General features: G+C 41.1%; 10 protein-coding genes across 17 annotated transcripts in view; 6 read left to right on the forward strand and 4 right to left on the reverse strand.

Moving 5' to 3' along the window:
* The first annotated feature begins 7,136 nt into the window (after window positions 1-7,136).
* Window positions 7,137-16,609, forward strand: LOC112563170. Its single transcript, XM_025236942.1, has 10 exons — window positions 7,137-7,486; window positions 11,327-11,438; window positions 11,790-11,929; window positions 12,360-12,471; window positions 13,035-13,174; window positions 13,912-14,011; window positions 15,123-15,255; window positions 15,767-15,839; window positions 16,115-16,249; window positions 16,472-16,609. The coding sequence occupies exons 1-9, from the start codon at window positions 7,441-7,443 to the stop codon at window positions 16,165-16,167; spliced, it is 909 nt and encodes a 302-aa protein (XP_025092727.1). The 5' UTR covers window positions 7,137-7,440; the 3' UTR covers window positions 16,168-16,249; window positions 16,472-16,609.
* LOC112561693 (salivary glue protein Sgs-3-like) lies at window positions 16,444-19,229 on the forward strand. The gene is given in 3 exon segments (XM_025234310.1): window positions 16,444-16,881; window positions 16,883-17,711; window positions 18,364-19,229. Coding segments are annotated over 3 exon segments (1,356 nt in total). The 3' UTR covers window positions 18,453-19,229.
* Window positions 19,230-21,713: 2,484 nt separating this feature from the next.
* Window positions 21,714-36,176, forward strand: LOC112562057. The gene is made up of 3 exons (XM_025235041.1): window positions 21,714-22,075; window positions 24,433-24,626; window positions 35,687-36,176. Exons 1-3 carry the CDS (start codon window positions 21,981-21,983, stop codon window positions 35,812-35,814), a joined length of 417 nt encoding a protein of 138 aa, XP_025090826.1. The 5' UTR covers window positions 21,714-21,980; the 3' UTR covers window positions 35,815-36,176.
* Window positions 35,029-46,780, reverse strand: LOC112561694 (tudor domain-containing protein 7B-like). The gene is made up of 11 exons (XM_025234311.1): window positions 46,741-46,780; window positions 46,288-46,428; window positions 44,889-44,986; window positions 44,442-44,588; window positions 44,175-44,273; window positions 43,461-43,573; window positions 42,667-43,072; window positions 41,482-41,556; window positions 40,208-40,336; window positions 39,049-39,166; window positions 35,029-37,791 (listed from the first exon to the last, which is right to left on the reverse strand). Exons 1-11 carry the CDS (start codon window positions 46,778-46,780, stop codon window positions 37,544-37,546), a joined length of 1,614 nt encoding a protein of 537 aa, XP_025090096.1. The 3' UTR covers window positions 35,029-37,543.
* A 418-nt stretch (window positions 46,781-47,198) lies between these two features.
* Window positions 47,199-61,929, reverse strand: LOC112562056 (tudor domain-containing protein 7-like). Of its 3 annotated transcripts, none has more exons than XM_025235039.1 (15): window positions 61,737-61,929; window positions 60,629-60,738; window positions 59,909-60,014; window positions 58,660-58,765; window positions 57,895-58,233; window positions 55,295-55,376; window positions 53,625-53,684; window positions 52,069-52,092; window positions 51,737-51,792; window positions 51,201-51,328; window positions 50,093-50,183; window positions 49,625-49,659; window positions 48,214-48,328; window positions 47,465-47,577; window positions 47,199-47,337 (listed from the first exon to the last, which is right to left on the reverse strand). In XM_025235039.1, the coding sequence occupies exons 2-14, from the start codon at window positions 60,726-60,728 to the stop codon at window positions 47,476-47,478; spliced, it is 1,344 nt and encodes a 447-aa protein (XP_025090824.1). In that variant the 5' UTR covers window positions 60,729-60,738; window positions 61,737-61,929; the 3' UTR covers window positions 47,199-47,337; window positions 47,465-47,475. The 3 variants fall into 3 exon arrangements, with proteins under 3 accessions (XP_025090824.1, XP_025090821.1, XP_025090825.1); XM_025235036.1 differs by having other exon boundaries at window positions 53,625-53,726; XM_025235040.1 differs by lacking the exon at window positions 53,625-53,684.
* A 1,894-nt stretch (window positions 61,930-63,823) lies between these two features.
* On the reverse strand, window positions 63,824-70,721 carry LOC112563252 (uncharacterized sodium-dependent transporter HI_0736-like). The gene is made up of 12 exons (XM_025237083.1): window positions 70,516-70,721; window positions 70,170-70,290; window positions 69,379-69,562; window positions 68,874-68,988; window positions 68,584-68,785; window positions 68,135-68,297; window positions 67,766-67,900; window positions 67,063-67,202; window positions 66,774-66,865; window positions 66,245-66,396; window positions 64,865-64,997; window positions 63,824-64,345 (listed from the first exon to the last, which is right to left on the reverse strand). The coding sequence occupies exons 1-12, from the start codon at window positions 70,540-70,542 to the stop codon at window positions 64,181-64,183; spliced, it is 1,629 nt and encodes a 542-aa protein (XP_025092868.1). The 5' UTR covers window positions 70,543-70,721; the 3' UTR covers window positions 63,824-64,180.
* A 649-nt stretch (window positions 70,722-71,370) lies between these two features.
* Window positions 71,371-77,542, forward strand: LOC112563131 (bystin-like). The gene is given in 11 exon segments (XM_025236888.1): window positions 71,371-71,743; window positions 71,936-72,024; window positions 72,460-72,574; window positions 73,386-73,518; window positions 73,698-73,840; window positions 74,554-74,651; window positions 74,994-75,072; window positions 75,304-75,337; window positions 75,340-75,368; window positions 76,006-76,214; window positions 76,894-77,542. Coding segments are annotated over 11 exon segments (1,290 nt in total). The 5' UTR covers window positions 71,371-71,605; the 3' UTR covers window positions 77,117-77,542.
* A 1,600-nt stretch (window positions 77,543-79,142) lies between these two features.
* Window positions 79,143-82,869, reverse strand: LOC112562416. The gene is made up of 4 exons (XM_025235671.1): window positions 82,388-82,869; window positions 81,101-81,273; window positions 80,694-80,806; window positions 79,143-80,321 (listed from the first exon to the last, which is right to left on the reverse strand). The coding sequence occupies exons 1-4, from the start codon at window positions 82,668-82,670 to the stop codon at window positions 80,081-80,083; spliced, it is 810 nt and encodes a 269-aa protein (XP_025091456.1). The 5' UTR covers window positions 82,671-82,869; the 3' UTR covers window positions 79,143-80,080.
* A 9,402-nt stretch (window positions 82,870-92,271) lies between these two features.
* On the forward strand, window positions 92,272-137,070 carry LOC112562125 (doublecortin domain-containing protein 2-like). 5 transcript variants are annotated; one of them, XM_025235156.1, is made up of 13 exons: window positions 92,272-93,157; window positions 120,731-120,782; window positions 123,894-123,970; window positions 124,367-124,504; window positions 124,677-124,838; window positions 125,605-125,703; window positions 126,654-126,766; window positions 127,476-127,600; window positions 127,893-127,946; window positions 128,886-128,933; window positions 132,212-132,487; window positions 133,544-133,927; window positions 136,386-137,070. In XM_025235156.1, exons 1-13 carry the CDS (start codon window positions 92,856-92,858, stop codon window positions 136,389-136,391), a joined length of 1,836 nt encoding a protein of 611 aa, XP_025090941.1. In that variant the 5' UTR covers window positions 92,272-92,855; the 3' UTR covers window positions 136,392-137,070. The 5 variants fall into 5 exon arrangements, with proteins under 5 accessions (XP_025090941.1, XP_025090943.1, XP_025090944.1 ...); XM_025235155.1 differs by lacking the exon at window positions 92,272-93,157 and adding an exon at window positions 113,337-113,810; XM_025235157.1 differs by lacking the exon at window positions 92,272-93,157 and adding an exon at window positions 113,338-113,810 and having other exon boundaries at window positions 125,605-125,679.
* Window positions 137,071-143,010: 5,940 nt separating this feature from the next.
* The window catches only part of LOC112563316 (carbohydrate sulfotransferase 15-like), a 5,221-nt gene continuing 4,938 nt past the window's right edge, over window positions 143,011-143,293 (forward strand). Inside the window, exon 1 of one of the 2 annotated variants that reach the window (XM_025237196.1) lies at window positions 143,011-143,049. In XM_025237196.1, the coding sequence (XP_025092981.1) occupies window positions 143,023-143,049 (27 nt within the window). In that variant the 5' untranslated portion in view covers window positions 143,011-143,022. Of the gene's footprint in view, window positions 143,050-143,277 lie in introns of those variants that run through there. The other variant, XM_025237197.1, reaches the window with a different exon arrangement.

A 143,293-nucleotide genomic window follows, 5' to 3' on the forward strand; every position in this document is an offset into this window, starting at 1 on the left:
TTTATTCCTTTGTAATGACTGGTAAACCTTGTAGTGCCAAATAACTGAATATTCTGTCCTTCCTAACTGACTGATTGATTAATTAAAAAACAAAAATTATGTGAACCGCACAAATTTACTTTGCGTTATAAAGTGAACGGCGTCAAGTGCAAAGTCCGAGTCAAGCACGAGGAGCAGATATATGACATACGGGGTGGGCATGAAATACAGGACTGAGTGACACATGGGAATGAAATACAGTTCTAAGTACAAGCAGGTGTATATGGGAAAGGTACAGATGGACACACACCACACAATGTTCGTGACAAGCTATAAAGAATGACCAGTGCAATATTTTCTGCTTGTGACAATGTATCGACGAGAACTCTTGAGTGTCCCGCTGAGTGTCTCAGCCACATCAGGATCACAGAGGTAGATTGTCTTAACCTGCATGTGAGCAAAGAACTGTGATGGTCAGCAAGACTGTCAGACAAACTAAGGCGGTTGAAATTATTAGTTCTGGTATCGTTTTGTATTGAAGAACGATTTATTTTTTTTGTTTTTTAAATAATGCTTACAGTTTAGATTTTTCCTAGTTGACACAATGACCATTTCGTGGTGGTGGTGGTGGTGGTGGGAAATCAAGTAAGCTGATTATTTAGTTCCTTGTTACTCCTCGAGTATCATAGGGCCGCAACAACACCTCGCCAGCGGACCCGGTTTAGGGCAGCCCCCCTCAGTTGGAGCCATGCGGTTCCGATGACCTTTCTTTCTGTTTTTTTTTTTTTTTTTGGTGATAAAAGGGCTGTTGTTGCTAACTTCTTCTTGGTGGCAGATCTTAAACTCAATACGGAGATTAAAAAAAAAAAAAAAAATTTTTTTTAAAATCAGCGTTTGTGTTGCTTCAAGGGAGGTAATACGAAGTTTAGTTGTACAGTCGCAGTAAGACAAAATTGTCTCCCTTTATGTGAGACGCTCTCATTGTTTTTTAGTTTTACCGTCTTGAAGAAAACTTGTGTTGTCACATTTATAGATAACTTAGACGGAAAGATCTAGATGCAAGCTGAAGAAGTCTCTTAATGGACAGCATTTCTTTACAGAGCCAGTCGTAAATTAAAATTTAGCGAACCAATTAATTGTTGCATGTTTGTTGCGATATATTTGTAACATAAATAATTTAGTTATTAAATATTTCATGTATTTTGCCCTTTTTAATAGCAATTCTAGAGTCGCATCATATTATCAATCCATATATTAATTAATTATACACAATGTATATTTTAATAATATAATAAGTAAAAGAATATAATAAAGAGTTTATAATATTTCCAGGATCGACCCACAGCTGCAATGTTTCCAGTTTAGATATCTATCTTTTTATCTACCTATATCTTTAACCTTAACATGTATTTTCTGTAATTCGACAAGCTTTCTTTGAAAACATTTTTGTCCATTTATTCTGGAAAATCGAATATTTTTGCAACAAAAAGAAAATGTCTCAAGGGTCTGTCTGTACGAGGGGCGTGTAGAAATGGACTAACAACTAACCCTCACTAACGCTTACCGACCGCGATCAAAACCAGACTTCGGGAACAGCAATGTGAAATTTGACCGCAACGAGACTTTTGATGTTATCAGTATAATTACTGAATTTGCTGCCTTAATTACAGTTTCTTTAACTGTTTTTTAAAGGGCCAAGAGCTCGCCCATTGGGTGGGACATGGTGCTATACAAGTGAAATTAAAATAAACGCGTGAGCATAAATTTAGCAGAATACCCAGTTTAACATCGTTAACAGATTTAACAATTCGATTTGACCCTCCTACTGAAATACATGTAACAGTTCTGAGCCATGTTGTTGACAAATCCACAGCAAGGACAAAATACTTTGCTCAGTAAGTAAATGCTACATAGTTGATAGTTTATACATTCATTTGAGTCTTACAGTGTTTAGTCAGCTGATGTAGAATGCATAATACACAACACAACACAACACAACACAACACAACACAACACAACACAACACAAACAGCTGTGCACTGATAAACGACGGCTTCAACCACAATGGATGTTTTCTCTGATTCTGGTGAGAAATGAAACTCTTGCTGAAAATCGAAGGATGTACTAACAACAATTGTATTTGCTGGATATATTTCGAAATACTCTTGTCTTCACAGCAATAGTTCACAGCTGTCTCCATCAGTCTTCCTGCCCTCACAACGCTAGCTCACCTGGTGACAGGTAAGCATCCTACTGTCAGACCAGTTTTCCCTCCAAAGGCCAGCATCTCGTGTCCAGACAAGGCATTGTGAGACACACATGAACCAGACTAATGTGTATCCATTGTTACAGACTACTGTGAACACTGCTCTCGCCCTGTAACCCGACACAGACTGCTTCATCACCAACTGTCAGCCCTCGGTGAAAACATTGCCACAGACAGCAGGCAGGGCAAGGACCCTTCCTCTCACCCAACTCAGTAAAAACACATCCTGAAGACTAAGTTCTAGAGAATTCATCGCACAGAAACCTTTATTGAAATTTTTTTTTTGCACAATTGCAGCGACAGCAAAAGCTGTTGTTTATTATGTAATGACAGTTTTACACCAAAAGCCACTACAACCAGTCCCTTTCTTACTCTCATATTCTTTCTTTTCCTCCTTTCTTCTATCATTTGAGGGTAAAAATTAAGATGTAAAGAAGTACAGCCTGACTGTTGAAGCCAGAAGTACGAGTGCTGAGTTAAAGTTATCTTCTATTTGCTAAAGAACATTTTTCCCAAAAATTACACGCGTTGACAAATTCACAGCAAAGACAAAATGCTTTGTGCAACTAGATGCTAATATATATATAAACCTTTTTATAATGTAAAATACACAACGCAGACAGAAACAAGTTTAAAAGGCCATCCATGGTCCTCAGAAGTGTATTTAATTTATATATATGTATTTGTATATTTATTGATATACTACTTTTTGTTGATCCCTTTTAATGAGCAGATGTACTATCTTTGATACCGCCACGGCCTTAGTGAGTAAACTACTGACTGAAGTAAGTGACTAATAGATGGAGTCAAAGGTCATGTGCTTGTTTGTGGCGGAGACATACATAACAAAATGACACCGACTTCCAGCGGAGGGAACAGAAAGGTAGAGAGTGTTGTCGGTAAACACGTATTGAAAACGTTTGCTTCAACTGTTTCCCGGCAACAACGGAATCAACCACGTGCGGCAAGCGGATGAATTATTTCTGAGCCTTTCTTCGAGTACCGTTTGTCGGCTATAGCTTCCCTCGAACCCTCCCAACTCTCATCCATCCTCCCTTCGTCGCTTCCGTTTGTTTCCCTTGTTGCGAGTTATTCCTCTTGTCGCGACACCGGAAGTGGCAGTCATGGCTGCCGCCGGCTGTACGTCATGTCTCCAGACAGGTTAACGTTTTGCTGAATTGTCCAGCACCGCGCCTGAAAATAGAGGTCCGAGGTGTCTGAGGTGTAGATGCAAGTAGAAGTTGTAAGTCAGCCATGCTAGACAGACATCTTGATATGAGTAGTGGCTGACTTACTGCTGACTGCTGACTTACTGCTGACTGCTGACTGCTGGACCCTTCACAGATGGCCAGGCTGTCACAGAGCTTGATATACACCTTATTCCCTGTAATGTTACACGAACATTCGAGGTGATAGATGTCTTGATAGAGTGTACTGACCAGAGAAAAGTGTTGATTAAATGAACAGAAATGATAGTTATCGTACTTGGTTCAGCAGCTACACGTTCACTCATCTCACTTTAGGATGGACTGTACCTGCCGCAGTCTACAGAGACAGTCTCCCCCGCACCAAAAAAAAAAAAAAAAAAAAAAGAGGACGATTTGCATCGGTCTCCCACTTCGATGTGGCAAAGATGATTAGGAAATATACATTTTCTTCTAACTACATGCTGGCTGTTTGTAGCTCAAGACCACTTGTTTCGCTCGGCGACTGTTAAGAAGCAGCAGCTGAACAGCAACGAGTCATCAGTACAGTTGGCGCTGCGGTGTCCAGAGATGGTCACACGTGCATCTCACTTTCGCACACACACACACACACGCACCTCACGTTCGCACACACACACACCTCACGTTCTCCCTGTTGACAACACACACGTGCACAGACTCAAAGCTACCTCTAGTCTCCTATTCCTGTGCTGTCGCTGGCTGGTAAAGACTAACAAGTTCTCAAACATTAAGGCAGAAAGTCGTGGCACCTTTACATCGGTCTTCTCAGATTTCATCAAAAGAAGTCTCAGTACACTAAGGTCGGCCAGACTGCAGTCGTATGACAAGGTGTCCATGGCGCAGTAGGGAGTCAGGCACGAGTGGGTTTCCATTGTTTCCTCCGCCCCTCCCTCCGCTGGGTGTGAGTAGGGTGCGTGCAAACAGCGCCGCCTGCCTAAAGTATTACCGTGTTGACTAAGGGCTGACTGCTGCAATCACTAGCGCCATCTGCTGGACAAGGTAGGTGAAGAGTGTTCTGTGTCAAAAGCATCTCGCTAAATATTCCAAGCCGATCTGATTCCAGTGTCAGTGACATCCCGCTCAATAAACATTCCAAACCAGAGTCTGCAAACAGCGCTTGTTTTTTGTTTTTTTTTGTCCCGTTGCTATGTCACGTGCTTGTGACGTGAGCATTGGTAGATGAATGAGTAGATCACAGGGTGGCTGCATGGGTAGGAGACGAAGTGAGTATGTGACTCCACAGACAGGTGGCATGAATGTTGTGTCGCACCCCCAGCCCTCGTCAAAAGGCAGAGAAGCTGCAGTGAGTACCCTTTCTTGTCAAATCTCTTCTCACCTTCAGCACAGACCCACCTCCTCCTCCCACAATAATAATAATATAGGTGATAGGTGTTCTAATTCCTACAACAACAACAACAACAACAACAACAACAACAACAACAACAACAACAACAACGGTGATAGGTGTACTATGTATTCTATTAAATTTTCACGCCTGTACAAGACTTTTTCAATATCGTCCAACCATGTCGTTCGTGACGATCACATCAACAAACACACGCTATTGCGTTAAAAACTTTTTATGTCTTTATTTCAAAGGTAATACATTTTATTGGCTTCTTCTGCTTATTTAACAAACGACATATTTTCTGCCTTAAACATAAACTCATAAGAAAATTTTCTTTAATTTTTAGAACCAGGTCGGTGTCTACTTCTTGCAGCTCCGACACACCGTAACTCTGTTACAGCTGTAGTAAAGTGTAACTCTGTTACAACTCTCCGACTCTGTTATATTTCTGATGCCCATCAACTCTCTAAAGACTGTTAAAACTGTTCATCCTGCGGTGACAAATAAAGGTTTACATTTTGGTAGTAAAGACCCGCTTATGTCTGGTCCAGTGCTCTTCAGTAAGAGAGGCGAGGAAAGCACTGAGACCAGCAGACAGTGGTAAACATTCGTCGGTATCGGTTTGACTCTTTTAAATTATATTATCTTTATAACAATAATCCTTACTCTCCCCACAAAACACCGCCCATTGTTTGCTGACATTTCGCTTGGACTTGCCGTTGACACCATCGCGACCGGCGGTGACGGAAGTCTCCCAGCGACCATCAGCAGCCACAACACTCGGTAGTCAGCCTCGGGCTGAAGTATGGAGACTGAAGATCAGAAAAACAAAACTGACTGGTGGGTTTGTAGTCAAGTTCTTTAACTATTCACCTCTTTGTACAAATTGCTGCGAGAGAAAATAAACATTTGGAGATGTTATCATCGGATGATGGATGTCGGTTGTTTGCGGATGTGTACACTCTTTAGGTCATCCGTGTGTAGGTATTTGGTAGAATCTTTCTCTCTAGCTGTCTTCTCCGAAAAGTGTTCATTTCATACTTCAGTAGACTAGGAGAAACAAATGTTTTATCAGCAAATACGGACACATGAAATCCATCATGTCAATAATGTAACCTCATGCGGACAACCATAACTATTAGATAGACATCTTGTTTATATATAAAAATACATTACAAGTAAGTGATGATGAGCCATTCAGCCCTATACACCGTAGATAATCTCTTGTTTACTGAGAGACTTCTAGAGCGCAGCTCTGTCCTGTACACGAGGCACAGACTCGGGCGGTGCGCCTAGTGCAGCAGTCACGGACAGGAGCGAGTGGTGGTAACACGAGACACCAGATGTCGCGAGCTCTGCCTTGTCGGTGATTACACAGTCAAACCCAACAAGGGTCATGATCCGTTAAGAGCATAGACACATACAGACACTGTGGACATCATTACACGCTGTAGACAGCATCACACAGACACTGGAAACATTTCACACACAGTGGAAAGCATCACATTTGAATGCATCGCCTCGAAGCTGCATCCCGCTGTCTGACTTCTTCCAACACATTCCATTGTCATGAACATCATAGCAGGACCCCTCACCTCCTGTAAGCCAGACCTCAGCTGATCTCACACTAACCTGTGTCCCTGCAAAACCTTGGGGACACACCACAACTGTAGTAGACTAGTACAGCCAGTCGGCTCCACAGCTCCCCCTGGCGGTGTCAACAGGCCGTGACACAGGGACATGACCCCGGGTGACCATGGAGCTGTCGCCTCAGACTTTGCCTCACATTTGTTGTGCTTCTCGTTATTGTTGTTTTATTTGTTGAGACCAGTGACGTCTAGTGACGTGTAGCTGTAAGGACCGTTAGGTTCGTCGTATTATTTCTGTTGTCTTCCTCCATCTGACTGCCACGAGCACTGGCCACGCCATTCGGTGCAAAGATTACTACTAAGTATAAAATCTTTGCCCTCGGGTATCATCGGGAGGGATGACATGCAGCCGTGCGCATAGTTTCGTCTACAGAAATAAAAATCGTATATATATATCTTTTACAGACCCTTTCACACACACATATATATATATTAGATATTTTCAATGCATCTTTGCAATCTGTGACTTCTCGTATTTGTTTGTGCGTCTACACTTGATGCATTTATATCTCTTTGACTATTTTCATCTGTTATTTTTATTTTCCTTCCACATTATTTTATCATTATATCACATAACAATTTTTCTTTTATTAAAGATCACTTTATGAATGTTTATTATAAGAATTTTTCATAAAATGATGCACAGCCAGACCAAGCAGAAGACCCTGTCCACCATGACAGTGTAGGCCCCTGTGAGGACCATCCTCACTCTACCCGTGTGGGACTTTAATCCCATGAGACACTGATAGCATCGGGAGGATGGAGAACGTGAAGACATTATCAATTATTGCTCCCCTCCCCCGCTGATAGCTTCCCACGCCTCCCCAAGGTGTGTGTATCCCTCCCTTCACGTTCCACACCTCTGGCCCCAGGCTCTTCCTGGCTGTGATCTGCATTTGACTTGTCCTCCCATCATCCAGCCAGGCGTGAGACAGGGAGTCAGTGTGTAACCATCGTCTGAACTATATCAACATGGCGCCGGATTCCTTCTGGACTTTTCTGGGACTTGTCCTTTTGGGTGAGTTGTTGAAGTGTTTGCTAAACTGTTGTGTGCGACAACACTTGTACTTGTAACAAAAATATTCTTCGTGGCAAAAGAAAAGATTGCTTCTGGCTATTTAACAGATAAGCTAGCTTAAAAATCTGAATTTATTCCGCTGTTTAGACGAATGTGATATGGAGATTAGACAAGTGTAGACAGTGTGGAGTTTCTCTCTCGCTGACGTGTATTGGACCTACAACTATATTGTAGATATAGGGGTATATGGGGTATAGGGGTATATGGTCTCTTCCATCCCGCCATCTACCCACCATTGAATTCTTTAAACGTGGACTACAAATCACATCAGCTCCACGAACATTATTCCTGACACCAATTAACAAAGTTGTCAATAATTGTGATTTTGAGTCAATTGATTATCCATCTGCTCGTCTTCTTCAGATTTATGACACTCTTTATCCTTATTGTTTGTTCTTCGGTTCCTCTTTGTATCTTCTTTGTTTGTCTTTCATGACTTGTCTTCATAGTTGTTTCTCCGTCTCCGACTTGTCTTCAGCGCTGAGAGCATGCTCCATCGTGAGCGTGATTATGTTCTTTATAAATCACACCTTTTTATATTATTATTAAAATAAAATACATATTTATTGTCTGCTTTCATTTACAACCGAGACAGAAATTGTCCTTTGTTGGGAGCTCTCATAAATAATAAATAAACAACATGCGTTTACATCCCACACAATTACTGCACACACTCTCACATTTAAACCCTCCCCTCCTCGCAATTATTATTAGAGGCGCGCGCGCGCACGGACACACACACAGAGAGGGTACATTTGTTAGTTCTGTTCAAGAGTGATAATACAACTAGGATGAAGGACTTAGCAAAAGCACTCTTCTTGGCGGCCACCTGTTTCCGTCTACAGCCAGAGGGTAGCATTTGGAAATTGTGATGCAGTGGGTGAGAGAGGTGTGGGAAATAATAATAATAATAATAATAAAAAAAATAAAAATAATAAAAATAAAAATAATAATAAAAAAATAACAATAATAAAAAAAATAAAATGACGATGACGATCTGCCTTAACCTTTCGAGTCCGGTTTGAGAAAGTTTTCATCCTTAGCTGGACACTAGTGACCCTTAAAGTAGATACTAGTGTAGGGTGAACACTAAAACATAAGACAGACTGTCAGTGAGAAGACAGCAAGAGACCGACTGACCGACAAGGACAAGCAGACGTCTGCTTCTTCCTGGAGCTCGTCAGGTCCTCGCGCTGGTGGGTCACCTGACATCGTAGGAGGTCGCAAGCGCCTCAAATAGTAAGAACCTACAAACTAGAGGCAGCGAGATGCAAGACAGTTATTGTAAGGACAAAATACTTGTATATCTCTGTCAGGTTAGTATTTCTTAAATTTTTTATTTAAAATTTATTTATTATTTTTTTGCACAAACGGCGAGCGCGTTAGTTCAAACTCATCTAGTTAACTCCCATGTAAATGGCGAATAGACTGAAGAGTGTACCTCTTAACATACCTCTAATTGTACAACATGTACCTGTCAGTGCACACGATGTACCCCTCACCATATCTCTCAGGACAACATGTTAGTAGTGACACAGACTAATGAGGGAACTAAGGTGAAATATTTTGGGGGATGGAATTCAGTCACTTTCCCTGACCGGTCGGGCTGCAGTCCTCCGAGATGGTGTCAATCGCCGCCACTTCGACGCTCTGCGCCGCCTTCTACCTCGCCTGCTTAAATTCTGGAGCTTCGCGGCGTATTCGTCGACCACCTCATCACGTTGCTGTAGCACTGATGTCGACATTTTTGTTCGCCGTACGCCTCCACTAGGACACCCAAGATCTTTCTCGGCGTATCTCTTGCGTCATGCGGAAGCATCAACACTCGACGTCTGGCAGGTCCCTCCAGCGAGCTCAAGATGTAACCACGAGCCGCATTCTGACACATCGGGTTTATGGCGAGAGCTAACTCGACCTCTGTTTCAATCTCGTCGACACTCGTTGGTCCACCGGCAAACTACTGAAAGCGGACTAACTAGTATGCTCGTAGAGCCTCTGCCACCCAACGGATAGCATCATGGTTCTCTCTATGTACTAATCTTCTGTCGTGGGCTTCTGCCCGTGATGAACAAATGTTTCTTTTTGTTCAGCAGTGCTTTTAGGCCCTTGGTCACCCAAGATTTGTTGTTAGGATAAACATACACTGCCTTGATGGACTGGTGCAATCAACACTATTTTACTCCTCACTTTTACTCCTAACTGTTTGTTAAATGTCTGTATGGGTATGTGAGCAAAGACAAATTTCTGTCCTCCTGGGCAGACAATAAAGTCTGTTTTGATTTGATTTTGATTTGATTTTGAATGTGGCTTTTATTGAATAAAGCACATTGCTGAAAGGAATAACGCTCTATAAAACAACATTTGTTCTATTATTATTATTGTTATTTGCTCATGAATCTGCAATAAATACAGGTGACACAAGGGTCAGCTCACCCCAGTCCCTGTGTCCCAGTGTTTTACGGCTCATGCTCCACTTTTATTATTTTCCGTCTTCCTGACGCTCCCTGCCTCTTCGCTGTTTCTGCTCCGTGTCCACGAGCTCGCACCTGTACCTCCGAGGTATGTGCAGACAAATAGTTGGAGGTTTAGCTGCCCAACTGTCAAACATGGCGGCTTTAACGTTCGTATCGTGGAATATTCATTCTGTCCCAAGTTCATCGAAATACAGACACGCTTTCTGCTGACAAACTAATCCGCAAGTAAACGGTGTTAGCATCTTTGACATGCGCGCGCGTGGATGTGTATGCATGCATTATTTGTGCGTCTGTGCGTGCGTGCCCGCGTGTATGTATTTACAGGTGAGTGTGTTTGTATTTGTGTGTAATGGGGGATTGAGTTCCCCGCACAGAGATGGCCGTTGCTTGTGTTAGGAGTGGCTCACCTGCCTGCACGGTTGTCATTGGTGATGTTAAGGTGGTTGTAGTACCTTGCAACACGTCCACTGTTCTAACGGTCACATTCCACAAGGCTGTGCTCAGTGACGTGCCTGAACGTCACGCTGTTCCCGACATTGTGGTGACGTACAGAGACTGGCGTGTGACGTGCTTATCCTGGCCACTGCCATTGGCTGACTGTTTTCTTGCTTTTGTCGACAATAAACAATGGACACAGTCTGAGGAGTAACATAACAGAGAAGTTAAAACACGATTCATCATCTGCTGTCCTCTTTACAGTAATTTGATCGTTATGGAGACAGAGAAGACGACAGTTGATGAGGATGTTGAAAGTCCTGGACGAGGAACAAAAAGCAACGGGCAAGGAAACTCGAGTCCAGAGCGAGGACGAGAAGCAAAGGGGAAACAAATGGCAATAAAATGGAAACAGACCAACACAGAAACGAAAACGCAGAATTAGTCAGCTAATGGGTGTACTTTCCTGATAATTTGTTTCCAGGCAACAGTCGCTCTGAACATATATATACACAGTTCGGGGTCTTTAACCTTCGACCTTACCTATGAACATGACATTATTCACCGCCCTCGTTTGCTGTAGTCACTAAACCAGCCCCCTTCCTACTCGTACCCGTAACAGTTCATCTCAGTCCATCATACACCTCAAACTTGTTTTATTTAACTTTTTAACACCATTACCACGGGGTAGGGTTACCGCTCCTCCCTCCCCTACCCCCCGTCATCCGTTATAGCTCCACGTTCCCCACAAATGATCTGTGAAAATATTGTGTGGACAGTCAAACTATCTGTAACCCTGACCAAAACAGTTATGAGTGATGACAGTGATGACTGTCAGTGGAATGAAATGAAATATTTCTGTATTCCCCAGTGGCGAGTCACGTGACGGGACAGGACCCGTGCGGCGCCGCTGTGGACTCGTGCGTCGGCATCTTTGACGAGGATTTGAAAAGAGCCGGAGCTAATGACAGCTTGGTCTGCAGGTAGGACCTGTCCCTCCATCACATTTGTCATGTCCTTTACTGCACAGGCTGCTTTCTCCTGACATTTCTCGACTTTCTTTTATTTTCCTGCAGTTCCGGGTATCGGCATCTAGCCGCCATTACTGTGAAAAGCTGTTGACAAAACCTGCAAACTGTCCACTGGGGGTGGGGGACACACTTGTATCTTTAAGGTGTACTCTGTTGGTAACGGTCTCCTCAGAATTTCGCAGATTTACTAAGGAATATGCACCTAGTATCATTGATCCCGAATACGAGAATGATGATAATGATGACTGTCGTCGACGCTGCTGCTGCTGCTTTTGACGATGATAATGATGATGTTTTATCTAGTGCAAGTGACAGATTACTTGGCTGTGTCGGTTCTTACCTTGGCTCTCCAAGTTCAGCTTGTGATGTCATCCGGGCTGTCCAGATTGTCCAGGGTATAACGAACCTTGCTGCCAGTCAAGTCAAACCCAACTGCACCCTGGGTAGGTTATGTGTGCTGGGTGTCAGCCACAGCTCTTGTTCTTGTCTGTATCAAAGTCATGTTCTTGATAATGTCAATGTCAGTGTCGTGTAGTGACACTTTCTACTTGTCACGTGAGGCTGCTTAACTGTCTTCCTGTCACAGTCTCCACCCCCAACTTCACAACTGCTTACATCCTAACATACTACAGGTAGACAAGAGCGCATACAGACAGACACAAACATCATACGTGTGTGTGTTTATATATATATGTCTCTGTCTGTACTATAATGTAATGTTGTACCATGTAAATAACCACCACTAGTAGACATGCTAGTGTGTGCGTGCATGTGTTTAGCTGTGTGCATGCGTGCTTGTGTGTACATGTGTTTTGACGATGATAATGATGATGTTTTATCTATATTTTTAATGATGACTGTTGACGAGTGCAGGCAATGCCCGGCTACCTGTACTGAGGACAGACAACTGCTCACAAACAATCAACTTCTGTGCCGGCTTCCTGTACGCCGCACAGACACAGGAGACTGCAGCTGATGCTTGCACGTAAGCTGCCCTTGATGACGTCACTAGACCGTTATAACCACCCCATCACCCTCCCCCCCCACGTCACCTCCACCACTACCACGACAACATCTGCCCCAACACTAAGTGGTTATACAAATGTATCTGATGGATACGGTAAACAATGTAAATAATCAGTCAACTAGCATACGTTGTACAGGCTACACCATGGTTACATCATCATCACTGGTGTGCATCATCTACATACTACATCATTGTTATCACCATCATCACTACTTGATCAGCTAATGTACATGGTGTAGTACTGCTCCGTATAAATAATCAGCACTATACCACACAAATAATCACTACAATATCAGTCAATATTCCTGATACACCACGCAGCTAGCCACGGCTATGTCAGCTATGGTACACGAGCTTCGTGCAATAACTTACAACATCAACTAACTTCTTCAGCGAGTCTTGAGGCTTTTGTAATTACTGTTTTGCACCTTCAGTTGTGGTACCAAGAACTGAAACTCGTACCACCAACATCAGCAGCAACATGAGATCGTTACAGCTGTGACGTATCACTTTTGCTGCAGGTTCATCGGATACCTACAGCAGTGCTCGCAGCTGGAGCCTGGCTTTGCAAACTGCACGCAGGACAAACTGGACGCCATGCAGGACTACGTCAGCAGCGCCACCTTCAGGTTCAACGACTACCCGACCTTTTGTGCTGACCGTACGTATCCTAGTGATATAAAGTGTGTGTGTGTGAGAAAAGAGAGAAAGTTGACTTAATTAATGTCGATGTAATTTACGTAACAAACAAAACATTTAAACAATCGGGGTGAGCACCGCTCACACACGCCAGTAGCTTGGTTTGTTTGTTGTCCCAGGTTGTCGGTCAATTTTCCACTGCTGTCTCATTATCTGGTAATCAACGATAATGCAGTAATCAACGCTTCCCTTCCAAGTGGCATTTTGTTTAAGTTTTAAAAGCGTGAAATTATTGTGAACTAAACTGGTTAGAGTGGAAAATGGGTTGGGATCATGTGATCAAGGATACCCGCATTACATGTTGTCAATGATCTCGTTGAGACCAGAGTGTGAAAAACATGATTGAACACTGAGAGCGACAAAGGCCAGGCTGGACAGGGTCTGGGGCAGCCATGACATCAGCTTACTACGAAGTACAATCTGTACAAGTCCCTGGTACTACCGATCCTGCTGACTGACCAGAAATGTGTTCATTGTGGACACACAAATCTGATCAGTGGAGACCGCGAGAAATCCAGGAAAACATGAACAATGGCATCATCATCTACAAACTGAATACATTACCCTTAATTACCTCTGGTTTAACAGGCAACAGTGTGGTGTACTAAGCATGGTAATGAGTGACCTCTGACCTGTATTGTTGACAGTGTGGTTTACTAAGCATGGTAATGAGTGACCTCTGACCTGTATTGTTGACAGGTGATAGGTTCGATGTTGACAGCGCTAATTTCAAGTTCTCTCAGTGCCTGGAGCTGACCAAGAACCTGACCAACGGTCTGCCGCGAGATGAGATGTGCAGGTAAGTTCTGGACAGTGTCATGACATCTCAGTGACAAGGTAACCAACTTAATATGTCTGAATGACAGGACTGACACTTGTCCTCTCACGATGTTTGCCATAAGGACCTCTAGCAAGGGACCTTTGGTGACAGAACTCACGCGCGACCGCCGACTGTCCCCGTTAGTCCTCACGTCAGATCGTCAGAGACCGTTCATCAGGTCATAGTGTCAGACAGTTCCTATGTCATGGTAGGATGAAGAAAACAAAAAATAAGTAAAACAAAAACAATTAAAAAACAAAACAAAACAAAACAAAAACAAAAAACCCCAAAAACAAAACAAAATAAGAAACCACCACAACAACAAAACAAAACAAAACAAAACAAATAAACAAAACCAAAACAAACAAAACCACAACCAACAGTCGTAGGTCTCTGAGGCACGTGACGAAAATACTCTCTTCCTCCACATCGTTCTCAGTGGAAGGATGGAGGATTGTCTGTTGTCTGCAACTTGCGGTGATTCCGGGACAACAGGTAACAGAGTCCACAGAGCACTTGCAAGTGTTGCCAGCAAATGACAAGTGCAAATGTCACCAGACATAAAGAGCGACTAGCGGCGAAGGCCCGTCAGCTCCAGCCACCAACTGTTCACAAAGTCGCTTCCTACAAGTAATTGTCATAAAAATCCAAAAAGAATTAAGAATAATGAATCAAAGATTTTCTCAATTAAAAAAAAAAAATAATAGTGGTGGTAAAAATTCCCCTCTTTTAAAAAAATCCTCGAGTACTTCAAAGTAAACATTGCAATATGCAACGATTCCTGCAAATACACACCTGTGTCTTCTTTGAATGAGTGAGACAAACGTGTCTTGACTTGTGATTTAAGGTTTCATTATCTTCCTCCACACAGTATTTATACTGTGCAGGGTTATGTCCTCACGTCGGCCATGTTTCACACATTTCACCTCAATCACAACCTCTTGACACAAACATGTCATATGACCATGTCACACTGTTTTACTCCTACATCTGACTGTTCATCGTGAGCGCCGCATGCTTTAATATCACAGAGGGTCCTAACCTACTGTGACATAATCAAAGTACGTTTTGCTTGTGACGTCACTTGCAGGTTGTACACGTCACTGGTAGCCTGCCAGAATGACGCGAAAGCACCGCCAGCCCCACGCAGCAACAGTCATTTGACCGGCAGATGGAGAGGATCTTCCTGGACCTGCAGGGCAGACCCTTCTACTGCGAGGCCGGTAGGTGGCAGCAGCGTTAGCGAAAATTAAAAATAGCTAAATAGCATTTTAACAACATAGATACAGTAAACAAAACATTTCAAACACACCCGACATGTTTAGGTAAACACGAGAGGAGATCGGAGAGTTCTAGAATGTCAGTAAAAGAATGACGTCACTTCGTTTAGACTTTGCTCGCCGCACTGGGTGGGTAGGATGAACCACTTAGCTAAAACCTTAATAGCAGCAGTCTAGCTGAGTGTTACGTCAGCAGTCTAGCCGAGTGTTACGTCAGCAGTCTAACCGAGTATTACGTCAGCGGTCTAAACGAGTATTACGCCAGCAGTCTAGCTGAGTGTTACGTCAGCAGTCTAGCCGAGTGTTACGTCAGCGGTCTAGCTCGGCAGTTCGTAATGAAGCTCGAGCTAATTAGTACCTCAGCCTTTGGTAATGATGACTACGACCTGCCAGCGTGTGGTAGTCATGTCAGACACGTGACCAGCATGATTTTGTCTCTCACTCTGTTGGGCAGACAACCCCTGCACGGAGGCGTTCCGACAATGCAACGCTTCTCTCGTCCAGACGGATCTTCAAGAGCCTTGCGAGTGAGTGCCCCTGCCACCAGCATTTCTTGACTTACCAAGTTAAAGAGTTTTTGTCACGGGGGGAGGGGTGAAGGGTCTTTGCAGAAAATAATAATTGTCCAAAATGAGTCTCATGTGGCTTCATGATAGATGTTCCCGTCTTCACAGTGAACCGCTAACCCTCTCCTCCATCACAAAAGCGAATTAAGAAAATCTTGAGGAGATTGAAAGTGTGTGCAAGGTCGACTGTGAGGTTCAGGAGGTCAGAGGTCATGCCTGACACTGTTTTGTTTCAGTCTCCTGTCTATTTATGACGACTGCCTGTCTAAGCTGTCGCCCCAATCTGTGAAAATACTTATTCACTGGCGACCTATGACCTCACGCCACCACCGTGGTCAGCCTGGTGATTGAAGTCAACCAGAACTTTAACTGTGAGTCTCTGTCTCTCTTCTGTCTCAGTCTCGGTTTCTTTTTTACTTTATCCTTTCACATTTATACTAATATATGATATCTGTATAGACATGTAGACAGGTAGACATGCTGTGTGTAGTGTGCGCGTGCATCTGTTGGTGTGTGTATAAGGAGGGTGTCGTTGCCAGCCGAGAGCTGCTCAGGGTGAGTCTCCATGTACCCGTGTTGTGACGTGTTCGCAGGCTCTGCAGGCATAAACGTGACAGGAAGTAGTCCCACACCGGCAACTACAACTACGACAGCACCAACTACAACATTGTCGTCTACTACTACAAGTACTACAACGAGAACTACCACAACTGCTAGCACGTCAACGCCATCCACAACGTCAACGACCACAATCACATCCACAACTCCTAGGACCACACCAACCACGACTTCAACTACCACAACTACGTCTACAACTACGACTACACCAACTACAACTTCAACGACCAGAACTACACCTACTACCTCTACAACCACGCCAACCACGACTTCAAGGACCACAACTACGTCTACAACTACAACGACCACACCAACTACAACTTCAACGACTACAACTACACCTACAACTACAACGACCACACCAACTACAACTTCAACGACTACAACTACACCTACAACTACAACGACCAACTACAACTTCAACGACTACAACTACACCTACAACTACAACGATCACACCAACTACAACTTCAACGACCACAACTACACCTACAACTACGACAACCACAGCAACCACGACTTTAAGGACGACAACTATACCTACAACTACGACAACAACCACAACTACACCTAGTACCACTACACCAACCACGACTTCAACGACCACAACTACATCTACATCTACGACTACACCAACTACAACTTCAACGACCAGAACTACACCCACTACCTCTACAATCACGCAACCACTACAACGACCACACAACTACAACTTCAACGACCACAACAACACCTACTACCACTACAACAGCCACAACTCGTCAACCACTACACCTACAACCACTACAACCACACCAACCACGACCACATCTGCCACCACTACAACGACGACGCCAACCACAACTTCTACTACCACAACTACACCTACTACCACGCCAACCACAACGTCAACTACTACACCTACTACCACGCCAACCACAACGTCAACTACTACACCTACTACCACGCCAACCACAACGTCAACTACTACAACTCCACCAACTACAACAACGAACACACCAACCACAGTTGCAACGTCCAGTCTGACTGCGATGATAACAAGTACATCTACTACTGAAACAACTACAAGCACCACCACACCAGTCGAGTCATCTACAGCATCCTCATCCACTGCGGCCTCCGCCTCCTCGCCTGAAGCTAAGGCGACGACAGCGACGCGGACTGTCCGGCCTGCAGTTGACTACCGCAACAAACTTTTGTTTTCGAGGATCTACGGTATGTCTTTGGTGTGCTTATCGCTCTCCTACAACACGCTCAGCTCCTTCACTGTGGGTTTGACCGAGCTGTAGACGAGTAGTTCCAACCTACTAACGTATTTTTCTAACGGGGTCATAGGTCAGGTCAAACCCACAAGTCCTGGCGTGACACATTGATTAAGTCTGTGTTTATTTTCACCTTCATCGAATGCAGCTATAGGTACAAATATTTTAGTTTACTTTTGTTTTCTATAATATCTGTAGAGAAAATAATTAGGAATTTCAGTCCAACATTCGGAAATTCATTAGCTGTTGCACATGCGTACCTCCGTGCGCGTGGCGTCACATTTAAGCGCGTGACGTACTGAAGACTTCGGACATAGGAATGAGACATAGCGAGGGGTAGTCAACGCTCCACCCAACTGTCACGCGCTCTACCTTGCTGCCATAGTCCCCTTCAGGGTACCCGGCACCACTCAGACCAATGCCAGTCCCCATTCCCCTTCCAGTTGACCCACGTGCACGGAGGTGAAGGAGGGGCGGGGGAGTGGGCCTCCTCACAAACAATAAACAGCGGGGGATTGGGGGCGAGAGCGCGCGAGATAAAATGACGTAATGTAAATAACGATGACGCCAGCACTATTGTGACTAACGGGTGTTTGTTTGTCCAGGCTCCTCCATCAACTGGGCGGAAAGGACGAGTCACTGCCTGCTGTTGTTGTCTTCCTCACTGCTCGTGGCCCTGACACTTCGTGCGTAGCGCGCGGGGACCGTGTCATGCGTCACGTGTCACCAGTGAGGTGGTCACGTGGTCACGGAGAATCCCAAGACACGGACGTTCGTGCAAATTCTTCACTGAGCGGCAACTCTCTACTTCACGTCGTGTCTACGTCTTTTCGCCAACAGGACCAGCAAGCCAGCTGTGGACATGGCAGTGACAGTGACAGTGACAGTGACAGTGACAGTGATGGTCAGTGTAGGAAAGCCATTGTCACCTACAGCATCACAACCTCCTTAGAGGCCCCATGCAAGGACCGTGTGGAATAGACAAACCGAAACTGGATTTTTTGGTCACATGTAAAATTGTAGATTATCGATGATGTCTCGTTGTCGCCTCTGTTTTTTCTGTCAGGAATCTCTAAAATTCTTTCTCTCTGTAGCATTGTGTCAAGTTCATTGTTTCTGTCAGGATTGTGTCAAATCGTTATTTTTTGTAGGATTGTGTTAAATCCATTGTTTTTTGCCAAATCATTTATTTCTTTTTGCTTTCTGCTAAATAATTTGTTTCTCTGCCTGGTCCTTCCTGCTTTGTTTGTTTACGTACAAAGCTGCAACAAAGCAACCAGTCGAGTAAGAAGAGAAGACAAAACAATATTTTATGGAGGACTTAAACATAAACAACCTTTACATGAAAAGACTATCTTCGAAAGTTACACTTTGGGATTACAACTGAAAAATAAACAATTATGTTTCATATTCCTGCTTTTTAATGTTGTCTAATATTTATGCAGATTAAATAAAATTTTTTCAGTCACAACATTCTTTGTTTCAGTTCTTTTTAATTTCTATTTTCTTTCTTTCCGTGCCTTTAACTAAATCTTTGCATTGTTTATTTTTCAATTTACTTTCTTCTGTTTTGCATCTTTCTCATGTAACTTGCGCACTTCTTATTCTTCTTCTGCCACCCTCTCTCGTTTTTTCTTCCTCGATCCATGTCTCTCCTCAAGTTGTCCTTTCCTCACTTTGTCTTGTTTTTGTCCTCCTTGACCTGAGTCTTATTTCATAAACATGCCGACAGCGGTGCCTCGCTAATCGAGATATAAGGTCTGCTAAAAACAATTTTTTTGTAAAATCACAAAAATGCAGCCACATAATTTCGACTTTGATAAATAGACTAATTTAACTTGACAATTGTCGAGGGGTAAAGTTAGGGCTGAGCCAGCAAGGAAGATTCATCACAAAAATGGTAAATTTTTGCACAAGACTGCAAAATAAGGTTTGCATGCAAATCAATATTTTTTTCAGATTCACATCGGAGGAAAAACGCTTTTCTTTGACTGCAGCCATACATTCCCTCCTCATCTCTTCATTTTGCTTGTGCATGCTGAGGGAATGTAAAGTCTCAGATTGTGAAGCTGTAGTCAGGGTTGTCCACGTGTGTGTGCACGTGCCTCGGTGAGTTTGTGTGCGGGTGGCTGAAGTCTGACAGTCGGTCGTGCAATCTCGAACTAATATCCCTGGACTGCTGGCTGACGATTTTTTTTTTCAGTTAACTGCTAAAACGAGGCATCAGACGACATAGCTTCCGGTTTATTCACATTCTTTGTTACGGCTCGCCGAGACTAACAGCGTTGGTCTTCGGCAGACAGACAGCAGTCCACCTACACACGTCCATGGTGCACGTGCGAGTCCAGAGAAGCAGGGTGGAGGTGTGATGGAGTCTGTCTGTGCCGTGGGGTGTCGGTGGAAGCCGTGGTTACAATACCCCACTGACGTCAGCGCGCGCTCGTCAGCGATTGGCCAACACCATGAATGTATTTTTCGTCCATGTACACAGACCGGCCTAAGTTATGCGCCAATCAATGGCGGGCCGTTAAAAACTTTGACGTCTGCTTTTCTTGTTCAAACACAGGCCCTGCCAGAAGCCACAAGAAAATGCGATGGAGGAAAATAATTATTTTTTACAGCTCGTCATGTCAGATCCGCTTGTCTTTGTGGGTGAGGTCTGACTTCCAGCCTGTGACATTCTCTCCGCCATTGAAGCCTGACTGATACAAATACATGATGTTGCTGAAATATGAGTGTTACAAATGGTTGTGCAGGCTGCTGAAATATTCAACAAGAAGTGCGTGTCAAAATAGCTTCACACGATGAATTCACGAGAATTCTGTCAGGTGTGTGTGAATAATCTGCATCCGCCATGCTACCTGTGTAGAAAATGTTGATCACCTGCACTTATTACCAAACCTCCGGTTAATGGGTTTATGCAGATTACTGAAGGGAGTGGGAGGCTCTTGTCATTTTGATACAGATGCGTTGTAATAGGTCTTGAGAATTAGAATTAAAAAGAGTTGATGGGACACAATTCACATACATGGACACTAAACACGGTGATGACTATAACTGTCACTATCGTCACCAAGATGCCGACCCTCCCTGATTAACAAAATGCGACAAGGGTGAGGATCAGGGGTCTGATACAGTCCCGTCTTTCTCCCATGAATTGTTCTATCTTTTCCTGCTATTGTTTTCTTCTTCTCTGAATTAATTCGTTCTTACCCAGCTATACCCCCTTGGTACCCGCCGACAGTGGAGGATACAGTCAGTCATGTTGAGCCTAATGTCGTTTCTTACTACCACCACTTACTAGTCTACCTCTGTGATACCACACCAAGGCTCATCAAGCGGTCGTTTGTTTCTAGCTGATTGTAATGACGGTGGTCGCAGACTTGTTGATGTTGTTCTTAATCTCCTCCTTTCCCATTCTTCTTTCTAAGGCTCCTCCCTCTGTCTTTCTGAAACCTCCTTTCTCGTTCTCAAGCTCACCCTCTTGTCATAAACTCTCTTTCTAAAAACCGTTTCTCTTTCTTTTGTGAAACTCCCTCCCTCTCGTCTCTCTTTGTTTAAATCTCTGCCTTTTCTAACCTTCCCTTTCTTTGGTTTCTAAAGCTTTACCCTCCATCTATCTCTTTCCTTTCTCTGTTTCTAAAGCTTTTTTTCTCTCAAGCTCACTATAACTCTTCTTCCTAAAGCCTCACCCATCTTCTTTCTTAATCTCTCTTTTTACTTTTTAAAGCGCGCACACACGCACTCTCTATTTTATTCCTTCTCTGTTTATCGTTACTTGCTGTCGGCTTAATGTCTGCTCATCCCGCCTTCCACTGTCTCACAAGAAAGTTCAATGTGCAGCAATGAACTCTGATGACGTGGGGTCAGTCCTGTGAGGGGTTAGTGAGTGACCTTATGACCTTACCAATTAACATCTTCTTTCAAGAAATGCTTCTTTCCCCTGGAAGTCCAACTGTATGTATGCAGCATTGCTAATTGCTCTGTGAGGTTTTTTTGATGTTGAAATTGTGGGATTCCAGAAGTCCCCTTGGCTGACAGCACTAGGCGGTGGCCGTCCTCACAGACCTGCGCCCAGTGTCCACGTGGTACTCGGCCGTTGGCTGGCACTGGAAGCACGCGTCTCCTCGTCTTAAGTCTCGTCCTGTCGTGAAGACGTCTTGCCACAGCCTCACACACACACACACGCGCACACACGTGTCCACCCGGGCCTTCCGCTCTGATGGCCAACCTCTTCTCTCTTCTCCTGCTCCTCACCCTGGGTATCCAGCTGGCTCCCTGTGGTGGTGATGAGGTGGACAACTGCGCCATCTGTCGGTAAGTACAGCAAAATAAAATGTTCATTGTATTTTTCTCTGTATTTCTTTCTCTTTCTGGTTTCAATTTATAATTTACAGTTATTTTATTTTGTTTTATTTTATTTTTATATGTCGTAACATTTTATAACAGATTTTAATTTGAGAAATCGTTTTAGTAACGAAATACAACCAAAGAACAGAACTGCCACAATGGAGGCAAGACCTCATACCTTTTCCCTACCCTACAGGTAAGTTTAACTCGTTTATCATTAACATTTTTCAAAAAGATAATTTTCATTGCATGTGGTCCTCTGTAGTGACATGACTCACCACGTGTGTGTCATCCACCATCTTCACTGTCAGTAGGTTTGTTACTTGTATTACTACAGTAATAACTGGTTTGTAAGCCTATTTTCCCGTGTGGATACGAGCTCAATCCGCTAAACACGAACCGACAGTCAACCATTCAATAAAAAACAGATAACACCAATACAGAAGTGCATGGATGAAGAATTGAGGAGTGAGTGGAACTGTACTCTTGATGATGAAAGATAATTCTTACAGAGGTAGGTCTTGAGGCCGGACATACAGGCTTCAGATGTGGACAAAGTTCGAAGAGGAAGAAAATTTTGGTTTGGGGCAGAAGCTGAACGGAAGGGTCAATGTGGCTGATTGCACCAAGCTGAAGGAAGATGGACTTACACTTATAGACTTACAAACTTACATACTGCATTGATATGAGATTTAAGAGATAATGATGAGTCGATGATGTAACAAAAATTTGGACAGTCAGAAAGAGAGAGGGGGATGCAAACCTCAGAGAAAAAAAAAATTGTAGACGAAGGCACACATTTCAGTTTATGTGCGGAGCCTATTAAAAAGCCATTCCCTCAGTTTTGTCCTCATTCATCTTCAATTTGTTGGTGGCCATCCAGGTTTCACAGTCCACTGTTTGGTGGGACACACCTGCTGGAGCTGTGCAGTCAGGCCAGACGCTGGCAACTGTATCATCCTGTGTATCATCCTGTATATCATCATCCTGTATATTATCCTGTATATCATCATCCTGTGTATCATCTTCGTACATATGATACCCAGGCCAAAGCAACTGTTGGTAAAACCGAGTGGTCGGATGTAGTTAGTGAATAATAGAGGCCCTAGAACAGAGCCTTGAGGCACCCTGTACTTCACAGATGTGGTGCCTACAGCTACCACTGACTGGATGCGATCAGTCAGGTAGGACCGGAACTATTTCAAAACAGTTCCAGAGATGGAAGGAAACATGGAGGTGGTAGAGAAGGATGTCCTGGTGGAACCACAAACCCAGCATTGACAGTAAGGATGTGTGATACATGTCACAATCACACAGTGAGTCACAATCACACAGTGAGTTGCAGCAGCTCCGCCTCAGTTGAATGATTTTCAGGATAGGCGACCAAAATGGTTCAAGTATATTGTGGCTGGGGAAATGGCCCAGGAACTGGACCAGCACAACCCTTTCACATATTTTGGTCAGTAAAGGGAGACAAACAACATGGTAATACTTTCTGAGGTTTTATGGTAATACCTTCTGAAATTATTACTGTCGAGGCTTGTTTAGAAGTGGAGGTGACGACAGCAGGCTTCATCAACGTGGGTGCACCACCAGTCCACAAGGAGTGGTTAACAATGGATAATTGGAAACATCAAGTCAAGCATGAGTTGAGTGAAACTCGGGAAGAGGAAGCAGGATTTGTTTGGACAGTTGATGACAATCTCGCTCACCTGGGACCCGGTGACTAGCGCAAGTTTTATTAGAGGTGTTCCAGAGAAGAGATCACAAACATCAAAACTAGTGTCGTGTGACTGCTGGTCCTGCCCTGCCCTGCTCTGCCCTGCTCTGATTTCCATCGTGGTATCAGAATTTTTCCCCACAAAGTAGCTGCCCTACAGAAACTGTAGGAGGCAGAGTGGAGGCACCTGTGTGCTTGCCTCACACTAGACTCACAATCCGAAACACATTCCTGCTTGGTGAACGCTGTGTTCGCTTCTCATGTTGGGACGAATATTTGCGGAAATCACAAAATGATTCCTCACCTCCCTCCGTCCACAAAAAATTCTCTATCAATTGTGAGGCCCATCTTTCTCCACCAAATAACAGCACATATTTTTGCTCGTAAGATGACATGACAGTTTTCCAACGAACCCAAGGAAGGGGGAAATTTTACTAAATAATCAGTTTCAGTAACGGAAAATCCATTTTTGGGGGGCATGCCTGTTGTTCCCTAGTCCGGGTCTACGTCCCTAACATAAGCAAGTCTGTTACTGACTACCATGCTACCATGCTACCATGCTGTTTAGTGTTTATGGCTGATGTTGGAGTCTGCACACCTACAGGTACATCACCTTCAGTCGTCTGCTCGCCACCTGCATCGTTCACCCCTGTGGGTTGCCTCCCCAGCCCTACAGGAGGCGTCACCCATCAAGCGATCACCTCCTGCGACTGGAATGGCACCAAGTCATCGACACGGCATGTGCCCTCGGACTGGTGGCGCCCTCTTGGTCTTCTCTTCTGGTTCCACTCTCATCAGGTAGGTGTCCTGGCATACACTGTCTTGTAGCCACAACAACTAATGTGATTGATTTGTTCCTAACATGTGATAATCCTGGCAACTAGCAGTTGTTTATTTACTACAATTAATAAATACTCAATCTCGATTCTGTTATAAATATGTCATGCCTCGACAGTAAATATGTCCAAGATTATATCTCTCGTGCACAGAAAAGAAAAAAAGGAGGTCACGTGTCAGCAGCTCCTGCTGTGGCGACAGGAATCACGACTTCACTCGCCGCTTGTAACATGCTCACCAGATCATTTCCTCTTTATTATTATCTCGTGTTATGTTGTTTTTGAAACAAATTCATCATTTTACTGTCTGAGCTAACATTGATTATATCGCAATCGAAACATTTTTTTTTTACAATAAAAATACCTTTTCTACAATGCTCAAAACTCATCCTCTCACGATTGGTATTTTGTTTATTGGCGTTCAGTGCTTGCACGTGTGTCTCCATTTACATACAATCACAATAAGTGCTTTTATACTAATGTCCCTTGTAGAGATAACTAGAACAAAGAAACAGAATATAAGGAAAGAATGATGAAATGAAATAACATACAAAAACCAACAAAAGTTACCATTTCCGCCGATCCATTACATATATCACAGCAGTAGGTCTTGCGCCTGAACATGTTAGTTGTTGCTCTGTGGATCGCTGTTACTGCATCAAAAGAACATTGTGTAATATAGTGTAACATAGTGACTGCAGCAAAGAATATTGTGTAACTTGTGTAACGTAGTGTAATGACTGTGGCAAAGAATATTGTGTAATGTAGTGTAATGTGGAGCGCTGCCTCACCACCCAGTCTGGAGCTCTTGTGCTGCCCTCTCTAAGACAGTATCCGCCATTCTTCTCACCAACAGACGTCTGCCGGCGATTGTTGTCTCCACGACAGCTGCGCGCGCAGGAGGAAGTGCGTCTTCTTGTATCCGCTTGACCGGTCGGCGAATTTGTTTTTGCCAAAGCATTGTTATGTAGGAACCTTATCCGAGCCTTCTGATTGGTCGCTTGCTCACGTGACTTAATCTCCAACCCATGTGGCTTTACACACACACACTGTTCGCCTTGTCTTGGGTTTTCACATGGATGATGTCGGTGATGCTGAAGAGCGTCTGCTGAGCTTGAGTGAAGGTGAAATTGTACATTCGCTGGGGTGTATGTAGCTTTGTATGAAGCACACGGGCTCTATATTGGGAGGGCAAGTGTCTATACTGGGAGGTTGAATGTTCCTAAATGATTATGGTGGTAAAATGATCGGAAGGAGGAGGGAGACAGAGAAAGACAATAAAAAAAAAAAAGATTAAACGATAAACGACAGTTAAAACACACCCATACATACGAACCAAATTTGTGCATTCATTGTCCTTAGGAGCCTGTAATTCGTGTCCTCTCTCAGATCCTCGCTGATTAGTGGACGAGAGATGTTGTGAGAGCTCGTATGGTAATTCAGAGGACGCAAAGACCAACCATAGTCCTCCCTCACCCTTTACCTGCTGCAGGTGAGGTTTGATAGGAACTCTCCTTGTCTGTGCTTTAAGTATGTTTGATGATACAGCCCCTTATTCCTGCGGTTTGATGCAATCTTTCTTTGTGTCTGCTGTAGACATGGTTGGATTCATCTGCCCCTCAAAAAAAGAAAAAAAAGCCTCTTGCTTTTTCATTGCTATTGTGTTGATGCGACCTCCGTGACAGTCACGTGTCCGCCAAAATGGACAATGTTGTTGTTGTCACAATCGCCGCCACCACTGCTACTATCACTACTACAACTACCAATCGCAGCTGCAAGTCAAAAGTAATTTCAACAATAGGATAGAAATGGATATTTTGGTAGTGGTACTGAGCTTTTGTGTATGCTGGGCAGCACTCACCTTCGCGAGAACACAGTGAACTCTGTGTACTGAGATGATGATTATTATATATGTGTGCTTATATTTTCTCTTCCTAAAACTCTTTGAGACAATCTTTGTTGCGGTGTTAAGCGCTACATAAATCAACTTTATCATCATTAAAAAGATGAAAGATGACTGGGCCTCGCTGTAAAGCCGCGCGGTGAGGGCTCACACGCTGTACAAGGATGACATCACTGGTTGATCGCGCGTTGATGTCCAGCGAACCACGTGACACGCAAAGGGCTCGCTCTCAGTCACAGCGAGGCTGGGGGAAGCACCGCCAGTCCCAGAATGCTCTGAGGACAGCGTTCTTTCTCCTTCCCTGCATCATCTCATATTTCCCTCTTTCAGTTTTGAAATGCCTTGCCCTCTCTTCTCTCCTTTTACTTTTCCCTTCTCTCCTCTCTTTTACTTTTCACCCCTCCCTCCATTTCTCTCTTCGTTTTCTCCCCACCCCTTCTTTCATGTTTCTCCCCTTCCTCTCTCTCTGTCTTGTCCGCTCGTTTTCTTTCTTTGTCTGTGTATCTGACTCTGACGAATTGGCAGGAACTATAGTAGTCCAGTCGGTAAAGGTTGGGGGAGATAACAAAACTGTTTGTGAACGACGCTGACGCCACCTCACGGGAACACCAACAACGTTTATCGGCGTCAAGTGCTGGTGGTCAGGCCTCAGGGTGGTGTCACTGACTGGCCACCCGATGACAATCACCACGAGCCGCCTCTAGAATGTCACCTTCTCGCCCTCTGACCCTCGTCTCTCAGGGTTTCATTTGTCTCTCCAATCTTCTGTCATTATGACAATCTGTCCATCGGCTTGTCTGTCGAGAGATCATTCGTCACAGATGTCCCCGTGACCGTTTCCTAAGAACACATAACAACCACACACCCGGAGGCTTCTCCTAAAACATATCATTGTTTATTTTCCAGAGCTGACTGCAGTGCTGACGATGTATGTTGGTATACGAGGATGGGCAACTTTCAATCATATCCAACTGGTCACACTGTCAGTCCAGTCATCCACATCCAGTGGTCACACTGTCAGTCCATTTAAGGCCGGTTGAATTTGTTGAATTTGTTGAATTTGTTCAATTTCGATGTACTTTATCATAACAACTTTTATCTTGATAAAAACAACAAAATAGATGAAAAAAAAAGTAAATCGATTGAGGTTACCGGCATCAATTTCAGCTTTACAAAGAAAGAAACAGCTTCTCCCGGCAATGGCGTCAGTACAGCGCAGCGTCTCGCTAAATTATTTTCTTATTATCTACTCCTCATGCTCCTGGGCTCCAGTCACAAACCAACCGTAGCTGCCGTTAACGACTCGCCGACAAAGGGAGTCAACCCGTGCCGCTCTCTCTCTCTCTCTGGTCTTCTGCTCGCGGAGGACGACGGGAGCACACGTCAGCACTTCCGGACATAGCAGCGCCATCTGCCGGGCGCGCTGTGATACAACAGACTGTCCTGTGTGCTTGCACGTGCAGGCCACCGCAGGGCGTGTCCACGTGACCACGACGTCACCCGAAAGCGCTGGGGCGAAACGGATATCGACTAGCTGCCGTCAGGCCCACGCAATCAGTCTTCATCGACGAGCTGCCCACCTTATATAAGCTGACCGCCGGCCTCTCTCTCTCTCTCAAGCTGACCGCCGGGCAGACCACGTGGGCAGGGTTAGAAGTTAGAAGTCACCTGTAGTCAGTACACTCACCCTGCGGAATCCTGCGACCTGAAAAACGCTTTCTTTCATCTCCCATTTACCTTTGTAAGCTACGGTCTTCAGCAGACGTCAAAGGACAACAAACCAACTATTCTACCCAGCTTTTGAGCCTTCAAGTCGGGTAGCCTTTCAGCGGTTTTTTACGCCATTGTTTACTGAGAATCCCCGTTGAAACTCAGACTGACAGCGATTGTCTGGAAGGTCTGGGCATTCTTCTGACCGTAGTCTTGCTTGATGTTCGAGGAACAATCAACGTCCAGGCAATCATCAAGAAGTCACGGCTTTGCAAAAATCTGACTAAAGGTAAGCTGACCATCATTGTCGGCTCAAAGAGTCTGGCTTTCAAGCTCTGGCAGAATTTCGGTTTAACTACTAAAGCAGCAGGTACCAAACAGAAAAAAATTCGCACTGAAGGATATTCATCCTGCGTGTTGCCATTGATTGTAGTCCAGGCTCAAAGACACAGTGGCACTAGCTTCGTCAGGCCTCATCCCACGTAGGTATCTACCTTGACATTCAAAGCCAGCAACTGCTCCGCCTCCATCTGTTCCTCGAGACTTCACCGAGAGCGTCAGCTTTTTGTCATCCTCAACAGTAAGTTCTTGGGAAACTCAAGATCATGGCCATGTTAACCATCCGTCTTCCTGCTGATGATCGTCTGCTTGGGCAACGCTCACCCGGTATACGAGCCGGAGCAGTGTATCCAGATTTGCAAGGCCTACGCCAAGCGATCCTCCCAGACCCACTCTCAGTGTCTCAAGTACTTTTGCCGACAGGCCATCTGGGATACTTCAACCGATTCGGAAAACGCACGGACACCACATTCTTGCGGAATGACATTCCACGATTCGTGATCTCCTCTCAACTTTCCCATCACTCACAACCCAAGACAACCATCGATGACATGGCTCGCCAGAACTGGGGAACAGTAGTGAGCCTGTGAGGGTCAGGTGGAGTTGGACGCCAGGCTCTCAGAGAGGGAGAGTGATGCACTGAGTCATGATAAACAGTTGTTGTCGGTGTCAAAACAAGCTCTGGTCACCGCCAGTCCTTTCTTCCTCGTCGTCCGTGAGGGGGACGACCAGCGAAAGTCCAACCTGATCCCAGAGGTACGTCCATTTTGGTAATATGATATCAGTAAGTTTAGGTAGGTAGTAAAAGTTCAGGATAAGAATCAGCTTTCAGACTTTATCCAATGTGTGTGTGCACGCGCGTGCTTTCGTGGAACACCAGCAAAATTAAGTACTGAACAAGACCATTATTTTCGAGTTTAAGTTTTCGCTAAACATCCTGTACCGTTGCACAAGTGGTACATCAACAATTTACATAATATACTTGGGTCACAGCCTTACAATTATGTACAGGTAACAACCTGTACCTCTTATAACGGGTGTAATAAGCTGTAACTCTGTGGTTCACACACTGTATTGTATGTCTGACGCCACAGGCCCAACCTCCTGTAGTTCGCATCTCGTCGATGCACTACGTGCTAGTGTCACGATGTTTGTCACGATGTATTTTATACTGGGTCCCAATATGTACAGTACCTACTAGGGTCACTAAATGTACACTAAACACCGGGGTCACCATATAAACATTAATACAGGGTCTGTACATTACCTACTAGGGTCACTATAAGTACCTCGTGTGATGGAAGTGACTGTATGTTCCACGTTTGTTTTGTGTAGTTTTTTAGGGAGAAAAGCGGCATTAATCGCTGATTACGACAGACAGGTGTTAGAAATGTTCTCCCTACCTGATGGTTAGTGGAAGTAGTACTCTCTAACACAACTTCTAATGGCTTGCTGTATTTCACTCGTTCGCCAATCTTTGACTGGAGCACACACACACGCATACACACACGCACGCACACAGGACGATGGCGTATTTGCAAGAGGAGGAGGAGGAGGAGGAGGAGGGACAACTAACCGATGTGTAGGACGATAGCGTACAGAGAGGAGGAGGAGGAGGAGGAGGAGAGACAATTAACCGATGTATAGGACGACATGGTATTTGCAAGACGTTTTTGTGGCAGCACGCGCTAGAGGTCTAGCCGTTGTCATGATAGATCGTTACTTCCTGGGGTCACTTCTTAATCATCGCCGGCTTGTTTTTTTTTTTGTCTCTCACTCGAAAAGCATCGCACAAGCAGTGTCGGACTGCCTGTGGTATTCTATTGCATGCTGAGGGAAATAAAAACAGACGAATGATGTGCCCGGGCATTCATGTTTACGGACCGTGCACAAATCAGATCTCAGACCTTTAGGGTAAACAAGTATTCGTGGCATAAGGGTCTTTGTCAAGGCGTGGTCCAATTTCTATTTGTCCGCTTGTCCACAATATCGTTATGTACGAAGTGTACTTACATGTTCAGTTAAGGCCCATGAACGACGGTGGACCACACTGCGCCCCGCCAGAAATATTTGTTAATTGACAAGACAGAGATAAGTTGCTGAAAACATTTTGTGATGGTGTCAGCAGCACAGACACACTCTCCGTTAAATGACAACTGAAAGATAACTTTGTCATAAACTGCTGTTACTCCAGACATGCACAGTGCACGCGTTCTCGTGCGTAGGTGTAGTGTGTATGTGTGTGTGTTTGAGAGTGTGTGGAGAGTGTGTGTGTGTGTGTTTGAGAGAGAGTGTGTGTGTGTAGGAAGTGTGTGTTTGGAGAGTGTGTGGTTGGGTGGAACTGGCATGCGGCTTAAATACGTCACGACAACTGGGTTAGGGTTAGAATAAAAATAACAAAATAACAAAAATACATTTGGGGATTATTAACCTTAATTTTCTTCTGTTTGAAAATGAATGTCAACGTCGCAAAATTCTGTAGCGCTATTGAGGAGTTATGTACAGGGCTAGAATGTTGATAAGAAGCTCGTGTTACTCAATCGGCTTGATGAGAATTCAACCCAAAACTCCTAGCAGACTGCTGGAAGACAAGTCCGGGGGAGCCGTGAGCTCGGTTTACCGGGTTTCCACGTCAGATGACGAGATTTAGCAAGTCGCAATTATTGTCGGTCCACGCTCATTGCCCCCAAAGTGCTTTATGTTGGCTGTGGTATTCTTGGTGGCTACAAATCTGAGAAAGTTGACACGGTTTTCGCAATGATGGACAGGCATGACAGACGATTATTGATAAATTTTATAAACAATGCGGCACGATTTTTGTCAAAACAGTTCCTAGCAAAAGACAAACATGGAGTCTGCGAGAGGAAGAGTTATCAGAAAGTGGGAGTTGTTAAAGGTAAGAAAGAAAGGCATTTAGTTTTACATAATCGATGTACAAAAATGGAGCTAAATTACATTTTCCATGTAAAGAAATGGAGCTAAATAATAAAGTTTAACCAGAAGTACGGTTTATTTTTCAAGCTAGTGGAAATAACCCATCAGTACAGTAATCTTGTCCAGGACCGCCGAGAGGCAGCATGGCCCCCGGGCAGACATCTTGCCGTGCCCCTTGCATTAATCATTAATTGTAATCGTTGATTATTTTCCCAGTGTACTACAGTATACTTACAAGCTTACGACTGGCAATATCAACATTTCGTTTAGTAACACAATATACACAACAAACGTTAGGAAGGGTGTACAGCTTTGAACCGTTGTTGTCAGTCTAAGATTAGTTTGTTTCCCTCTCGTGCTACATTTCTTTTCGCTCTTGTGGTCAAGGACTGTGATGATGCTTGAGTAACAGAGGCGTTGTTAGAATTAAGAAGTAACTGGAATGAATAGAAATATATTTCGATCTCTCTATTTATTATAAGAAATAATTCAAATGAGATATACGTACTTATGTCCGACTGTAACTAAATAATTTAACAACAACAACAACAACAGTTGGCTTGTACAGCGCCTTATCCTCCCCTATGGACAAGCTCAATGCGCATGGCAGCTGACGGATGGTGTGACGTGAAAATAAGTTGACGTCAGAACAAAATGACAGTGCTCTACGTCACATATCACGTCCATTTTGGTAAATTCTGTCGACAATGATATCGGTAAAGTTTAAGCCAGCTAGCAGTCAGTTGCAGGCAGGAACATATTGCAAAAGTGTTAACACACTTTATCTAAACTTCGGCTTTATCAAATTATGTGGCTTATTTTTAAGTTGATAATTTTGTATGGCCCACGAATAATATTATAAATATTCTAATAGGCCTCGGCAGAAAAAAAAGGTTTCCCACCCCTGAAGTAAACCATTAATTGCTGCTCATGTACAGAAAAAAGAACATGGACAGCACGGGCAGGGTGACTGACCACCAGTGAAGTTTCCAAACGGGTGGGGACATCAGTCCTGTCGGAACTGCAATGAGCGGTGTACAGTACAGCACGTTGTGTGGCCAGGCGGGTGGTGTGCGTCCCGCCCAGCAGCAGACCAACAGTAGGCATGGGCGAGATTTGTTTTCACTCTCCGCCCGCTCCATTCTTTTTTTGACGCCACCATGATTATGAAAAATTTATGAGCCTTTCTGTTTGCGCCTCGGCAGTTCTAAAATGCTTTTGTAATAATTGGTTTTATTTTGTCGGCTGTGGTGTCAGTGTGTGACTGGTGCTAATACTGTATCACAATATATTGTTCACGTGAGGCTTTTTGTGTAGACTAGTGTAGCTGTATGTCTGGTGATGGAGAAGTAGGAGGAGAAGTATCTTTTAAATAATTGTTTTAAGTAACTACCAAAAATATATATATATTGAGCACTTTTAGCATGCAGACTGCAACACCACGGGCAGGCCCTCACTCCCTTTTGTTCACAGAGTGGTCCCCACACTAGTCACATACCTTCCTCTTCACTGTCAGTGAAAAACAACAACAAAACAAAAACAAACAAAAAAAACCCAAAAAAACAAAAAAAACAACAACAAAAAAACAAAAAAATCACCAACGAAAAAGATCTTCTGACCAAGGAGGGGCCCCGTCAACAACTGCGGGCTCGGGTATACACCAGTCCTCCCTGAACCACACTCCCCCTCTCGTCAGGACAGTCGATAGGTTGGTTCTGAGGCTGAACATAAGATCTTATAATTACAGTTTTTATTTTCCTTCGAAACAATTATTTGAAGCACTGTCTATAAACAGCGAATCAACCAATGTTGTTGGAAAAACTGCATCACGATAGAAATTCATGCTGTCAGGTGTTTTCGTCGAGTTCTCGGCAATCTTCGGAAAGTAACCAAATTCCTTAACGAACAACAAATCACTAGCACGATATGGATGGAATAACCGACATCTTTAGAATCTTCTCTCAACACTTACGAATCCCCCCTAAATTGTAGAGGTTGGTATACCTTTAGGTACAAAAACAAAATCATTCATCATTTCCGCTTTTGTCGTTTCGTCCCTGACTTCAAAGGGAAAAGCACATGTAATGTTTCGTGCTCAGTAATTAAGTAGAAAGCATTGACGTATTACTGTCTCATATTTAGTATCCTTTCCTTAATTTCTCGTCGATTTGATCTGCTTGTAACTTTGTTCTAGCTTCGACATGAATACCACCGGCTATCTTTCACGCTGTTCTCTATTGCAGACGATTAATAGACTCGACCAAAAAAGGAAAAAATGAAATAGAACTAAAACAGGTCAAGTAAAAACTATCCAGTTCTTGTACAATAGATATCAGGTAAACCGTCGTTATATTAAACTAAGCCGTGCTTTCATCACGGAACAATAATGGAGAATATGAAAAATTGGAAATTGATAAAGAATGTGAAATCTCCTCTGATTGTGCTTGAGGTCGAGGCATCATCTCACGGCCCACACTTGCTGTACGACGTAGAACGTTGTCACGTGTTTGTCAGCGGGGTCGTGCATGCAGACCGATGCCCATGGAACGATCCAGAATATGTTGGCTTTGTGCCGTCCACACGCGTGCACAAACTCACGGGTATTGCAGCTTTGTGGTCGTCTGACTTCTCCTCCATTCACAGATTACCTGGAATGTAATTACTGCAGAACGAAGAGCGCGATGTTTACACGAATGAAACGTTTCCACTGACATGTCAATCATGACCTCGAGTCACGTGCAGTATGCTAATTAGTATGAAACCTTGGTGTAGCTGGAGCTTGAGCAAACATCATGGTGTCCTTACGCTGACAAAGGTACAAATTAAATTGTAAAAATATACATGGAGACTGAATCTGTCGCGCAAACCGCAGATAGCAAAGTCCCAGGATTACAAACAGCAGGGTTAAAAAAGAAAAATGCTTCAGCTTCATTACACTTAGAAGACCTGCTGGAAGAAGACTAAAAGTTAACATGAACATCTTCCACCCACGGCAGCTGTCTCCAGCCCACGGAGGTGTACACAGTGTCGCAGTTCACTACAATTGTTTAATATACAGACCAACTTCAAAGTAACCAACAAGATACAGTTTTCATCTCCTCCAAATCCTCGCAGCTTAATGCTAACTACGAGACACGGTCACGTGACAATATTCTCACGTTTAGCTGTGATATGGATGAGGCTAAAGTGCTTCAGAAATAACTAAACGGCTCTTTTTATTTAGCTATTCTAAAAGGTTAATCTCTTTTCTCATATTTTTTCAAGCCTGGTCGTTTTTACCGCTTGAAAACGTAATAAAAAAATACGTGCACATGAACTTGTCGCCCAGACTTGTGGTTGTAATATTTATCAATAACTATTCACCAATCTCTAATGCTAAGCCTTACTCTCTGCTAAAGAATAACAGCGAGTGACTTGGTTGTAGGATTCTTGTTAGAAATCATCAGACAACCCAACAAATGAAAGAACACAGCACCAGTTTTTGAACATTTACATTCTTTGTTTCACAAAAGTAGACCTTGACATTCTAAACTTGACAGCCTCGGGCTCTTCTCTATTTTGCACAAACTCGTTCATTAAAAGTAAAAAATTATTACTGAATAAAAGGCCAAGGAAAAAAGCTATCTCTGAATGAATGCTTGTGTTACCGAGGAACTGCATATGTCGTGAATGGCCGGTGGGAGAAAGAAGTTGAATGAGCAAAATGTCAGTGATGAGGTCAGAAAACACGAAGCCTGACACTCCATGCGCGTACACACTTTTTAACTGAGTAGTGAGGACAGACATGTACCACAAAAAACAAAAAGTGTGGCCGATCCAGATTGGAGGCTTATGGTGCAGTGGTAATTAAAAATCAAAGAAACAAGAAAAAGCCCACGCTTTGTCGAAGACCTTTAGTTTATTCTTTGTGAACTGTTTTATCAGATCTACCAACAGCTTCCTCATCTCACGATATGGCGTCTAAATCACCTTCTCATTCACACAAACACTTCTAATAAACATCCGAGGAAAACAAAATCCGTTAACAGCGCTGAGCCAACGTAACAAAGAAATGGTAAGTGTGAGACAGACAAGCTGTCTCGGATTCTATCACCATATGTAGCACGTTTATGATGTAACAACTGTTCTCATTGCAGAAGCGGGATGGCCCGAGCCAATGGCAGTAGGCAGCCACGGGACGGACACCGGCATCCTAAGATGGTCACCGGCATCAGTGCCTACAGATTCTGTGCACGCAGCATTTCCATCTGGTTCTGTTGACTGAACTACATTTAGACAGTGAAGGTTCACATTCTTGTCCCCTCAAGTTTTTTTTGTTTTTTTTTTTTTTGAGGAGGCGGCTGTCCTATATATGGTTATCTTACTAAAAAGAAAAAAAAAAAGAAGAGATAAACTCGTATTAATCAACAATTGAATAGCTCCCGTCCAACAGCTTCTTAGTTGCTATCAACCTTTTTAAAACGCAAATGATTAAAAATAACTGTCCAGTAAAAAACCTTTTCGACTGAATACAAAAAGTATGTTATAGTATTCCAGGAATATAGTCTGTTTAGGCTAATGCCAGGGACAAGAATACACTATCTGTTCCTTTCGTGTCAAAACGTGACAATAAAGACTTGAACACTGCTTCCGCTTACAGCCTCAGTGTGTGTGGTGAGGAATGCTGTCGGTTTGTTACCTATGCTGTTGGTGGAATGACTTAGTTCAGTACTCGCTGGACGAGTTAAACAACAGGTGGCGATTTTTACGGAGACCAACCGATAACCAGTACTCTATGCTATATAGCATTTGACAAAACCAGCTCACTGGCACGTGATTTTGGTGTTCGCAAGACTCGCCCCTGTGCAAATTCATTTGAGAATTATTCTGAGGCTAATCAGGAGATGAGTGTAGCCAGTCTATGGCTGAAGAACAAAATCACGCAGAGAGCGTTTAGTCCACACGCCACGTCGTACAAGTCTGGGAAATAAGGCAAAGAGTCTTATTTTCATAGTTGCAATGCGATGTTCACACCTCGTTGACACTGTTTCTTTGCCACTGCTCTGTGTTTACAGTTCCGGAGGTAAAACAACATCTGTGGGGTCTCGACATCACTTTAAAAGTACAACTAAAGGGATAAAACAATATCTGAAACTAGACGCTTGTCCTTGAGTTCCTTATGTTACTCCAGGGTAGCGACTTGCTCTCGTTTCACAACAGCGGTCCCAGCTAAACATACTGTTCACTACACAATTGCCATTGAAAGTACGGTTCACACGTCTATGGTCTGGTGAAATGGCCTATCTGACAGTGCGTGCCTATGTCTCTCAGTGTTTTCACCTGTTAAACGTTTTGACCTATGCTATGGGGTAGTAGTGGTGGTGGTGGTGGGCGAATGCAAGCCATCGCTGTTATCATCATGACTGGGTACTGAAAGCAATAATTTAAAAAGCGATCCTCCAATTCAAGGCAATCTAGCCAACCCTACTGTTCGTAATTGTTCTAGGAAGCCTAAACAGAGGAAGTTCTAAAGAAAATGTGTTCAAAGCGCTTATTTTACATAAAGCTACATTGTTCAACAAGAGACGGGTGGAACCTCCTGACGGGTACTCATTTTGTATGTTAGATTCTGTGCAGCCCAACGATTTCGCGTTAGAATCAAAGTCTCACTAGTTACCCGTTTTTTATTTTCACTTGGTCTAATGCACTCCAGCAGCACACAGTATTCACACTCGCTGCCTCCTTCTCGCGATCGGCAGGAGTTTGTTTTCTTCACAGATCATTCCTGGACCGACTATTATGGCTGAGCTACAATCTTTTCAGATGATGCAGACAACATTCTGTAAACCCGAGACAGTTTCAAATATATAACCTACGACACAGCTTCTTCACATCCATGCATAATGATGTTTTCTGATGCTGATAAATGAAGCAGTAGATAGACCGGGCTTTGGTTGAGAGGACTGCGGGGCTGAATGTCTTCGCAACAACATGTGTGCCATTTTGGTCCTGTTTTAACTGTCAGCCACCGCCAGCTCACAGGAAATAAGTTGGTCAGAAACGACCACGTCCTCGTCGGGGTCACTCGTGTCCACAAGCGAGATGGAGACGACTCTTCTTCTGGTCTTGTGGACTGAGCTGCTGTCCGCCTCCATCACAGGTTCAACAGCCTTGAGCAAGGCCACCAGCACGTGACCCTCGACCAGCTGCGTGAACCTCAACAGGGCTTCCTCTGACCACGTCTCCTTCTTGGGCTTAACACCTGAGGACAAAAAGTTAACCCACAGACTGTCAGATGCTTACCGACATTACAACACTCATTTACATACACCTTGACAGCTCGTACACGGGCCAAGGAACGTCATACTATGCAAAACTAGACACTGTGTAACTCATTTCATTTATATCTATCATCCAAATACTGGGAAAGCAGTAATCTACGTTTTGGCTGCTGGTAAAATCTGGCTGGCGCTGATAACATTTTTTTATTTGCTGGATATATTTCAAAATACTGTTGTCTGATACTTCACAGCAAAAATTCATACCTGTCGCCATCATTCTTCCGGCCCTAAAAACACTAGCTCACCTAGTGACAGGTAAGCACCTACCGTCAGATCAGGTTTTTTTTTTTTTTTAAATTTCAAAGGCTACCACCTCGTCTCGACAGACAATGCATTGTGAGACATACATGAACGAGACTAATGTGTATCCATTGTTACAGTCTACTCTGAACACTGCTTTCGCCTGTAATCCGACACAGACTGCTTCATCACAAATTCTCAGCACTCAGTAAAAACACTCCTACAGACTAGCAGGCTGGGAAAAGGACCCCCTTCCCCGCAGCTCGTTTAGTAAAAACACATCCAGCAAACTAAATGCACCATCCACAAACCCTCATTGCAAAATTGTTTGCAATGTCGCAGCGACAGCAAAAGCTGCTATTTATTATGAAATGACAGTTTTAGACCAAAGACCACTACAGTGCCAGTCCCTTTCTTATTGTCATTAATTTGCTGTTTTCTTTTTTTTTTTCCTTCAAGGTTATAAAATATGATATGTAAATAAGTATATGTTCTGACTATCCAAAGCAGAAGTAAAAGTGCTAAATAAAAGTTTCTAAAGGAAATTTCACAAACTTACTCCTTTCTCTTCGTGTAGCTTTCTGAGCCTATATTATATATAAAAAGGGGGAAATTAGTGTTTTACCCCGAGCACACAACTAAGGCTATATCACCGCAAGGCAGCCAGCCCTGCAACCAAATGCCACATGCTGAGAAAGAACAGCTTGCCAGAGACGAGAGCTGAATCCAGGACAGCCAACCTTCACTGTAGTGGTGTTATACCAAAAGGAATCTCGTTAAGTTATCTAAAGTGATGTACTTGTGCTGTGAGGATATACTATTTTCCACAAGAAAGTTGAAAAAAAAAAATGTAGGTAACTTATGAGACGACCTCTCCTCAAGAATGCATGGGAAGAGAAAAAGCTTGTGTCAAGCAATCAGCGCTGTTTGGTACTCACCATGTAGGCGAGCCTTACAAGCAGCAAAGGGCAGGCTCCAGTACAGTGAGGGCAATGCGAACAATGCATCTGGGCTCACAACATCATACATACAGTAGTCTGGGAAATACAGGTAATACTGTCACAGACAGACATAAAACAGGTACTTAATCATACAATCAGAAGATAATAATAAATGCAAAATTTGTAAAGCGCATACTCACACTCCTAAGGAGTATGCTCTAAGCCAGACCTGGGCAAACGCCGGCCCGCGGGCCGGATCCGGCCCGCCTCCTGTCTCTGACCGGCTCGCCCGCTGGCCGCCCACCAGTAAATATACTATATATACAGTATTGGGTAAAACTGAGTTAACTATATTAGTCCGGCCCACTAGAACCATCCCAGTTTCTCATGCGGCCCCTTGGGAAAATTAATTGCCCACCCCTGCTCTAAGCGCTTAAGAACAAGAACGAAACATGAACAGCATACGAAGGACAGGAAAACAAACAAATAACATATGAACTATACGAGAATAAACAACCGTACTAAACGAATAATAAAATCAAATACAGAAAAAACAAAGAGGAACCAAATAACAAGAACAAGAGCTGGAAGTAACATGATATTGCAAAAGGAAGGGTGTGAAAAAGGACTAGCATTATGGAAAAGGTTGTTAATAATAATAAGTGGGAATTTCTAAAGCGCAATATCTAAGTCAAAGTTGCAAACTTATTGCGCTGAACAAGATCATCAAATAGTAACAAAGATGTAAAACAAGTTAACAAAAAGTAACAAAGATGCAGAACAAAATCACAAAATAGTAACAAAGATATAGATTGTAGAAGGAAGAACAATGCAAGGGCTCGCTGCTTTCTGACAGTACATAAAAGGCAATAATTGTAGATTCAACGATAATGACTAAAACAAAGATTACAAATTTCAATGATGATCTAATAAAAATTATGCCTTAGAATACTCAGATGGATCCACGGCACAAATTTTGTAGAAAAAACTGAGATGTTCTGTTTACGGCTAAGCAATGGTTTGCACTTTGTGTTCCCCTGCCAAATTTCTGTTTAAATAAGTTTTCAAAAATCAGTGTAACACAGTTAAAGTTGGTCAACAGGGTTAAATTTATACCAGTAAGAAAAAACACTAAGCTAGCTGTAAACTGACTTACCTGCCCCTCTATAGTGTCTACAAAGATAGCACGGTAGAGAACATTTCCCAGTCTTGCCATATACAGGTTATCAATGAGGGGATTCTTTACCACTGATGCCTTTTGTTGCTGTGATGCATCTCCTGAATCCTAACATACATGAACAATTATCACCATTTGTTTAATATCAATCAATATTTACTGTCTGTACCAGGCATAATCCAGGACAGAAATTGTTCTTTTGCTAACAAAATAATTTATACATGTGAACATAATGTGTGTATATATATAAAAACATACACACCCAAATAATGACATTTAACACTTGTGCACACCTAAACCCTCTCACACATGCACATGGACTTCATCCAATGCATCAATGTCTGTCACCTCTGGATAAGACCATACCCAAAATCAATGAGACACTGTCGATCTTTCAAACATGTGAATGGTGATGAAAGTGAACCACAAACATTTGTAGATTCACTGTGAGGAAAGTTTCCTGACCTAGATGATGAAATTTCTCCTAAAAAGGTAACATAATAGCCCTACGAGTCCTCGTGCCTTTCATTCAGGATGGTGATTGCTGTTGGCACAAAGGGATTCTGGTACGCAGCTTTCCGCGCACATGGCACTGTGTAGCGCCTGCCCAAGGGTAACAGCTGAAAGTTAGGACGGAGAGGATGTGTTTGGTCTGAAGTAATACTATATGCCATCTTTCTAACTGCATGAAGGCACAAGTCAGAAAATGGCAGCTGTGATGTACCAATAGTTTTATTTGCCTGGTGGATGAGTCTGGCCAGCCATAAGATAATCATAAGAATAATACTGACGGTATGTTTTAATATTTTATACATATAAACCCTTAGCATTTAAAAGTGTTATTCATTTAGAGCATAGTAATGTAGGTGGGGGTGTTGGTAAAGTGTGGTCAAATGTATTTTCCATCTCTGAGTGAATGCATATCTTATATGATACATAGGTAGGTAGGCGACAGGGAAAGATGGTGGTGAGATAAAATCTGGAATTTGGGAAGAGACTGTGGCCAAAAAGGTTCTTCCACATGAGCTTTTCTGTCTGCATATGATGTGATACTAAAATTAACCTTCAGCTTTACTTACTTGGCTTAAAACCAAACAGACATGTCAGCCATGACAGCCACTCTAAATCACCAAATGAATACATCTCATTACCACAATGCATTGGCAGCTTGAAATCTTTTGTGTTCCAGCTACTGCATCCTTCTGCACCCACTCCCTCTCTCCCATGCACACCCATGGGTACCTACCACTCACCCCCATATTTGTAGCCTTCATATTCATGGACGCCATCATTTCCTCAAGCTGGGGATATACATCGTGAGATATGACCTACATAAAAAATTCTTTTATTAATGTTAAAAAGATCCAAGAGAAGGAGGAAGACAGATAATAGTACTACTACAAAGTTATTAAGCTAATTGCTTGAAGAAAGGAGCTTGCTGCCAAAGCTCAAAGAAAAAAAGTGAAAATGTCCACAAGATAATCTGCCACACTCATGCTCAAACTGCAGAAGCAGAAATGTTTGTCTCAGAAGAAGTGGTCCAATTTCATGAAGGTTCTTCTCCCATTTCACAACCTTTATTTTTATATAATCAGTGATAAAATAGCATATGTACTTATCTTATGGACTAAAGACCAGGTGATCAAGCTTACTACAATGTCTGTATGTATACTAGTAAAGTTATGTTAACATTCCCTAATATTTTCCACATTAATCATAAAAATGTTTCTCCTTTTTTTTTCTTTTAGCATGTTTGCACATGATTTTCTATGCAATTACGCCAAACATTTCACAAAATTTTGTCTAAGCCTATTCCAATTACAAGAATGCAATGTACATCTGCGTGATAATAAATGTACTTAAAAAAACTAAAAAAAGTGGGAAATATTATTTATACAAAGTATTATTTAGTATAAAATTTTCAAGCTAAGAAAAAACAAAGTGCAAGAGGAAAAAAAATCTTCGATACCTATGATATGAGCGAGTGTCTCAATGATAACATTTATGAGACATTCTAACTTTTATTAATACAGATTATTGATAAAGATAGCGTGCTAAAAATTTTGCTACTTGCAAACACATTTATTACAACTATATTTTCCAACATCCTTTAAAAGTCAACAACATAAATGTCAGAATTGTGCATGAATATGCTTATGCTATGAAAGCTTCAACTTAAGGGAGAACCTGATCATGTCAATTACACTTATCTGTGTAAGGAACACCCCAAGTTTGAACTCTGGCCTCCTTAAATGTACAGGGTGATGTTTTCAGGCATGTCTTGAGAACAGAAATGGATATTGAACAAGATATGGATATATGGTATCTTGTACTGAGCTTTACCCAGTCATTAGGACAAAAATATTTGTACTCCACGATACCTTTGAAGTCTACATATGTATTTTGTAGATTAAAATTATTACAAATATTAAACTCACCACAAAGTTGTAGGGGTCATAGATCTTGTGAACATACACACAAAAGAACTTCTCACAGTCTGGCAATGGCATAAGTCCTGGCATTGGCAACTGCTGGTGCTCTTCATTTAATTTACTTGTGGTAAGAGTGCTCTTTGTAGTAGAATATGTAGGCACAGAGATGGTGGTCACACTGCTATTTGATGAAGTTTTATTTATCACAGAATCTTGTGTGACAGCACTAGTAGAACTATCACTCTTGGATGGATCAGCCTCAGGGACTTGAGGTAAACCCCATGTATACAGCAGTTTTGTCACAGGCAACTCTGCCTTGCCACCTGCATCACCAGCACCTCCTGAGCTCTCAACATTCAAAGATAAGTTTTCAATAGTAGATAAAACAGTTTCCACATTGCCTTCAAGGCCACTTTTAAGGGGGAAGGACTACAGGAATGACTGCTCTCCAATGCTGCTGGTTGGGAACTGGTATCAAAAATCTCCATGTTCACACGAGCTCCTTCTTGAATCAACTTTTCTGCAATCTGCTGATTAATGTTAATGTCCTCACTACTATACGTGTCATACAGCATTAAAGTGAGGGGATCTCTGCAACACAATTGTAAACAATGGTGTAAGCAAAAATAATAAAAAAAGATGTAATTAGCAGCTTAACAACTAATATCTGACTCAATTAAAAACTGAAAGAGATTTTCTGAATGCCAATAACAGTCTCTCATCATCTTGTATAGGAGAAATAAATGTTGTAAAGTATTTCTCACAAACGCAGCACACCATTAAGATCACACAAAAGTCACCTGCTGATAACCTCTGCTGCACATATTTTGTTGCGTGAGCGCTCTATCAGCTCTGTCATAGCTGTAGGGAGTTTCATGAAGTTCTCAAGGCCAGCCAAGATACATGGAATGGCCTAAAGCACAAATAATTTATATGAAGTCATACTTATTACACCAAGCAACGTATCACTAGACTTTATGGTACTTACACAAGATATACTACTGTAAGTTTTTGCATATGGAAACACATCAAGACATCAGCAAGATTCATTTTCACATTAAAAAAAAAAATAAATTGGTGACAGAAATACAAGAGCAACAAAAGTTTTGGCTTGCTGACAATTGTACGACCTGCTGGACCTGGCATAAAATAGAGTAAGTTTAAGACCCTAGCCTTTAAGGACCTTTACTGGACAAATATCTAATGAAAACTGATAAAATTTGTATACAATCATTGCTCAACTTAGACAAATGCTCATCCATATTTGTCTAGTTAAGAACGGATTTAACTCTTTCCTTCTTATCAGTCCATGATGGACAAATATGTCCAGACCCTTCAGCAACTACTAAGTCTGAGCTGCCTACCTGTGTTGGTCATATTTAATGATTTTTACTCCAAAACTTTGTAAAAAAACAGAGATGGAAGATTAGCAGAGATCTTAAAGAGAGTTAACTTAAGGACTTGTTTTAGGTGAGGTCCTTTACAAAGGGATGGTTTCATTCTTAGCAACACACCTGATAAGGTACTTGTTTGTTGATTTTAGGGTCAAGGAGCCTCAGCTGATCTAAATAAAACCATTCTGTGTAACCATGGTCCACAAAAAAGCAATTGGCCTGCACGCAGTTAAAAAAAAAAAATCACACATAAATTGCATGTACACTATTTGTGCAAATTATCAGAAATATCAGCACAATTATACTGTTTGTAAATGACTTCAGTTTTTATAGCCAGATATCACACGGAAAATTTGACTTATTTGACAGATTGAGGAAACAGAATACTTTTTGTCCTTCAAGCTCTGTTATCTTCACACGATGGTAAAGCAGGTCTGCACTGGCAATGCACACAGAACCAGCTTTAAGTGGAGGGTCTTTGGCTGCACTTTTGTACAGCGTGGCAAGGTTATCCTCAAATTCCTCCAGTCTATCCTAGAGATACAAAATGTGTACAGACCTAAATGCAAAAGTTAGGAAAAGATCATTTTCTACTTGTGGAAAATATAAGGAACTGGATAACGATAAACTTATTTTTAACAAATCAAGAACATGGTGAAAGAAGAATGAAAAATTTCACAAATAAAGAATCAAAGTCAATGACATTGTAATACTGATTATACATTTTTGTTTGTGCTAAAATTTAAAGAACTGTCAACATGTTTTACTCATGAAAAGTACTTTGTAGAAGGAATCTAAAATTTATTTACAAAAACTGATGTGATATGCTCTTACAGAGAATTTTTTCCCCACCAGCCGCACAGTGCATGAATTGAAGTCAACATAGGCAACTATCACTTCCACGAAGTCCTCAGCTGGCAGCTCAAGCTCCGCTGTTAACAAAAGTTTTTATTTAAAACTGCATTTCGTAAAATAAACAAAAACCATCATGTCCACAGATTATCAGATCTAGCCAGTAATGAGAACTGTGAATGCATATAAACTCTTATAATTACTTCTGAAATAACTATCATTTCACCAGTTTTAATCAGTTCCACTGCAATTACTAGAAGTCCAAAAAGCTCTCATAAATTTTAATTTCAATTTTGTATTTTACAAACAAATACTGTCATTTAAACCCCAGACATATGTAAAAAATTGTCATCAACCAAACACTACGTAAATAAATTTCATTTTAAGACCTAGACACGTTATCACAATCAGTGCCCATAAAAATCTTATTTTCTCTTTCTTAAGACAGATAACAAAATTGCAGCCTTGGTTCATATTGCTATGCTTATTGTATATAGATGATATCATTCAGTCTGAAACTCAAACTGAGCCCAGAGATCAGAAACCTGCTAATCTGCGGTAAGAGACATAAAAAATATGAGATTCCTGAAAGAATAAGGACAAAAAGCCGAACTATAGCTTCAGGGACTTAATAAACATAATCTTCTACATCTAATTTGCTATTCCAACTGCTTAGTCAGTTAAACCATTATCTGGTCTATCTTTCGTGTTATTCACTACCAAAAGGTTTATTTATGCAATAAAGTATTTGTAATCTTTTATAGCCTTATATAAGCAAAAAGAAAAAAAAAGCATGCTGCTTCAAAGGATTGGCAACAAAAGTTCAACACAAAATTATAGTTCTCATTACCAGTTATGAATCAATAGAGAGTTTGAGATCCACCATGTGGGGCAATACATGTGCAGACACATGTGATATCATCCTCTACACCAGGTGTGGAGAACCCTTTTTTCCTCCCAGGGCCATTCTGATATTCATAACATCATTCTCCTTAAAAATTAGCCTGCTATATTTAGTCAAGGTAGTTTCCCCCACAATGTGCTAACACTTTTGCAAAACGTACAGTCCCAGCCTGACTGGCACTGCTGCCCTCTCGCCACAATCAACTGTTTTGTAAATAGGTGCACAAAAAATATGCACTGCTACTATGAAAAGTATAGAGAAACAAGTGTCTGGAGTCTGGAAAATCTAATTAGAAAGTTCCTTAAGGAGATGGAGTATGATTAATGATTAATTAAAGGTTCTCTAAAATATATTAGAGTTAAGACATGTACCTAATATTTTCATGGGTTGAAAAAAATTAAGTTAATAAACTACATGAACAAGAATTTTTTAAAAGTCATATAGATGTAAAGCATGTACTGATGTAAGCAAACATACCTGGTTCTTCTTCTGCTTCAGAAACACCAGCATTTCTCATAGGCACTAAGTATGTGTCTGCAAGTTTTGCCTCGAGCAAGTACTGGTTGAGTGAGAAGTCACCAGTATCTTCCTTGAAGATTTCAACATCACACTGGCCGTCTGGAGGTAAAAACCATGGATACTGATGCAACGGCCACAGTTCTATAAAGCTGGCAAGAATGCCACCATTAAATACTTTGTTTTACTGTAACTTATGCTGGATCAGCTCAATGTTCTCAACCTCCTGTCACAATAACAGCACTTTTTTTTTAAAGGGGGTGGGGGGAAATTATAAATACTTCATAATGTCTGCAACAAATTTACATGAAAATTCAGGATGGATGCTGCAATTTCCAAAGTTAAAAATTTCTAGCAACAGAGGGGAAACTGGCAGAGAGCTTTCTTTTTTTTTTTTAACAGTCATGTAAATACCATAAAGGTCTCTAAAGTAGTTAGATGTTAGTAGTTGCATGTTCTACAATTGTATGACATACAAATCTTGTAATTTACTTTTTGAGTTTTGATTAAAAAATATTTACTTATATGCTTCTTAACACCAAAGCCATCATGACATGATGCCTGAATCTACAGGTGAATGAGAATTAATGTCCCCTGTACCATCACTGTATCTACAAATACCGTAATATCCATGGATATAAGCCTCCAACTGCTGGTCTTTTACAAAGTCAGAGAATGCAGCCAAAGCTTGCTGTGACCATCCAGTATCCTGAGCAGCAGATGATTGAAAAGAGCTTGAAAATCAGCTTAGACATATCTCTAAAGTTTCTTGTCTTAAAAGAAAATGAGTCAAAATGTTTATAGTCATAAACTGAAACTCAGGGCATTTATCCCCAATCAACAATCAATGACCTATTCACTTGATAACTCACCTTAATTGGTTTTAATCCATACAACCTACAGCTTATGGCCTGGGCAGGTATTTCTGCAGTTTCTTTTGTCAGACAAGCGGATATCAGACAGAGCGACTTGCTCAACATTGCCATAGTCAACAAAGAAAACAACCACCTCCTGGAACACCAAATTAGTCACAAATAAAACCAATACCAGGAATCTAATACATTAGTCTTTACAGAGAACATTATTTTAAAATCTCTCATAGTTTTACACATTAAAGAACAAAATGTTCAGAACTCACAGAACTGTTGACTATGTTCTGAACACGAGCTCTGTACCAGCATTTGTCTCATGGTACAAGGCTGCACAGAAGATGCCCGGAGACAAAACAGACATGTCTGGTACCATCTGACCCTAAACATATAAAAGTATTATATATTTCATTATGTTCATAACATGCTAAGGACCAGGAGAAAAAACCCAATCCTCTTCAAATAAGGTAATAAGCCTCAAGCTTTAGTAGGTATTTAAAATAAAATGTAAAGTATGGATACTGCTTGAAACAAAATATCTGATAGAATCAACATACTATTTTTGGATTTGAGCACTGCATTATCTCCCTTATAGTTTTTGTTTTGTTTGTTTTTTAGGAGAATGAATGTGGGTCTTCGAGAATTTTTTGAAGCAATTGTTTAGTGTGAAGCTATAACTTGTTTGATACGGCAAAGTGGCCTTAGGGTGAAACGGAAGGTTACATGCTCATGTGCTTTGTTTTGAAAGTAGTGTGTTAAGTTCAAGTTTATTGGACATATTTATCGCCAACATGAAAAAAAAAAATCTGATAGAATGCTCAACATTTACAACATTTACAGAACAAACACAAAAATGCTTGCATGTGGTTGGGATTTTGCATGACAAAAAGCAGTTAAATTTCTTCTACTATTTCTTCTTTCACAACCAGATATACACTCCTTGTACTTACGCTAGATGACTCACACTAAGTAAGCACTAACAGAATTATATGCAGAAGTGAAGGTTTTAAGTTTTTACCTTGCACACCTCTCCCAGTTTGGCAACGATATTGTCCACACAAGAGTTCTCTTCTTGCACATAGAAATCAAGTGGATCTCTCAAGAATGAGACGTAAACATGGCAACTCATGTCCCTGTGAAGAGGTAAAGAAAAAACTTTCTTCCCAGAAAAATGTCCATATCTTGATTAAAGTGATGCTATCTATGTAAAAAGTATCTTAACCCCCTCAGCACGACATAAAAATATAACATTACAATGACTGTCTTACAACAAGACTGTGAAGACGACAGTGAGTGAAGTTTGTTTTTTTTATTACTTGCTGCTCTGAGGTAAACATTAGACAAAAAAACCTATATATTTTTGGAAAGGAGAAACTTGAATTTTGCAATAAAAGTAATAAAAATTGCCTTCCCTATGCTTCCCGCAAAGCCACAATCATAGCCCACCATGCTAAAGTTAAATAATATCACTAACCTCATCCTCTAGGTTCTTTGTGACCTTCAAAACTTTATAATAAGCTTGGACGGGTACTTAGCGATGAGTTTAGTGTAAACTTAGTTATTTTTTTAATGTCTATTAAACTAACAGTAAGAATTAAAAATGAAATCGAACCAAGAACATTGCATGTCCTACTCTCAACAAACGAAATGTCATCTCTTACACACTAATACAGTATGCTGAAAAGCATTAGCTTACTTTCAACCAACACCCCTTCTGCCCGAAAATAAACTCTCCAAAAATCACTTAGGTAAGCACTTCATTTTAAATGCAGATTCGGTTAATATAAACCAGGTGTTACTCCTCAAGCATTCATTTAGACTGGGCCTGGGACAATCTGACTTTTGGTTTAGGACAATGTTGTCTTATGAAGGAGGCATGGTCATGGCGGGGTTGATTCCACTCAGGCAGGTCAGTATAGCTAGGGTATAAAGGTTTTGGTTGAAATGGCCAGCCCACATTTGCTGTTGTCTCTTCACCAGCACACATCAGTGAATTGTGGTTCATTAACAATCTTTTCACATGCTCATAAAAATAAATTGTCTGTTTTATTGCGACTTTCTGAAAAAATGCCTTTCAAAAATATAAACAGTGCACGGTACATATGTCTTGATTGATTGCTTGTACCTGGAGAGTAAGTTTCTTTATAAATCTTCAGTCAAGTGTCAGAATGGCATAATAAACATGACCAATAAAAGCAAAAACTGCTAAGGAAGGGATTAATGATATGGTTTTATGTTTACAAGTGTTTGAAGTCATGGTTCATAGAATGAAAGCAGACTGGTTGATCATCATACTACAGCCCCTCTCACGACCTGATTTTGGTAGATTTTAGCCATTTTTAACAGAAAGGTTTTGCTGTATTTAATTTCAAGTCATATAAAGTTCACACTGTCTGCTGAGAGCTTAAAAGATCTATAAGCACACTTACAGAGGCAACAGCTTGGCATCAGATATAAAAAAATCCTGTAAAATACATACAAATATCAGTGACCACTGATGCATTATAGATTATTGAAAACAATTATGCAAAACTTTTTTTATATTTATCATTATTTGATTGTCTAAATGGGTGTGTCTTGTTCATCACCACTCAAAACAACAAAATTTAGGAATCTAGTCAGTGTGCTGAAATAGATAACGTTTGTCAACTAATATAAAACAAAGTGTGCAAGATGATGGTTGAAAACGTTATTTTTGCAAATCTGTAGTAAATATAAGTTTCAATTTGACACCATACGTCTTACTTATACAACAAAGGTTTGCTTCAAATCTAAAATAGTGACATTTCGACAACAATGAGCTAACAAATACTGCAATTTTTATATCTGCTTAGCTGCATACTGTGCAATTTTCTTCTGACATAGTCCTTTAATTGAATCTTTAAACTTATTTGTACCTGCCAGACTGGTTTTGGTTTCTCTTGTGGTAGAAATTCTTGTGGTTTGGTTCGTGCTAAATGCAGCAAATAGCGATCTCCAATCATCTCCCTGGTAAACATCCATACATTGATTAGTTATAAGAGATTTATAATGTTTATATATGCCAGAGTGTTAATAAAAACAAGATATCAATCAATAAATCACTTAATCACTCAGTCTTTATTGTCTGTAAAAAGTACAAGTTCAGAACAAAAATTTGGTGGCTTTGAAAAAAAAAAAAGCAGAAAGAAAAGAAAAGCTTTTATATGTAAGTCAGAGCTACTAGTCAAATTGTTTCTTTTTCATGACCAATGTGCTAAGCCCAGTGAATATTGTGAGACACAAATGCAGGAGAATTTAAACAAGTCATCACAAAGCTCACAACATTCCACCTTGACCACACCAAGAGATGACTAATAACGGAGTAGGATGAGTGACTTGACCACTCTTTAGACAGAATTTGTTTTTATCAAAATGCCACCATAATGTAATGGAATCAATTTTTTTAAAAATGTCAACTGGAAAACTTCAACGGAGACAGCGATCAATGAACAATAATAGTGCTCTTAAATTATTTCAAAACATAAGAAGTGCTTTCGGTTAATTCTGATGACATCAACTTAAGTCTGAGCCAGTGAAATAATTTGTCTTTGTTTTATATCATCATAGGGTCTTGCTTGCTTGTAGATTCTCAATTTTACCTCTTAAGTTGATTCTGATAACTGTGGTCTCTATTTAAAAGTGTTTTACAAATTTTAGAAAGTTCATAGCTGTTTTCAATTTAGAAGAGAAGATCACACTTTACAATAGTGCTAAAAAATCCATGAAATGCATCTAAATGATATTGTGGGTAATTATTTAAATAACCGTTCAGTGACACAGTTCTGAGGTTGAAAAATGTGTAACCAGCACTAGAGTCAGAAAATTCAAGCATTTCAATTTAATCAACGTAACCATAAATGTCAAGTAAGGTGGAGGACCAAAAGTTTACTTTTACTATTAATGTAGTTTTGATCATTTTGAGCCACATATTTTTGTTCTGAAAGTGTAAAGACTGTCCTAATCAGGCATCATAAAGACACTCACTCAATGGTGATTATTGGCCATTTTTCTAACAGTTCTAGCAGGTTACTGGGAGCAGCTACACCATATTCCTCCAGGTACAGGACTTCAAACCGTGAAAACCACAAACCATTGGGATAATTCTTCAACACCTATCATTTGAAGATAGAAGAAAAAAAACCCACTTTAATACAAGTACATTATTTACTGTATTAGCTATGTAATTACATTAGCATATAATAGAAGTAGGCAGCAGATTGTTAAACATGTGAAAAAGCATACATCCACATAAAAGCATCTTGTCAAACTGAATAAGATGTTCTAATAAGTAGCTTTTTTCTTTTCCATGCTAAGTAACTAATGGAATTTATAGGCATTTGGGCAATTTCTATAATAATGTGGTATTAACTTATTTTGAATAGACTAAAGATGAGACTTAATAATGAAATTCATCACTATCACATAGTTGGATGACTATAAGCAGCCATATATTAGTATCTCTCTCTTGCGTTCACTCACTTGTCCACAAACTTACACTCATGCTCACACATGTTTCTTACTTTAACTGCCCATTCCTTGATGCTGGTTGGCAGATCACCTTGTGACACTTTTGGACCTGTTCATGAAAAGCTGCATTACTAAAGAAAAAGCATGATTCTCTTAAGTACAGATATGTATGCAAGTATTGGTAGTCACACCCACTGTTTTTTTAAAGCATCTCACTGATATGATCTTGGCAGTTTATAAAAAGCTCATACCATGTATGCTGGTAGTCCAGCTTGAAATTAAAAGCTCATCACTTTAAGTCACAGTGAAAAAAGAAAACGATTCGGAACATTGTCTGTGTAATCAATAGTGTAATCTCTATTTTGAATGTAACAATCATTCTCACCTGCTTTTAGACTTGGAGCAACAACTGAAACAGAAAAATCACTAGTAAAGTATTTTTAAAAAATCTTTTATTGAAAAAGCTTCTTTTTCAAACTCAAGTGTATAGTGTAAAGTATATTCATCATCTTGTCTAGATCAGCCAAAAAAAAAAAATAAAATAAAAAACCAAAAACAACAACTCATACTTATATTTCTGTACCATAAACAAGTGGAGCGATGGCTATGTGGCATTCAAACAGAGTGTAGTTGTAATTGGATGGTGTTAAAATGTGAGATCATGTGCAGTCCAGTAGTATTTTGCTAACCATTTTGCAGAAATATCAGATTTTCATCAATGACGATGGCAGAAGTTTTAAAAAAAATTGTTATTCAAGTGTCCAATGAAAAAAAAGTTAATACATATGTAGTTTGATATAAAGACCAGAAGATTCAAATGAGATGTACTTTAAATGCAGCACAAAATGAGAACTTTGTTTAAGCAAAAACCCAGGACACTGATAATGTTTGTTTGCAAAACAGCTTCACCAACAGTAAAAATAATACTGTATTACCAAATTATTTTCACTTTCTCTACAATTTTTGGCTTTAAAAACTTCTTGTATTCTCAGCAAATCACAATACATGTCATTTCCCTTAAAAAAAAAAAAGTTTCATTTCACCAACATGTATTTCTATGTAACAAGTAAATCCCATAAGTGAGTTGCTCGGTTTTTAACAAAGTTATGTGACATTAAAATATTATTTTTAGAAAATAGAAAAAGTCTTGATACAAAACAGAGCAAGCATGGGCTTCCTATTTATAGCATAAAAACTATCTGTAGAATTCATTTTTCTAAAAGAATGAACAGTTGCTCTAATACACAGGACCCAGGCTATTTACCAAGTAAATCTGACCAAAGTTGATTCTCTTTGATCTGACCACCACTGCATTAGCAGTAACCAAAGGTCATATGATATTTATTTATAATAAACAGCTGATGAAAGTTAATACTTTTGAAACAGTTGTCATACTCTAAGAAAAATAGTTCCACCATCAGCAAACTTTAATGCTGCTTGCTGGTAATACTTCTGGGGTACATAGGCCATGTTGAATAAGTACAGCATTTGCACACAATAAAATGTTAACATGTTTATAATGGGGTCAGAGAAAGAGAAAATGCCAAATTTCTCTTGAAAGATGTAAAATGAATAGATCTGAACATATTTAAATACTTACCATATGAATCCTACATTAAAGTCTAAAATTCAAAAAATAAGCAAAAGATATTGCATTAAATTTAATGTTACTGCAGATTCCTTTTGGGTAGACATGCATGCATAAGCATGTGTACCCAAAATTGCTTGTGTGCAGTCCCATACATAAGTGTATCCACATGCACATGCACACACACTCTCAAAATTACTTAACAAGAAGAAAAGAGAAAATCACACACAAAAATAATGTATCTAAACATAAAAAGCAGTTTGCAACATGCAGTTTAGTATTAAAGTAATGAACTCAGTCTTGCTGAATTTGTGGAAAAGGAAGCAAAATGATTAATAAACTATGTCACTCACCAGGGAAAATGGAACATGAACTTTTTGTGTCTTTTGTATAAGAACGGCTTGAAGAGTCAGCTGCAGACATTGCACTGGCATCAAAAGCCTGCACTGGACGTCCTGGCATATGCCACAGAGCTCTCTACAATCTAAATGCTACACTAACATTGCCATGTTGTCTAAAAACTACATGCTATCAACAAGTTCAAAACAAAAATCCTATGAATACTTATTTGGGCATAACTAGTTCACAAAATGCATCATTTTAATTTTGACAAAAGTGTATTTTTAAGGACTAATAATTACAGCTGTCAATAACAGGACAGATTAAGCTTATTTGACTACTTTGAAGTTGACAGGTGTTTATATAAAACCTTCTCACAGTAGATAGAGATTCACTGTTTACAGTAAATTATATAAAAATATATAAAGAAAAATCTGATAAATCCCCCAGAAACAAGGAATCAATAATAAATTTAAAGTGATTTTTGCGAGGATGACTGGACAAATGGATTGAAGACACATCAGGCACATCAGGTTGGTTGCACAGTGGCTAAAATGTGGTCACCATAACAGTGAGAACTGAATGGCAAGGGTTCAAATCTCAGCTCTGACCTACCTCTCTCTGAATCTGACACATGTTTACAAAACTGTCAGCACTTTTCTGCAGGTAATCTAGTTTTCTCCACCCTTTCTGTGTGCATATGCTGTATTTTGTATTGTATACAAGCATGCATGTTTGTGTGTGTTGTATGATTTTCGTGCATGTTTATGTGTGTGTTGTATGAATGTTTATATATATGAAAGTGCATTAGACACCTACCCTTAAGAAATTTGCCTTGTGCAGCTATATGTTGAAAAACATTTTGAGCCTGCCTTTGGTGTTGGTGAAAGGCACTAACAATTGTTGCAGTATAAAATTGTTTTTTTTTTAAAAAAAAAAAAAAATACTTGTAATCTGTGCTGATATGGATCTGTTATATTACATGATCGATTATATACCTATCACAATCAGAAGACAGGTTCATAAGTGTAGATAAAGCAATTTAGGATTTTGGACAAGGTTACATCTGGTAGAAAGCTTCAAATTAGGGGCCCATGAGACCTTAGTCTGACTTCTCTGCTCTGTGAACAGTGTTACTGAAGCTCAACACAAAATTCCTCTTCACATGCAAGAACTCCACAATGAAGCTATGCTTTGCTCCTGATTTATGTTTTGAAGTGCTCAGCAAAAACACTAAGGATATTCTTGCACAAACATAAAATGGATGCTTTGTGGGATGAAAAATTAGCATGCATACCAGAAAACACATCTGAACATACAAATGATTTTACCCATAAATTTCATATAAACAGCACACCATATATAATAACAGATACTTAAAATGTGCAGCACCACGACCAAGACAGATCGCACTCTCTGCACAGATCAGTAATGATAACTGAAAGATAACAGACAGCGGACTAGAGATTGTATAGGCACAATGAACAACATAAAGATGAAGTACAAGAGTAGAACGTAAAGCAATGGATCAAGGTTTGAAAGGATGTAGATACTGTAAAAGGTGCATCGTGATATCAAGGAACTTATTTGGTCTAATTTTGACCACTTCTATGACTTTCAAGATCCAGTGGTTTCTATGCTTCTATCTAGCATGCTAATCTACAAAACTATCTACTGTGTTTACCTGCTATTGGCTTCTCGTTCCCCTCAGATGATGTTGAATGATGGTGCTGAAACCTAGGTGGGACTTCATACCTACTCATATACTGTGAAAGCAATTTTCAAAATGGATTAATGTCAAGATATAGTCTTACAGGGATAAACCTTTGCAAGCACTTAAAGTAAGTTATTGAAGAACCAAGATTTCCAATACTTTTGTTACCATAAACAATGAGCACAAAAAAAGCCAAACTGTAAGCAAAATTATTTAAACTCTTCTATAACATTCAGACATCTGTACTGAAGTGATACAAGATGAACTTTCTTGAGCCTTTGATACTCTCAATACACACAGTCACATATATGATAATTCGTCCAGGTAAGAAGGACGTTGTGCCTTTCATGTTTATCAGCTTCAACCTATAACCCACTGATCTAGCCAACATGTCACAAGTAACCTCTACTAAACTATATTCCACTTGCCCACAATGAAAGTTATAAAACAAACATTTTATTAAATTAAAACTATTAAAATCATGCTGAATGTTATGAAATATCAGAAGAAACAAAAAATACTGAACAATGCTACAATCAACTGTTGATTGTGAAAGATCTGTGGAATGAATTAGCCACCTTCTAAGGACCTGGTGACCTATTATAAGGACCATTCAAGGACATTTTTAGATTGTGCATAACTATAGGTTATCTGCCACTCATATTTCATCACAGAATTATAAATTAAAGAAGGAAAATATAATCTGGGGCACAATTTTATTAACCATTTTCTTATCAGGGTTGAAGTAAGGTTTAGCGCTATGGTGCTTCTTGTTCTTCCTATATCTCTGTGTTTTCACGTGTTTTTTGAACTAGCTTCATGATGATGACTTCCTTCGCTGCCTTGCAACTTAACATAAAAAACTCAAGTTTGTTAGTTCGAAAATATCTACCTCACTGTTATCTACACATACAAATTAAACATTGCTTATGCATAGGTGGCAGCCAAAATGTTTCTTGGGATTGAAGTATGGTGAAATCTAGACACCACCCCACTTTTTTACTTTATTTTTAATATCATAATTTTATAAAATCTGAGGAACTCATAGTAATAAAAAAAGAAACTGAATATTCTGACAAAAAATGCAATGATTTAAAGTACACACACACATATATATACACTTATTTAGACAGTCAAACTCTGTTTATCTTCTATGTGAGCTCTGCATAACTGAACAATTACAGTTACTCATTAGGCAGCTATCTTTGCCTCTGGCAGTTTATTTAATTTTGGAGAAATTGTACAATTGTTATGATTCTATGGTGTTACAAGTCTTTTATCCCATATCAAAGAAGCTGTGATCATCATTATGACATTATCTAATTGTACTATAGCACATTTGTTAGCATGTTCACATTATTACTTCTTGAATTCATCCAGTTAAGACCCATCTTTATCTGAGATGACCTATGTGAAATACAATGACTCTTGCTTTTGATGGTTGTGTCTACTGCAAGAGGAATATTTTTGCCCTACCTGTCCTTGCCAAAACACATTACCAGCACCTTACTCAGCACAACTCTAAAGCCTTCATAGCTTTAACATTCAGAGAACCCCTTTCCCTACAGCTCTTGACTTCTTCAAACCATGGTACAGTGAAATCTCCCTACTATGCCACCTACCGGGACCGAGCAAAAGTGGCATAGTAGCGAGAGTGGCATAGTAGTGAGGGTTCGTAAAAATGGCTTTATTTGTTCAAGTTACCCGTCAGTCCAAAGCAGGGGTGGGCAATTAATTTTCCCAAGGGGCCGCATGAGAAATTGGGATGGTTTTAGAGGGCCGGACTAATATAGTTAACTCAGTTTTACCTAATACTGTATGTATAGTATATATACTGGTGGGCGGGCCGGTCAGAGACAGGAGGCCTTTGGCCAGGTCTGGTCCAAAGCTCTCAAGAATCGTCGGCTTCGCTCGCTGTCTCCTCTCATTCTCCCCCCCCACCTCTTCATCCTCCACCCCTCCCAACCACATCCGCGCACCTGCATCCTGTCGCTAGTCGACCCCCTCACACCTTCCCTCTGTCACGTAGCTGTCACCCGGCCAGCGACCCCCCCCCCCACATTGCCAGCCTCCACCCTCCCTGTGTGCGTGCTATGTTCCATCCCCACTAACAGCGAAGTCCCACACTACCATAGAGTATAATAGTCGAGCACTGCGCGGAATTTCACAACTTGTGTCTTTTAACAGTCACAAAAAAGTGGCATAGTAGCGAGAGTAGGGGGTGGCATAGTAAATTTTTTTTTTACATTGAATTTATAGTCGGGACCGAGCAAAAGTGGCATAATACCGAGAGTGGCATAGTAGTGGGGTGGCATAGTAGGGAGATTTGACTGTATTAAGTCACATTTCCCTAGCACTCATGGTTTTTACAACTACTATTTTCACTATGCAAACATTAGCAAAGTTGTTATGAAAAAATTCCATTTTTTCCTGACATTTTAAAGAATGTTTTTTTTCAACTTCCTAGCTTTTTCAGGAACATTAATATCCATATTTCCTTGACTTTTTCCATAAAGGTTCTGTAATAAAATATTTCTATTCTTTACACTAAATGCAAAATTTGGACATACATTTATCTTTTTATCCGGTGAATCACCAGACATGATGACAGTCCTCAGTGCTTTGGAAATAAGCTCTTTTCCTGTATTTCCCACAGCTGCCTTGCGTTTAATGAGCCGTTCCGTTTCTTCACTTCCATCTGTCTTGTTTCTGACAGTGACCAAAAGTGGTGAGGGGCAATATTTCTCTGATACATTTGGAGAAGGAAGTAATGGAATTCTGACTTTGAAGGTAGGTTTATAAAACCCAGATGCTGGATAAGATAACGAGCGGTATGACCAGCCTCTTACTAATCCATTGTAAGGCCTATGGCCATAGGCTGTTCGTGTTTTGGGAAAACGTACATGACCCTGCAATAAAACAGAACTTTGTAGAGCTAACAGTAAACTATAAATTAAAATTATAATGCATTTTTGTTAAGGTAAGAAGCTTTGACAGATAAGCTTTCTCCCACCCACCTAAAAAGTATGGCTGAGAGTGGAAGGCAGGAGTGGTTGGTCTAAATCTGCTTATCCATGGCAATTGAAAACTGAATCATCAAAAGGAATTTCTGTGAATATTAATACTGTAAAAGTACACATTCTTTTCCATGGCTGATAGGTGGCTTAAGCAAATTGTTGAGCTAAGATGAATACAAATTCATTACAATCTTCCTTGCATGTGTGTACTCATGAGCTGGCAGCAGTGTTGAGTTTTTGTCACATGGTTGCATGCTTATTTACATATATCAACATGCATTTGTACATATCAACTTGTAGCTGCAAACTTCTTTATACCCTATTTAATGGCTTTGGCTTTTTGCTTCTCTGCTTAGCAACCAAACTCTGGATATGGGCTGTAGCTTCATTTGCTACAGCATAATATGTAGGCTCTCCAAGACCACTGAAAGGAGAAAATATGTTCTTTCTACTGTTAAAAATACATGCATAAACATATTGAAGTGACAACACATAATAATAATAGGATTTGTATAGCACAATTCCCCACATGGAGCTCGATACACTTCACAAGAAACCAGGGGCAGGGGAAAGATGCCTTGTGATGTAGTTGTCACATACAAGCACAGTATACGAACATGAACCACTTAGCAATACAAGAACATGAAGGAGCATAGAGATCTCTTTTGCACACATACACATTTCACCATACCAAGAATTAACACATAAAAATATTTAAAAAGTCAAAATTATACTTGACAACTCTCGTGAAGTGGATATTACAAGCTCTTAAAATAAAATAATCATTTACAGTGGAACCTCGGTTAACAATCACAATCTGTTCCGGAAACTTGTTCGTTATCCGCAACAATTTTCCCCATCACAAATAAAGGAAATAGATTTAATTGGTTCCCAGCCCCTGTTGACTCGCTAATATTTGAAAGTTACGGGCTATATGGGTATTTTTTTAATGAGAACAGTTACAATACAATATAAATGGCGTTAAATAAACATTTAAACATTAACGAAGAGCATTTAAACATAAGAAAACTTGCCGTTTTGACGGCGTGGGTGGATGGAGGGGTGGGGAGGAAGGAGTTGAAGGTTGAAGAAAAAAACTTGCCCACTCTCTGTTGCTTCTGCCTTTATTGCAACACTTTTCAGTAATACGACATCACATTATCATTGAACATGTTTAGGCTCCTATTGCCTATCGCACTGATAGGGAAAGACTTTTCTACAAACAACTGCAATTTCCCCCACTTCGCACACATTTCTTAAATCACAAAAATCACTACATAAGAAAGATAACGAACGACCGATAGTAACTCTGTCTCAAGCACGAATGATGCTTGGTCTGACATGCTGGTCGGTCACGCGTGGGTGATGTGGCTGTTCGTTATCAGAAATTTTGTTCGCTATCCATTAATGAAATTTTTGTTCGTTATCCGAAATGTTTGCTATCGGAGGCGTTCGCTAGCTGAGGTTCCACTGTATATACCTTTAAAAAAACCCAAGAAAAGTACATGTATATGAAAAGAAAAAAAGTAATAATTCCTACATATACTAATCTCATATGATTACTCACTGTCCGATGCGAACAACATCTGGAATGGATCTGATAAAATCCTCAACTCTAGAAAATCCAAAAAGTTTAAAGGGTATTTTTTCTCCTGTTATTTCTCTGTAGTCCTCTGAAATAAAGACAGAAATGATATGCTTCACTGAAATTTGTGACCCTTTCTTGCAAAAAATCCTGTGAAAGATTTCCAAGCAGCCTCTGCTAGCAAATGACACAATTTTGACCATGCAATAAACAAGACCCTCTAGGGCTTTTACATAGCATTATTTTACATGGAGGTTTCTCTTGCCATAGCTGAAAAACTTTATTATACTTTATTTATTATCCTATTTATTATAGGATGGCTCATGATCCACTGATGTAGGGTTTTATGGACACCATAATATTCACCATGAAAATGGGGAAAAACCCTCAATCCTAACATGAACCCTCATCCTAACTGCAAACCCTAACTCATCCCTAGCTCTATTCCTAATTCTAGCCCCTTTTTCTGGTTTGTTAAAAAAGCTTCATGGCACCATATGCTCGCCTAAAGTAAAAATGTATAGCCTTTTTTTTGCAATAATATTGTACAAAGAAACTTATCCACCTTTTCATTTCGTTTTAAAAATTCATAAGCAAGTCAACATAAACAGTAAAAAAATAATTTTGCAGTAATGCATAGAATTAGAAACACGCTGACTCTGAAGAGAATATATTAGGAACAATAACCTTATAAGAACTCACCCAGAAAGCGACTCGCAGGAACTCCATTTTTCTCACTGATCAGAACAGAGCGGATCATGGCCTTTGTGGACTTCATCTTGCTATCGCTTTCTTCATCCATGGTGAAAACTCTGGAAAGTTCAGGATACACTATATGTAGATTTTGCTTTACGAAGTAACTATGAACCAAACTCACTTGAAACTTTTACTACTTAAAAAAGAAAGGCCGTTCCCAAACTTTTTTTTTTGTTGTTGTTTGGGGAGTGAGGTGATAGAGACGCCAGCTTTTGTGTAAGGGTGGTGCCTATCTCATCTGCCTCTTGTTGCTTTACCTTGTCCAACCCTTAAGGGAGTTGGGTACCCATTCCCAACTGCTGGTTTGATTGAGGAAATTTCATTGTGCCACATGCAAGTGATCTAACCAGTTAGCTATCTGCTTCCCCAAGGGAGAAGGGGAATCACAAATAGTGTTAAGTAATGATTAATTTAAATGACCGGAAACTTACATAGTACTTAATAATGCAAATTAATTTTTACGTACTTTTAAGTACAGAAGAAACCCTTACGAGGATGGATACTTTAAACAATGGATATTCTTCTAACACAACCGCTAACCTGGCCTGTTTAATTAATACATTACAGTTGAAGGAAATGAAGTTCAACTGAATTACTGCAGCTCAAACAAAATCTCTTTGATGTGCAATCTAGAATCTGTGAATTAATCACTGATTACAGTGAAACACTTTTCGTGAATATGTTATAAGTATATTTATTTTAGATATAACTTACAATAACTATAGTTGAAAAAAGAGAGAGAGAAATTCTCTTAAAGTCTGCTCCCTCCATCCTCAAGCAATTACTCAAATTCACATTGAATCACATTTTGACTCGGCTATCGTTAGTCCGCAAGTTTCTGAAAGTGAAACTAAGAACGTATTTTTATTTAGAACAGCTAACTGACCAGTACATGTTATTATGCGAAATGTGGCAAATGTTATACATTAGATCTATACATAGCTGGTTCTTCGAGCATGTTGTTTAGTTTTTAGAGCATTTCGCGCGACTTCTCGAAAAAGCCCCAACGCTTGAGCCAGTAACAGTGAAATCCAGAACTCGAAACCAAGCTTACCTTTAATAACAGGATTATAATAAAGCAGTCAAGTATATAATGTTAATTTCAAGTTTTCGACCAAATTTTACTACAATCAGCAATGTCTTGAACGTTCTTCAAAATATCTGGCGTTTAAACAAAAATATGCGAACACGCCTGCTTCGAAAATGACGGCCATTCTTGTTGTTTTCGCGGAGAAACTCTCGAGGGAGACTACTCTCGTACATTTTTCTGCGACTTTCGATTTTGCTCTCGCACTATCATGATCTTTAATGTTTGTGAAATACACTTTGGATAAAATCAGTTTAAATTTATCTTCGATAATTAATACTAAATGGTCAAATGCACTCTTTACAATAGATTTCTTTTGCTCTTGTTTCCACTTGTGACTAACATTTTAATTAATTGTAGGAAAGGATGGTAATATATATGATAATAATAACATGTTGATATGTGTAGCGTTTTTGCCCATCATTAAAGGCGGGCTCAAAACGCTTTACTAGAAAGAAAAACACAGAAACATAATAATAATGGATGCTGGTCTTAAAACTTTGTAGAATACCTGAAAAATAATTCTTGTAGCAATTAGAGCATCAGGTTAGTTTTACAATCACTGAGAAATAGCCAGATTCTGTTCAAGAATATCTGGATTGAAATACTGGAAGCAATCATTAGCGTGTTGGGGTAGTCCTAGACTGTTCGCAGCGCTGTACGTACTCCTACGACTGTACGTGGAGAAAGAGTTGTGAGACACGTCGATATTAATATAGCAATTGCTAATATTAAAACATGGCTACACTTCACACTCCTATGTACATGACTACGGATGTGTATTTATATGGACTGATGTCTGTATGCCGAGACTCACTCTTGGCCTGTTGCGAAGTGATCCGCTGTTCGTCTCGGCGAGCCGTAACAAAGTACATGTAGGTGAATAAACCGGAAGCTATGTCGTCTAATGACTCGATCGTTTTAGTAGTTAATCTGAATATTTGAATAAACCGGAAGCGATGTCGTCTAATGCCTCGTTTTAGCAGCTAACTGGAAAAAATCGTCTGCCAGTCGAATCAACTTTTGGCTGTTTCGAATTGGTGTGTGTTCGAGAATCGACTTGATCAAAATGGCTGCAATCATTGAACCATTTGATACGCATCACACTGCGGACATCAAGACAGTACTTGTAGGCTCTGCATAAACACCAACAGGAAAACGTGTATATAGCTGGTCCTCTCTTCTCATTGAATGAAGAGTCCACTCACCCCAACACATACACATTCCACACACGCACACATGAAATGTACAGCATGTTATTTGTAGAGGGCCGGTAGTCCGGCTTTGGTAGGTTTTGGCACGAAGTGCTGAGGCATGCGAAAAAAGTGCTGATGCATGCGAAAGTTTACCCCGTCCCCGAGTTAGTATATAAGGTAAGGTGACCAGACGTTTCGGGTGCGAAAGCGGGACACGTTCCGATGATGGTGTCGTCACCGTCAAAAAACGGCGATAAAAGTGATTTTTAAAGACAACCCATTTGATGGACTTGCCAGAAAGCCAGAAGCGGGACAATATCAGGCGGGACACGAGGTCAAAAGCGGGACTGTCCCGCCAAATGCGGGACGTCTGGTCACCTTATATAAGGGCAGAGCTGAGACGAAACGAGAAGAGACGTCGGCTGATCAGAGAGAGAGAGAGCACAGACATGTGACAGTAGGCGACACGCGGACTTTTAGCGCCTCTGGCGATGTGGAGCAGCCGTGGCCATTGTACAAGCACGTGTAATAAAGGTTCACACACCCGCTGACAAGTTCCCGCCTTTTGGTTGAGTGTTGGACTGTTGTGGTCACTGTTCGACCTCCCTTACCACTCGGTTACATATTATTCACTACACTTTTAGAAAGAGATATTTTGTTAGTGGCATGTCTGACCTGACTCAATGCTGATTTTCCTCCATTTTTTAGTAGCTACATCAACCTAGAAAACAATTAATGAACTCTTTGTTTTGTAGATCGTTTTTGTTATTATTTCTGTCATTTTTTTTAAAGCGCTTTGAGTTAGCTTTACACAGTGGGAAAAGGTGATATTTTACTATAACAAAATATCAGTTTAAAAGACAAGTCGTTCGAATGAGGTTAAAACTGTAAGTTTGCAGCAATACACAATATAATGTAAATAAAAATGAACATGTCTTCAAACAAATAAAACATGTATTTTTTAACACCAACAAATCTGCCAGTCTGAATAATTAAAAATTGGTAAGTAGAACTGTCTTCAGCTGTTTTTCAGCAAGCAGTGCAAGAAGGCCACTGCATGGGTATATTATTGTAGTTTTCTAGGTAAGAACGCGAGAGGCTGGGCTGTCGGTCTGGTAATGACTTGCCCAGTTGATGATCAGCTTGGTCTGTGCATTAGAGTTTTTCTCAGAGAAACGAGTCGAGAGACGTTCTGGAACTGTTGCCCAGGATCATTCAGAGAAGCACCTCGATGGACTTCCTGGAACTGCTGCTCAGATTCTCGGTGGGGGTCTCGTGAGCAGCCCACAGGAGCGGCATTTTCTCTGTCTGGTCGCGACGACGCCTCATGACGAGAATGATCGTGTTGACGGTTATTACTAATACCAGCAGACCTAGCCACTGAAACACACACCCACGCACAAATAAAAAGGTGAATCTTATTATATGGCAATGTTGAAAAGTACTCCCTTTTTGTGGTACTTTAAAGCTGACACATTATGGTTAATTTTAAACTGGTTTGGTTTTTGCTTATCACAATGTGCCAGACTTAAGACAACGACAATGATATAACAACAGTGATATTATTGTGGTAGACTATTGTCTTTTATGATAATCTATTCGGTCCACTTACTGATACAAAACTTATGACTTTAATGACAACATTTAGGTCCACAGTTCAAACCCGCATATGATTTAAATTCATTCACATTGCGTAGCGTTCATACGTCGCTTGGCTTATGGACAGTGAGAAGTCCGAGGGAAATTAAAGGTAATTTATTATTTACATGTGAACATGTATTTGATGAGCAGTGTGGTTTTATTGCTTCTGTTTGATGAGCAGAGCGGTTAGTGTGCTTTTCTTTAAGGAGGGGTGCGGCTAGAGTGCTTCAATTTACGACAGTGACCATGAAGGCTCACCTGTACGATGGTGACCATGAAGGTTTCGCGGCCAAACTCATACCACTTGTCTTCTCCTGGTGCCGTCTCGTCCGATATAAGGTCTACCGCCCACCACCCTATCAGTGCCACTGCTTCCACCGGCGCTAAGAACCTGTTAGGCGACAAGAAAACACTTTAACGAGGGCATTATGACATTTCTTTTTATCCGCCACATATCTGAGAGCCAGTTTAAGTACAGTGATACCTCGGTTCTCGAACGCCTTGACTTTCGACCAAATCGGTATTCGACCAGGAAATTCGAGAAAATTTTGTCTTGGAATTCGAACAAATATTTGGAACTCGAACATCCGAACGTCCGAGATGAGCCGAGTTGAGCCGAATGGCGTTCATTTCAGCCCAGCGCGCCTTGCTTGCGTCATCAGTGATTCCTCCTGCCATAAAGTTTGGTACAGGTACAGTAAATGAAACACAATTTACTGTACTGTACTGTACAGTACATTTTATTTTTGTTTTTGTTTTAATAAATACACTTTTATTTCTTATTTCTTGTTGAGACTCATGTTTTTCTACATATTATATACAAATTAGGCCAGTAGATAGGCATTTTCTGGGGCTTGGAACGAATTAATCCAGTTTCCATTATTTCCTTTGGGTTTCATTGCTTCGGTTCTCGAACAATTTGGTTCTCGACCGTCCTCCCGGAACGAATTATGTTCGAGAACCGAGGTATCACTGTAATCTGTCTCATTCTCCCCTTTGCATCCTTCATCTCCCGTCCATTCATTCCTTTCTACCAATCATTGTCTGTTGCGGCCCTATGCTCCTCGAGGAGTACCAAGGACTGGACTAAACTAAACTAAACTAAACTAAACTAAACTAAACTAAACTAAACTAAACTAAACTAAACGAAACGAAACATTGTCTAGCTTCTATGGATTTTGTCACCTACATTGAAAATAAAGTGGTCATCTGTTGTTTTTTTTTAAACTTTGTGTGCATACAGTTTTAAACGAGAAATTCTTAGTAATTTACGGATTCATTATTATAGCCACTGTTTGGTCATATTCGTCCATGCCATTATGCTGTTCTTTGTTGTTGTTTTCCTTTTACTTTTTTTTCAGCTTTAACTGGAAAATAGGGGAAGGAGGTGACGGAAAAATTGGAGGAAGAAGAAAAAGAAGGGAGGAAATAAAAGATAAGCAAAATGGTGTTGACGAATAGCGGAGTGGCGAAGGCGGTGGGATGGTAGCGGTAAGCTATGACACGTTATACAACACGCTATAGTATATATGACACAGCATGACACACTATGTGACACACAACATGATAAGAAAGAGTGAAAGAGGAATCCAAGAGTTAGAAAAGAAGTCAAGAAGTATTAATAGTTCAGGCACTTACTTGACTATATATTCCCATATTTTGGGAAGATGCCAGTCGCCTATGCCGAAGTCGTTGACCATAACTGTCCTGAAATTCCTGACACCGTAGTAGATCACCATCCCTTGCAGCATCAGGCCATTGACTACCAAGGCAAAGGCCCACACGAAGTCCTGTTGAGTCAATGTAATATATACAGGTAGGAAGCAGGCAGACTAAGATACAGGAGGCCTGCTGCCGTGTGGTTAGAACGGAGAGCAGAAGCAGATAGATAAGAAGTTCACTTATGTGATGGGTCAGTTAGTTGCAAGCGGACAGTTAGGATTCTCCTTTGTGCATACCATCATTAGACACGGTGAACCACTCACGTTTCACTGTACTTACGGTCAGACTTATGGGACCTTTGTGAGGGAAATATAAACACTTTGACAAGCTAAGTTGCCGTTAAGTAAAACAAGTGTCAGTGTTTCAGACTTCGTTATTTCAGTATTTATCACACTGCACTTTTACAAATCTAATCGGCTGACAGAAAGCGCAAATTATATTTCACCTGATTGGTTAAAATATTGATGTTCATTGCTGACATCAGTCCGCCCAGAAACACGGCTGCTGTGGTGATGGGGACGCTCCATTTCCTCGAGACTTGACAGGTAAAAGCAACATACTCTTACTTCTTAATTCTGAATCCTAGAAAAAGATTAACTTTCGATAATCATTTCTATGAATTGCTAATTTTTTCAATAGCTGATGCAGTTTTAATTATCATGTTGGGCATAGCTTTTAGAGGTTTATTATTCGGTCACATCAGCATTTACTTTCACGTAGGGGTCTCTACTTACTGCCAAAATCGTCTATTGTGAGACAGAGCAGCTCCAAGTTAGAAATCAGAGAGGTAAGCCCAGCGAAAGACAGGCACAAGAAGAAGAACACGGCCATGACACGACCAAACGTTCCAATAGTCTCAAACAGAACTGGAATCCTGTAGACATAAGATTATTCTGTTCATTTTGTGTTGCTTAAGATTTGGCACTTCTGGAAAAATAAATAGTAGACTTATGGCCCTCACTGCTATACTTTAACATTACTATATTCAGTTTCGCCTTTTTTTCTACTTCAGTCAAGCAAGAGAAATAATCAGTTAGCATGAACAGGATCTGCCAACCTCTTAAACTAGAAGGAAAATCAGGAACACATTTTAAGCGTCTCAATATTTCACTACACTGACGAATGCACTGAAAAGAAGCGGTAGACCCAGAGTTGACAAAAAATCCACAACCGAAAAAGCGACAAAAATAAATCCGGGCGAAACTAATTAGTAAATAATAAAGCTTTATTTTGTTACCTTGCATATTCTGGATCTTTTAATTAAATCCTTGATTTTTTAAAAAGAAAGAGCACTAGAGAAAAAAACAAAAACAAAAACAAAACAACAACAAAAATCAAACAAACAAACAAACAAACAAACAAAAAAAAAAAAAAAATAAAAAAAGCAAAAAAAAAAAAAAAAAAAAAAAAACAACGAGAAAAAAAGGTGGGACTGACCAAATGAAAGTCAGCCCGGTGCTGCCTGGTCCACTGTCACTCAGGATGTCCACGATCTGGTCCTGGGTCATCCACGACATGGTGCTCAGAAGGATGGAGAAGACGGCAGAGAATATTGTCATCGCAGAGATCAAACTGTGTGTGTTCATAAATATGTACATATGTGTATGTGTGAGCGCACTCACTAGCGTTCTCTCTCTCTCTCTCTCACTCACAGAGTGAAAAAAAAGCATGTTAAGTTTAAGTAACTAAACAGATAGGTTTTCTATTTTTGTCTTCAATCTCTTTCCCTTCCATCTTTATATGTTGGTTTGTACTTAGCATGCGTCCGCAGGGTTTGTTCAATCCCGGGAGGGGAGGATGTCTCACCTGACAAGGTTGTTAAGGATGGGCAGGAAGGTGGCATAACGTACTATGCCGTTGTGGCGAGTCATGAAGGTAGAGTAGGGTATCATGAGACCCATGCCGGCACCCGTATCAAAGGCGTTCTGGCTCAGTGCATCTACCCACACACGCGGGTCCCCGAATGACTCTGAGTACACAGTGCCAAAGGTTGGTAATATAAGTTTTTCTCGCTTACTTCAACAAAATCCCTTTAGACTTTAAAAAAGTAGTTAATATATCTTTTCAAGACAGCGTTTAGAACAGACACCTGGAAATACTACCTACGTACTCATCCTGATATCGCTGCCTTTCGGTGTTAATTAATGAAGTGCCAACAAATAACCAGAACTTGGGTCACTCTCTCTTCTCTCTCTCTCTCACAGGCACGCACGCATGCACGCACACAGTCACCGCCTGGCACGTGTACCTATTACCCCAGTGCGGCGTGAACATGAAGGTAAGACCGATGTCGGCGTTCGAGCGGGTGAGGGACCAGACGAAGTTAAAGATGATAATGACCAGCAGGGTGGGCACCAGCACCATGCTGACCTTCTCGATGGTCTTCACACCCTTGACCACAGACAGGCCGGCCAGCAGCACGGCCACACCATGGGTCAGCACGGGCCATGAGCTGTCCTACGGCAAAACATGGCTTGTGTTAGAGTGCTCGTGACACTGAGGGAAACAAACCTCTCGACATCAACAATGTAGTCTCCTGTATTACCTCAGCGAAGTCCTTGAAGGTCTGTCGGCTCTCATCTACACTTGTAGGCAGAGGGTTGGCGCAGTGATACACAAAGTAGTAGAAACACCAGCCCAGCACCACGGAGTAGTAGCACCTGCCAGTGCCAACAATGAAAGAGACGGAGTTTGAACATCAACTTTTTTAAGAAACTTGGACTTCAGTCCAATTTCATGTATTATCTTTCCCATGCCTATTCATTTATCACAATGTTTGCCATTTCTCACCAAGCTTTTTTTTTAAATGTTCCTTTCGTGAGACCTTAACCTGAATCTTAATCTGAAATGAGGCAAACGGAAGAAAAAAAGAAATAAATTGATCAAGAGTTTTGCTGTGCTCAGTTTACAAAAAAAAAAGACACCGATCTGAAATATTGTGGTAAGCCTGTAACCACCAGGCAGCTATTCATGCGTTCACATAACTTACGAGTGAAGAGACAGATGAAAGGCGAGGACTCGCGAGACAGAACGAGACCAGAGTGACTCACGAGATCATGAAGCCGACGAGACAGACCCAGGCGCCGCACCAGGTGAAGTGGGGTGAAGTCAGTTGACTGAAGGACTTGATCACCGACCGCTGAGTGTACCGTCCAGTACCGTACTCCACCATCAGCATGGGGATGGACCAGATGAAGAGGAACAGCAGCCATACCACCAGGAACACCAGGCCTCCTGCTCACATCATATCTGGCATTACTTTCAAGTTTAGCTACACAGGTATGGTGCTGGGGTGTCAAATATGACTAAAGGTATCGTGCACGAGGATAAAGCATATACGGGCATCGTACAGCAGTGTCCAGTCAATGAACAGAGAGAAAAGAGAGCCAGACAAATCAAGAGGTGAAACTACAAAGAAACTGTGGTACATTTCCACTGTTCTTCGCAACTGCTGAGTTCCTACGTATCAGACATATGAGTACTCGCTGACCTCTCATTGTTTTTTAATACATCACCTGCTAGACAGTGCACACAGTCTCACTTTAGTATATCGCTTGTTAGAACTTGCATAATAATCTCATTCCATGTGTACTGACATTTAAGTCGGGTAATACAAATAGCATTTACTTCCCTGATCATCACCACTACCACCACCAACAATAACAATAGTAAAACCACGAGCGATATGTGTGTATGTGCCAGAGACACTTGAAATCGTTAATATTGATTATGATATATGGATATTCAGTGTCCCGTATGTAAGATTGAGGTCGTTCGATGTGCGAATTGAATGACCCGGAAGTAGAGAAGGACAGTACGGCATAATTGTAGTGATATTGACCTTCGTTCTGGCTATTGTTGGCCACCACACGGGAGAAGCGCCAGATGTTGCCAGTGCCGATGACAGTGCCGAGGCACGACAAGATGATGGCCCAGCGCGAGCTGAAGTGCGCGCGCTCCCCCTGCACATGCAACGAGACCCTTAAGGACCCTAAGGACCGACACCATCCACGCTCAGCAGTACTTACTCTTGGTTCTTGGCGGCCAACCGCCAACTATATCTAATCTGAATTTAAGCGTCAATATTTAGTATATTTCGTCTCATTTAGGAAAATATATATTTAACATGGCTAAATATAGCCAGATAAACATTCTAAGAATACGAAGGTCAAGTTAACGCATCTTACCGTAGCATCATTCACCTCTCTATTCATCTTCTCTCGATTTTGCAGCAGAGCCACCTGTGACTAAGACATATATACGTCATGTTACTCAAACTTAACTGTCACGAGTCAAGTTAACACATCGGCTGGTCTACCCAGACACCCACTAGGTAATGTGCCTATCGCTATCAGCTCCTTCACATTGCTTTCTTGCGTGATAGGCAATTGAGAGGCTGATGTAAGTGTGTGATGCTCCTTATCGTATGTGAAAATACACGTGCATGATTACCTTTGACAGGAGTGCAGTGTCACGTGAGTAAGTCACAGGGGTGTCTAGATATAGATACAAAATACTGGGTCTATAGCTCGTTCTACACATAATGATGATGACGACAAAGACGACGATGGTGATGACAGACTCAACTAAACCATGTCCCTCGTGTTGCTCTGTATTCTAGTTTGACTCTTGCCCCCATTACGCATGCACAGGGTTCATCCCTTATATGTCTTCATCCATGCACTTAAAGTTCATGTTTTCAGGGTGCAATCGGTTCGATCTGAAGCTTATGATTCAAGATACTTTAAAATATTCTTTTATCCTTTCAAGGGCCGGTATTGACATACATGAAGTTTCTATCTAGTTTAATCTAAGGTGGACTAGCATTGGAGCTGTATATAATAGTTTAGACATCAGATGGGCCTGATAGAGGTGTAATCAACACGTCTGTCCCTGATGGCTAAGTAGGGGTGGGGTAGTCACATAACTATAGTTTTATTTCAGAGCTTCACTAGGCGGCTGGCCTGCCTTCTCTCCACTTGTGTGCACAGGCGGCTGGAACAAGGAATCAGAGACTAATTTTAGAAGTTCCGTAGTCGCTTAGCTTGAACTTGATTGATCACTCAGATAGCCTTTTCAATATAGTTGCTCATATTTACATGTACAACATATCTAAATTTATATATGTAACTTTGATAAGTAACTCTTTATTATGTTTTCTTCTTAATGAATCCTAATCCTCATAATAGCTTATCCTCAAATCGTCCAACGGGCATCACCGGAAGTGCGTCATCAAAGCTCGAGCACATGTGTCGTGAGTAAACGAGGATCAACAACATGCCGAAAATTAAGAAGAAAAGTTTTGGGGATCGTGTGGAACGTGGGGTTTCTCTAGCAGAACAAATCATCCACGACAAATCGGTTAAACAATCTGGAAGAACCAAACAAAGAAATCGACGCGTCGGAGACGACGAGGTAATAACTGCTAGCGACAGTAGCGAGCTGCGAAGCTAGTGCATAGTGTCTGTGTCTTCATCTCCTTGAGTGTATCGGTCTAATACATCGATGTACTTTGCTTTGTATTAGATTTATAACTCATACAGCGGCTTAAAATAGACTGAACCATTTCAATGGCATAACTTAGCAATTTTGTCTTTGCTATTGCAGTATGTAGACCAAAAGTTGTCCAAAAAAATTCTTGCCCAAGCCAGATTGCAACAGGAAGAGCTGGAAGAAGAACATGGAGTTTCACATAGGTAATGCAAAGTGTGGGTGGTGCACCATGACAATTATGATACTTTGTCATCATAATGTGGCGAAACTGATAGATACTATTGTCATTTTAGTGTTAAATGGGTGACTTCACCTGTTACCAACAAAGATGCAGATGTATTTTTAGATGGCATAACTTAAAAAAAAAATCTAATATCATAATTGGTCTCAGAGGACGGAAACTTCCTGCGAGGTTGAAATTATGTGTATATTTACTCAGAATCAGATGATGTTGTTGTGTTCAGTTACTGACTGCTTTAATCTACTCAGGTTGCATACTCTGAAGTGACATAAAGGTTGCTATACAACATTACACAGAACTTGGTTCTGCTTCAATTGTATATTCCAAGGCAACACTCTTAGCACTTCAGATCTGCAGAAGTCTCTTTTTTAATATTGATTTTTTATTTTATTTACAGCAAAAAGGATGCAGGTTCAAAAAAAGCCCACCAAAAAGTTTCTCTTGGTGCAAAATCAGATGATTCTGATTCTGAAGAGGAGCTCTGTGAAAGTGAACATTCTCTTGACCCACTGGTGAGTTTGTGCACCATTTAAAGTAGTATTTATTTATAGGCTGCATGTCAGTGGCTGTAAATCCAGTTAAAAAACCACAGAACTTAAAAAATGTTGTTTTCTCGCAACAAAAATATGTAAGATCTCCAATCTTTTCTGAGAATCTGTTTCTAAAGATAGTAATATGTTACAAGGTAAGTCTTCATAGGAGCAGGTTACTGGTTTAAACTTGCTCAGGCCTGGGACTAGAAAGCTGCTATGTGCAACAGTAGCTTTTCAGAAATAGGTGCTTACTTGATCAAGAAAGAAGGCAGCAGAAGGGGAGGGTTGGGCACCATCTCCCATATTCTGAGTCTTAGAGCACAGTGAACCACTTTAATAACATCTGTGACCAGTAGTCAGTGACACTATTTAGTTTAGTTTATTCCTTGTTACTCCTCGCATAGAAGTAATAAGCAAAAAACAAGAAAACATATAAACACAGTCAGCAAATTGTTTAAGTTATACAATGTCCACAGTAAGTTGAAAGAAGAAAAAGTCTATGTCTTTGAACCAGGTTTGCTATTAATCCTATAAATCTTACAAAGCTTCAGCTTGCAAGAGGGAGGATAGAAGGCTATTTGGGAGCTGACAACAGTAAAAGTAAAGGTAGTCCCATGACCTTTGTTAGGTCGTTGGTGGGTAATGTGTTAAAGACTCACTTTTCTCAGGGCCAGTTTTACAAACTCTCCCTTCAGACATTTCCTTAAAAGAAAGTAAAACAGTATTTTGACAAAATGAAATTTTTTAGCCATAAACCAGTTTTCCAGATTACAAGCTTTCTTTTTTCCAGGTGATAGATGAAGAGGATGAAAAGGCCCTGGAAGCTTTCATGTCAAAAACACCCAAAGTGCAACGCACACTTGCTGATATTATTGCAGAAAAACTGACAGAAAAGCAGACAGAAGTTCGGACTCATTTATCGGGTAGGTAGGTTTTGTTGATGGATACATGAAGAGGTCACAGAGGTAATCTCTTGTCTTCAAATCTACCATAGATTTAGTGGAAATGCAAAGAAAAAGAACTCTAACATTTATAAAGATACATTGCTATCTACAAAAGCAATCAACTCAATAGGAATCTGTTTTTTTTTAATGCTTTTCAGATGATGCCAGTGTTCGATTGCAAGACTTGGATGAAAAACTGGTACAGTGTTTCCAGACAGTTGGTGAAATTCTATCCAAGTACCGAAGTGGGAAATTACCCAAAATTTTTAAACGGCTTCCAAACCTGGATAAATGGGAGCAGGTACAAAATTTATTTTTTACACATGATGAGTTCTGTTTCCCGTTCTGGGTCCAAGCTGGTTTTCTTTTATCTGCCACAGAAAAAAGTGTTTTGTGACATGTTTATCTGAAAATAGTGCTAACTTCATCTTGTTGAACAAAATCAGTGAAGTTATAAATAAATACTGTTTACATTTTCTTTCTCCATCACTGATGGTGGGATCAGGTGCCTTACATACACAGACATCAACAAAAGACTGTGATCCCACCCTCTAGGTGATAGGAACGGTAGCAAGAAAAGTTGCTGCTGAAGTGGCTTATAGGGAACTTTTTATGTTTTAGTTAAAAGCTAAAACAACATTTAAGGTAACTTCTCCCAGCATTTGCTTGCAAAGGAAACTACTAAGGAGTAGTTCATTAAACAGTTTCCAAGCTAGTGTTGGCCAAAACCATTTATGTTAAACTGCTGGAAAAAATAAAGGTTTTTATAAGCCATAGGTTGTTAAATAATGCATTTTGGTGCATGTTAGAAGATGAGTTATTGAAATGAATGTTACACTTATATGTATTTTGCATAGTTTTTAAGAACGTCAACTGTTTTTCTTTACATCTGCTAAACACCACTTATTTGATATTTTAATGTCACCACAAATAAATTACTCATGGCAACGGTGTGTATTGTAAAATAAGACATTTCAGCCTTAGTGATGACATAGTGTCTTTGGTGTGTGTCAGTTTCTCTACATCACAAAACCTGAGAAATGGACAGCAGCTGCTGTGTATCAGGCCACTCGTATCTTTGTCTCCAACCTAAGCACTCACTTAGCTCAACAGTAAGCACACTGAGCATGGTATAGCTCTTTATTTTGTTTGTTTGTTTGTCTCTAAAGCAGTATACTTTTGCATTGCACTTACTCCTATGGATGTGTTATGAGATAAAATTGAATCACTTTTCTGACCTTTTTGTCACTTAAGAATTGTTGCTGTTTCCATCTGGTGCCTGAACTATTGGATGGGTCTATCACATATAACATTGCTACACTGAATGTCAAAATATGTGCTATTTATTTTCTCTATTAAATATCACCACCAGAATTTGTCAGTGTTTCTTTCCTGGAAAGTTTCCACATGTAATATTGGTATCATTATTTTCTGAATTCCTTTTATATTTTCAGATTTCTTAATGTGGTGCTTTTGCCACGTATCAGAGATGACATTGCAGAGTACAAGAAATTAAACTTCCACCTATATGCGGTTAGTCCCACTTAAAAATTTTGTTTGATATTTTTAATTTTCACCAGCTAGTTTCTTAAAGTGTACTTTAAAAATATCAGTCTTAACAAACAAATTAAATGCAATCTTGAATGACAGTTTAAGAAAGTTGGAGGTTGTCTTTGCATACCAATGTTTTAAATTTAAAGCATTCTGTCCTGTTAAGTGCTGTTATGTATAATGTTAAGCTCTTCTTGCTTACCTTCACTTTAGGCTGTGCAGAAAGCTCTGTTTAAGCCAGCTGCCTTTTTCAAGGAATTCTTCTACCATTGTGTGAGGTATGTCTGCAATATGTTTTTTTGTGTGTGTTTTACACCTTAGCTTGATAAAAATATTTATAGTTTGCATCTGTAACTTTTCCACCCTTTATTTTAATAGTACCTTGTACATAAGCGATGGAAGGAAGGGCAAGCAATATGAGGAAACCAGTGTTAGCTCTTATTGTGTAGATTTAATCTTTAAAATGCCTAATGTTTGTTGAAATGCATATTGTCACCCACAGAAATGTTTCCTTCTCTCCCTCCCCTATCTCCAGTTCTTCCTAGATGACATAACCAATGAAATATATGTAGAGAGCACTAAGATACTGATATTGGGAAATGTGGATGTTTGTGAAAATGTGTTACAAGACAGATGAATAGGCATTAGAGTTCATTAGATAGTATTGAGTGGTGGTGCATGATATATTGAGCACTAGTGCTCTGTAAACATTTTGAAGCAGCATAACTGTAATAAAGCATTATGTGTCCATAAAACAAATTTTAACTAGACTTGCCCTCAAAAACAATTTTGCACTATGTGGTTTATATCACATCTATTTTTAGCAATGGTAACCTTTGAAATAATCAAGTTAATGGATTCTGTGATTGGGTCATTGAAGATTATATTGCACATCATATATATAATTATCTACAGGCAGGTGATTGCACTCTGCGTGAAGCAATCATCTTGAGTAGCTTGCTGAGTCAAAACAGTGTGCCAATGCTACATTCTGCTGTGGCCATAAGTAAGATCGCCATGATGGAATATACTGGTGCCACCTCCATCTTCATCAGGACTTTGCTGGACAAGAAGTATGCTTTGCCATACAGTACTGTGGACACACTGATGGCACATTTTTTACGGTAAGAATAGAGGGAAGTGGATTGCAGATGCTTAGCGAAATTTGCTTTTGTCCCATGATAATTAACAACCCTACCCCGCCCCAAAAAAGCTACTCTTAGTGGCGACCGTTCTTTATTTGTTTCCTGACAAAGTATGGACTTTGCATGTTCATAATATCAGATTTTTTAATAAATCAGGGGTAAGGTGAAAAATACTATTCACATTTGAAATTCAGTCTGTAGAAAGAAAAAAATAACTGAAAATTTTAACAGATCAAAAACTTTTTTTAAAATGCATCTCGCATAATTCTCATGTTTGTGATGAAAATCATAAGGAAGATGGAGATCTGGAATTGTTCGTTTGAATATTGAGACCACTAAGCTCATCTTTCTCAATTTTTTTTTTACTGTAGTTGTGGTTTGTTTTCGAATACTTATTAAATTTGGTAAATTTTTGAGCATGTTTGTCATTAAGTTTAGTGTGTCATAAGGATTTTCAGATGCACCATTTGGGTAGCACCATTATGCACAGAACATAAATTTTAAACAGTTAATCGACAATTTTTTGTAACACAACACAAAATAAGGTAGCAGAGCACCCTATTAAAGTAAAGCAAGAGTTAAAGATGGTGCTCAGTAAATTTTAAGAATTATTTGTACATGTGTTCTGATTGTTCCTTCTTGTTGTGTGGGTCTTTAGATTTATGCAAGATGAGCGTAAATTGCCAGTTCTATGGCATCAGTGCCTGCTGACGTTTGTCCAGCGATACAAGTGTGACCTAACAGCTGAGCAGAAGGAGCAGCTGTATCAGCTTCTACATAAGCATGAGCATCATGAAATCTCCCCAGAGGTGCGGCGCGAGTTGCAGCACTCAGTGTGTCGTGGAGAGGAAACCCCAGAGCAGAACAGTATGCAGGAGTGACATCAACATTTGTCTTCCTGACTCTCCAGTTCCAAGCTTTTGATTGAAACATGGACAGTTCAGATAACGTTGACCGTGCAAGAGGCGTTGTGTGAGACTTTCAGCTTTCTCAGACTCCTGGCTTCCTAAAAGTTGCACTTAGAACCGTTTTTGTGTGTGTGTGTGTGTGACTCTCTTTTATGTATGGATACGATATTAGAGACATGAACTGTTGCTGTGACAGATCTTTGGAAGACTTTTTCATCAGGTGGGTGTTAAAAAAAATAGTATAAGTACAGTGCTACAAGTCTTTTGGAGGAGAGTTGGCAGAACAGGGTGTGAGAATGCATGAATAATTGTGTGTAAATGGATTTGAAAAGAATCAAACACATCTTGATTTGTGATAGCCTTGTATCTGGACAGCTCAGTAAAATTTGTTAAAGTCTTTACCTTTTCACTTTGACTTCAGTGTGTAGGTTGGTGTGGATCAATATAGCTGTGATGTTTGTCTGTTCAATTGATAAATTATAGGCAGAACATGATCTCACATTTTAGTGCTCTGCTCACAAGTTTTTTGGTGCTTTGTAAGAGAGAAATATTTCTGGCTATTGAAAAAACGTATATATATAGAAGAGCACCAGCGAAGTGATCCGAGTACTGCTGACATCGCTGTCATTGCAGCAATTGTGAGACCCTGCAACATGCTAATGAGGTGTCACCCAATCGGCCAGTCTTCTTTAGGGATTTGGTAAGATTGAGGCTTGCCATTTTCAAGGGTCTGTACCTCGCGAGTGAAGCAGAGGTTTTACCCTTAGAATTTAGGTTGTTTTCTTCACAGTGGTTAGTCTTTAAAATCGCGTGTTAAGATGTGCTCATGGAACGTGGGCAAGTTTGTGTACACCACCATGGTGGTGCCTCGCGTGCGCTCAGCAACTTAACCCTCTTGGTGGTCGGCCTGCACGCGGCTGACGGTCACCAGTGGAGTAGCGGCAGGGGTGTGACGCACTGAGTTGAGGGCGTATAGAATGTACAGTTTCAACAGCTCAAAATAGAGTGTTATAGATACCACCACCCGTACTGTAAAGCTCTCAAATCTTCCCCGGAAGCATCTAGAAAGAGCCAAGGAGGTCGCTTGAAAACCAAAAGTCGAGAGTGAAAGGGTTTGACAAAACATTCTTGTGATTTGTTTTAATCCCTAATTTTTTATCTCATTATTCAAAGGCATCCACATTTCACTTCTCCGTGTTTTTGGCAAAGATTAAAAATCAGAATGTTTTGACCCCCACCCAAAACAATTCACCAAAAACAAACATTATCCTCATAATAAGACAAAACATGAAGTTCATTTCAGCCCATGTATCACGTTTTGCTCCTCGCTTCACAGAATTATGTGCTTGTTTGTCTCATTTTATGTTTGCCAAACTTTGTGTTTGCCGCTGGCTGTTAGGTGTTTAATAACCAGCCCGAACAGCAGAGCACAAACTGGATAATGGGGGCGATAGTATTGCTAAGCTTGACCGGGCGTTGCGCATGAACCAATCATTTCCACATCGCAAGTTGCACGGAAATGACAGTCGGGTACTTGGATACGCGACAACACACGTGCAGGTTGCTTCTGTCAACAAGGCTGGCTGATTGTTGACTCCACCTCTGGGACCGACACCACCCTCCAATCTCCGGTCCTGTCCACAGGCTGCATGGCAGTGAGTTGCACCCTGTGGTAAATAATGGGTAGGTGTTCCAGTGCTGACCAACCCTTGACCCAAGTCCCAGAGGAACCGTGCAGGAAGTTCTGACAATCCTGGCAGGGAGGATGGGGCTCAATCCTCTATGAAAAATGAATATGGCGTGGGGGACTACAGTGTTACCAGTCCATGTAGTTTGTTCATTAAGTTTCCATCTTGAAAATTAGCAATTTATTCTAGATATGTTCAAAACTGACAACGAAGGATTGCATCGAACATAGCTGTATAGTGTATAGTATACTGTATACAATACTTTCATCCATAGTAACAAACACACACACATTGACATCAATTAACCGTTATCCAGTTTATTTTTGGTCGATACAAACACCGACTGAACAGTTGAATTCAATCCTCCTGTCATTCATACAGCTACCATCATGTCATGTCAGGAGATTATTTAGGCCAGACACCGCAGTCATACCATAATGGACAAAGTTGCCCGAGCATACTAAATATAATAAGTAAAAATAATTTTCTGGGGTTCGAACTCTAGTGTCATGCGTGAAGCCCGCACGGAAATACTGTTGCTGGCTTAGAACACGTCCCTGGACAGGCAGCCATTGTGTGCCGTTGTCGTATTCAGTCGCTGATGTGGGGTGGTTGTAGTTCTGTACTCCTCCTCCACTGTCTTACACCCCGCATTGTCTGCTGCGAGACGCACAAGAACACGTCGAGGCGTTCGAAATCTAATTACCGCACCCATTCATCTGCCACAGCAAGTACATAGAGACTTTTTGTTTACCTCCACTTGAGCGATTCCTGGTGTCGCCGCGACTCGCGCCCACCCGCCCTCAAATCAGGGTGTTTGGCTGACGAAGTCTGCCCATCCGTCTCGAAGGTTCTGCAGTGTAAGCTTACAGTCCCAGAAAATCACAACAGAAACGATTCTTCCTAATTTCTTCGTCTTGGTCATCTTGTCTACACTCCAGGATTAATTGTTCCCCACTTTACTGAACATTTCATTCTTCTCTTTTTTTTCTGTTTTTCAGACTACATGCTTTTCGCTATTTTATTTGCGGATCCGATCAGATTTGTCATGTCAGTGACCATTCTTTGTCTCCTCTTGCTTAACCGTCTCCATCCCCCAGCTCTCTATGGACTCATTTAACCGACAACTGGGTGGATGGGTGTGTGGAGGTGCTGCACCACACGGGTCTCGAACCGGCAAGCCTCCGGGTTGGGACGCCAGCGCTCTGCTCGGTGTCGCTCAGCTCTTCACTAGGCTCATACACAGCACTTAGCTCTCCGAGTCTGAGTCATCGACAGAGTTCGGTACTGGCTCTGGGGCAGGAGGAGGATGCTGGGCACGTGGCACCTCTGAGACAAAAGGAACTTGCGGGGCAAGTGAAACCTCTGGGGCAGGTCGTAGAAGCGCCGGAGGATGTGACAGCTGCCATGGATGGTGACGTGGCCTGTTAGTAGTCCGCGGAGCATGGTGTGGTTGCCATGCGACTGTCCGAAGCTGTCGCCGTTTGGTACTGAAAGCAAGATTGAAAAAAGATTGTACACCACGCTTGATTGGTCTGGCATGGCTTACTGACCTCAAGTTTGTCTCCTTTGTAGAAGTAGTCGCCATTACAAGCCCGTGGCTTCACAATTTCGTCATGGCTGTTTGTGCCAACTGTATCGTGACCGTTACAAGTGCGGCTCACTGAACAACACCTGCTACTAACAGGTCCACAGTTTTCTGAACTTACCTGTGACTGAACTAAATGTGAGAATAATAAGGCTGACTACATCGTGTCCTCGTAAACACCAGGTCATTGTTTACAAAAAAAAAAAAAAAAAAAAAAAAAAAAAGAGAAGAGAATTAACAGACGCTATCACATAGGTAATTAGAAATGCTATACCGAATAAAATTCTGTATCTCGGCCTTTGTGAGCGAGTCATCCCCCACCGCCAGGGCGATCTCACGGACACCATGACATCCTGCTATCCACGCCTCCTCCAGTTCCTGGCGTTTCTGGGTAAACAGAAAAATAATGTCAAGTGAAAGGTGGGTCCAGTGCGGGTTGCGACTCGTAGCCTCCAGTCTGTACCACAGCTATGTGATGCAGTCTTCTGTTACTGATAACAGCAAACCTCAAGTGTGTACACATTGTGAACGGACAAACTCTCCGTGTGAACAGTGTGATGTGTCCTGATGAGGTGTGTGGTGGGCTGAGCACTCGGGTGATGACCTGAGTCGTAACTCACACCTAAAGTAGGTGTGTAATAATTGCATACCTCCCCAAACAATTTCTTTAAAACACCTGACCTCATGATCTGTCAAAGCAGACTTTGTTGGTGGTCGCCACACACGTCCAGGGGGTACATGTCGGCCCGAGATGACAACTTTCCACGTGCCAAAGTGATCAGTGGACATCGTCAGCTTGACCTTTAACCTGCAGCGATGCCCCATGCTTCCTCTTTTCCGTCTCTCCTGGCAGTCTGCAACGGCAAGCAGTCGTTAGTCGTGGCAGGCCTTAGTGGCACCTTACTGACTGAACTCTCAGTCATTAAGATGAGAGTACAGGTGTGTCATATAAAGATGAGAGTACAGGTGTGTCATATAAAGATGACAGTACAGGTGTGTCATATACAGATGACGGTACACGTGTGTCAGTGTGAAATATCAACTTGAGAAGAAGCATGTCTTTCTCAAACAACAGTGTCAGGACACTCCCTTTTAGTCACGTGACTTCTTAAATAACGGCAACATCTGTAATTGCCTACATATTAGACGGATTGCCATATTTTTTAGTATGTCATTATGTATGGTATGTGAAACAAGACCTTTACGACCTGTAGACTGTGACTGTCTGACATCAACATCAACATCAACATCTTCTGTGAAGACTTCACTCAGCGGAGCGATGACAAGTCCTCCGTCAACTGCACTCAGCCCCGCGATTTGCCTTTCTTCTGTGTTTTGTCTTTGTTAAGCTGGTCAGCCAGGCTTTGGCCAGGGAGCCGTGCGATACAAGCTCACAGATTATTATTATTTAGCAGAATGATTTACTCAGAAAGGACCCGTGGTAGTGGAGAGATCAAGTAGAGCACTAGATAAAAGCTTGTTCCAGTTGTAAATCTTTCTCTGGATAACATTGTTTAGGTTACAGTGACGCAGAATGTGTTCCACAAATCATAAAACCGATTAAAAAAATGTCTTAGTTAATTGTTATTGTAGAATGATTTATGCATGTTGCAAAGTGTGCTCTCTTGAGCAAACTCGGCCATGCTGGGAGTCAGCTTTCTTCAGGTGATCCTTGTTTAAACAGCTTTTTTTTATTAAAAATACTGTTTGCTTTGTTTAAATGCAAACAACAATAACATCAATATTGTTAGTCAGACAGTTTTTTTCTCTTTTGTGATTTTAATATCTTTATTTTGTAATAATGTAGTGTTTTAGTTTCTTCTACTTAGATCGAGGACTAGATGTTAAAAAAAAAAAAATAAAAAAAGCATAAATTTGTTTATTCCACGTGAATAAAGATTGTCTGTCAGGAGATAGTTCCAAGCTCAGGTCTAACGAGAGTGGTCCTGAATGAGGATGCTTACTAACCCTTCATGCACTGGCCGAAGCCTCCACACAGTCGTTGGCAGTTTCCTCGCCCGCTACACACCAACGTCTCCCTGACCAGCACCTTGGCCCGCTGGACCACCTGGCCCACACAGAAGGTGTCTGACAGGTACCCGTTGTCTCCGAAGCTGGTAATTACCTCCCGGGCAGTGATTCTGCCCTTTCGTGTTAGGATTGCATGACTTAGTCGGGGATGAGCTTGGAAAAAACGAAACAGTTCATCGCCCATTGGTACGAGCGATGTTTCACCGGCTCTGTCCGCCATGATGGAGGTCTCTATCCTCCAGTGTAGTTTTGCTCTACCTACAAGTGTAAAATATGGTCACAGTCAGTGACGCCTGTTGCAAGGACACTTCTTGACATGTGATCTTGATGTAGTGTGAAGAAAATACGAACCGGCTGTCGTTATCAAGACTGATCACGTGACTTGCACACCGCGCTTGGTGACCAGAGAGGCAGTGCACCCCGAGTGCATTGTCTGCTGACAGTTGACTCGTCATGACAACACAAAGAGAGAATTTGTATTGAGCTCAGGTAAACATTATGCCAGGCCTATATGTAAAATAAGAGACACATGAAATTGTTGTGCCATCTGCAGTCCAGCTTCTCAACCTCAGATGAAGTGTCAGCAGGGCCGGCGCTAGGCTGTGTTGCGCCCTAGGCGAAAGAAAAATTCTGCGCCCCCCCCCCCCACCTCACAAAAAGTGAACCATGTTATATCATTTGTTTTGCAATTTATTTAGTCCTGGTCATGAAATTGATGCTTAAAACCTCACTTTTCTTGCTTTTTGCTGTGCAAAACGAGTTATCAGTTCCTTCAGATTGAGTGCATTTGCCAAGTCATGCTCAGTAGACATGGTGGCCAGCCCAGTCAGTCTCTCTTGCAACATTGTTGATCTCATGTAGTTTTTAATTAATTTTAATTTTGAGAAACTCCCTTCTGCACTGGCAACAGAAATTGGAAGGATCAATAAAATTATGAGAGACACTACAACATTCGGCACAATATCAAATAGCTTATCTTGGATTATGAATATTAAGACTTCTTTGGGGTTCATTTTAGGCTTGGGAAGTCTTCTAGCCACAACCTGTAATTCAGAACAGAGTTTCTCCACTTCAGTGTCTTTGCTGTCTCTGTGCATTAGTGCCTTTGCCAAGACCTCGCAAGATAGTAGAATGTCCTTCGTTGGTTTTTCAGAAATGCTTTGGATATCATAAAGAAATCCAAATAATGCACTGTGTTCCTGAATCTGTTTAAATCTGTCTTCAATGGACGCAGTTCAAACAAGAAAGCTAGGCTGAAATATCACCAGTAATGATTGCGGCGGTCTGTCTCAGAACTCAAGACGACTGTGATGTGCTAAAGACCACCAGACTGTCACGGACCAGTTTGTACAATGAAAAGTTTTGCAAAAAGTGACACCACCGCTATCGCAACCCGTTGCATCCACACAATCAAAATAAGCACTATAAGAAAAAAGGAAATGAAATTAATGTAAAGAAAGACATAAATCGTGTTAATAAAATATATACAGCTATGTCACAGTGTATAAAATTCATGCGAACTTATCTGTACAAACTCTCATGAAGTGGCTGTAGGACAGTAGCACTGTTCAGTCTTGCATGGCTAAATGCAGTTCACAACCTTTACTGACTCAGCTGTGGAAGGATGATCGCTCCAGGCACCCAAACAGACGATTACAAAGTAAATTCAAACAGCAGCACGAGATGTCTGCAGCCGCTCAGACAAGTGAGGTTTTCACATCGTCCTGTGGGTTTTAAGTTCAAAGTTCAAACTACCTCTTCCCCACTCTGGCTGTCCAGCCCTGTTAATGTGATCTGACTTTCTTTAAAGTGGTAGAGATTTATCTCTACCCTTCTCCACCACCCCACTGAGGTCCTTTCAATCTTTCTCTCATCTCTCTTTCTCATCTCACGAACAACTATCAAGTAACATCGCACCACCTTCTTTGTCCAGTCTTCTAGTCTGATCGGACTGGTCATTAACTGTGACAGATTTATCGCTACCCTGTGGGCCTGTCCACCTATAGCACCTCCATCGGCAAGTGCTTTCAATGGTTCTCTTCTTTCTCATCTTACAGACGAACTAACAAGTAAAACCGAACTGACTACATGTTTGCTGCTTAAAAATAGTAGAAAAGAGTTTTTCTACAAGAACTCATTACGACCAGAGGCATTAGAACCCAGAAGTGTCAAAGAATGGCTTATTAAAATTAAATCTTTTTCGAAAATTTGCTGCAGATTTGATTAATAACTTATAAGTAAGAACTACTTTTTGTCAAGAAAAAGTACGTCTGTTTTTCAATTGCAGGCGTGCATCAAACACACATGGATGCTTGCGTGCCTCCCCAATCAGACCTACACTTATGAGTAGAGGCATTTCAAACACTCCTGTAAAAGGTTTTATGGAGTGCACACTGATGGAGACAAGAAATGTGTAGCACCTTGCTCTGGTCTTATTTTGCTGTGTGGTCTAAAACTCAAGCTATCACAGCTTCCAGCATCTAGACCACCCTGATAGCAGCTACTTTGTTCCCATCCAAAGTCACACCTCACAGGTGGGCGGGCAATGAGAGAGTCTGTCAAGAGAGAGTCTTCTGGACACTAACAATGCAAAGTTGTAAATCATGGTGTCAGGGCAGCTCTCCACACAGTCCAATGATCAACACTGCGTGGTGTCCAGCATAGGGTTTGTTGAAAACAAGAGAAGTATATAGACTGTAGGTCTTAGTACGCATTATCTCTTAATAACCAATTTCAAATATTCTGTTAATGGAGCATAACAACAAGCTATCCGTTCAAACTGTAGACAAACAGATGCACTTTAGATAATAAAGATAAACATTACAATTTGGCAACTAAATTAAGCGTAATACACCAAACGAACAGAAATTTAATAATTAATAAGAAAGTTAAATATTCACGACCATGAGTCACAACAGTAAGTACAAGACTATAGGCCATCAGTGTCAGTAAATAGATATGCTATAAACTTCAAATGGCTCTACCTTGATGTTTGTCTGCTAAAGACTTTAATACTCTTATTAACTAAGAACGCGTTGGTGACATTAGGTAAGTTCCTTCGGGTTGAAAGTTCGTAAGTGTAAACAATATTGAGCAACTGTTTAGCTGTCATAACCACAGAGAAACTCGCGTAGCAAACTCAAGTCAGTGTTGTTGTCCCTGATCTCATCTGCAGTGTTTTCAATGCATAAGTGTGGAACCTCTTCAATAGTAAGATAGAGGAAAGAAAGGTGAGCTTGGTACTAGTGGAATGCGGTCCACTCCATCGTAGGGGTCCGCACTGATCAGGCCCCATCCACCAACCCGCCCCTCCGCTGTCTATTCTCCGCCCCCTTCTTCCCCGCTGGTTAGCTGGTCACTTCAAGTGCGCCCTGTACTAATGGGTTTTGCTGTACTACATCACTACATGAACTGAGAAACTCGGTGGTGAAGTCAACCTACAAGCTGAGGAAAAGGTGCCTTCCACCAACGCCGCCCCTCTCCCGCCCTCTACTTCCCCGCTGGTTAGCTGTGGTCACTGCAGGTGAGCCCTGGGATAATGCAATAGTGGGGTTTTCCTGTCATACATGTACTGAGAAACTAGCGTGGTGGTCAGTCGACAAGCAGAGGAAAGTGTCCTGCTAATATCATTTTGTGAAAATGACATTTTTCCCTAAAATTATTCATTAAAAAAAAAAAAAAAAAAAAAAAAAAAAAAAAGCAGGCCATTTTTTCCGCCCCCCTCGGTTGCTGCGCCCTAGGCGATTGCCTAGTTCGCCTAATAGGTAGAACCGGGCCTGAGTGTCAGTGGTGTGTGTGATGCTGTAGGTGCGCACATGATTATTCTTGATGTAAGTTTGTTTGTTGTTTTATATATATATATGTCACTTGCCTTCCTTTTTCATTTTCTAATTTTTTCATGTTGACATCTTTTAACGCTCCATCTTTCAACGAACTTTATTTCTTATTTTTATTTCTAACTTTTATTTTTGTAACTGGAGCACCTTTCCATGTTCAAATTGCCCACTGGGACAAATAAAGTTGATCATTGTCATTGTCATTGTTATTTTTATGGACAGTTGTCTACAGCAACCTCAAAAGTATCTGAAACCTTTTAGAAAGTAGCATGAGACCACGATTCGCTTAATTCTAAACTGTTGGCATCATGGCTGATGCTTGAGAAATCTTACCAAAGCCATTCTTTTGAAAGTTATCTTCCAGCGACCATCGTTACAGTTATTTCCACCATACTGTGAGCACTTCACTCACAAACAAACTACCGTGACCGATCAAGGTATATATATATGTCATTGTTTTTACAACGAAAATGTATGAAATCTTGTGGCAAAATCTGGTCTCACATCACCACACGACTATACTTGACAAGACAATCAAAGAAAGGTATTGAAAGGATGCCAGTGTCGGTGGTGACACCGGCGAGGGACATCGTGACCCAGGAGACATGATTCCAGACGATTAGAGATGTGCTGGTGTTTGTGTGTTCTCACTAACCTTGCCATCAATATTTGCAGCCATATGTGCCCCATGTAACCCTGTATCCATGGTAGTATTTCTCCCTCAGGAAGATATCCAAGGTAAAGCGGGTATCACCAAATCACTTCAGGGAAAACATGGTGGACCGTGTCTGGGTCAATAGAAGTTTCAAAGGTCTCTGCAGGATGTGAGAGTAAAGAGAGGAGCAAATGTGGCTTGATGACACAGAGGGCTGTCATGGACATATAGTAAACCTGAAAGACCAGTCGCAGGTAAACAATGAAAACCAACTGTAGGCAAGGAATTAAGATAGAGCATTGGAAGAATTGTTGAATACAACAGTACCACCAAATTTCCCTTGAAATTTTCCAGCTTACAATAACCTAGCCATAGACTAAAGATCCAACTAAAAAAAAAAAAAAAAATAAAGAAAACCACTGGACAATTAATCAATACCTAGGCAGGATCTGACAGCTTGTAGAAGCACTCAGGACAGACAGTCCGCATTCTGTACCCTGTGGTCTTTGTTAAAACTTGGGATGAAGAACAGCTTGAGAGTGGAAATGAACTGTGGTCGTCCTCATCAAGAGGACAGCAGCTGTGTCAGCTCCAGAAGGAACTCACTCCCAGCAGACAAGGGTCATTGTAAACTCATTGCCAACATCTCGGGGACCAGCAACGGAAGACCATGCATTGACTAGATCGAAACGAAACACACCTTTGTGGAACAGTCAACAGAAAAGTGCTTCATAGACTATAAAGATATTTGAGAGTGTTAACAGAAAAATTCTGTGAAATTTCTCAATCACTAAGGATGCCCACAAAGTCGATAAACATCAGTAAGACTTCATATGAAAGACAGATGCAAAATAGTTCATCGATAAATGAAAGCAAGTACTAACATTTCTAGAACTGAAGAAGGTCTGATATTTTAACTTCTGTATTTAGAACTCCAAAGGACTCAAAGCTACAAAGTTGTCAAGCTGTGCACACGAATATCCGACAGTCCTTCCCATTCAGACTAAACTAATTGTCTGTATTGGTCAGACAGGAGGAGATGAACAACTGCTACCACAACTCTTAGAGGCGTTATACAGAAGAGTTGTTGTCAAGACAACAAAGCCTCTGCTGTGGAAATTCCCGTTGACCTCCGTTTGCTATTAATCGTGGTCGGAATGAGTCAAGTGATATAAGGTGGCCATGTAAATGACAATCAGAAAGAAGATTTGCAATAGTTTTCCATGCCAAGAGATTCTGTAAGTGCTCATATATGACAAGTGGCAGTTTGGCAGCGACCAGGGAGAAGGTAGCAGTGGTTACATTTGATGACATGCACATACAAACAGCAATTAACATAAAACTTGACTGGTGAGCAGTCGGCAAGGATCAAGGGAGTTGTAGACACACCTACCCGGGACTAGGGAAAGCCTTGCAAGTGTTGGGACTCTCTGACAGGAGGAGCATTCCACTCTTGCCGGAGACAAGCAGACGGCGGAGACGGTTCGTAAATCTGTCACCTGGCCTTGGAGGAGGTCAGAGAAAAGTGGAAGGTTGCTCGGTGTTCTTGGAGACAAGGAGGTCGGTGGCAAAGATAGAACGACGACTACAAGAAACTAAAGGTGTCACAGTGTGATAGTCATGGTGTAGCTGACACAGTTTGTCAGACTCCCACAACTCGACACAGCGGCCACAGTCTGACATTGAAGTCTCCCAGAAGCTAGGTTTATTTTTTGTTTGTTTAATTCTTTAGTGGGGGACTGGTGGTGGTGGTGGTGGAGTCAGCAGATCATAAAAGTCAAGGAGGGTTGACAAAGTGCTTTTCAGAGAATGCGCGCTTCGGCTTCCTGCGACTTGTGACATCACAGACATGGGGTGGGCAGGAACTCGCTTGTGACATCACAGACATGGGGTGGGCAGGAACTCGCTTGTGACATCACAGTTATGGTACTGCCATGACCTCACTTGTGACATCACAGACATGGTGCTGCCAAGAACTTCCTTGTGACATCACAGACATGGGGGTTGGCAGGAACTCGCTTGTTACGCCTCACTTCCCCTCACGTGACCTCCGTGCAATTTTATCCTGTTACTCTTGTCCACACACCCAAAGACCATCCACCACACTTCACTCCGGTCACTCGCTCTCTCAGAATGAATCAAAACCATCTGATCCATAATGAACAAACACTTTCTCAGGCAAGAAACAAAACAACTACTTTTAAGACAGAATGTTTACATTTGGAAAAGGCAAAGCAATGACTGTGCTGTTGTACGTCACTACGGTTTTACAACCCAACTGCCAACAACACTGAACACAGCTGACATGAACATACTGACTGAGTAAAATCTAAACTGTCGATTTGAAAGCGCCTGTCATCAAAGACCTCAGTGAACTTCATCTCATTCACGTGTTAACACAAAGGACATAACAATCATAGACTGTAGTCGTCTGTGTTGTCAATAATCAGGAAGGAAAGAGGAGAGGAGGAAGATTTACAGCAGCACTTGCTGTCGGTACTTTATCATGAGATGGCAGGTTGCTGTTTGCTCCAGTGATTTGGTGTCAACATCCAGGCCCCGGGGACTACCGTCGGCTGTTGCCGTTTCTTTTTTTATGTTACAAATCGACAAGGGAAAGAACATGTAGAACAAGGTGACCACAGGTAAACAAAAAAAAAAAAAAAAACAACAAACTTCATTACATCGTCGGAGGCAGAAACGTCTGCTGGAATTGTTCTGAGAGAAACAATAGGTCAACTACAATAGGGGCTGAGTAGCAACTGATGTTGTAAACGGGGCAGGGTGTTCTCGTACAGTCCTCCCACCCGGATGAAGGGTCACCACTGAGCATGTGAGTGTGAGCACAGCCTCATGACAGCATGGGACTGTGGCAGCTGTCTCCAGGACAGTGGATGCCGGCAGCACGTGTAGACGGGATCCTCCACCACATCCTCATCAACGTTTTGACGACTGTTGTGACTTCATAAAGAAACCAAAGTGCACAAAGTGCTGATCCCTTCTCTGACAATATTTAGAAACAGACGGGAGTCCACCCATTTCTCTACAACATTTACCCTGCGCTCTTTCATATTCTCTTCTGATCGTGGAGATGAACTTCAGTTGAATTGGAAGCACGGTCTGGCAGTCAACGACACTAGTTTCAATGTTCAGCAAGATATTGGAGTTTGTCTTCCCTCACCCTCCTCGTGCAGCGTTTAGTACTTACTGCAACATGTTTCGCTTCAACATAAAGGCTTCATTGGCCATGCTCGAGTACCTGCTAGAGACATTTGCTACAGGTATTCACATATTAACAACACCAGACCAGTTTTAAACAAATCTCCGTTGACTCCCCTATTCACTGTGCGGTTCACAGACAAAACTCGGGCTTGGGTTGCTACCTGCACACCCGGCACCACCGGGGGAGAGACGAGGCCCATGGAGGTCTCCCGTGAATACACACTTTGTTTTGTAGTAAATAGAAACTTCTGGTTATTAGCCGGCATGACCTCCTGTAGGCGGGTCGTTAGGCCCTGAAAACCCTCCACTGGTGTGAGAGAGTATCGAGTTTGTGGGGACTGGGAGGGTCTCTCGGTAACTGTGAGTTTGCACTTGAAACAAAAAAAGTCAAACTTTATCTTTGGCAATTTTTGGACTCCGCCATCTACTTAAAGAAATTATGGCGGGCGTCTCGTGAGTTGAGAGGACGGTCTCCTCTTCAATAATTTCTTACTTTCCTTCTTCATCGGGTTTTTTTCTTCTTCTGACCGTCCATGTCATCGTCAGTCTTTGATTATTTTCCATTCTTTTTGGCCCTAAGGATGAGATTGTATAAACCATATCACAACAATGAACAAGAGTTAATAAGATAATGACAGGCATATGGCAACAAGTAGAGGTAATAACAGGCAGATAACAATTAAGACAATAACCAGAATAAGGTAGAAAACATTTGCAGGAATAAATGTGAAACACATTAATACACTAACGGCTACATCCGCTGTAAGGAATGTGTGTGTGAATGTATCAATCACACTAAGTATCAATCAGTATGTACCGGCAAGGAATTGGAGACCTACCCAGGTCACTGTGGTGTGAGTGATTGAGACTAAAGTCACGTGACGCACGTTACAGAGTATGAGTGCAGGAGCCGGTGCTGTGACGTACTGTGGATGTCCTGTGAGTGACGTGCCTGAGGGACTGTAGATGTCTGTGAGTGACACACAATGCACGAGCCCCTGTCTGACAGCCTGCACACCCCCCACTGCCTCTTCTTTCTTCTACTGACGATATTAACCGAGTTTGTGATATCAAGTGTCACCTGAGGATATCATTTCCTCTCTTATCGTAGTGCTAACATTGAGATTCAGCTCTTGTAGCTGCCTGACAGTTCACAGGTGACATCACGTGACTGTGAGAAGTTACCGCAGGGATCTCGTAGTAACTCTTTACTGTCAAATCAGTCTTTCAACAGCTGTGTTTGTTCTCAGGTATAACTACATTCTCCATCCATTTGTGTCTTCAGAATAATGCACTTCTCTGTCTTCTTCGCTTTATCCTTTCCTGCCTCCCCTACTTTCTCTCTCTCTCTCTTGTGCCTCTGTGTGTGAGGGACGGCCCCACATTACTTCCTTCTCGTCCACATGTGCTCACCCAAACCTGTATAGGTTAGTCAAAATTATGTTTACACTTAGACGGTAGGAAAATAATCATTAGTATTAATAGGATGTTGACTGACCCTGTAGGTCTGTGTGAACTTAATGTTAACTGACCCTGTGTCTGCAGGTCTGTGTACTCCCTAAGTAAAGACATTGAAACTTTAGTCACTATCCCAAACAACATCCACTCTTGTTTTGCAAGCCATTGCCATGACATCTGACAATACAGTTTGGGATATTTCAGAGTTGTTTTTTTTTTTTGAGGTTTGATTCTTTTTGATTTCTGCCGAGGCACAAAGTTCCTGTTTATTGTGTCTGTAGCTACGATTCTCCTGCAGCTTGTGTCTTATCAAAACAGTTAAAGAGGATCATCTACTCATTAACTGTGTTTACAACCTCCATGACAACTGTCTCCGAGTCCTGCTTCTGACTGTGCTCCAGCAATCACTGTAGAGAAGTCTGAAGAGCACCGACCTCCAGAACCAGCCAACCAACAACGATTACCGAGGAGCACGGGAAAAAAACACTCCACGGCCCGGTGTTGACTGGTGGTGGAGTCGGGTGGGTAGAGTGGGGTGGGGTGAGTGTGTGCTGTGCACATACCTGGAATAGCACTGTACCTCCCACACCCCCGTGCACCCCTACCCTGATGATTGTAGCCGCGGGTAAAGGCTTTCCGATGCCGGAATAGCGCGCCATCGATCTTGCCGCGAGGTCAAAGGCAGCTGTACCCCGGGTGGACGTGACGGGCTTTGTGTGTCGCTGTGTCGTCTAGAGATACGCTGGAGTGAGTAGCGGGCCTTGCTCAACCCTCACCTGTGGTGGCGAGGTAGACACGTATCTAAAGACAACAGCTAGTGCAGGTGTGCAGTCAGAGTTGACACCGTGCAAGGGGCAGGTGAGCAGGGCGCTTTACCCTTCCTTGTTACCGCAGAACACAATTCTGTCGAGGTAAGGTGCGAATCGTCGTCATCGGTGTGGTGGTGATTTTGGGGAAAAAAAACGGTTTACATTCATGAATGTAAGTCTCAGAGGATCACCGAAAAGCTCGTTTAATGCGTGTCAAAAAGTGCGAGGGAATAAACCCTGATTTCAACCATGGAAGCTACGGCTAGCCAAGACTAGTTCTGAGTGTTTGTGTTCACCGGACTTACCCAACTTCAACGGGTTTCACCCCCGTCTTTCCAACTTTTGTTTAAAGCAGAAATTAGATATTTTACACGAGCCCTAGTATTACAAAAACCATCACGTGACTTTCCGTCGACCAGTAGAAGATGGAAGAGAACATGGTGGAGTCCACTCCCCGCTACATGCAGGACCTGCACCGGGGCAAAGCCTCCAGCTTCTGCATCAACGGCGACTACTACTCCGGCGGCAAGAAGGTGATCTACCACCCTCGCCAGATCCGCGACTTCTCTCACTACCTGGACTTCCTGACGGACAAGCTGCGGCCTCCCTTCGGTGCCGTGCGCAAGATCTGCACCCCCAACCACGGCCACCGCATCCGATCCCTGGAGGACCTGCAGGCGGACATGACGTATGTGGCCGCCGGCCCCGAGAACTTCAAGTTCTACGCGTGAGTACCCGTCTGTCTGTCTTCGGGTCTTGAAACACCCAGCTCTCGTTTCCGAGGGTTTTTGAGATCCCTAGCCCTGACCTTTACTGTGAGTTACTCGCAGTTTGTTTGGAGATCGATCCCTTACCTCCATACCACCTTGTTGGTATTTGTTTCACTGGTATTTGTTTCATTACCTCAAGATATGAGATCACTTCACTTCACATCACCTCACTTCACATCGTCAAGATCGTTGAGTCTTTATCAGAATGACGAGTTAACATCAGCAAGTGTTTCTGCTCCTGACAACAGTTAAGTCATGGAGTCAACATGGAGTTTCACTCCGCACTTTGTGTCAGAGGTGGTATTTACTCACAGGTTTATGATTGTTATTTACTCACAGCTTGATAATTATTATTTACTCAAGCTTTGTAATTGTTATTTACTCCAAGCATAATAAGTTGTATACACCTCTCATAGCAATATCGGTTGTGATGCTTCTCACAGCTTTATCATTGTTATATACTGAGAACATCATAGCTGATATATATATATTCTCTGCTTTATAACTAGTGTTTGTAAATACATAACCAATCCAAGTTCATGCTTGAGTGATTTTCCTTTATTCTTTACTCATATCTCCCCTTCTCTGTCTGACTAAAGGCTTCACTTGCATGATGGAAAAGTGAAGACAAAAATAATCGCCGTCCCATGTCACAGTTTATGTCAATGTTTGTTTGTTGTTAGCACCCTGACCCTTTGCCTCTAACCCTTCTGCTTTATTCTTGTAGGACACAATTGTTACCAGGTCTTTCGTGTAGCAGGACTGTTTGTGGACCTTGTACAGTTGAGGGCCATTTTGGTATTCATTCAGCTTCTTTCAATATTGTATTATTTATGAAAGTAACTTACACTGGCATACAGTATTGCTACATTGACAGTCAAATTATACTTTGTAACTGATTGTCGCTGTCGTAGTTAGATTTTCTTCTTTTAAATGCCGTCCGTTTCGCTTCCCGTCTGAATATCTCAACAATAAGAATAATTAACATTTGTAAATTGTCTATTCTACCGATACTACACGCACACATTCAGCTCAGCCACGTACACCATTCATAAAACACGACAAACATTTTCTTCTACTGCCAGCCTCTCATTTACTTTCTTCACCCATCCGTCGCTCTTCACTCCGACACTTTCCTTCTTCATCCTTCTTTATCTCTATGGGCTTGCGTGCATACTGATTGAGGAGCGTCCATGGTAAATGATATGCCGATCTTTGTTAGTAAACTGTTCAAGTTTATTTACCAGAAACTAGAGCCACACGCAGCCACACCTACAGTTGCCAGTAACAAGCAGGTACACACAGTCCTCCTTCCCTTCAACAACGATGTGTGCGTGAGTAGGTGTTGCAGGTGAACCTGTAACCACACACTTCTAAAGACAACCCTTCTTGGACACCTGTCCAGCCCACAGGTAGTCATGCATGGCCATGACGACCCTACAACACCTGCATACCAGTTGACGAAACTAAGTCTGTGTCGTTGGCCGATGTGTCGGTGACGACAGGTGATGACAGTGGACAGAAGAAGTGTAGGTGTGATCAGGTACACAGGGAGACGAGGCACTAAAGCTGCTACCTGGGCCATGATGATTAATCAAGGTGCGCGGACAGCAGCCCGAGTTACCGCTGCGACTACAAGTGCATCTGCCGCTAGAGGGCGCCACGGGGGCCGACTGTCAGGGAGAACACCAACAGCTCTTGACCTCGGGGGCAGCGTTCTCGTCTGCTGTTCTCACGGGGACAGAGGGCGATATCATTGGAATGCTCATAATTATATTAGACAGACTAAATCCTGTAAGTGATGACCTACTGACACAGTTCATGGCTTCTGAACTCTCGTGATTTAGTCTGTTCAGTTTTTGTTAACCTGGTAATTTGATTCCATTATGTTTCCAAACACCAAACATTTTATTTTATATAGACTCTTTATTTTAATACTCGAATTGATGCTAATACTCATTATTTGCTACATATCATTTAAGTACCCGCTTATGTGAAAATTCGTTTTTGTGGGATGACCACTGGCATATAGTTTTGGGGTGGTGGTGGTCTGATTTGTTCTTTTTTTCTTTCGGTCTTTATGCTTTCTGCTTGTCTCCTCCCTGCCTGTATGTGAGCTGTCTGTCTAACCCTAAAGCTGCTAGTCTGTCGGTTATCTTCTTGTCTACCTGACTCCTAGAGGTCTGATTCCCTCCGGCTCCTCCTGTCTGACTCCCTCTGGTCTGTCTGTCTGTCTGTCTGTCTGTGCGGTCTGCCAGCCTGTAGACGAGATGTCCCAGTGTTCGTAGAAGTGAGGTAGGGGAGAATATCAAATCCTCACAACCACACGGCGCCCTCTTGAGTCTGACCTGTTCAAGAAGCAGGGGTGACAAGGTGACAAGGTGACAAGGTGACAAGGTGACAAGGTCTCTGCTTTCTGTTTCCTCTATGACAAGGCAGGGCGCTCAGTCCCCGGTCTCCCTCCCTAACACCTCTTACTGTCGTCAGTAGAGACAATGACAATGCTTGTCTGTTTACATAATTTGTCTTTAACGCTTTGACATTAAATCTTTACTTGCCTATCTGTCATTCCTGTTATCTTTTCATGTTCAAACGGATTCCACTCTTTGTATCTTGCATTGCTGTGGTCTCTCTCTCTTCTGACCACAGAAGTTGAAGGCAAAAGAATTTACAGCTTTATTAAATGACACTTATAATTACACCTTTCATTTTTATTGTCGTTTTATTCCGTTGCTACGAAATTCCTGTTAAAATACTCAAAACAAAACCTAAACAAATCGATGACATGTCATCAGTCAAGACGCAGTTAATGCTTTTACGATGATTAGAAGCTATTAAGTTAATTATTGTGCGGCTGTCCCAAGAATTTAAATTCCGCCCTTAAATCGAATCCACTTTTGTCATGAAAGACTCGTGGAGAGTCAGTCGTTCTGCTTCATCATTTCATCGTTTTTCTTCTCAACTTTTTCTCTCTGGGTTTTGGTCTATTTTCTCTCTTTTCCTCTTTCATTCCTTCTTCTATCTGGTCATGTTTTTTTTGATTTTCCCCAGCCATGACCAGAAGTTTGTCTCTTTCTTCCTCCTTCGCTCTCTCTCTTTCTTTCAATCACTCCACATTGTTCGACTTTTGTGTCCTATCTCTTTTCGTCTGTGTGACGATCAGTCAAGAGGAAACCTGACTCAGTTCCTGAAGCATTGTGTCTGCCACCGTCTGTCTTTTGAAATAAATCACAGGCTTGGTGTCCTTTGTGTTGGTTCTGGAGCTTAATTCCAGTCCTGGGGTAGGCGAGTAGTGGTGGTGGTAGTTGTGGTGTAAGCGATGGTGTAGATGGATCTTAGCTCGCTATTGCGATTGTCTAGCATTTGGTGTCGCTGTGTTATGGTCACGTGTTGTGCACTACGAGGTGACTGTCACATGGTGTCACCAGTCGCTCCTCGCTCCATCATAACATGTAGCGAGCCTGTCTCGGGTTAGTGTGTGTGTGTGCGTGTGTGGTGGTGGTGGTGGTGGTGTGTAGGGGAAGTAACTTTCTGGAACGAAAATTATTTGACAGCGTGCCAAGAAAATTGTCCTCCATTTACCTCCATTAAAAGTGCAGCGGTTTCCGTTATGCCCTGCTGAGTCTTTAGCCAGGACAACACCGTTACTGCCCTCAGCAGCCTCCCAGCACGTGCTTCTCCAATGACGTCACGCACCACGTGCCTGAAGCCTTGAGAAGTGTTGTGACCATAATCACATCGGCTATGGGTAATGTTGTCTCTCAATTACCCTCTTGGCCAGGGTGGAGCTTGAACACAATGAAATACATTTGACCCAAAAATAGTTTCTGATTTCCGGTGAATTTGTTGCTGCTGACCGCCTTGGACAAACCCTAAAGTAAGTGTGTGTGTGTGGCAGGGGGAGAGAGGGATGGAGGGAGGAAGCTCTGTCAGAGTCTGTCATTAAAAATCACCAGAAAACTCAGCAGCTATAAGGTATCTATCCGAGAGTTGAATCTGATTCGCAGCCAGTCCACCAGGGTGGGTCGATTGTGTCCTGCGACCTCTCCGCTTGATGACTGCTTTTACGAGAAAATTGCATCCAACCCCGTCTACAGTCGCAGGTAAATTTCGTTCTCTTTTAATTGTTTCCTTGTTTGCTGCCAAACGCCATCGATCTCCGCGCTGTCTGGCACCGAGTGGGCGGTCACGTGACCCGCCAGTCCTTCTCCAGCCGTCGGGAGAGTCGAATAATTTGCAAAGGCTTCTCTGTAATTGCTTTGGGAGACTTCTAGTTCACAGAATAAGTGAGGGAGAGAACTGACCTATTAAATTACATTCGATTATTTAAAAAAATACAAGAACCGTCGTTCGACATCAAATTACAGAAAAATTGAGTTGCGAGTGTTTGGAATCAGACCACTTGACTGAGGTTCTTCTGCGTCACAGCTCATCGAATGAGGAGAACATTTGATGAAGTGTGGCAATATTTTACATAGCCGTCATGTTTTTAATATAGCTGTCATGTTTTTATATTGCTGTCCTGTTTTATATAGCTGCCATGTTTTTATACGGCTGTCGCCATGTAAAAACTTTGTCAAACTTTATCAAACCTTTGTCCATATTTGTCCGGTTAAGGACGCTTGAAAGGATTAACCAGACACATGTCCTAATATGTGACAAAGTTTATGATTTTTGGTTTTGTTTTTGCAATGTCATTGTCTTGTAAATATTTGCCATTGGACGACTGTGTTGGGCTACGAGGACCTGTCTAGAGTGTGTGGAAAATACCGACGCCATTGCGAAATGAAGTTTGGTCCAATGTCTTTACCGTTACCACCACAAACCCACCCTGGCCTTATCAACAATTGTTCCTCGGCTACAGAAATTAAGCATTTTATTACCGTGAGGTGATCGGTGTTCGTTCAAGTGTTTCGGCACTCAGCACGTCACCACAGGAAGTTTCTGTAAGTGTTGCTGATCGCAGGCGTGTTTGTTGAGAAGATTTGAAGCTTATTTAAATTAACCGTTCACATTTTTTTTTATCGTGCTCTTCAAGTCCTCAGGTTACAAAGCTCTTTCCAAACCAATTTGTCGCATATTGCGATTGTAGATTGCAGACTGCTGCAGCAACATTGTAATGTGTTCCTTGGCGATATGGAGACCTATTAGCCCTAAAATGACCAACCTGTATGACTTCCAGAGAAACATGTGGAGTCGTTATTCAGTGTGATTAATCAGTCTGAGATCGAGCAAATGTAATGTGTTGGTCTCAGTGATTATTGTGATTGGGAGAATTTCCAGAGATGATTATGGGAAACCCGTACAGATAAACAGGTTGGAGATATGGCACTGAGGTCCGAAGGCCTGGTGACACCACTGGGCGACTTGGCTAGTTAGAGTCTCGGGATGACTAGATGACTAGATGACTAGTTGGTAGTTAACGAACATCCAGCATCGAGCCTCTCCCAGTCTTCCCCCAGTCCCTCCAGCGCCTGATTGTATATTTATCTTATCCTCTTTGTATCTGAATAGTGCAAACATTCACCTCCCCCGCACCCCGAATACAAAATAAATGTTGATGATCTCCATCGAGATGAGTGAATCACTGTAAGCACTGTCCGTTCCTGTAAGATGTGATGTTTGCCGATGGTTGTCACCCACGAAAACATTTCTTTCAAGGGGAGTGTATGTGCTGTGTGTGTGGGTGTGGGTAGGTAGGGTGGTGTGGAAAATAGTCTCCCTCTACACCTTCTGGAACTCTTGACTGCATCACCTGCCAATCACGGCCAATCGCCAAAATTCTCGCTGGTTTGTTGTTTTACTGCATTTCGGTGTGTCGGTAATGTCTGATTGCCATTTTTGTAAATTCTGTGATGAAATTACAGGAGATAGCATTGTTATCAAAGGAAAACCTCATGCGGAGAATCGATGCAGAATAAGACGGCTGATGTGTCAAAGTTGGTTATCGACTACAGCAAGGACCTTCACAGCTGATCACGTGGTTATTGGCTACTACAAGACATCGTCACAGCTGGTCACGTGGGCTCTTAATTGTGGATGTTGTTGACTTACCACCATTGCTGGCTGTAACCATCATCGTGTGAAGGCCTTGTAGCCTTTACTTTCACCTCCCTCAGTAACGAGACTCGATCAGCTCTCATCACGTGTCTCGCTGTGTCATATAGTCAGCGCCTCGAAATTCCAAATTTATCTGCATCTTTTCTTGCTAAAAGAAAGTATTAGATAAAGTAGCATGTTATTAATATAGAATTACAACACTTGATAGAAGCAACGAAACACTAATGTTACTAATGTTCATTACAAGAACACCTTTCATCACTATATAACTGCAATACTGGATCAAGTAACTTTAAATGAAGGTGTCTTGAGCGGTTAGGTCGAGAGTTAGGATCAGTATTTACCGATGTATTGCTTGCTTCAAGTGCGATATTGAGATTCAGCCAGACAGAACCCGGTGTCAAAATACAAGTTTAGAAACGGTGACAGTTACTGGATAGTGTGAAATTGAAGTTCCTTTACCTTTTGACCTAAACCTGTTATTTACAGATGCCTATACTTTACGAGCTTCATGCTTGTAGAAACTTCTATCTGCCTCATCCATGTTCCCTTGACACAAGCGCACCTGTTGTCAACGTGATGCTCCTTCCTTTATTCAGTGACGATGTGTAATTCATCTGATGGCGGCTCATCTGGCTTGGACTAAGCTTCAAATCAATGTATTCTGCACACGTCACTCGGAAAAAAAGCTTTGCGGTCGTTGCCAGGCAACGGAATCGTATAAAATTTGGTACATTTCTGGGTGGAGGAGGTCTCGCGAGACGAGAGTGCCGCCAGGTGCCGCCAAGTCAAGTGAACGTCAGACATCAGCTCTTTGATCGCCCGACATGAGCGGCTTCCCGAGGCCAGCGGTGAGCGTCAGACAGCGTCAGAGGGCAAGGTAGGTAGATGACCTGCACGTCTCGGGTCACGAAAGAGAATCGTGATGCAGACTATGAGTGGAACTAGTCTGCGCATGCTCGGACACTTTCCTGCTGACGAACCACTGAGCGCCTTTTGCTGCTGTTTTCGTGCTTCGGGACTTTTTGTTCTTATTTCTTTCTTCCACGACTTCAGTAAAATATGTTCCGAAAACTACTGTCTTTTCGGAATTTATCTTCAGCGGTGCCAGTTAACAATCATTCTTTGAATGTTTTCTTAGAGTCCTCGGCCCGTGCGGGCTGACGAAGAATCGAACACGTTTCTTTGCTTTGGTAAATTATTTCCCTCGTCATTAGTTCAGAGGTGTTTGACGATAGGTTTTGAAATTAAACCCGGACTCATGATTTTCGTCCATTTCCATCTGACTGAAACCATTTCTTGTGGAAAACATACTCAAAGCTCTTTATTGACATGATTTGACTTTGATGAAAACATATTTCGTTCAGCAGCTTCGGACTACTGCAAATAGAAATGATGTCTCGCCATGGGGGAAAAAAAAAAGAAGAAAAAGAAAAAGAAAGAGAAGAGGCTGGAGTGTTAGATGTAAGAATAGGATCAGTGACCTCTACCTGAAAGTGGAGGCGGGGTATTACAGAGCATCATCTTCTGGTTCGTTAGACGTCAGCAGGATTGTCTGGGATGGTTCACGGGAGTTGGCTTCTGGTAACGAAATTCGGGAGATGTCGGGTCAGAGGAGATGATGGTGGTCTAGCATTTTAATCCTCTAATGACGTCAGCTCTTCGTTCGTTGACCACCTGAGTCGTGCAACTGACCCTGTCTCCACAAATCCCTTGATAACCAACACTCGGGGTGAGTCGCAGAAACGTCCAGTTGCTGGTAAAGACTAGCTCTCTATTATAGCAATTTTTAATTTCACAATGTTAAAAACAATTTCAGCAGAAGATGCAGCTGAACTCAATTCTTGTTTTTATTTGTGCTTTGAGCTGCAGTGTAGATGACAACACAGGCATTAAAAAAGGAATCGCCAGATGTGACAGTCTGGTGGACAGTGAACAGACTTGGAGGCCATATCGCATGCACTCCATGGTCTTGCCGTGTGTCAAAGAATATAGCTATCGAATACTATCATAAATAGTTAACGTATCGCTTCAACTGTTTAACTGCAAGAATAATTTAGAGGAAGCACCAATGATATGATGCTAAGTATTCTGTAAAAATAATTACTATGACATCTAGAGCAAATGGTTGTGAAAAAAAGAGCCAGTCAGGTAAAAGTAAAGCTAATTCAATTATTATTATTCTTTCTGAAGGTGCAGTTAGGGGTTAAAGAAACGGCGCTCAAACCCACATTTCGGCTGGTTCGATACCCGTGTGACGCAATGAAGTTTCTCGAGGGAATCAGCTAAGGATTGGGTACCTGAGTGGGTACCTGACTCCACACAGGTTCCTCCCTCACAAAAGCTAACCGTGAAGAAACTGTGGGCTCTAACATTTCACTCCCTTTCGATCCTCATGCGACTTTTACCTTTCATTATTTCTATTTATCTTTTTTAACACTGACAGGACCTTTATTTTGTTCTTATCATTTTAAATACAGTGCGTGATGCTTGGCTGTCGATCCATGCATCATCAACTATCTTACTATCCTGACAATACTGCGAGCATCACTGGCTCTCACCAAGCTGACCGCACATTCTTATTAATTAATTCTAATGCAGTTCAGATGTCTGGCTGCCATGTCGTGCTGTAAGCTGCTTGATGTTTACTTTGCTAGATTTCATCGATTGGCTCAGACATTAACTGCATCGTCCTTCCTTCATTTATTCGTCCTTTGACTGGCACCGGCGGAGGGAACGGGTCCGCCGGGTGTGATCGTCAGGGGAAATAATCAGCAGGGAAATAACTGCAGCGGTGGACAAGGCCCGCAACTCACGCCAGTCTTGAGCGGTGGTCAGCAGCTCTTGCGTGGACTTGATTTATGTTCCACTAGACATTTACATGCAAGTCTCTATCCACCACGTGCATCGCATGCCGAGCGATCACTGTTGCCTTTCTCATTCGGTTGTAAACAATCATTCGAGCATCTTCATCTCGCTGGCCGCTCAGTGGGCGCTGACGTCCAGAATTTTCTCCCAGCATCGAGTGAGCTTAAGCTTATTTAGTAGGAAAGTGCTTCCACCTTGAAGTGATTTCACATTCTAGGAGAAGAGGAGATGGAGGAAGCGGAGTACCTGGAGACGCCCAGCCAGGATCTGAACCCAGAACGTCTGACTGCAGTGGTGACGACCAAGTGTTTTAACATCTACACTACCGGGTACTTGCCCTCCCGCTATTGACACCGACCTTGCCCCTAAAATACAACTGTCCACCCAAATAGTTACAGTTTTACCCTCGAGTGCCATTCGATCGAGGGAGGTAATAATCACTGGCAATTCCAACAGAGTTGCTTCCCTTATGTTGGACTGGGTATTTCACTGGTTCACGCCTACCCGATCGCTAGCGGGTGGCGAGGGGAAATGTCAGTCACTGAGGATCATTTCACCCTAATCTTACACTCCAGCCATTGGAGTGCGGAGTGCCATAGCGGGTGGCGAGGGGAGATCTCAGTTACTGAGGATTGCTGTCTGCACCCGAATCCTCCAACGACCTGCCTCCCCCTACTCCAACCTTACAAGCTGTTATGGGCGGGGGAGAGCAGCTTTGATTCCACCATCAGGCAGTTTCAAAAACTGATTAACACTCGTCTCCGCCCCCCTCCCAGTATGAGAGTGGGAAGAAAGATGGAGGTAGAGAGGGAAATAATGCGAGAGAGGAGGATTGAGAGAAAGAGAGACAGAAAGGTGGAGGACTGAGATAGAGAACAGAGTGAGAATGAGGATTGAGAGAGTGTCTGTGTGTATGTGCACTTGCATCTGCGTGTTTGTGTATCTTCGTGAGGACACAGGCCATGTTTACAAATTGCAACTGATGCTGGTTGAAGGCATGATGGAAATAGTGTTCTCCACAGCCCGAGGCTTGCTGTGGTCTCCAGCGCCGAGTGCGTGTCATCACCACAGCTGCAGGGAGGGAGACTGCAGGCCTGCGTGTCTTATCTGTGTCACCAGGATCCCGACACTAAGCCGCCCATCACACCTGCACTTAACTCTCCGTGTCAACCAGGTAAACACTGCAGTCGCTAAGACAAGGGTGAAGACTAACGGTTGTGTTTGTCAGGGAGTCACCTGATTACCTGCGAATTAAGCGCTGATCTGATTTGTGTGTGATCGGTGGATGATACGTCACAGGTCGATCTCCGTGCAGGCGGAACGTCACGCCCCTCGCCGGGTGGACGAGGGGACAGGTTCGGTGCCAGAAGAAGACTGGTCTCTGTGACCTACAATGTCTGAAGTCTGTCTTTAATAATTGATATCTCTACAACCGCTCTTGTGAACCGTATGAACAGAAACTGATGGCTGACATTCAGATGTGCTCGACAATACTTTGCTCGACGGTCTCTTGTCAATTCCACTTAGTTTGTGTGGCTCTCGTTTTTAAGTTAATTATTTAGTTCATTATTAACAGTGACTGACTTACTGACAGTCCAGTTCGCTCATGGAGAGACTGAATCATTCACTCATAAATGCAGGTGTTATGTATTGTAACATAGAAGTGCACGATTGTTATTTTAAGTGCTTGCTTATCAACGTCAGGTCTCAACGCCTCGAGTTGCACGAGATGTACATGTCTCCGCTACAGTATCTGTCACACCTGTCTACCACCCTGTCTCAGTCTCAGTCACACTTGTCTGTCACCCTGTCTCAGTGATGCTTGTCAACAATCCTATCTCAATATCAGCTACACTTCTTGTCTGTTTACCCTGTTAATATCAGCGACATTTGTATGTACACCCCGTCACCTGATGTACATGTATATAAACAAGCATAAAAAGGATGTAAATATACAGCATGGACGAGGGTATGTACACGTGTGCAAGACTACACAAACATGCATACAAATGGAGGTGTTACACAGGTGTACAAGTGTACACCCACATTACAAGTGTGCATGCAAGTGTACAAACTCCATGGGTGTGCGCTTGTGTGGAGGCGAGCACAGCTCACTCAGCATGGTAAGCAGACGACAGGTGAGGAGAGTGGTGCTAGGGTGTCCTGAGAGCCTGTGTCCCGTGCTAGCATGACAACCTAAACTTTCGACTCAAGCTCTGCAAATATCAGCACGATAGGGTGAGCTTCGATAGGTGACCCCTAGGGGCGCCATGTGACTCCTACCTGCCGGTCTCTGAACGTGTGCGCAGACTGGAGTGTGTGATGTCACGCGGCCAGACAGTAACAGCACGCGCATTTGGCGACCTGCACGCACTGGCAGTCCATTCTTAATTACTTTGTCAGGAAACACTGACGTGGCCCTGTGCCCGTCGCCAGGCTCTGGCAGGGAAAATCCCATCCCACGAAATAAACTGTCCCCTGAAATAGCCTGCAGGGCATCGACTGCAGTGTGGCGATCCTCTTATCGCCGCCTTCCTCGTGGATTGAGTTTCCAGCTTATTTTATCCTATTCCACCTTCGGGCTATTCTGGGTTTAAAAAATGTTATTCGACCTGTGGGCTTCCGAGTAAATGAAGTAACAGTCGGTGGACCCTGTGTGGACATGGAACAGACATTACAGTTGATGTTGAGGATACTGCAGGATACCTGCTGTTGATGTTGATATGCTGGCAATGTCTGTTTTAGACACACAGTCGAGCGGATGTCAGAGATAGGGTCTACTGAATGGCAATGCCTGGTGCCGATGTTGGAAATAGATGTTTAAACATAGAAATGTAAGACCAAGCTCGTGACATAACAAATGTAACATAAACTAGTTACATACCATGTACATCATTTACTATCCTAAATTGTCTAAACGTTGATCGACAATTTAGTCTCGTTTCAAATAAATCTTCTAAAATGTTAGTCATGGTGAGACAACACTTCCTTCCTCTCCCTTTTCCTCCCCTCTCTCTTCCTCCCCCCTCTCTCTCATTCACTCTGCGGTTTATGTGTTAGGAGAGTTCGCCTCTATCTCACCACAAAGAAGTGTCAGTAGAGTCTGTAGCTCCCTGATGGTGGTATTAAAGCCATATCGAGTTCTAGAAGCGGTTTATGTGTTTCATGCATATGTAATAGTCCTTAGTCCAGCTACAAGCTATTCACCACGCAAAAGGCACAAAGGTGTCATGTGACATGAAAGCCTGGCTGTCACGTGACACGCTTGAAACTTTTGTCACTTGAAGATTATTTATTTTTGTTTTTAATTGTGAGCGAGATATAAGGAGCTATTTGACCAGTTCAACTGCCGGTCCACAGGAAATATTTATTTCTGTGTTATGGCTACCCCGTGATGCCGACCACTGCCCCGGGGCAGATGTTCTAATTCCTGTGTTACATAACATGAGTGCTGCTATGGTTACAGACACCAACCTGCTTTAAGTTTCACTTTCCATCTTTACTCCTTTTTTTAAGAGCTTTCTGAAAGATAAATGTCAGGCTGATCCGGTCTGTTTGAGGGCAGGCTGTGACCATGTAGGGAGAGTCTTTTGAGAACTCGTGAGCTATTTTCAAGCGACTTGCCAGACATGGAAGTATGGAGAGTGAGAACTGATGTCGACACCAGGACTCACCCAGTCTACTGCTGCTCTTTTCTCGCACTGTATCTCTCATTCGGTCTGAAATATTATACATATACCTAAACTTCCTTGGCACTGACCCAATGAATAATTGTCATTCAGTATCTTCATTATCATCATTCAGTAATTGTCTCTCTGCTATCTTTGAACTTGTGTTGTACTAGGCCTGATGATCAGTACAACAGAGTCATAATAACATCTAAGATGAGAGTGACGAAGAAAGTAATGTTGAGTTCACAGCTCTGTTGAGTTTTATAACGGTTTATTTTAGCGACATTCACTTCCGGAAGTACTAAGAGCACTTAGAGCGGTCCATTAGGGTCACGTGTCTGCCCAGGGCCACACATGGACAGAAAACTTAGGCAATGCTCGTGCATCCACTCCTCCCTCTCCCTCCGTGAGTTTGACAGGAAGTCAGTCTAGTTTTGTCAATTAAGTACTTCAGTCGCCGAACACTCCAGTGACCTAAGCCCGAGAGTATAATTACCATTACCATTACCATTTTTAGAGTCTTAAAAGTAGGTGTGATTACCTCTCCCCTTGTTTGTGTCTGATTGCATTTTTATACCTGCGTGTAATTTGATTATTTAGGAATTTTATCCTGGCGGCTTTTATATGATAGATTAGTTTTCTTTCCTTGACGGCATTCCTGTTAACCACAAGGGAAATACAAAATGTCTGTTAATACCACATCTGAAGTGGGGGCAGCAATGTTCATTTGTCTGATGAGGCGGTGAGAGAACATGGAGCACAGAAGCTGTTGGCTGGAGGTAACATCGATTGAGAGGCAGCAGCTAATGTTCTTCCCCGCTTCCTAATGCTTCCATCACCCTTCATTGAACTCAGGCGATCAGCCTTCGGTGTTATGATGGTACACATGATGCAACACACCATCCATATGTTCCAGCCTGTTTGTAAGCCACAGTCGATCGTTCCCCTCTCACCCCAAACACCTGCACACCTGGCTGTACTCCAGGTCTGCCATTCTTTCGTAATGGCCTTTCTTTTTCTTTGATTTCCCTCGTTGCTCATTATGTATGCTACTTGTAGTCCCTGCCTTTTTTCCTTCCTTTACTTTATAATCTACTGTAACCTCAAGTCTTTGCTACAAACAGGTACTTGAGGTAGAAGAGGCTACTACCACATTTACAATCCTAACTAAAGAACAAATCTCATTTTCACAGATTTAGAGGTTACATATATAGATATGTAATAAAAAGAAGAAAAGAAAAATATTACTTGAAAGAATCATTTCAGTTTCAGTTAGAGGAATAGTGACACTTACAAAGAAAGAATTATCGTCCCTCGCATGTTTCAGTGGATAATCTTCCATCCCAAGGATCACACTACAAAATCACATTAAACGATTTCAGGTTGAGACAATAATATTTCCACCCAGAAAAATGTTGTGAACCAAACAGAGATTCAGTGCTGATATGTGATTTTGTAGTCGACACAACTGGATTATTAAGCTGAGTTCAATACAATAAAGAGTATAATATTTTTTTTAACTCAAGTATTTTGTGTAGCTACGATTTAATATGTATCTATCTCCATTTCCACTGACATTCGATAGTATTTTTGATATTAGATACTGTTCACCTTCATATCTTTGTAATCTAGTGGCGGGTGCAACACCTGAACTGTGTTTTGTCCGTCTCATAAACATCTTAACTATTTTCTGTCAGTCTCATAAACATCTTAACTATTTTCTGTCAGTCTCATAAACATCTCAACTGTTCTCGGAAATTTTCGTAAACTGATATGTAATTCATCGTTCCCCCTTTTCTTCTCAACTGTCCATAGAAACTGTTGTCAGGTGCATCAAACCTTTAGCCAACTGTCCACCTCACGCCCCATCCCACCCTTGCCGAGTGACGAGGCGACAGTGGATTTTCTTGCGCCACCCAGACTACGGGTCGATATCACTGCGCGACGGACTACTTTACTAAACGCTCGGCCCACAGAGTCCACAGCCAAGGGGCAATCTTTGCCACCGAACATAAACTAAACACAGAGGTCGATATGTAATCCACTCGCGTCGTATAATTATTATTAAGTTTACCTGACATTTACTGCCACCAGTCCCAGAATCAAGATGCTGAATGTAGTTCTAAATGTTTGCGGTGCAAGTGCATTGCGAACAAGTTGCACGTGCATTTATCAGACTCATTGAGTTGGAAACTGTTCTGAGTCTGAGTCAGAAGTTTTCAAGTCAGTTCAATTCGAAAATCGTGCTATGATGACAAGATACATTTGTTTACCAGGTATACTAGCGTTTCCAAGTGCAGATGCTATATACAGTACAATTGTTGTCTCGTGTGAGAGATTCATTTCAGGCATTGATCCACAAGAAAGTGTTCATGCAACATTCACTTGTCACATTCACAGTAAAGCACTAACATAGCAACAACCCCAATCACCCCTCTTCCAACACACTCGCAGCCAAAAAAGCTTTCCTTTTGTTTTTTGTTTTTGTTTTGTTTTGTTTTTTTTTGTTTTTGTCGTAGGCCTATCATCAGTAAATGTTTGATATACCATTCTTTCTCCATATACAAGTGATGCTTCTGCTGTTTTTTTTATTTATTTTTTATTGGGTATTGTTTTCCTTTCTGAACGAGTCTGGTGTAAATCAAGTCCAGGACAGGAAATAATGGAAAAATATTTGATGGCACGCTCGAAACAAATTAAAGAAGTGGCTGCGCATTAAAATATCTACTACACCTGGTGTCTATTTATTCTAGTGGTGTGATAGTCTACCAAGAGGGGATCAACTGTCTGCAGAGAGAACAAGTCAACCTCGATGTCAACTCTTTTGTGATGAGTGCTTTTCTCTCTTTCTTTACGGTACAGACCGCTTTACTCCTGTTCTCACTTGGCCGGGCCAGGAATACAAATTTATTCCTCCTTTCAGCCAGTCTTTGACGTATGTAGAATATTTATATACAGGTACTCTTTTCTCCTGTATAAAAAAAAGAAGAGGTCAACTGCTCTTTGGGAGAGTTAAAGACGAGGTCTTCGATCAGTGAAGGAGCAATAACAAGAGTAACAAGGTGGGATAATCGTTCAAGCAGAGAAAAAGGTCAATTATTTTCCTATTACTTTGCCGCAGGTCATAACAAAAGCTCCTTCTGGGTCAGTCAGAACCCTTTTTTTTCTCCCCTAATGGTAGGAGGGGCGGCAGTGAGACTGGTGGACTAAAGACAGCAGGTTTAGTTTGTGTTACACTCTGTTGTCTGTGTTGCTCACATCAATCAGCGGGCCTTTTGATGTTTGATGTCTGAGATATAATCGATAACAGGAATTTTGTCGTGCGCAGCAGAATTGTTTGTTGAGCCTCAGTACTTTCTGGAAATCTTGAGTCCCGTTAATTGATCCTGCAATCTGGAGCTGCCGGCCACTTGGCTGACCAACCGCCATCATCCTGACTGTGTCGTCGCCTAATCATCCACGCCGATCTTCAACAATAAAAATCTTCGATTCTTAAAAGAAAAGGAAGGAAACTAAAATCTAGCCTTTCCCTATGGACATAACACGACTTGCATGACTGAGTTGTTCGGTGGAGCGAAGAAGCTACAAGCAGGCGCACGTGAAGAGCTGCCAGTCACGTGACGTCAAGCGTGGCGACTCGGGGACCGACATCAGACTGAGTCAGGTGTAAGTGTATCTAGTCACACCACATGAGATCACCTAACAGTTTGACCACGAACATGTATTGATGGACTGCTTGCAGACGATTTTCCAGAACGAGGCTGTACAGCAAAACAGCTTCCGGTTTAGTCACATTCATGACTAACGGAGAGAACTTCGCTAAAGGTTTAGAGCTGGTCTCGGCAGACAGTCATCAGTCCACTTATACACGTCTGTGGTTTGATTGTGACAATTACGAGTGGATTGTTTATGTATAACAATTACAGCTCCGATTAGTCTTTGTAATTTTCTACCCGCACTGTGTGATGGTGTCGTGAGAACATGCATGGACTGAGCTACAAATGAATGACTTGTCACCCCGCCCCTCCTCCCCCAAGGGGCTTGTGCCAGGTCTTGTCGAAGCAATTTAATATGCTCCCCTCCCCTCTCTCCCCCCTACACACATCTCACTCCTGTCTTATGTGTCAGTGTTCGTGTCAGTGCGTTCCTGCACGCAGTCTGTACCCGGGGTATTGACTGGGTGCACTGTTGTCGTGCAGACAGCGCCACAAAAGCAAGTTTTTGTACATATTCTGGTCAGCAAATATGTAACAACTATAGCGGCATTCTGGCAACTCCGACACTAATTACTGGGACATGATCAACGTTTGCTTACACGAGAAAGCGCGAGACGGATGACGTCAGGAGTTCAACCAAACAAACAAGCAGTTTGTGGAACTGACAAACGAACAGACATCAAGAAAATATCTCCATCTTTGAAGTTGCTGTCGCGGTCATAGACTGTTTGAAAGTGAAGAGTTGGACCTTATCTTTAACAAAACAGTTCTGTTGACTGTAAACAGATCGAAATTCAATGTTTTGAGGATACGGGGGAAGGGGAGGAATGGTTTCCATAAACAAATCTACACCACAGACGACAAATAAAGGATTTCTTTGTCTTTATTTTACTGAACCTGGAAAGTCCGTCTATTCATTGAGGGAATTTTTATAAAGGTAGAGAATAAATTGTGAAACGTATGCAACTCTGTCGTAGAATTTCTAATGAACCTTAAATAATGGATTCTCGGTGTTTCTATGTCTCAACAGCTCGCGATTCGATTTGTGCTGCCCGAGCTTTTAGAACACCTCAGCCCTCCTCTCCACTGCCACTGACGTCGACGATTCCGGCGATGACAGTGAAATCAATGCAAAGGCAATAACATGACAATTACAGGTGTTCCTGTGATAGCTATATACAGCTGAGTGCATGTTGACTATATATATATATAGTGACTAGAGTTCTTAGTAATATCTGTAAGTAATATACAAAGCGATGTAGGTACAGTAGGTCCCCGGCGTGAGGTCAGCTCGAGCTAAAACAACAGCGCCGCCAGTGGAATCAATGAAGTGGAAATCGATTGAAATTGTGTTTTTTATTTAAGAAAAGACAGAACACTGCGATTTAAAGTGTTAAAAAACAGTGAATTTTTCATACTTTGTTTATGTAGTTATTCTCTTAGTGCCATCGGCAGAAAGCTTTGATGGCAGACACGGGGTGTTTATTAAACCAGGATTTGAGAGTAGATAATTGTTGTTGGCGAGAGTTTATACTCTCGGCTCAAAATCAGCAATGTCTAAGACTGATCTAGAATGTTGAAACCATGTCTCAGTGCTAACCTCGTATTGGACACGAGGCGTGGTCAAGACTCACACCAACCTTTGACCTTTTCTGAGATGGAGACCCTTTGTTTTCTGTTGAAAGCCACGAGCTTCCTTTTGTTGGTGCCGTATGCCGCCTGACATTACATTGTCATTACACTCAGATATCAATCCCATGTCAGTCGATGCCAAAGATTGCTACTTCGTGTCAAGATAATCATGAGATCCATTTTTATTTAAAAAGAGAAATCTGCTCATCCACACAAACCCAACCCGGTCGTGAATGAAGTCGATTTTTTTCCCATTACTACAGGTATCGGGCACAGACTCACATTTCTGATTGTCATCTCGCTTGACTACCCTGAAGTGGCCAAAGGTGTGTGTGTGTGTTCATGTGTGTGTGTTCATGCTGGGTGTCCCGCTATGCCCACTGACTTGTACTTAGTACTCAGGGGCCTGGTGCCAGCTTCCTCAATAATGTGCCTTTTATCGTCTTCGCGGTTTTTGAATCAAGCTAGTGTCGAAAGTTGCTATAATCGAGCTCGAAACCAACATGGAGAAAAACAAGTTGTGAGCCCTTCATGCCTTTCATATAATTTTTCTGGCTTTGTCTTTAGAATTTTGTTCTTTACTAAAACTAATTGAACATGCCCCACGTGTTAGATGTAAGCTACAGTCCAGAACTTGCACCCTTTTAATTTAAATCGGAATCTTGCTCCCTTAATTTCGGTTAATCAGCTGAGTTACAGGTGTACTGAGTTCTGTAAACACCTTCAAGCACTGGTCTGTACACACTCGGGCAGTGCCCGTGACCTTTAGTGTTGGACCCACGCCAGCACCAAATGTTGTTCGTGCTTCACCCCAGGGACTGACCACCCCACCTGTCTTTAAGCAGATCCTGAGGACCTCCGACATCTTGTGCCTTTTCCTATGAGGTGCATGACGATGTGTGTTCAGGTCTTTTTCTTCTTATATTTTGACACGTGGAGATGATATTCAGTTTGTGTGAAGCGTTCAGCTGCCTTTCAACCGACTTTACTGATGGAAACGTTTGATGATTAGAGTTTTGCAAACTTCTCATACTCAGTTCATCAGCTGAGTATCCATTCATTTACTTTGAGGTCATTTCCAGCTATTTTATGTTAAAATTTCATGTGTAGGATTCCCTCCTATAGTTCCTGTTTTCTGTGAATAGAGCTTAATATTTCGTTATATCAGCCCTCCCCTCTATCAATCTTTGTCCCCCACCTGATACAGAGAACCTATTGAGATACTTTTGTTTTATTTTTAATAATTTTACACTGACATGACATTTGTTTCAAAAATACGAACACCCTTGCCCAGTAATTTTTTTCCGCATGGATGCACTTGAACTTGTCCAGACATTCACAGCCATTGAACCAGAACCTGCTGGAGCGCTGACCTAATGGTGTGAGTGGAGACAGACGAATGTTGGAATCGATGAACACCGCCTTTTCTTCAAGACAGTATCTGACTTGGTCTTGCTTATGTGTATATAGCTTCCAGCAGTTCCCACAGGGACTGGTACAAACTTAATGTACAGCATATATATATGAGTCACAGCCAGGGTCATGAAAGGAGGAAAGGTCCAGCTTCATGTATTTGATGAATGAAAGAAGAAGGAAATATTATGACAAGAAATTCGTGCTATTCGAATTAAATACAAAGCATAACATTAATTTACCACTAAAGTATCTGATAAACACAGTACCTGTATCTTTTCCCTGACATCAAACTATACCTCAACCTGAATAAGCTGCTTTTATTGCTGTTCACGTTTGTCAATGTTAATGCGACATTATGTGGTAGAGTTAAAAAGAAAAACTTGAACACTCATTTTAAAATTTATTTATTTATTTTAAAATTTCTTAATTAAATTGAATTAAATGCAGTTTTAACAAATTTGCACAAATGAATTCGCAGTCAGAAATGAGATCTACCTCTATACACTCTTGCTCTATGTGAAGGAGCGCATTTACTTCCCGTGCTTCCGTAATCTGCCCTTGCTAGCGATATTTGAGGCATTTAAGTACTGGAAAATCTTCATCGTTCTTTATTACTTAATTTCCTATTTTTATCGCAAGCTTAAAAGCGGTTTGTGATTATGCAGCAGAGCGACACGGTCCGCACTCTCTCTCTCCGTCTCACAAGTTATAAGCTTGCCCCGCGAAGCCGCGCAGTACGCGGTAGCCATAGCAACGACGGTCATAGGTCACCCGCTGTAAACAAGTGACATCCCAGTGTGCACCACTCACAACTTCAGACGGGAAACACAGAACAGCTGGAATATGCCGAACATGTGAAGCTCGAATATTTTCAGTTTAGAGTCATTGACGCCGGAAAGCCTTCGTAGGGCGGTTTATTACCAGTTTTCAACAGTTCAGACCGCCATGGAAGATCAACGAACACAGTTACCTCCCATTTGGAAAAAACCACTGCAGAAAGCTATACATTTGAGAGTGTACAGAAACGGCGATGAAAACTTTCCGGGCGCAGTCGTTACGCTGAACAGGAGTCGACAGAAAACGTTCGAATCATGGCTAAAGGATTTGTCTACTTATATGAAACTAAGATCCGGAGCTGTGTGGCGGGTTTTCACGCCAATTAATGGTCATCGTGTGGATGATTTAGAGTCTTTGGAAGATGGCAAATGTATTGTTGTGGCTGGTCAGGAAAAGTTTAAACCTCTCAGGTAGGCAGTTAAAATAACTTTTATTATTTATTTGTTTCAAATAATATTTTTTTATCATTTGCTGTCAGTGCATCATTTCTGTGGCTAGTAATGTGTGACTGGTGGATTAATTGAAAAGCAGTTGTTGCGTGTAGCGCCGATAACAACATGGTGCAGGCTCAACCAATCGCTTCTGCCTTCAGTCTAACGTCACCTTCTCACTTTCTCCTCTTGCCTTTACTTGTTTGTATAATAACACATCCATTTTACATAAAGCATTCTTAAGAACTTTGATGATGACAAAACTGACAGTTTTTAGAATAATATATACGAGGTGATGTCTAGGAGATTTGATAGAAGGGAACACAGACGTGGGAGGGAACATGGAGCATTACAATGCCATCGTGGTACTCGGCATCAGTGAAATATATATTAATACTGTCATAACAATTCGGAGAATTTGTTGAAATTTGTTCACCACTGGAACACTGGTGACTATGTTATGTTCAGTATATTTCTGTATGTTCTTTAATTCTTTATTCTTTGATATGCTCCTTAATTATTTCTTTTTTCTTTGGTATGCTTTGATTATTTCTTTATTCTTTGGTATGCTCTTTAATTATTTCTTTATTCTCTGGTATGCTCTTTACTTCTTTATTCTAAGAGCATATTGTAGGGTCTGAGTCTGTAAAGACATCTTGTCATTCAAACCATAGCAGGCATCAGCACACATGCATATTGTAAACTACCATTTGAGCATGTATTCCCCTAAGAAAACAAAATTTAAAAAAATGAACAAATACAAAAATTCAGTTTAGCCAAGAGTTAAAGTTTTACAGATTTTTACTCATGAGAAAAAAGAGATTTAGATGTTTAAATGAGGACCATGTCCATGTTTTCAGTTCACCAGTCCATCTTTCGAATCCCACAGAAAAAAATAATTTCTCAAGAGATAAAACAACAATAGACAAATATTTTTTTAGGGTATAAACTTTCAGGAAGCCTTGATTCTTCAAATATTTATGTATTCAAAAATGGGACAAGAAGGTGGCCATCCTGGCTGATCTTGAGCACCTTTGAGTAAGTTCCCCTTCTGGTAGCCTGTCTACACTTTGATGCTTGCCAAAGTGTCTTATGCTTGTGTGTGAATGAGAGAAAGAGGCTTTCTGTGACTGAGATGTGTTTTTTTAAATTACAAGTTATATTTCTGTAACATGCAGAAAAACAGAGTTTTAATAATATGCAGATGTGTACTAACCCGTTATCATCATCATCATCATCATCTACCAACAGTAATTTACACTTCAAATCTTTCCCGCATAATACAGAATTAAGTGTTTTTCAACAGTGGAACCAGGAGTCAATAGAAATATTACTAAAGTATCCACAAATATGTCCTAATTAAAGCTACAAATCAGTCTTAACTATAGCTGCCGCAGAAAACAGATGCAGTTGCCATGAGCCACAACACTAGGATTTGACAGCCAGTTGAATATATGTGTGAGATGGCTTGTCCCAGTATTTGGCTCACTTAGTGACGCAGGTCAGCTCTGTAATTTGAAGGTGATTTGTGGTTGCTGAATTCTTAGTGTTTTTAGAAAAAGAAGGAATTACCTTGAGATAAACAGCATATCCTGTTGATGTGCTGATGCTTTGCTGAACTATTTCAGCTGGAGGATGGGTAGTAATAATAAAACTCATAAACCACTTCATAGCCGTGTACAGTAAAACTGGTTAAAAATCTGTTGTAAGCTGTACCATAGGCTGTTAAAGTTGTGTTATGCACTGTAAGGCTATGTGTTTACTCATTTCCCCAACTCTGTGTGAATGATATCAGGTGTGTTAACCAGCATGGAGAAATAATCAAGACAGATGGTTTATATAATATTTAACCTTGAAAATACGATGTCTTGATTGCTTGTTTGTGATAACCTTTGTTGTGTTTTCTAGCTTTACCTGACATATATATTTCTCATTCACACTGAGCCAAGCTATTGACAAAGCATATAAGGTGTGAGAAGTTGCTTATTTGCACTTATTATATGGGAGGAGAGAAAGAAGGTTAGAAGTTTTTAATGCCAAGTTTTGCCAGAACTTCTGGAATTGAGAGGTTATAAAGAAACTTCTTACACTCCCATGGCTGAGGCATAATATATTGTCAGTCTGTTGAAGAAGTGACTGAAGTAATCTGGATACAATGCCTAATGATTTAAACTCTTTGCTTGATAAACATGCATGCAACACAAAGTGTGTACCTTGGTGCTTGTGGCTGACAGAGCCTGAGAGTGTGTATATTACCCAGTGCCATATGACTGTAGCAGGCTGCCACATGCAGCGATCATGAGGGCAGGTAATTAGCCCTCGTCATCTCCACTGGTGGCCAGTTCTGCTGTTACCTGGCAACTTGATCTCACCTTTCTGTCCTCCTTTTCTCTGTGCACATGCGCACACATGTTTCATGTAGTTCATTCTTGCACTTAACACAAATGTTGGTTTTACCGGTTAGCTAATCAGTTAATATGGACTGGTTGGAAGAAAAAGGTAAGAGATTTTGAAGCAGTTTACATAAGTGTCCTAGTAACTGACCAAATCATTTATATATCTTTTAGAAAAATACAAAAATGGTCTTCAGGAAGGATGAAAAGTTTTGTTAAACACCCTTTGATGATTATGACAATGTTGAGAGAATCTTCATAACCAGTTCATCAATCCACTCCTATCCCTTTTGCTTTTTGCTTTCTAAGACAAATACTCATTATTCAGTAACCTGAAAATATCATAATACATTGTACAAGGCTATGATAAAATAATAATTGTACTGACTGGCTGCAAGTTTAATTCAGTGTCATCCATTCAAGAGTTTGCTTTTCAATGATGGATGTATTGGTGAGGCAAGTTTGTCAGTGACAGCTGCCTTGTACATTGACTTACACAAAGGTACAACCCACTATTTCAAAGAAATATCCCAACACTTGTAAGAAGTGGTTTTGAAGCCTTAAAACACTGTATCATTGGCTTAGATCATCTCTCTGGGAGTTTCTGGAGGTAGAGCTAGGCATTCATTATCTCAGTAACCCCTGCAATGAAAGCAATATCACTGCAGAACATCGTTGATGAGGACAGTGGTGTTGAGGTGGGTAAAACATGAGATGAGCTTAAAAATGGACTTTTTTCAACTGACTTCCATGTTTTTCACATTTGTTCCTGCTGGATGACAAAGCACATTCGCTTAGGTAGCCCCACAGTCTGTTGTGCAGAATGGTGGCACAGAATCAAATGTTGAAAGTCTGGGAAACAGTCTGTCATGGAGGGTGGACTTGTCTCTTAGTGATACACATGGGTGACTTCAGTGGTCACTGTATTCCCATGCACTTGATTACAGCAGTTTGTTTACCAACTACAGTACCACAGTCTGGTAGAAAAGCAGGCCATGAGAATTCCAGTGGGAAGTTTAATCAGCCGTGCTTTTGTGGGAGTAGAAGGAGAGGGGTTCTTTTGGCTCGTGAATGACTGTTATCACCTCTGAGATAGCGAAATAAGTGATATGGCAAGTGAAAAAAGAAGTCTTATTATGGGGCTCGCTGATGGCTGTCACACAGCCTATTGACCAGGGTTCCAGCAGCCACTGACTCTGTCCACCGATGCACATCGCTTTCACAAGCGAATCGACTGTCCAGGACACGGGCCAGTGCGGCAGATACTGTATAGGGCCGCACACAGGCTGCAGAATAGAACAAACGATGGTGTTGCCACAGCACGCTGTATGTGTGAGCAACAGACTCCTACATCTACACATCTCTCCTAGCAGCTGTGGACTTGCACTGCTGACTACCGAACTACGCTTGTAGGAAGCAGTCTACTGATTTTTGGTAACCAAGACTACGATAGCGTGTACAACGCTGAGGACAAATGTATAAAGGAAATGCAGGAAGAAGAGGAAGAAATACAGAAAAGCGGGTTAAATGTTTGCGCTGATGAACAGCTGATGATGGACTGTAGTAGTGAGATAATGTAGCGATGTGTGGAGCTAGCGATAGACGGAATACTACAGACAACAGGCAGTGATGAGGAATTTGGGCGGTAGTCAGATTATTTGTGATAGTGTTGATAAGTAATGTCACTGGTTTAAATCACATTAATGCTGATTATTGTTAACATCTTTGCCTGCCTTAATATAATCATTAAGTTTTCCTTTTTAAAAAATAGAGTATTTACTTTTATCTAAGCGCTGTGTACATGTACTCAAGCTTTACACGAGGAAATGGTGTGGGTGAACTGCTAATTGTGTATAATGTCAATATCTCCATACTCCTAAAGGGGAGAATAAATAACATTTCTGATGTCCAACATCTAAAAGCCCTGTGACAACGTCATCACCTTCATGCGTGCACCCGGCAGGCTCCTGCACCTTGCCTTCCTTCTCTCCTACTTTACGTTGTCTTCGTCTACTGCAAAAGCCGCACTCGCCCGGCTACAATAAGAAGAGGGGATCGAGTACATAACGACTATTGATTCGTGACTATAGCTACTGTGTGATGCAGCTCTGTTGTTTTGCAACTAAGGGGTTTTAATTGCGGGTCTCCATACAGGGACGAGAAAACGGGAAAGAAAATATGGCCGGTTCATAGTTCATATTTTGAGGTGGAGCATTTCCTACTTTCTTGACCGAGTTTCCATGCCGTCTGAACAATCCTAAGCGCTTTCATTATCCCTTTAGTCGACAGATCCATTCTTTAAAAAAAACAACAACAAACAAAACAAACAAACAAAAAAAACTCGCAGCAACGGAAGTTGTTTCCATGGTATCTACTAACAGTAATACTTATCAGCATTCCCACATTGTGCTTGCCTGCGTGCTTGTGTGAGCGTGTGCGAGGACGAAAGAGATCAAGAATAAATCTCTAAGGGATGTCTAAATACGGATGATCGATGGAGGATGTTCACCTTTGCGCAACAAAAGCGTCTGGCGGAAAGCGAGTCTGTCAAGCACGACTTTGTTCGTCGTTTCAGCTGACAAAGCACCAGGACAGCACACCCTTCCTTAGAAGACCGGTGATTGAGTGGCCTGATGCCCTCCCTGCCCATTGCAATGATAGTCAATTACCCAGGGTATCCACACAGGTGTGTGAGCAATGCTCAGGCATGCAGGCATGCCAGTGTGCAGGCTTCGCTCACAGGACCTCTGTTAACATGTTGGTGACTGTGGACGGAACAGACAGCAAAATGAGCAAATGGAGTGTTACAACAGATGTGTAGATCGAGCTGGGACAACATTCTGAAATACAAACAAACTGTTTAGAAAGGATTTGTAGCCATGTCACTGCAACGTATCGGGAAACGGTTGTTACAGTAGTAAGATTTTTTTTTTGGTAGAAGGGGAGTGTAATTGTACGATGAACAGTATAGGAAAGAGAAAGCCCCTCTGTAATGCCACTTATGGGGCTTAACAAAGTTGGTCGCAGTAGCAACTCACACGGTACACTCGTGCACCTGCATGTGTTCCCCGATGTGAAGAGAGCAGAATGTGTATACACTACAGATCGAGTCGTGTCCAGAGTCTGGTCACCACTGTCTTTAGCCGACAACTTCACCAGCAGCCTGCTTTTGTTGTTGTCCACTCAATGCCGATGGTAGTTCTGCTGGATCTTCACCTCTTGATGTCTGGTCTTCCTGAGGTGGATGTTTTCTTGTTACATGTTACATGTTGTACATGTTCAGCTCGGTTTTACGCAGAATGTCAAAATACTTTCTGTAGCCTTCTGTTGTTCCTGATCGAAATAAGTCTTTTCGGCAAGAACACTCCATGGGAGCACTTTGAATAATTAATTTATAATTTACTTACTACATTAAAAATTAATGTGTTTATGTTCAAAGTTTATTTTTAGAAAGAGATCTGATGCGTGTGGGAAGTGTAGAGTACCAGTAGTCACAGGCATTATGTCTAGTTCCTCGCATTTATCACCCAAAAAATAACCATGGGGCCACAGACTAGTGGACAACTTGGTCAGGGTTGCGTGGAAGGAGAGTATCGTGATGAGTCTCGAGGATATGTATGATTGTAGTCTACAGTCCCTTTACAAAGCACTCACTCCATTCATAATTCGGTCTTACCAGCAACTTATTATCCTGTAACAGTTCACTACAAGTGCTCTTTGTGTTTTTCTGGGGACCTGCTTGCATTCTGTAAGTGAGCGCATGCGTGCATGGATGTGCGTGTGTGTGTGTTGGAGGACAAGGATGTCTGTAAAGCTGAGTTAGCGCTTATAATCGTACATTTACTTGTCCAATCCCAAATCTTCTCATCGTATTATGTACAAACTGTTCCTGCTGTGTTTTAATTTCTTTACAGGCTCCTCCCCTGACTATTTCTCTGAAGTTCTCTTTACCTAAATTCCAGCCAGAAAACTCTGCTCTTCCTCTGATGACGTATCCTTTCTATTCCTGTCACCAGAACAACAACAAACGGTCAAACGATGGACCTTTCTCTCCTTCCACATCTGACACCTACCCACCATCGAATCTTTTAAGTGTGCACACAAACGCCTCTTCCTTGAGCATTACTCCTAACAACAGTCCACTGAATGCGACTCCTTTTTCACCCTCTCCCCTTTCCGTTTATTGCTTCCCTATTTATCTTCCTCTGCTGAATCACAAGTTCTTGTTACCTGCATGATTCCTCTCTGCGTTTCTATTTTTTTTAAATTAGTCATCATTACTGTTGCTCATCCTTCCGTTCCTTCGTATGTTGTCCTTGTCTTGTTCTATCAATCGCCAAGCGTGCGCTCCTTATGAGTGTGTGTGCGCTATGCAGATCAACGATAGTTTCTGTAATAGTTCTATAATTTTGGGTGTTTGTGAACGGCAGAACGTGGGCGCTTTGTGTACAATAGACTGTTGAACAAGTTTTTTTTCTGACAGTTGATTATGTTTGTTTGTTCCAGATACGCACAGATTGATCCCGCCCCTAAGAAAGGAGGACCTAGAAATTATGATGTAAGATGCTGTATATCTTGTATTATGTTTTTATTTACCCAGTGCTTTCGCGCGTTGAAGGGGGAGGTCTGGGTGGAGATGGTAAAGGTACAATTAATTTTTGCGAGTGGCAGTGACACAGCAGCTTCTAACCTCCTAGTTAAGACGACTCCACGCTTACTTAAAATATTGACCTTAACAATAACAATCAACTTTATTAGTCCCAATGGGCAATTTAAATGGGAGGTGTGCTCTGTTTCCAACATATATTTAAAAAAATAGCTCATTCCCATGCATACCTACACATCACACGCACACACAGCACTGACAATTCATCTGTGATTGAGTAGCTGGACTGCTGATGGCACAAAAGATTTCAGATGCCTATTGCTTTTGCATACTGGCATGGCATAGCGTTTACCTGAACTAATAAAACAAATTTCCCCGCTAGCACATGTTCAGGTATGGACAGAATGCGGGAAGCTTTCCTAACTAGTTGTTGGTCACAGAAGGAAGTCAAGTCCTCTGTTTGATACCAATTATCTTGGAACAGATGTGAACAATGCTATTCAAACTATTCCTTTCATGGACAGATAGATTACAAAACCAGCATACAAATGAGAAGGATAAAAGACTCTCAATAAAGAGACTGGTAGAAACGGCCTAAAACTGCTTGGCTGACTGAAAAACTATTTAACTTCGCAGAAGGTACATTCTTTGCTGGCCACGTTTGACAATGTGTTCAGTGTTTAGAGTCCATTATAAGCTGGCTTGTCTTGTCGTCAGCGATATTGGATTTCCCGTGAAATCTTTTCTCCCCTTCTCATCGGTTCCATCAAACATGCATTATTCCTTGTGGATCTTTAAACATTGTCGAGCCAGAAGAGCAGACACAAAATCGCGAAGTTTCGCAAACCATTCCATTGTTCTGGGTGCACGTTGTTTGTCAAGTTCCCTCCCGTCTTGTTGTTGTGAGCGCGTGAACCTGAGTTGTACCCACATCATGCTTAGGTGGGGCGCCGTCAGAAGAAACAAGTGAGATACAGATCTGACCGAGCAAGGTTTCTTTGCCAGCAGTTGACATGGAGTTGTCCTGTCTGTCCACGAACCTTGTCTCTGTCGACCTCTTGCAAGACTTGGCGGGAACGTGGTCTTCATAGCATCTGGACGACCTGTGAATATGATGAATCGAACAGCAGTGACTTTCTGCTCTGTGTGATGAGGATGTTTTGTTTGGTTTGAAATCTTTCCTTTTTGCTGTTAATTACAAATGTAGCCGGCATAATCAGCAGTGCGTGTAGTCTGCTACTCTCAGTGGAAGAGCCAAGTCTGAGGTGTGGAGGCGCAGCTCTATCACCGCAAAGGTCACAGGCACAGACAGGCGGGTTAATTATTCAGACCCCAGATCGCTTGGCTGCGCTTCTCTGGACAAACCTTTACACCTGCTGGCTCCACACTCAGCGTTTTGGCAGATACTGTGTTGCCTTGGCTCTGTTCCAGACTATGGGGCTTAGTGTCACTCACAGTCAGGGAGGGGAGTCCCTATAGCTGTAGTTTGGAGGGAAGAGGATACAGGTGGGGGAGTGGGGTAGGATAAACAATAAAGGTCTAGTAACAAGATTAAAGATTCGCATTGGACAGGATAAGCACAGACTGTAGAGATCTGAATGTTTACTGCACTGAAAGGGCTTTTGCATGAGGTTTATTAAAGATGGGTGTAGTATGAGAGATTATTATAAAAGATGGGTATAGCAGGCATTAAAGTGTAAGTGGTTCATGGGATTAATAGGTGAGACTCTTTTAATATTAACCTTTCCTGGTAAATCAGCCCACAGGGGGATGGGGGGAGGCGGGGAAGACAGGGAAAGCTGTCCAGTCACAGGCCTTGGGGGAAGCATTGAAAAAGTGACCTGGGTGGACAGGGGAAGTATTCCAGTCATGGCCCTGTGGAGTCTTAAAATAGCGACCTACTTTGAAGTGAGCCATTAACATTTGGGGTTTGGCACCTTCCCCTGATTTACTGTATAATTCTAGCATATGTATACTATCCATGCACAGGATTAAAAATAATTTCTCACCAAATGAGGGTGTCCAGTCACTTAATCCCCAGACACTTCATCCCCGACACTTCATCCCCTAGACTTTTAATCCCCAGACACTTCATCCCAGACACTTCATCCCCGGACACTTCATCCCCGACACTCAAGAACAATTTTCATATCATATTGTTGAAGAACATTAAATTTACTAGCTTATATGAACTTTAACTAATGTTGTAGATGTTCAAATGACGTTGAAGTTAATAGCATGGTTTGAATTTGAATTTCAATTAAATTTTTCGCTGACTTCATAATTTTTATAGTTAAGGATTTAGTTTAGGGATTAAGTGTCTGGGGATGAAGTGTCTGGGGATTAAAAGTCTAGGGGATGAAGTGTCGGGGATGAAGTGTCGGGGATGAAGTGTCTGGGGATTAAGTGACTGGGAACCCAAATGAGGCAGAACTAGTACTCAGATCCACCGCAACTTGTTAAGTAATAAGTGTCCATTTCCTAAGACTAGATACATAGTGGCAGTTTTGTTGGTTTAATTGAGATCTGAGAGCTGTAGCATTTGCATGTTGTTGCAGATAGATTCAGGAGTAGCACCAAATAAAGTAATTAGGTGTACTCAGACTGAAGAGTATATACTGACTGGCTGCAGAGGCTAAACTTTTTTGTGAAGCAGGCTTAGAATACTCTGACATTGATACATGTCATCTAGGTATATTTCAGTGTCCTCAAACAAGCAGTTTTTCTTTTTTTTAAAATTTCTGTTAAAATATTTGCTTAAATAATAACAGAAGTCCTTTTTTTAAAATTCAGCCTCCTGTCTTTGATACAGGAGCGTAGAGTGTATGTGTGTATGCTGGTGGTTGTATCTCTGTTATGCTAGTCTTGCAGCATGCAGGCCTGTTTTCTGTTGCTTGTGGAGGGCTGGTAGGTGTGGAGTCAGCAAATTTGGTTAAGAGCGTATTTTGGCTGTTATCAGCTGCCCTTTGAGTGCTACTAGCAGCACATTCCAGGTGAGGGGAGTGCAGCTTTAGTTGTTTAAATGCCATATAGTCAGTAACATTCCTTTTGTGCTTTGCACAGGTGGAGCCAGGTCACAACAGAAGGTACCAGGTGTCTGCTAGGATTCACAAGATAGATGCAACCAGCAAAATTATCAGGTAAAGAAATTTAAATCTGGTTGTGCTGCAAAAGGTGATTTATGTAGCAAACTAATTTCTGACAAATTCTTGGTTATTGCTGTCATAGTATTTGAGACTTAAGCTTCATTCTGCTCAGGGAATAGATGGAAACAGAAAATCATAGGAAATAAATTAGCCATTAAAAGTATTTTGTGTAAAAGAGATGGGGAATAAAACAATTTGTGGGAAAGATATGTAGGATAAAAGGAAATTGATATTATTGCATTATAGTTTCAAAATGCTGTTAGTTTTGTTAAAAGAAGCTGCATGCACATATGTTTACTGTGAGTTATTGTCTTTTATTTATGTTGTGCTGCTCTGTGTGGTAACTACAAAGTACTTGAAGTTCCAGAAGAACCCATTTATTTGCTGCAGATGCTGGAAGAATGGAGATGACACAAACAAACCAAATGTTGTTTCTCTGCCAACCAGATACTGCCACACAGTTGAGGATGTCCTGGATTTGGTCAGCCAAGTGATGCAGAAGAATTATGTCTTTGGTCCTGTGTCCAAGTAAAAATGTCTTTATTATTTAATTGGCATTAAAGGAGAACTACATTTGCTTAGTACTGTCTGAGATATTTTGTGGATTGATTATGGGGCAGGCGTCAACAGAACTGATGATAGATAGCTACAGGTTTCACACTGTATAGAAGTATTAGCTAATTTAATGAATTATTTTCAGGCTATACCTGCCCTCAGGAGAGAGGGTCTCCACCATCGATCAAATCTTTGCCAATACTTACTTTGTGGCACTGCGGAGAAGTGACCATTTTAAGAAAGTCAGCTATAAAGAGGTGGCTCTGAGCAATTTTAGTTTTTCACCTCGATGGGAACGAAGGTCACAGTAAGTAATCTACATCTGTCTCTGTGCGTAATAATAATTTCTTTATTCAGTTTTTGGAAGGCCATTGGGCCCATATCAACATCAAATACTTTGGTTACATGCACATCAACATTGGATGTCTGTACATTAGCATCATTTCTTCAAAGCAAGATTTTGGCATTCTACACTGTGTAAGTTTTTGTGGTGTATATAGTGATCTCATTGTGAAGCTCTCTGCTATATATAGGGCAACTTTCATGGCTACGCTGCTCTTTAGGTTCTTACACAGGTGAACCTTAAAAGGGTAGAAGAAAAAAGTAAAGTGGAATTTATCTGTTACATAAATATGAATATTTCAGATATATCAACAGACATATCACACTGCTCACATTCATGATTATTACTAGTTTGGTTAAAATGAGTGATTTCATTAAGGGGTAAATGGTTACATTTTAAAAGACACAATGTATATGTGTTGACACTGTAATGCCATCTTAGCAGTGTTAACTATTATTGTATGTGTACTGCAGAAAACGGCCCTCTTTTTTATCTTTTTATCTCCAAGTAAGGTGTTTAGAGGTGTTGCAATTACACCACAAATGCATTTAGCATAAAGAGTTTGAGCTTTTGCTTAAATCCCTCCATTTTGTTTAAAACTATTGATTATTCGTGAAATCAGATGCTTTTAAGATTGAACTCTGATAAAAGTAGTTGTTGCTTTTGAGGTATATGACAGCTGCAACATATAATTAGCATTTGAAAATTTCGTTGGGCATTTTTATTGCAGATTGCCACCATTGCCACGCTCCAATAAGACCAGCAGCCAATCATCACCAGAGCATTCAACCTCGTCCAATAACGGGTCTGAGAAGAGTTACTTTGAAAGGTTACGCAACAAGCCGTGCCTGCTCCTGGCCAATGGATTAATTTTTCATTTGTTTTTTTGTGCATCTTGATGGACAATCATGTGTTTGTGAGAATTCCCCTTCTGCTTAGGCAGAGGGTGGGTAGGAGAGTGTAGGGGAGGCAGTGATAGAAGTGGTCAGAAGCAGTTGTGTATAGTTACTGGATAAACATTGAGAGATTTCATATTATCCATTGGTAAAACATTCCTCGAAGTGCCATGAGAAACGGGATGAAGACTTAGCTCAAAATAAATTTACTATGTGATTTATTATTTTTGGTTTGGTTTTAAAGGAGAATGTAGAAACCTAGCTTAAAAAAGATTTTAGAGGTTCCTTTAACTCACAAAAGGGGACGATGTTACATACTTGCCGTTTGCCCATTGAATTTACTGTAATCATATATGAATTTATAAATTGGGGCCATCATAAAAGGACTTAAATTTGTTACCGTTCTATGCTGCCTTTTTTTTTTCTGTTTTAAAAGTTTGGACTATGCACGGAATGTTTGCGTTACTTTTATTTTGAGATTTTAAAACCTGGCTGTTTATGTTTATGAATATAGTTGTTTATTACCTGTTAAAGTGGCATTTGCTACTTTAAGTATTTATACTTTTTTCAAAGGATCAGATAGTAATTTTAGCAGAACATTCTTGCTCTCAGGCAGCTTGAATTGTCATTAATTCTGATTTTGTCACAGTTCTATTTATTCCCTTTGTGTTGTTAAAGATCTACTCAGTCTGTTTTAAACTTTTGAAAATAAAACCCCTATGATAAACTATTGCAGTGATCTGCAAGGAAAGCTTAGTTCACCACATTGCTTGAATACTTTCTACAATATTTTAAGGTTTTCTTGGTAACTGGCAATGGACATTGATGAAAGGAAAATGCAGGTCATTTGCTCAACTTTTATTTGCATATTTATTTATTTTAGATATCGTCGTGAACGTGAACGAGTACGCAAGGAAGAAGACCAAGTATTTCCTGCACGGCCTATCAAACACAAACGCAGTTCGGAGAAAGTTCGGCAGGTAGATTATGATGAAGGTATGTTTATATTATTTCAGGAAATCTTTAATTTTGACTAAACAGCTTTTGTCATTTACAAGTTTTCTGCAGCTAGGAATTACAGTCAACAATTTGTTTTCCTCTGGTACTCAGCCCAGGTAGACTATAGTGATTTCCAAATAAAAAGGAAAAATCCATCTTTTTCTCATCAGAAATCTCACACACACTGTAGCCTTCTTGATCTTCTGACTACTCTAGTCATTGAACTGTATCATTGCAGGAAATTTATCATGAATGCTAAAATGTATGAATGTGAATGGACACTTTTTCAGTCATGTGGGTTAGTGAAGAGAGTTCATGAGGAGTCTGCAAGAATGTTAGGTGCAGACTGAACATCCTCACTGTGTCTGCTGATGAACAAAAAAAAATACATAAACACTTCCTGCACTCTCACTTGTAGGCTTTCTGCAGGAAAATTATTAGAATCACTTTTCAATTGCTTTCACATAAAAGCTCTTTCTAAATCAGCACAAATCATGCTGATGATGTTACTTGAAGAAATGCAGAAATAAGAGAAGTGGGAAGACACACAATTGCTGTTCTTTATTTTAGATTCTGGTGAAGTATTGATGCAAGGCAGAAGTGATTGGTAACACACTGCAGTCATTTATTTTAGATTCTGATGATGTATCCAATGCAGAAATAGATGGTAACATGAGTCATTGCTGGTTGGGTTTTTTTTTTGTAGATTCTGGTGGAGTGTTTAAGGCCAGGAACCCAAACCGTGCTACCAAGGGAGCCAGGCCCATTGACGACTCAAAGCAAACTCGGACAGACCTTCCTGTGGATCAAAGACCTGCAGAAGAAGTTCAGGTCAGTAATGTGATGATGAAATAATAAAAATGTTCATCCAACATTTACAACCAAGAGTATATTATTGCATCATAATGTATATACACTAGAAATGTAAAGGCCTGTTTTTAGCCTTCCTTAAAAACACAGTTAAGTCATTTAGATGTTTAATTATGCTTGTATGTGCAAGAAAGAACATAAATTTCAGTGCGCCACATGCACTGTGCTTGCAAATGGCTTTGATGCTTGTGTGTTGTGGATTCCTTTGATGGCCATGGCTGTTACTGAAATGCTTCCTGCATGTATATGCTAGGATGAGGAAGATCACATCAATAGCAGGGATCACTGGGACGGACGTGACAATGAGGTGGCATTTATTATTATTATCCCACTCATTATTTAGCTGTTTCAGCATGCTTTGCTTGGGATACATGGCTCTGGTTTTTTTTTCCTTTTAACACATACTTTAGATTTTTGTCACTGTGCTGTCAGAATTTGCAGTTTCTTTTATATAATACCAATGATGTTCCTAGTTTCATGCTTTTATGTGTGAGCACCTGCTCCTGTCTGGCATTGTCTGATTTTGACATCCACAGCTGACACTGACAGTCTATGATGTTCCCTGAATTACATGTTTACTTGAATTAACAGTTTGTACTGTGTTTTGATACTTACAGGAGTTAATAAGTTTTATTTTGTGTTTTAATATTTACCTGAGTTAATACTTCTTCCATATGCTTCAGTGTTTGAGAATTAATTGACATTACGCGCACAGTGTATACTTTCCATCACATGGGTTATATACTTGCGAATTTCACATATATTTGCACTATGTATACATGCAATTCCCATAAATATGCTTTCACAGTCTCTGTGTCACACACATTTTGAGATTTATGTTAAGGCATTAGTACGTCGCCACATTTCTTCCTTCATCAGAAATAGTGCTTATTCATTGCTGATGCATAGAACTTTTTAACATTGCCATATGGTAGAAAATGCTGAGTTGAATGTGTATCAGGCTTTTGATATAAAGAAGTATAGCATAAAAATTGGATACTCAAACCAATTTATTTTCAGTTTTACATTTTCAAGAGCGTATCATATATATCTAGACAGCAGGAGTGTTGTGTTGCTTAAAAAATTGCATTTTATATCTGCTAAATTCTGTCTCAGAAATTAATGTGCCATTAGTAGCAAGTTAATAAATGTGGATACAAAAATATGGTCTCTACTGAATAATGCTAAACTAATGTGTTTGACTAACCTCGGAACAGCTTATAATCGCAGGGTGTGTCTCTTTCAGGAGGAGAAGGTTAAAGGCACACTAGCCAAAGACAACAAGAAAAAGAAGGTAAGAAAACCAGGTGCAAGGCAGAAAGAAATGTCTTGCCTTATGCTGCCGTCTTCTCTATTATCTTAATGGTTTTGTCCTCTGGACAAGTTATATTTCTTTTCTTTTTTGCCACATATTTCATCCAGTTAGTTTTTGTGGTCGATGTGCAGCGTCCCTCAAAAGGGAGGTGTGTGGTACCTCTTGGTGAGGCATAGACATGCACTCTATCTTTAGGGTATTCAAGGGCATGTTGTCTGTTCTTTAAGGTAGTATTCTTGTAACACAAACAACAAAAAGGGATGAAAATAGTATTATATAGAAAGCACTTGCTTAGATGGGTTTCAAGGTTTTTTGCTGATGCTCAGACTTGTTGTGATTAATCCGACTAACTCAGTGGTTCAGAGCCTCAAGCCTCATCAACATTTATTATTAAAACTCTTATTACTTTGGAACAGAGTTGCTTTTTTCACAGAAAGCCCTCTGTCCACTGTTCATCTATAGTGGTGTTGGTCAGCTGCTGCATTTACTTGTGCCGATGTCTGTGTACTGTTGTAAGCTGCTGTGTTGGTGGAGGTTTGTCTTTGCATAATGTTGGTGTAAGCGTCACAGCACCATCAAGGTCAGGGTAGTATTAGGAGCTTTCTACTAATTACACAGTCATGCTTTAATCGGCTATAAAGAGTGTTTCAGAAAATCAGCTTTGAAATCTTCATGTTCACCAACTGTCTTATAGTTTTCTTGTCATTTCTGTCTAGCACTTTGTGTTCTTTGATGGCTTAGCATAGGAATGATACATTTGCATGCCTTGTCTTTCTTGATGCTGAACCAAGGTTGTCAGCATCTTTGTTGTTTTTAATATTTGTGCTGTCATTTTATTCCCTGAAAAAAAGTTGTCATGTCAGAACACTGTACAGTGAAACAGCCAATCTTCCAGAAGTCACCTTGAGTTATACTGCAAAAAGGGTGAAACAAAGGTTTCCACGTAGTTTTTTTTAAAGACGATATTGTTTTTAAAACGCAAAACTAAACTTTTTATTGTGGCAAGTCTCAAGCATCTTCTAGCCATACTGTTGCAGCCACACTAGGGACAAGAGTCTGTGAGAGAGGGCTCTGTTGATGGTCCAGGATGTGCACTAGTTAAAAGCTGTGTCTGTCAGTTGACTAAGTGACTACTGCTTGCAGTCTTAGCTGCATAGGAGTGCTGCCTTATATTCAAGATGTCATTTCTTCAGAGCTGGCTCAGATTGCAACCCAGATATAGCCCACTGGCAGTTTAGTATAGGGAACTGACCTGGACAGACATGACTGACAGTCATCTTTTCCCTTTTGTTGAAACCCATTTAACCTTTCTTGATTCTGTCTTTTTCTTTTAACACCAGCCACAATCCACTATTTCACAAGCAATAGCTCTGCCTCTTTTTTGTTGGGTTTTAAGGAAGTTGATTCAGTAACATTTGTGTGATGGCATGCTTGTGAGAGCATGTGAAAACGTGGCATTTTAAAAGCCAGAGAATGCAAAGTATAAGTGAATGGAGAGAGAATTGCATTGTCCAGTAGTGGATGACACCACAGAAATATGAGAGATTACCACAACTTCAGATTTTTCAGAAACATGTGTTATCTCTGTCTGCAATAAGAACTGCACTTCACCAAACATTGACTGATTACTTTTTTTTGGCAAACTCTTTTCTGTTTTTGAGAGGAATAAATTAATGAAACAAAAGAAGGATGTGCAAAGAAAGGGATAAAAGGGAGATGCTGTTCTTATTTTCCACTAAGCTTTGCATAAATACATCAACATATTCCTTCATTCACTGGATCTAGTGATTCTCGTACAATGCAACATTGTGTCTTACAGGTAAAGGTCATCACACGAACTTTTTAAGGTCATTAGGGAGTGAGGTGTAGAGACCTCACTTTTCTCGAGCCAGCTTTAAGTGAGGGCGACGCCCATCTCCTCTTCCTTGCTGCCTTAACCTCACCAACCCTCTTTAGAGTCAGGTACCCATTCCTGCCAGCTGGATTGATGTGGGGGGGATGTGAGCTGCGCTGCAGGGGTATCAACCTGATGTGTCCGTCAGTTCTCTAACCACTCGGCTATCTGCTTCCCCTGTGTCCTACAACCTGCATTACAACAAGGCAACCTGCCTCCTCAAGTGTCTTTTATCAATAGCTCTGCAAACTCAGTTCTTGGCAGAGTCATTCTGGTCACCTAATCCTTACCGGAGACCAGGGACCAGGTTCTTAATGTTTGAAAAGCATGCTTGACAAAACCTTGGATATACTTTTTCATTCTGAGATATGTAGGAAATATTTCCTGCTTTTATAAAATATAGAAAGGTGTACCCACTATTAGCAGAGATGAAGTATCCTGCAAAGAGAAATTGATATTACTCTAAGAAATAAAGAGCAAATATTTTGTTCAGAAAACTTCTGAAATATGACAAGAAGGGCAATTTGTCTTTCTGTGAAAAAAAGAAGCAGATGAAATTTGAATATGGAAATTTTGTACTATATAAAGTTCATTTGGACATCAGCCACAAAGAGAAAAATTGTAGTTAAACTTCTTGCGATAAGTCATGCTGGAAACCTTTACTGTGGCTGTGATGCAAAGGTGAACTTTTACTAACACATTGGATACCTGCTCATGATCCCTCATCAGCATACAAGGTGAACAGTTTTGGCTCTTGTTGTCTGTTTTGTTGTCTTCAGTGTGTGCTATTGCTTCTGCTTGCTTAGCTAAACTCATCTATGCAATAGGTGCAAATTAGCTGCAGTGCTTATGCTAATAGTAGCTATTTTGTTTTTGGGAGGAATTAAATTGTTTCTTCTGCTGATTATAGGGCAGGATGGTCTATTTTTATGATAAGCTTTGTAATATTTAGCTACATTTGTTTCTTGCTTGATGTCAAGACTGCATACTTTTACATAGAGAGTGTGATGCAAGTTTGTACTCAGTTTGCTCAGAAGGCATCTACCTATGGTATATAAGGGTGTTTCACATGCTAGGCTTGCCCATGGTTATTCATAGTTTTAACGTAAAAGTCTAGGATGCTGCTGCTGATTCATCAATTATTTGCATCAGCAGGTTTATTTTTCTTTCAAGACTCACATGGCCCAAATGGCTTCTTTGTTTTACGAAAGCATAATCTGTAAAGTTTCACTCTGTCTTTATGAGACAGGTTTCAGTTTACTGTGCATTTCCTGGACAGATGACAATGACTTGGACTGTAAGCCCAGACTGTAATAGCTGTTGACTTTAAGGCTAAACCTACAAGTGTCCATTGCTGACCCAGGAGGAAAGCCAAGAGCGAACCTACAGAACAAATGCCAGACGTCAGCAGGCAGATGAGGAGGACCCAGAACGTCGGCAGGCACAGCAGGAAGCGGAGAGAGAAGCTCGTGCTAAACGAGAAGCTGAGGACAGAGAGCGGGTAGAACGCAGCCAGAGACAGCAGGAGGAGAGGAAGAGAAAAGAGGAGGAAAAGAGGAGACAGGAAGAGAAGCAGCAAGAGGAGGACTTGCACAGAAGGAAGATGCAGGCAGTGAAGCAGGGTCCTCACAATGACGAGGTTAGTGGGCAGCCATTTTCTTCATTTATTCAGTACTTGGAGTGCTTTCTTCAGATGCCTGGTGCTGGCTGTTCCATTGCTAAGTTTGCAAATCACTTGTGTGTACTAGGGAGTGTTTTCTGTTTGTGTGTGCTAAAACCATACACTATCCTTGAAATGAGCAGTCAAATCACAAGCGGTTATCCAAGAACTTGAGAGACCACCCAGCCTCTAGAAAGTTTGCATATAAAAACATCTGAAAGCTTTTCAGTTACGTAAATAGCATTTTAAGCACAAGTGTGATATGCCTTTGCAGAGTTGCATATTCCTTACATCTTTGCTTGCTGCTATTTATGATTTCAGTAACATGGGGCCTGGTTGTCAATGACATGTGCTGAAAAGTATAAAGCCATTTATCCACTATAACCAAATAATCCCATGTACTCGGGTCTTTTTTTTGAGAGTAATACCTATATGATGAGCATTCCTTAGAACTTTTGAAATACCAATATTGGAATGTTCATATTAAAACATGTATGATGATGACTAGGGAAAAATTAAAGAGTCATGAGGATGTTTCGAAAACATTCATGTTGTCACTATGTACCACAATGAGACATATATACAACTGCAGTTTAAGTGACTTCAGGCTGTATTGTATCTTTTGCAGCTTAAAGCAATTGAGACAGTTTTTTTTAACCTGTAAAATATATCAGTGATGTAAATATAATGCAAGAAAATGTAGAGGTGAAAGGTAAATACAAGAGGTGAAAGAGAGCAAGATATCAGAAAGTTAATTAATGAGATCAAGACATGCAGCAGCTTCTCCTACATCAACCAGTCCATGGTTGTTGAAATAAAAAGAAATGTTCTAGCAGTCTTTTTGCTAAGCATCACTTTAAACATTTTTCTCTCTGTTTATTGTAGTAAGGAAGCTTTTGATATGTTGAAAATTTACTGAGGTAAATAAAGTGGTCTCATTACCACAATGGAGAGGAAAGTTCACAGAAGTTTACTTCAGGGGTTGGGAGGGAGGGATTAATGTTGAAATGACAGAGTTATATATTTTTGCTTCAGGTTGAAGATAGCAAGCAGAGCGTGGATGATCAAGATAGTCCACCGGCAGCTTCACCTACCCATGGTGATGAGAGTGCAAAAACAGATTTAGACCGCCTGGAAGAAGAGCGCAGAGAAAAAGAAAATCTCGCAGCTACCAAAATCCAGGCTGGTTACCGTGGTTATCGCACACGGAAGCAGCTGAAAGAGAAACAGGCCAAAGAGTTGGCTGAGTTAGAACGAGATCCTAGTCTGATGGAAGATGACCCACTTCCTGTGAGCGAAGATGACCAAACTAATGACCAACAAACACATGCAGCAACCACCATACAGTCTGGTTTCCGTGGTTACAAAGCACGGCAAGAAGTACAGCGCATGAAGGAGGAGGAGATTAGCCGTAAAGAGGTGAAGCAGGATGATGTGACATCTTCCCCCAACCTGCCGTCTGCACTCAATGACTGCCCTCTCCCTGTACTTACAGACAATGATATTTCAGAGAGCTCTGCAGCTACAAAAATCCAGGCTCACTTCCGTGGACAGCAGGCCCGCAAAAACCTAGCTCAGAAATTAACTGTTTCTAATGAAAATAGGCATCTTCCTCAAGTAGAGCAGGATGCACTTTCTGACAGCTATCATGGGGCCGACATTGACAAGTGATCCCTTGCCTACAGCTTATAATAGTGTGCTTTATTTGCTTACTAACAGGTAGAACTTTGCTTCAGCATTGTTTTCTCACATATATTGGGCACCTGCTGTGTAACATGTTTCTTTGTTAAACTATTGTAACTGTTTCGTTTGTTACTGATTCTAAATGTAAAATGACATCAAATCCTTTTGTCTTTTCTGTGTTATAAAGTGTCTTGACCTCTTGCCATCCATAAACCTTGACCTTCTCTGGTTTTGGCTGAGCTTCAGTACTTGCAAACTAACATCATAGGTTACGCAGCTTGTCATGAGCTTTCCTGACATTATTATCTTTCATCACACTATCTCAATGTATTTGGGCTTCTCTTCAGTACAGATGTTCAAATGTTCCTTTATTTCTCGCCAAAATCATATTTATGAGGCTCAGCTTTTCCTCACAGCAATTATTTAGTGAATACTTTGTTCGTTTGGAGTGCCAAAGGGTGTGAGTAACAGTCCTGCATGCCAGGTATGGGTTTCTTAACAGAATTGGGAACTGGACCAATGGTGGTAGGCTAGTAAGGATTAATATTATGTACAATGGACTTTAGATGGGCTTAACCAAGTGAGTAGTGCAGGATATTATACTAAGATGCAAAAAGTGTGATAAAAGACCTGTTAAAACATCAACTTTAGGTAACTAACTCTAGGATTTGTGTAAAATTCTCCAACACTTGAGGCAAATTTATTACTTAAAAATCTTGATTGTCTGCACTGTTAATGTTTTGCACAAGTTTCCCAGTTACTGAGATGTGTATTTGGCTTTTATACTTTTCAGCTTGTACATCTCAGCACTTGGTTTCCTAGTAGCTTATAAACAATCTAGCTATCTTAATGAAGCATCCATCACTAATACATCTCACTAGTGTGTGGTTTCCTAGTAGCTTATGAACAATCTAGCTACCTGACAGAAGCATCCATCTCTTACAAATTGGGTACTAACGGCAGTGTTTCTTGACATGTGAAACTAGTCCAGCTCAGGCCTTGTTGTTATCATTAGTTTCTCTACTGCTGCCTTTACTCACAAGTACCTGACCAACATGAAAAGAGAAGGACTGTGAACCTTGAAGCTCTGTCAACACCATGTTTTCAAATGTTTTTAGGTCCTTAAGTTGGGATTATTTTTTTATCATGTGGTCTTGCTTTTGGTATGACTTATTCCCACAGACAAAGCTAAGATGTCCCAGCTTTTCTTTCATGCCAGATTTTATCACTAAAGCTTTTTTAAATTGTAGGTATTACTTATAATAATAATAAGAAACAGAACTCCCAGTCATCCTGTAACCTTTTGAAATTAAAGTCTTGTTTTAAATTTAGGTTATAGCTACAGTAAGATTTTATTTAAAAAAAGCCAAGACTGTTTGAGGTGGATAGAGTACTCCAAGCATTTACCTTACCAACATCCAGCTATCTCAAAACCCTGCTACCTGCTTTAGCGTGGTCAACAAGAATTTGGAGTAACTAAGTGCACTGTTTGGCCACTGAAGATGTAGGGTTTTGTCCACAGGTGGGGTATAGTTTTACCAATTTCAGCAGAACAATTAGTAAGCTTCACCTGACAGTAGGAATTATTCCCTGACCTTTAGTCATTCAGGACATACTTCTTCACCTTAAGCTCACAGCAGGAATTTTTATATGAATATTAGTCAGGTTTTTGTTTCATGTGTGTTTTCCCAATATGCTTCATGGTATACTGTTGCTTGACAAATTTTTTAATCACCCAAGTTTATTTTACAGTCACACTTACCATCTGCACTAAAGAACCCTGCTCTTTAAATACATACATTTGCTGCACAATTTAGAAAAGCTGGTGGGGAATGTCTTGCAACATTGCATTTTCTCAGTCCATACTGATTTGAGATGGAGAATTTCAGCCTGCAATGGTTCTCTTAGAAATCTGCATTTTTTTTTTATCACATGCACTGTTATCTGCTGCATATAAGTGGGTAAATAACTGCAGAAAATGCAGTATTTGTTGTGAACTTATTAACAGCCAGTTGTTTATAATTTATCATGTCTGCACGACTGTAACTTGTGTTGCTTTGGGAGGGTGAAGGAAGCTCTGTGCAAGAGGCTGCTCTGTAGATTAGTCTAGATTTAGTTTTGTCACAAAGTATTCCTCAAGAAAAAGTTAATATCTTCCTCCCTGCTATAAAATGATCGTTCTTTTTTGTTGTAGGGCTAATCACAATCACATGGATGGGAAACATTGAACTGGAACAAAGGCAACATCTCAACGTTCATAAAAAAGCAGAAATGAGGAGACTTGGAGTGTGCACTTAAAGTACAAGGAACATCTTGTCATTCAAGAACAACAGCCAAAAGAAGAACAGTAAAAACCGTGGCAGTTATGATGCTTCTACTGACATCATTCTCATGCCTCAAGAATCCCATGTGACAAAGTGTTTTCACTCTAAGCCCTTATCTGCTCAGTCAAGGTTATTATTTTAGTTTCACCATATTTTGTCAGGGCTCATAATTTTCCAGATCTTCATCATGACCTTTTAGGTCTCATTCCTTTTCAGAGAGGTTAGACGCAGGCTACCATTATCATAATGAAGATATAGTGTCAGTTGTTGTGAAGAAAGGTAGTATTCTTGGATTTTAGTTTTATTTAAAGAAAAGAGAAGTGGATTTTATTAGTGAAGCTTATTTAACTATTTTATAAGTAAATGCTTTTGGTGAAAAATACAAATTAAATGATATTTAAAATCTTTAAAGAAAATACCACATGGAAAAGATGTGTGTTACAAAGGTACAGTAGCTTTGTTCCCATGGTAGCTGATTCATTCATGTTTAACATGAAAGAAAAGTTAAAATGTGAAATAAATTTGTTTTTAAAGTATGCGAGACTGAATGAACCAACAAAGCACCACCACACACACCCACATAAAAACGATTAGTCTGTGATTTTTTTGCCCTTTCACCCCTCCCTGGGCATCGACGTGTCTTACCGTGCAAGGATTTGTAGGTGCTGCGAACGAATCTACAGATGCCACTGAGAGAAAGAACACGGCATGCCGAGACGAGAAATGAACCAGGGCAGCCAATCTTCACTGTTTTGACAGAGGCGCAGCGGCTGCAGGCGCGCAAACAGCGCCAACGTTGCGCCACTGGGCCGCCAGTCTGTGCAGTATTATGCAGTAAATTATAGAAATGTAAACATCATCCATTCATTGTCTTGAAGTGTATAAAATGTACATTCCTTGCGTGAAAACTATTATTTATATCTGTATAATAAAATACTACTGTATCTCTGGCATTTCACAATCAAAACCTTGATACATTATATTCAAACACAGTTGCTAAACTACTTTGTACAGAGTTTCAAGTAGAAGTCATGTTCAGAAGCCAGTAAAAGCTAACTCCAAACTATAATTTGAAATGGCCACAGGTTTGTATATTAACAGGGCATAGCTTCAAAATGAGAGCTTGCACACCTCCCACCTACCCCTTCAAAAACAACATTGAACTAAAGTCAGTTGCAATGGGTTGAAAATAATGCATTGTGTCGTAATTCACACCAAAAAAAGCTTTGTTGTAAAGGGATGTATATTGTTGATAACTTGTGAAATGTATTTTCACTGTAAGATTTGTTGTTTAACACCAATTGAAGTAGCTTGCTTGCTGTGTTTCTACAAAAGTACTCATTTCAAGCTAACCTAACCAGTGGCACCAAGATTGATGACAACAACTACTTTGTGCCATAATTTGCACTTTATAATTAGTGTCCACAGAGAGGAACATAGATAACAAAGATATTTCTCCTCTTGCCTGAGACAACGTGTGGAAGATTGAGGACAAAAGTAGTGCTCTGCGGTTGAGAGTTACTTGTGACAATCGTACATGTCCACTTCATAACAACATGCCAACATGCTTGGAGCAATTTTACATGTACACTTGACAGCAACATGCTTGGGATGTACTCATTCTTTAAAGTTGTCCTTATAATGACTCCTCATATTTGTGTTGGTTTTCTTTGGAGAACATTTAATCGTAACTTTCTTTTTTTAGTTTGAAATATGGTACATATCTGTTGATGTACACTTGATTCAGAAATCTTTTGATGAAACCTTTACCGACATGCTAATGTTCTCCTGTTTAATTTTTGTTTTGATACACGTCCATTTAAATATATCCATTATAAAAGTCTTGACAAATGATTCTTAATGTTGAACAATAAGTTTGAACTTAATTTGTAAATGTCTTTTGTTTTACATTTTCATTTTCTTGCAGTATGGCTGTGATACTTTACTGTTGCCAGTTAATAGGATTAATTTTTTGTCTTTCTGTGACAATGTCCTTTTGATAGTTTTGGTATAACAGTTTTTTGTGCTGCAGTTAACAATTAAGTTTAATGACATTAAAAACTGGTTGATCCGTCCAGTCCATCTTAAAAGAATGACAGCTATAGTGTGATTTTTTTATGTAAGATGTTTAAAGACAATCCAAATACATTCGTTTAGATATCATGTCATTGTTTCAGCCTTTTATGCTGAACATCCTTTTATTTTGAATTAACTTTTGCTCTGCTGTTTAAAAATGAAATTCTTACACATTCAGCTTTGTACCAGGAAAGGGAATGATGTTATATTAAGTACACACCAAACTTGTTACTACCAGAGATTCAGATTTTGTATATGCTGTCCAGGCCAGGTCGAGGTGTTTGATACCTACATTTGCATTTGTCTTTGATGTGACCTCACAGATTTTTTTTTGTTGGTTATTCTTCTTGTTTCCACAGAGAGTTGGAGATTTCATTTATCAATGACATATATTAAAACATTATCATCAGCGTTTTGATTGAGGTGTCAGTTTTATAAACTATTTGAACAAATGATGCAGCACTGATTTCAGGTATTTTATTCTCTAGCAGTTTATGATACATGCCCATCAGAACATCACTTATAAATTTCAGCTGTCCAGCTGCACACCTGGCCCCAGGGCAGGCCACTCACAAACTCTGTTATTTGTACCATAGACCACTTGCCATCTCTCATCATTCCTCTTTGTGCAGTTGCACTAGTCTGCTTCTTCATGGTTTGTCTTCTTCCAACAAAATAGCTGAATTTCTCATGTTTTGAAATAATTGCTTGCCCCAGAGATAGCTGCCATGTATATGGCTGTCTGATGTGACAGCCAGATGCTTGAAACTGTGGTATGTAATACAGGTGAGTGCAGCGCCATCGTTGTGCAGGTACAGCTTCCGATGTGTGCCCTCCTTTTCTTGTCTGCAAACTGGAATTCTTCTTGCTGTTCCTGTTTTCATCATGAATACAATTGTTGCTTGCCATTATTTTACTTCATTGTGTGTTCACCTATGCTTCATTCCTTTAGATTTTTTCTCATAACTCATCTTGACTTCAGTCTGCATATCCTGACCAGGCATGATCTGTTGGTGATTATTTTGTTGTACTGCATAGTCATCAATCATTTTCAGACTTTGGACCTTAATCTATTTCTTTCAACATGAGCAATACGAGACTTCTACACTCATTCTTTTATAAAATTTGTTATTTACAGTTAATATGGTCATGTTCATAATGCCAGTGATAAACGTCCTTAGTCTAAAGGAATCAAAACTTGCTGGAATCAAAGTCTGAGTAGTGTTTACAGCAAACAGGAAGACACCAGCACAAAACCACAATGGAAGTGCATGTGTGCTTTTCTCTCCCCTGAGATTTAGTTGTGTGTGTGTAGGGGGAATAAATAAAATCAAAGTGTTGAAATTGTGGAATATTTTATGCAGGTATGTGTATGCAATAAATGTCGGTGTGAAGTCTTTTTGCACTTTTGCTGAGTGTCCCTCTGTCCACTAGAGACGATCCCTTTCAGTTCGCATACATTCTCACTTAAGCAAGGTTTGGTACAATTACTGTCAAGAACTACAGTGTACTGTGGTAGCTGCATGTAAGCAGAGCTTCCAGAGAAAACTTGTTTATAGCTGGAAGTTGGAACCTATGAACCAGTGAATAGTCATGTTGCATGCTTATAAACGGAGCTTGGCTAGTTGGTTTATTTAGTAGGAAAGTGTATTGGAGGTGGTTTCCAACTACGGAAATGGAAGGTAAGGATCAGGAGGAAGTTGCAGAATGGGGAGTCACCTCCACCCCTACACTCCCCTCAGTCATGGGAACAGGTGTTGTGATCGTTTGTACTGCTACTGGTGCCCTACAGGTGTGCTCATTAGCAGAGTACACAGTAGAAAATATTCAGAAAATAACAGAAAAACATTTAAATTTATTTCTAAACGTTTTACCTAATTTTTGTAAAGTGGGTTTGTAAAAAACCAGAAGATAAAATATTCTAATTCACCAGTTAACAGCGTTGACTGGATCACTCGTGTTTTCTGAATACTCTGATCGAATAAATTGATAATTCTTTGAGCAAGAAAAGACCAACCACTCATAATTTTTTTTTTTTGCCCATCGTCATTTTCAAAATCTAACATCTAATTTTTTTATGTATAATTCATCAGTGTACCTTTGTTTTTTTCAAATATAAAATTTAAAAACTGAGGTGCTTTTTCTTTCTCTTTTTGCACTTTTGACACTCGTTTTTGCAATCCGTAAAATATTGTGGTATGTTCAATCAGTGGAGTCAATAGTTTACACATAAAATACTGTAGTGTTTAACAACCTAAAAGTGATCTCTCTCACCCACCAGTGGTTTTTTTTTTTTTTTTTTTTTTGTAAGATTGAAGTTATCTTTGTAATTATAACTGACAAATTAACTCCCCGCCACCTTAAATCTTGTTATGACTGCAATATTCAGTACTGGCACAGTGACTGGTGCACATAACAGCTGTCGTGTAATTTCTGGAGCCGATATCCCAGCATGACTGAACAGTAGAAACTTGGAGCAACTTCAAAAACTGATCACGTGTCGATCTTTACTGGCCACCTGCGCATGCGCAGTGTGAGGTTGGAGTGAGGGAAGTCTGGGATGGGGAAAATTATTCGAGCTGGACTCGAACAAAACGTCATTACACATATTTCCCCGTTTTTCCTGCGATCCGTTCTTACAACAAAGCAATTAATACACAGGTGCGCGCCACATGCGCATTGACCCGGCAATCCCACTCTGCAACCAACAGATATGATCGATCTCGAGCACAGAAAACAGCCTCGCTCTCACTTTACACGTGCAACATCTCGATCTGATCACGACCACTCCGAACTTGATGATGCGGAAACAACAGTTAACATCGGACACTCACCCTTGCAGCTCGTGATAAGACGATCGGTCGATCACTTATAAAACATAAAGTCGCGAACTAATAGGGCCGAAAAATAACTTTCATAAATTGATTAAGATTTATATGGAGTATATTAATTTTTTTGCCCTCGTCTTTAACATCTCTTCTTCATCAGTTTGATTTAAAAAAAAAAAACCATGTATGATGAATTTTTAATGATTTTAAGTCATACTTTATAAAGCCAACTTTGGCTGCAAGAAATAGCATTCTACACTATGAAACAGTAGAATGATCAAGTATATCTGCACATTGACATGTCGTAGAATAAAGATGTCTGAAAGTGAACTGCAATGTTGATGCCGATGAAGAATCGCCCATCGTCTGCTGTGAATCGTTGCTTCCATGTTAGTGGCAGGGCTTTCCCTTGTCTCTGCTGACAAAAGTCTCGAGATACAAAGTCTGGGATTTCAAACTGAGGTTGCATGTAGTTTGCTGACAATGTTCTGACGACAGTTTATTGCACAAGTAACGACAAAACTGGACGAGGTCAATCCATCCATTCTGAGGAGGGTCACTTGCATTAGTCCCCCAAATCGTTCGTAGAGGATTGATCATGTTGTGCCAGCTGCAACAGTCTGGGCAATGGAGAACAAGATACATAAAATGATTTATGTCATGGCACGTAAAGATTTGTGTTTTAACGGCTTATGTGAAAGCGAGAATTAGAGAAAGAGAGAGAGAATCGATGGAGGGAGAAATGGCAACAAAAATCTTGAAACGCACATAACTGATGGAAGGATCTCCGATAGACTGCTGGGTGGGCATGGCTGTTCCCAGAGAGTCACTTTGCTTGACCATGATGCTCCTGTATTTCATTTTGCTGCTGTCCCCACTAAAATAAAGTGATGAAACATTTCAACTCTGTACAAGACATATTCCTGTCTACCGGTGTGAATCAACTCTGTGCAGCCTCCACCGCATGGTTGTCATATATGAATCCAATCTGTACAGTATTCACCATATATATTATCTTGTCTGCAAGTAGAGGTCAACATTGTACATCCTCCAGCATATTATTTTGTCTATTCAACATTTTATCTTGTCTACAGGTATGGGTCAGCTCTGTACATATTATCTTGTCTCCAGGTGTGGGTCAATGTGCATAAGGACAGAGTACGACAGGCAATGATGGCAGAAGTCGTCGATTGTTTTCTATTTTGGTGACTATTAAGAGGGTGGAGAGGAGCTTTATATTGACAAATAATGAGCACAAAAGTTAAAAGCTCTGCTGAAAAAAAAATCATGAAGCAGTCCATCACACCTGTATGACCCTAAAGGAGAGTGTCACACCTGTCTTTATTACTTGAATCAGCAACTTACGAGCATCATTACTGAACCTTTTCTATGAGCAGATGTGTGGCACCCTGGTCCGAGCCCACAGTTTGCTCGTGTCAGGTTTTCATTCATTTTTAGGAGGGCGCTTAATGCAAGCGAGTTAATAAGAACCCAAAAACATTAACACCTCTGTAATCACTGGTGCAGCTGTCCACGAGATCATAATATGCGGTTTTAACGATATTTTGGCAGATAATGACAATGGGAGCAGTTCATCTTCACCATGACAACATTCAAGATCTTGAAGTTGGTAAGACACCATTATTCATCACTCCACTCGTTTTGCAGCAGCAGCAGCCATATTCTGTTCGCATGACTTACCTCACTCGACTCGGCGAGTATTTTTCTTAATAACAGACAACAAAAATTTTATATTTTTTCAGCAATTGCGAGTCCAGCTGTTCGCTTTCCACGGTCCTGGGCACGCAGTGAACTGTCAGAGCTTCGGTACATTGAAACTCGACAACCTGTGGCACTGACAAATGGCTACAAAA

The sequence above is a fragment of the Pomacea canaliculata genome, linkage group LG4 (genome assembly GCF_003073045.1).
Source record: "Pomacea canaliculata isolate SZHN2017 linkage group LG4, ASM307304v1, whole genome shotgun sequence".
Lineage (NCBI taxonomy): Eukaryota > Metazoa > Mollusca > Gastropoda > Architaenioglossa > Ampullariidae > Pomacea > Pomacea canaliculata.

What these genes read in the sequence shown, in the direction of transcription:
- LOC112562057 (XM_025235041.1), top strand. Translation starts at nt 21,981, where the DNA reads ATGGCCAACCTCTTCTCTCTTCTCCTGCTCCTCACCCTGGGTATCCAG. An exon ending in GACAACTGCGCCATCTGTCG is followed by an intron (nt 22,076 to 24,432) that starts GTAAGTACAGCA and finishes GCACACCTACAG; the next exon opens with GTACATCACCTTCAGTCGTC. An exon ending in TCTGGTTCCACTCTCATCAG is followed by an intron (nt 24,627 to 35,686) that starts GTAGGTGTCCTG and finishes TTCTCATTGCAG; the next exon opens with AAGCGGGATGGCCCGAGCCA.
- LOC112563252 (XM_025237083.1), bottom strand. Translation starts at nt 70,542, where the DNA reads ATGAATAGAGAGGTGAATGATGCTACG. An exon ending in CTCGTCGGCTTCATGATCTC is followed by an intron (nt 68,989 to 69,378) that starts GTGAGTCACTCT and finishes TGGCACTGGCAG; the next exon opens with GTGCTACTACTCCGTGGTGC. An exon ending in TCATGGTCACCATCGTACAG is followed by an intron (nt 64,346 to 64,864) that starts GTGAGCCTTCAT and finishes TGTGTGTTTCAG; the next exon opens with TGGCTAGGTCTGCTGGTATT.
- LOC112562056 (XM_025235036.1), bottom strand. Translation starts at nt 60,728, where the DNA reads ATGGATGAAGAAAGCGATAGCAAGATGAAGTCCACAAAGGCCATGATC. An exon ending in TTCATGTTCCATTTTCCCTG is followed by an intron (nt 52,093 to 53,624) that starts GTGAGTGACATA and finishes TTTCTGTTTCAG; the next exon opens with TTGTTGCTCCAAGTCTAAAA. An exon ending in AACTGGGAGAGGTGTGCAAG is followed by an intron (nt 47,578 to 48,213) that starts GTAAAAACTTAA and finishes TTATATGTTTAG; the next exon opens with GGTCAGATGGTACCAGACAT.
- LOC112563170 (XM_025236942.1), top strand. Translation starts at nt 7,441, where the DNA reads ATGGCGCCGGATTCCTTCTGGACTTTTCTGGGACTTGTCCTTTTGG. An exon ending in ACTGCAGCTGATGCTTGCAC is followed by an intron (nt 12,472 to 13,034) that starts GTAAGCTGCCCT and finishes CTTTTGCTGCAG; the next exon opens with GTTCATCGGATACCTACAGC. An exon ending in CCCGACCTTTTGTGCTGACC is followed by an intron (nt 13,175 to 13,911) that starts GTACGTATCCTA and finishes TATTGTTGACAG; the next exon opens with GTGATAGGTTCGATGTTGAC.
- LOC112562125 (XM_025235156.1), top strand. Translation starts at nt 92,856, where the DNA reads ATGGAAGAGAACATGGTGGAGTCCACTCCCCGCTACATGCAGGACCTG. An exon ending in GAGGACCTAGAAATTATGAT is followed by an intron (nt 120,783 to 123,893) that starts GTAAGATGCTGT and finishes TGCTTTGCACAG; the next exon opens with GTGGAGCCAGGTCACAACAG. An exon ending in GCAACCAGCAAAATTATCAG is followed by an intron (nt 123,971 to 124,366) that starts GTAAAGAAATTT and finishes TATTTGCTGCAG; the next exon opens with ATGCTGGAAGAATGGAGATG.
- LOC112562416 (XM_025235671.1), bottom strand. Translation starts at nt 82,670, where the DNA reads ATGGCGGACAGAGCCGGTGAAACATCGCTCGTACCAATGGGCGATGAA. An exon ending in CTTCGGCCAGTGCATGAAGG is followed by an intron (nt 81,274 to 82,387) that starts GTTAGTAAGCAT and finishes TTGCCGTTGCAG; the next exon opens with ACTGCCAGGAGAGACGGAAA. An exon ending in GAGATACAGAATTTTATTCG is followed by an intron (nt 80,322 to 80,693) that starts GTATAGCATTTC and finishes TCTTGCTTTCAG; the next exon opens with TACCAAACGGCGACAGCTTC.
- LOC112561694 (XM_025234311.1), bottom strand. Translation starts at nt 46,780, where the DNA reads ATGCAACTACTAACATCTAACTACTTTAGAGACCTTTATG. An exon ending in TGAAGCAGAAGAAGAACCAG is followed by an intron (nt 44,987 to 46,287) that starts GTATGTTTGCTT and finishes TTTTGTTAACAG; the next exon opens with CGGAGCTTGAGCTGCCAGCT. An exon ending in ACAAACAAGTACCTTATCAG is followed by an intron (nt 43,574 to 44,174) that starts GTGTGTTGCTAA and finishes TTTGTGCTTTAG; the next exon opens with GCCATTCCATGTATCTTGGC.